The following is a 121,896-nucleotide window of genomic DNA, read 5'->3' on the forward strand; positions in this document are numbered from 1 at the left end:
TGCTGCACATGCCCAACCAGCTTTCCTTCTGTTTCTTTGGTGAATCCTCCTCGGCCACTGCCTGTCCCTAGCACAGCCTGAGCACCGCTGGATTGAACCCCAGCAACTGTGGTCCAATCCATTTTCTTTCCACCCTTTTGAAAACGCTAACAAACTTCTGGTATATTGGGACTGACCCATTGTACACTTCAGCATTTTCCTTAGCTCAGTTTTAATAGTAAATCTAAAGGTGAGCTTCTATCATGTTTGGCCACTAGGATGAAAAACAACGCTTCTTCTAGATTATATGAAATAGATGTGTAATTTAGCATATCCAGAGCAGATCTGGTAGAGCAGTGTGCTCGTCTCTTGAGCAGCTCTGCTGCAGCAAAATCCTACAGGAATGAATGACAGACTTAGTCGGCTGGGGGGGGGGGGGTGTAGGTCAACAGAAGGAGAGGCAGATGCCTCCGTCGTAGATGCCTGGAAGCGAATAATTATTCCGATAAAAATAAGCACGCCGAGGCACTGCAGCGAAGGGAGGCGTCTGGATTTGGGGAATACCTCATCAGGACAGAAATCTGTCAGCTGAAAAGGAAGTATAATTGCAGAGGTTGTGCAGCTCTGCTCCCACTCTTCTTTGCGTGAGAGGGGATAAGAATGAAGACCCGCGTCACACTGAAGTGCTTTCTCCTGCTTGCTAAGATAATCAGTCTCATTAAAGAATCATGAGATCCGTGATGCTCTGAACGTCACAGTTTCTGCAGCAATATGGCTTTTGGAACTGAGCTACATGTTTTTTTCCAAAAAAACTTTGCATTGCTACAATGCAATACTGAAGCTACAGTACTATTCTGTTTCATGCAACAGTGAACCAGCTATGACAACTACCAAGGAAAGCTTAGACACAGCTGAGCTTTAAAGACACAGCTGAGATACTCTCCTTACGCACAATGGCATACAACAGCAGGTTTCCATAAAGCAATGCTTAAGTTTGTCAGTCTGGATAGAGTAGTGTGTGCATAGATTCCTGGGAGTGTCCTTCCACCGTGATTCGGAATGCAGAACAGGGAAAGGATATCCCTATTTAAGTCTGACTTCAGGCCTCTGAAAGAAGAGTGTAATTCCAATCTGCCTGTCATTTTAAAATGCAAGCCAACATGCACTAAGAACCAAAGAGGGGGTACTCGATCCGGCAGTGTTTTTGCAATTTGGACTGGAACGCATACAATCAGGAGCCCCTGGGATTAATGCAGTAACGCCTAGAAAGGCTTCTCTGTTTAAATATGGCATTCCTTTCCACATTCTTACCTAAAGTACAGTTTCCCACGTGCTGGGGGACAAAGATAAAAACAAAAACATTAATTGTTTTAGGCATTAATACGAAATGTCTCAAGGGTCTCCCAAAACACATCTATGAACGTTCTGCATTGGAAGGCTGTTTTTGTCTGTATCTAACATACTGGCAAATAGACTCATTATGCACGGTGCTGCCACTGGACAGCAGAACCCATTAACAGCATGGATGTGACAGCCATTAGCACTATGCTATGACTTTCTACATTCATTTTGACAATAGGTGTCTTCTTTAATAAAGGGAAAAAGTCAAGTGCAACCTAGACTTTAACAGGTCTGCATTGCTTAAATGGCTAAAGTTATTTAATAAATAAGATAATTTATTGATTGAGAAAGTGGATATACTGTTGGACATATACTAGAGTACACATCTATGGCACAAATTTGAATCCATTGTCAAATTGGTTCCCCAAATCATGACTCACATGTAAAAGGCAGGGAAAAGAGTGTTTCTATTTCCAGGATGAACTATAAATTATTAAAGAAACTTTTATTTTTACACAATACAATACATTTCCATTTGAGTTTTCCACTCTTTGTGAAGTACAGTAGGCTGGTCGGAGATGATAGAGCCCTCTAGTGGAGAGATTTTTTTACCACTGGGAAACATTTCACAGAGGTACTTTTTGCATTAAAAAAAAGAAAGATGCTTCAAGTAGGCATATAGTGTGAGGTAATGTTTTGCTTTAAAAAAAGCAGCCCGTTTGGGTGTGCTTTTTAAATACATTACCCATTCCTCTCATTTGTTAGGGCTCTCCTTTCATTTTAAAAAAGCAGACTGCAAATCTAGCTCATGTGCAGAACATAGAGTAAAATCATTCAAAATAAAAATGCAACATTTTTTTCAAGGATTGGCAAATCACACTTATGTGCCGTGTTCCTGTGCTGTACTGTTTTAACAGGCAGATTTTCCTTCTAATACTGAATGATGACTATAATGTTTAATTGAATCAGCATACATTTGCAAACATGATTAGCAGATGTGAGTGTAAGTTTTCAGCAGATGAATATAGATAATTTTATCCCTGGCATGATTTGCATAATTGGGGCCTAATGGGCATTGAATCCAATACTTGGCTGCCAGGCAACGCACAGCCTGGTTATGAGTTTTAAAGACAGCTGTGGAGTTGTCTTGAGGAACAGCACAGGCCTAACACACTCCAGAACTATAGTGGATGTATACAGGGAAATTGGAAAAAAACTCTCAGTGCCTGCTTTTAGTGAAAATTAATTTGTTAAATATAATGCTTTCTATAGGGCACAAAATGAGAACATAAGAGCTTTTGTTGCTCTTCTAAAAACAACCAAAATAATAACAAATCAAACTGGGTTTTAATTGCACTGCAGTGTTGAACAGAGCTATGAAAAAATTCAAACTACCCCTCCATCTGATGCAATAGGTGCCTGGAAAACTGAATGGAAAAGGGATGTTGGATGTTTTGTTGTTTTTTTCTTAGCTTAATAGCTCACATTACAGCAAAAATAACTTATTATAACCCCCAGAGTGATGTATAAACCTAAGTAATATAACCACCTCAATTCCATTCAAATCCAGATTCAAGACTTAAGAATAATTCTATATGCATGGATAATACTGCATATTGAGTTGTACACTTGAAAATGCGGCTTATCTACAATTCACATTGTAAGATATATATTTATGTACATGTATATATTCATGTGATTTTGTTTTGCTTGGTTATATTTTATTAATGTGCTAAAGCATATGAAATTTGTCATCTGGCATTTATTGTGCTCTTTATCTGCTGATCCCTTATGTCTTTTCTATAAGAGTTTTCCACCTGAAGTCGCGCAAAGATGCAGCAGCCTCTCTGATATTATTTATTTATGTTTCAAGCTGGCAGACTAATATGTCAGAAAAGTGAAAGGAGAAGCTGTTTAATATCCTTCCACTGCTGGATCAGCAAAGGCAGCCCTGGGCTGAAGTGAAGCACAGGCATTACAGAGCAATCACAGGGTTTATCGGCTATGAAAGAGCACCAACTTAGATTATTTTGTCTTTTTTAGCTTTGCCGTGGTAAGAAAGCATGCACCTATGTGTTTCAGCACAGTTTGCCAGAGCTTTTATACTCCTTTGCCCACACCTCTTCATGCTTTTCATGACTGTTCTGCGTCTTTCAACACTTGTTTAGAGGCACTTGTATCACCTCATCCAACGGGCCACCTGAAGGCTCCTGTCTAAAACATCTACAAAGATTCAGTCTCAGTCCCTATCACCTGGGGGAAAAAAGTTTTTGCTAATGACAACAACTCAAATCAATATATTCCTCACACTCGTATAGCACTTTTTTGGACACTCCACTCAAAGTGCTTTACAGTAATGGGGATTTCCCTCCATCACCACTAGTGTGCAGCTCCACCTGGATGATATGATGGCAGCCATAGTGCTCCAGTACGCTCACCACACACCAACTACCAGTGGGGAGGAGAACAGAATGATGAAGTCAGTTCATATATGGGGATTATTAGGACACCATGATTGGTAAAGGCCTGGGAGAAATTTGCCCAGAACACTGGGGTAACTTCCCTATGTTTTCGAGTAATGACTATGGAGAATCAGAACCTCAATATCATCTGAAGGAAGGCAACTTTTTTTACAGTATAGTGTTCCCATCACTATACTGGGGCATTAGGACCCACACAGACCATAAGGTGAGAGCCTCCTACTGGTCCCACTAACACCTCTTCCAGCAGCAGCCTTGGCTTTCCCAGGAGGTCTCTTATCCAGGTACTGGCCAGGCTCACACCTACTTCAGTGAGCTTCCAGCTGAGAGCTGCAAAATGATATAGCTGCTGGATTACAAACACACTATGTAATAAGAACCTAATGATACATTTTATCAGTTAAATGGTGGTACAGTGCTTAGCCACACAGTTGCTGCCTCTCAGCTGTGGAGCCCTGTGTTCACTTCTGGACCTGGGCTTATCTGTGTAAAGTTTGAATGTTCTCCCCGTGTTCAAAAGTGGAGTGTGTGCATGTCTCTGTGTATGTGTCCACCCTGCGATGGACTGACGTTCTGTCCAGTGTGCACCCTGCCTTGCCACTTTGCTTGCTGGGATAGGCTGTGACTCCCCTGTGATTCTGAATCAGAAGAAGCAGTTAGAAAATGAATGGATGTATCAGTTATGGATTTCAGTCATGATTCAGTGGTTATTTTGCTTTGAACAACTTGGAAGGTGTGTGGAGCCAGTAATATCCCATTGTTCTAAGACCTTTCCATGCATTACTAGGAATATCACTCTCCTATGAGGAGCAAGGAGTTGCAATTAGGCACAAACCAGAAGTACTGTACATATTGGAATGCATGTAACTTGCAGCACAAACCTACAGCCCTACCAACTGGGACAGATCTCTGTGTAGAGCAGTACTGTGTGCATATTTACATCCTGCACGTGGGGTTTGGGATCCCATAATGCTTCAGAGCATCTGCTTTGTTACCTCATTATAGTATTTCAATATGTCCTCTACAGCAATTAAATAACAGTAGTACGCTGACCTCAAAGGTACTGCAATAAACAGAGCAAAGGGAGAGAAGCAAGCAGAAGGATGACAGCAGCACATTCCACATTGCCACTAGCAACCAGTTTCCGAGCTCAAACAGGTGTGGATTCCCAGGTTTAACACAGAGAGGCTGCTGGGAAGAGGACTTCCCCAGACGCACAGCCCAGGCACCATTTCATTCCAGCAGAACAGAGACAAAGATACTGTCACATCTTACAAATTGCCCTGGGGGATTCTTTTGGAAATGCACACGCAAAATAAAATAAATAATAAGGAAAAAAAAAACTGAACGAGTAAAATGAGCGAGGGGCGGAGTGAAGATTATTGACCAAAAGGGCGCGACAAAAAACAAAACAAAATGGCGTCTTCATCCTCCAGTGATCCAGAGGTAGGAAGAAAAATAACTTGAGGCTTGTTACTTAGCCTGAAGTTTCCATCAGACATTACCATTCAGCTGGGACCCGGCAGAGCAGCCGTTCCTGATTGTTCAAAGCCACATGGGCTGAGAGATACCCACCCCTCTCTGGTGACATCAGTGCAATCTGCAGGAGTGGGGGGTGGGAGAGTGTCAGTAACGGCACATCTCAGACAGGATGTTGACTGCTTGGCGGCGCATAGTAACACAGCCTTCAGTGCGTGCCGTTTAGCATCAAGTAATTAGGCAATACAACTGCAGGAAAGAAAGAATGAAACAGAAACCAGAGATATAGTAGGTGACCTATCTGTTATTTTTCTGATCGGATGTGACCTAAGTGGTTGATTGGCACTAAAGTAAACAGACAACAGCAGTTTCTGAAGTATGGTTTTCCCATGTTTTTACATAATTTACTAAAATTATTTTCATATAATTCATATATTAATAAGAAGCACTATTATGCTCAGTTGGTATTGATATTCTCATAGCATGTTAATACTATCAACATTTATCCTGCTGTCCTATCCTGCTAGTTTAAGACCATAGAGTGAACATAGAGTGTTTGACACCAACCTCACCTTGTCACCACGCTAGCCTGGCTGTGCACAGCCCGTGCAGCTGTCGAAATGTCCACGGCTGTTTGGTTTTGGAGTCTAGCTACTTTTGCTGAAATTTAATGAGGGATTCAGAGCCAAAAAGACAACAACCAACAGCAAAGCAAAGTCCCTTAGAGAGGCTTCCTTAGCTTTGCAAATGGAACTAACCAAAGAATCTGTTGTGTCTTTGTGCTGGACTGCCATTCTCTGGAGTACAGTACAGTGTGTGTTTTAGATTAAGCTAAGAGGCTCTGTGCAGGATAGGAAGTGCGGAGAGTTAAGTGTTCTTTGGGACCTTCAGTGTTCTCCACTGCTCTCTGGCTTCCTCTCATTGTGAATAAATGTTCTTTTATATTGTTTGGTTTGGCAGATACATTAAAAAAAATGAAGCATGACCCCTTCTTATTTACTCCCCCCGTCCCTTTAGTCTTGAGAAAAATCTCTTTCAATGAAAAGCATCCTTAGAAAAGCATAACAGCATATGAAAGGATGCAAATGAGTGAAGTTCATAGTGTGCATTAGGTAGCTTAAGAGTCAAGTGAAACAAAAATTACAACCCGCCATTTCTCAAAGGTGCCCTGACTTTGGGACTCAATCACCTGGTCGAGAACCCTTTACAGATACTCACCACTCTTTGTGTAAAGAAGCCTTCCCTAATTTCTGTCTTAAATGGACTGTCTTTTAAATTTTCTGCTGTGATCCTGTGCCCTTGATTCACTACTGACTGTGCAATAGTCTCCTGACAGGGTTATCTCTTTCTGTACCCCTTAGGAAGGCACTACTTGATACTTGAATCTGATCTTTTCTTTGTCTCCTTTGTTCCAATTTGAAGACATTTAGCTCTATTAGTCTGCTTCCAGGATCAGGATCAGGGATCACTCCTGTTACTCTTCTTAAAACTCTTTTGAGTCCTATAATGTCCTTTTGGAGGTATGGTGGTCAAAACATAACACAATATTTGAAGTGAAGTCTTAATAGTACATTGTAAAGTTTGAGCATAACATTATTGAATTTAAATTATACACTTTTCATTATAAACCACAGTAAAGATGTTTCTCTCTTCATCTCCAACACATACTGTTCAGCACGCTACAGCTTTAGCCTTTCATTGCATGAAAGCACATAGTCCATTAGCTATATCCATTTATTTGTCTTGCGGAAAAAAACACTTTATAGCCATAGGTCAGTTGAACTGGGGCTCCGCATTTTCTTTTGATTTTTAAGAGTATTCCATTCATGTCTTTAGAAAAGATCAATTCAACATTAGAAATGCTTTTTTGACAGCAGACAGCCAAGCCGTACACTCCAAAGAATCTACAATATCCCTTCTGGACTCAGCCATGACTGTATTCACTATCTCTGTATGCTTAAACCCTGCTTTTCCTTGGCCATGATTTGGTACATGCTTATTTTTGCATGAATACCTCTCCATGCATGACCATACCATTGCTGGCATTTGTGCCTGATTACACTTTACCTGCCTGCTACTATGGGGCACCAATACAACCTTTCATCAGAAAGGTTACAACTGTAATGATCTCTCGGGCAGGAGTGAAAACCAGGAGCTGGGAAGAATAGCTTGATGGTTAAATATTATTTGGTACAGCCTGCTGAGACCCATACCTCCTTAAAAATGAACATCTGTACGAGCTCTTTGCGACCCGTTGTAAAAAGAACATTTTTTTTTGCCAGCAAGGCCACTGTGAATTGATGACCTTTGGCATATTTCTGTGAGGAGGTGGGCTGGAGTGGGATCAGGAAGAATCATTTGAGGGTTTAATTGTGAGTGGCTGCATCCATTCCATAGCCAGTCTCTTCCGTGGGTGATGAAGGCTCTAGCCCACAAACAGCATAGCCTGTGTGCAACCCCATAACAGCTGCCTTCTTTATTAATTCATTGCTGTTTAATTTTTGTTCACAGTTAAACATCTAGGGAGATGATGTGTGCAGTGGCTTCACACACCATCCCCGGGGACTGAAGGCTGTGAGGGAGTGATTGCTGTCAACCCAACTTGTGCAGCGCTGGGCGGCACACCTGAAACCCATTATCGCGGTCGCTGAGCAGGACTCCCTTCCTCTCATCACAGACACGTGTGATTTGCAGTCCTTCAAAGACGGAAAGACGCTCCAGGCATCTCCACACAAAAAAAACGTTTCCTGCTCTTGTGTTCCCTACCGTCAAGACTGCGGCTTATTATTTACTCAGTAAATTGACGTGTATAGATCTTTTTGGAAGAATCAGCAGGTACCCAATTAAGGCAGCGTTTCTCATCTCTGTATAACGTGTCCCACTTTGCTCTTTTAGAGACGCTATATGACATTTAAGGAAGGAGGAAAATAGAAGATTTTTGTGAACACGAGGTCACAGTGGAAATTAATGCCACACTCCACATCCTGTAACTCAACTTACAAATTTAGTACCCCACATGTCTTTCATACATGTTAACTAGCAATCTTGCACATCAGAAAGCAATAACTTGATGGAAAGTGTTTTCTTAGATACCGCATTGTTATATCTTCATTAAATGAAACAACACCATTCTAACACATTTAGTATTTTATCATTTTCAACAATATCCACATGGAATTTCTGATCAAATATGAAGTAGCTAATCAAAATATGTTTTCTCATGTATGGTCATAAACTATAAACAAGGTCTGCTTAATTCTAATGATAAATCTAAGTTTTTTTTTTAATGTGAAAAAATAAGTTTATATGCTTGTCCTAGATCACAGTTACCTGTCATAATAAGCTATATTCACAAACCCGGTGTAGTTTCTCATCCTACCTCATTCCCATTTCACTATAATTTGCTGTATCATTCAAGTAAAAATCAATGACCTTTCGAGACTGACATCTACAGAGTCTATTTTTAATCGCCAAGATTGCTTGTTCTGTATAAATGTATTAATAGCTTGTGGTATGGAGCCAAGAAGGCTAAGTCCTAAATGCCTTCCGAATCACCATGAATCATTCATTTATACAAAGCTTGTCTTGCTAGATAACAAGCACCCTAGGTAAGGAATTAAACCTCCATTTAACAATCAGAAACATTCCAGTCAATTGGTTGCTATTGGCAACTGCAAAGATCATTTGGCTATGTAAATTTTAAGCAGCATCAGTGTGAACCGAGCATATTGCTTTTATTAAGGGCTACAAGAGAAACCTCCGAGACCTTTAACCTCATGTTCTTGTTCCTGTTATCTTTTTTCCACTCAGGCAGAAATGAACTGGATGTTGTTTTGCAGCCAGCTACATTCTACGTTTGTTGTGAGGCTGTGTCTCAGAGAGGCCTTCCAAATCCTGTAAAAACATGCCTCGGAATTGCAGAGGATTGGACCAAGGATCTGAGAAAATTATGTTCTGAGCAAAAAATGTTCCACGTATGAAACAAGGTTGCAGAGCTACCCTTGCAAAAGGCTGCAGCCTAGCAGGTCATACAGGACTTTTTTAATTTGCCAGAACCTAAATTACATTAAACAGGTCCATTTAAAGCCAGTAATTACATCAATGAGGTGTTGAAGACCTCAGGTGGAATGGAAGCTTGCAAGCACTGCGGCCCTTCTGGATTAGAGTTGGGCATCCTGAAATATCTAATAATATAATCCACATGTACAAGGGTATATCTGGCATAAGATATAGTGTATGCGATAGATTATACTACAAGCATTTACCAGGTGATGTTTTTTGTGTAGCGTGACAGGAGATCGCTATTCTCAGAGCTCTTGTGCTACTGAGGACTAATCAAAACCAGCTTAAGCACGACGCAGGCCTCTCTCTGTGCTTTATTGCTGCAAGAAACACTATGCACTTCTCTGTCAATTCCTTTTCCAGTTACCCGTGCTCCAGCCTTTTTTTTTGCAGACAACTGCATGCAAACCAGCTTGAAAGAAGACGAATCTGGTATTCAAAATGGACGGCTACATGGTGCATACTTTAAGCTTTCGTACAAGGAACTGCTAAGATGATTTATTCAAACATTCAGAGAAACAAGAAAGTCCTGGGGAGCTAAAATGTTCGAATCAAAAGTTGCATGTTTAAATACAAACAGTAGATCGAACAGAAGGGTACACTAGTCAACACATTACACAAAAAACAAGAGTGACAAGATGGGTTTAGCTTCTTGAGCAAGGGGCAAGCTTCTCGAAAGTATAGTTCAATACCTACCAAGTTCAATACCTACCAATCCCTGACTGGTTAATGTGGTGAATTATGGGCAGTTCTCATTAAGGACACCCTCAGTGGATAGAAATGTGGTGGTGGACACACATATATACAGAGAATAACCTAAAACAAAACAAAGAACTTTGCTCAAATAACATCTCCTTTGAAATTTAATGCAATGGATTAAAAACAACCAGACAGACAGATTTCGCAGACTCGAAGCTACTGAAATTCGTCGTGGTTTTACACCAACAGCAGAGAAAAAGTTATGCTTTGCAACAGAGAAACATTGCTGTTATCATGATACTGTCCCCTTGGACAAGAACTTGCTGTATTACAGCAGATTTTGTGCTGTGTAATTCAAAGACACTTCTATAATGTGTTGTCTCAGTGTTATGTCTTGATAATCTTGCAGGGTTGCAGTAAGCCAAAGCATGACATCTGTGTGATTCAGCGCACTCCCAGGAAAGTAGTCTTGTACTTTATGCTGCATTTACTTACTGTACTTATTAGCATTCACCAAGTCTTTGCAGTGTAATTTTTCTTGTTAGGACTAGGGATCCTATTTGTGGTGTTTCAAGCGACAGTGCAGAAGAGCTGCTGCATAAACTCCACTGGATGTCTGGACATTGCGGCAAACACCAACAGCCACATGACTGGAAAAAAAGGCTCTTCAAGAATTTGTGGACACTATGAGCTCACACACTGCGTTCATCCAGCTCAGGGGCAGGATTGGAGCACTCATTCTGGAGTAACTCGACACAAGAAGGAACCCCACCACACATTATTGTATAAAGTGACTTGCAGGGGTTATTGGACTCGGCTGACATTTCTTTGCTCCACACGGGAGGCAATATGTTCTCCATCAGCTGGTCCTGAATTGCGGCCTAGCCAGTGGAGTTAGCCAAAAAGTGGATTTTCACATTCTCATTGCATTCTAACGCAAGAGCACTTTGTGTTCGCTTCTTTCTATTCCTCTTTTGTTTTCGAAAGCTTCTTCTGGCATTCCCTGCCTTCTCCTGGCGGTGATAGATCTCCGAGTGCTGGGGGATCTGGCACAAGACAGGGCAGTATGGAGGCGCCAGTCCCACATCCCACTGCCACCCCCAGTTTTGCTGAGACTCATAGTCATAGTGACACATTGAGGGAAATCCAGAGCCCTGAGCAAGCATGCAAACCTCCTTGCACATCAGGAGATATGGCTACTGAGCTAACTGAGTGTTGCTCAAGGGCCAGCCTGAGTGAGAACTGAACTTGGGAGAAACATACATAGCGGCCTTCCTTCCAGGCTACTGGAAAAAAGGGAATATGAGATCCCATCTGGAGGGTGGCTGTCCTGCAAATAACACCCAAAATGGCCCCCACAAAAGCTCTCCCTCAGAGAACTTGTCCATAGCGACGTTCTCTGTTGGACATTCTGAAGAAGGAAATCAGAGAAAACCAAAAGAGAAACCCCCACATGTTAAAATTCTGTGCCATTCATGATCATGTGCGTCTCGGTCCTGTATGTGAATTTTAGAGTTGGCTGAACTATGCTCACAGGACACTCGCCAATACGTTTGTCTACTCCTGTCCCCTCCTATCTGGGAGTGAAGTAGTGTGCGTTTGATTCATCGCCCAAATATTTTACAGGGGTTGAAGACTTCCCTTTTTCTGCAACAGGAGCGGAGGTTGGAGAGGGGTGAGAGGGAAGATTAATCCTCATCTATACTAAATAAACCCTGTAGGAGGGGGCTAATTTTTCAACATTATGTGGCTATATTATGTCATGAATCAAGCCTGTATTTGGGGACATTGCTAAATCTGTACTATTGTGACAAGCAGATTATATAACTACAAAATGCCCCATACAACAGGAGGTGGAATGCTTTCCTGACTGGAAATATCAATCAGCTCGCAGGGGTACTGTGATTTAAACAGGCAAGAGGCAAAACCTGGGTTTAAGAGGATTAAACCATACATGAATGATTTTGCTTGCTATGATGGGATAGTTACGAATAGATTTAGGAATATTTATTTACGTGACATTCAGCTTTTAAAGCTAAATTATGTTTAGCAAAAAAGGAGGCCAGCACTAAGCTCTTTTGTATCAATCCAAATTATAAAACGCTGAATAGCAACACAGTTTTCTACAAACGGAAAAGCTCTAAACGTGGAGAGAAAACTTCGTCCTATCCTCCACATGCCCAGCTGTTCATCGTGAAGCTATACCTCCATCTAGTGGATTACTATTGAAAACTAATCTGAAGCAGTGTTTTTTTCCTGCGGACAATTGCAGTTTTTATTTTCAGTTGTCTGAAACAGGTTTCAGGTGATACAATATTTAGAACTGTTACGTAAAATGTTTGAATAAAATAAGCTGTACAATAAAAAAAAAAGTCAAATGCCCTATGGAAACCTGAGGATGAGTGTACACAGACTGTAACTTCAGAAATGAGGCAGATCTGGAGTGAAAACATTGGCACAGACCCCAGTAAGTGGTGATGTTCTCATAGACTGTATATGCACTTGTTGATCGGGATGACACATCAGCTCCTCTCTAAGTCTAGATTCTCAGCCATCATAGGCAAAATGAGAGAATTGTTCCAGCAGATTTTTATTCCTCTACTATAGTTCGTTGGACATCCTCCTTGTTAATCACCCCTTTAAAAATATGAATGTCAAAGGGTCAAAGGTCACAACAGGAAACATGGCTTTTCAGAATAAAAGCCAGAAGGATGCCACACAGCACTACGGACAAGAATCAGTTAACAGTGATACGTTTGGCATCTACCTGGGAACTAGCTCCCTCACCTGCAGGCCTCTTGCTTTTTATTCTTCTGGATGTCGCCATGGCTCCTTTCTCTAGTTGCCTGGCAACAGGCCCTGGAAACTCAAGAGGCTGCTATTGACTTCATATGGGAAGTGACTTCCTGCTGATTCTTTTCAATTAAAGAATTTAGACCACAGTGTTTAAATAAAAGCCCTCCTGCTGACTCTGAGCTCAGAACTGACACACAGCCTCGATTACTTCAGTATCTCTCACCAGGCTGTATCCATTAATGATGTTTCAACTCCGCCGCCGTTTCTGCCTTTTTTTGTGTACATGTATATCATAGTTGTGGTAACATTGAGCAGACACCTTTACGCAAGGCAGCTTTTGTTCAGAACAATGAACTGTAAGAGCCAAGAAACGGTGCAAGAGTTACATACTGCAGAGCAGCGGCAACAAAGTATTGTCAATTTCTTGCATTTATAAGCAAGAAATAACACAATTAAGTAATACAAAACCACTACTTGACACAAACATTCAAACAAGACAGGGATGACCAGGAACGAAAGGAACAACCAGAGGTTAATTTCACACTGAAATGAAAAACCTTTTTGTGTGGAATCACCGTCTGCCTGTTGTGTAATAATGAAGCCTGAACAGCTGAAATCTCAGCAGGGCGCGGCTGGGAGGTTGTCAGAGAAATAGTCTCGGCTTGGTTTCCTAAGAACACCTATTAAATACAGATACGCTCTGTCTCGCCTTGGCTATTGATCCCCAAGCACACATTGGTTTCACTGACCCTAAGTACCTCTGAATTTGGACTCCTCATGTTAAAGTAGACAAGCAAGTTCAGGATTATTGCCAGTCTGGGCCCATAACATTGAGCACTGTTTGTGGGCCACACAGAGTCCAGTCAGCTCAAGAGGCTCTGTCGTGGCCTTTTCAGGTTCACACAACAACAAGGGAAAAAAAAAATACAAAACTACAACCACCATGCACGTCCTTTCTATACCCTATATATATATAATCCAGTTCAAGCATCATCACCATTAATCCAACTAATACCTGGTCTGGCTATTGTCCTATTGGTGTGGCTATTGGTCCTGACTCTCTGTGGTCATTAAAAATCCCAGGGCGTTTCTCGAAAAGAGTAGGGGTGTAACCCCGGCGTCCTGGCCAAATTTCCTATTGGCCCTTACCAATCATGGCCTCCTAATAATCCCCATCTATGAATTGGCTTCATCACTCTGCTCTCCTCCCCACTGATAGCTGATGTGTGGTGAGCGTTCTGGCGCACTATGGCTGCCGTCGCATCATCCAGGTGGATGCTGCACATTGGTGGTGGGGGAGGGGAGTCCCCATTACCTGTAAAGCGCTTTGAGTGGAGTGTCCAGAAAAAGCGCTATATAAGTGTAAGCAATTATTATTATTATTATTATTATTATTATTATTATTATTATTATTATTATTATTATTATTATTGAGAACATTCAGTGGTTATCTTGGGGGTACCCCTGAGGGTGTGAGACATGCCTAATTTTTTCATGTGTTCTTCATTTTACTGCAAAATTTAAATATATCATTCTAACAAAGTGTACAATTTTACACTGAAAATGAAAACAAATATACGATTTTATCTCTTTTACTCTGCGGCTATGGTGTATCTTAGGTTTAACGAACTGACCTGATTCAACCGTTGAATTAGCTCCCTCTAATGGAACACTGGCTGTAACTATAGGCGTAACTTAACTGTGGCCACTAATGTGTTGAAGTAAGCTCTGTATAGTATGTGGCTACCAGGGGAGTCAAAGGGATGCAAAGATCAGGCCAAGAGGCAGGAAAGAAAAGAAGTACTAATCACCAGGTAAAAGGATGAGAAGGCCTGGAGAAATGTGGAGGCACAGTAACACAGGACAACAGACAAGGGTGAGGATATTAAATCAAATGCAGGCAGATATTACTGTAGACAGTAAACATGCACAGTGAATGATCACACCTCATACTAATTTTCTCATTTAAATTGCATCCTGAATTACAGTTTAGGATGCGGCTTTAAAACAAACACATGCAAAGAGGATTGTGTTTAAGCCCAGGCATTCAGATTTCACAGCAGAACGGTTTGTCAGGATTTCCATTTCCTGCTGGTATACCTTTAACAGTTTCAAAAGACACAATCATTCACTCACTGGAGCAGGTTTCTCAATGTCACACTTAATATGCAGGAGGTACACAGAATAATCCAGCATACCTATGCTTCAGTAATTGCCTGCTCAGCAACGCAGGCCTAATTTAACTCCAGTAAGATCAGCCAGGCAAGCTTTCTGCCGTGAGGACGTGATTCATTTTCCCTGTAGCCTGAGTTAAAAGACATCCTGTAAGTATTAAACAAATAGTTGCGCACACCGTTCCTTCTAAAATGCACCATCAAAGGGGCTCAATAACAGACCTTCTTTTTCAGTCCAGATCTTTTTCAGGAGAACACTGACCATCACACTGGCCCTTCAGTTTGGTCTGTCACTGTGAGGTTTTGCCATGGAAACTGGAACTGGTTTCTTTAACCACTGAGACAAGGTCAGTGTGAGAAGAGTAAGAAGTTGCTGAGTCTTTGAAAGAGTTTCATTCTGAAGCTTTCAGCAACAACAGGTTAAAAGGGGTTACAACAGTACAACAGTATTGCCAGCAGCCATATCACTCTGCAACTCACAACTGGCAACCCACTGAAGCTAAGCGGGTGTGAGCCTGGTCAGTACCTGGATGGGAGACCTCCTGGGAAAAACTAAGGCTGCTGCTGGAAGAGGTGTTAGTGGGACCAGCAGGGGCCGCTCACCCTGTGGTCCATGTGGGTCCTAATGCCCCAGTATGGTGTTGGGGACACTATACTGTAAACGGGCGCTGTCCTCGGATGAGATGTAAAACCTGACTCTGACTCTCTGTGATCATTAAAAATCCCAGGGCGTTTCTCAAAAAAAAGAGTAGGGGTGTAACCCTGGCGTCCTGGCCAAATTTCCCATTGGCCCTTACCAATCATGGCCTCCTTATAATCCCCATCTATGAATTGGCTTCATCACTCTGCTCTCCTCCCCACTGATAACTGATGTGTGGTGAGCGTTCTGGTGCACTATGGCTGCCGTCACATCATCCAGGTGGATGCTGCACATTGGTGGTGGTGGCCATTACCTGTAAAGCCCTTTGAGTGGAGTGCCCAGAAAAAGCGCGATATAAGTGTAAGCAATTATTAATTATTATTATAGTACACCGTTCGGCTCTGTATAGGCTACTGCAATACTTTTTGGACCACAAAGTTATTTAATTCAGCACTCCAAATCAGCAGAAGGCCTTCCATCGTAGATTTTTCCAGGGTATTTGATACAATTGATCATTGCCAGCTCCTTCAGGCTCCAGCACCTTTCAGGATTGTGCAGCTTCCCTGACTGCCACTTATCTTGAATGAAGAGAGCAAATAGTGAATTTTAGAGGAATCATTTTCCCACCTCAGCCACTTGTAGCAGTGGGTCCATAAGATGGAGGCCAATCACCTTTTCGTGTTTTGCACAAACACAGTGGACAATGCACTGCCTGCTCGGCAGTTACATACGCTGCTGAAGGCACACCGACTGAATTCCTGCGTGACTCGTTACGTGTCCAGACACAAGCCGCTCAAGATGCAGTAGATAATGAAAAGCTTAATTGTCTCTCACTTCCTGCAAACAAGACTAATGGTAATAAGGAAGGAAGTTTAGGAAGGAAGGGCTCAGTCTTACTCCCAACACCTCTTACTGTTAAAGACTAAATGCTGGTGTGTGTTTATATTTTTAAACGTCTTGGAAGATAATTGTTTTTTTTGACCACACATTGGACCATTATGATACTTAAAAATAAATTAAAGTAAAACCACGGGTTTCCTATCGTTAGGCTTGGCCAACCTTTGGGGCATCTCACTGGACGTTCTCCTCCAAAAACAGTTTTATACGAGACCATACTGCAGTGCTAGAGGACCCAAGCAGTGGAAAAATACATTACCCAAACGCCCCTAAAAACGGAAGTGAACCTCAGCCATTGCGCTCTGTGCGGCTTGGGACACGTAGTTCTTCCATCGACGGCCTTCCGTTTTTAGCAGATGATGCCAAACTACTGATCCCAGACTGCAGTTCAGTCATTGTTTTTCTTTCCTTTGTTAACCTTCGCCGATAGAGAAAGAGCGAAGTATTGCGAGATAAGTTTTTTTTTTCCTGTTGTATGTGTGTGAGAGTTACTGTACTTGTCTGAGCATTTGTTAGTTTCGGATCGGCGGCCACGCCAACTCGATGGCGGAGAGCGGTGCCGGTGCAGCGAGCCTGCCGCCTGGAGACCCGCAGCTCATAAACCAGATTGTGGAGCACTTGAAGAACCGGGGCCTGTTCGACGAGTTCCGCAGAGACTGCCTGGCAGACGTGGACACGAAGGTGGGCTCGGATTTGTCTAAAGTTTGATTTACTTCACGGCCTGTTTACTGCCGACTCGCAGCAGGCTTTGAGTAAAATGAAAATCCTCGACTTTCGTTTTTGTGGTTTTCGACTTCTCAGATCCGGCGGTATCAGTGAATAGAGCCTGCAGATAGCAGTTATTGAGAATTTATTGAGCTGACGCCGGTATTCTGACGCTTTTTTACGTTGAAAAGCGGCCAGCAAAGTGTAAAACGCTTTCAGCTCGACGGAGGCCATAATCAGTCTAGAGCGGGATACAAAAAAAATGCTAAACGAAAGGAAATTTGCAGGTTCCAGGAATTATTGCAACACAAGAATTAACAGAAACTTTCGGGCGACTTTTAACTTTATCGGTTTCATATTAGGTGCCTGTGATTCAAAGGAGGAATGGCGGTGGAAACCGAGAAATTGACCTGTTGTGTGTGTATTTTTAACCCCTGTGCCTCTAGCCGGCCTATCAGAACCTGCGGCAGAAGGTGGACAACTTCGTAGCCAATCACTTGAACAGCCAGGAGTGGAATCCGGCCATCAACAAGAACCAAGTGCGCAATGGCCTGAGACAGAGTGTGGTCCAGTGAGTTCCTTCCTCCAGTAACCCCAGCCTGCGTGGTGTGCGGGGCGATTTTCCAGTTGCTCGTTCCCAAAGCTCGCGTGGCAAGAGACTGGGAAAGATAAGTGAGAAGATGTCATGTTTTTCACTTCAGTTTAAAGGTCAGCTAGTGACCATTCATTAGGGGTGAGGGAGGAGAAGAAAGCCATTTTGCAGAGGAGCAGTGGGTGTATCCCAGCTGATGATCCGCGTCTGGGTTAAATGTAGAACGGATCTTGTGAGGCGGGTTTCAAAATAGTGAGTTGGCGGCACTCTTTTTTTTTCCCTTTGAGGTCGGATTTTATTCTCGGCTCAGTTCGTAAGGGGGGAAAAGGCTTTCAAAGTTATGTCCTCAGCCTCCGCTCAGTTCAGAATTGGTAGTAGCAAGATCAGAGGGCACAAGTGGAATCTGCTGGGAGGTGCATTTAAAACCAGCAACAGGATGCACTTCTTTACCCAAAGGGTGGTGGGAGTGTGGAACAGGCTACTCAGACATGTTGTTGAAGCCAATTCCTTGGTTTCTCTGCAGAAACCGCTGGAATAGATGCTTGGATCAATTAGGTACTATCAACCAAAAGAACTAGGAGGAACAAAAGGCCACCTCTTGTTTGTAACTTGTCATGTTCAGGAGGGCACTGCAGAATGCAACTGCTCTTTCACTCCCTCTTTCCACCATCCGAGCCAGAATTGCCTCCTGTGAGAGCTGTGTGCTGCTTTAAGGATCTGAGCATGTTACATTCTCCAGCTCAATATCATATCAAAAAATATTATTTGTAGTAAAAATGCAATCATTAATCATCAGACTGGAAATATGAACCCTTATGGAATACAAGCTACACCCTGCTGTGGCCCAACATATTATTCTGTGGGGGTTCCTAATAGTCAGTGTAGAAGTATAATTAAGAATTGTCTTGGTAAGAAATTTAATAAAGCAGTTTATCCTCTCTTCCTTTCTTCAGTTAGCACCTTTTAATTGACAAAACCACAGTCATTTTATGTCTGTTAAGGTATTCCCTTTTTTCTTTAAAAAAAAAACTGTTAACAAAAAAACACAGTTTTGTCTCACAGTAGCCAGAAGCAGTACTGTTCTGTATCTCAGTTATGTCTGCCAATGCAGTACATTGACAGAGATCATTGATTATTCGACGACCGGTAATCTTGGTTCTTGTATTTTCTGGCTGTCATGGCTGACCTGGAGAGAGTGGCGTGTAATTTTGCTGTTTGCTGGAAATCCGCGCTGAAGGCAGTGTCAGGCGAGCGATGTGGCACCACGTTGGACTGTGCTAGCGAGCAGTGCATGGGCTTTATGTAACAATCTGAACCACAAACACGTGATTCCCTCGCTCGGTCCGCTGTTTTGGGAAGTAACTCCAGCAGCAGACCAAATAAATTGTATTAATGCTGACCTTATTTCACAATCATTATATTTCCAGACTTGCACCTTACTTGTACACTTTAAAGTAAATTGCTGCATGTGAAACAATCATCTCTTTCTCACTGTAACCAAGCTAAATATACTGTGCTTTGCATTAGACAAGCTGAAGTAATGCATGCTGTACAGTGCTGTTTTTGCAGTACTGTACTTTGTGTGTGTACTCTTATTTTTATAGTTCAGGTGGGTAGCTGCGTCAGCATGCGTAGGCTGCAAAGGAACAAGTAATAGGTTTATTCCATGCTGAAAAGAGAAGAAAGGAAACAACGTTTCGGCCGTGGAACCTTCTTCGGGTGTGTCGGTCTTCTTCACACTCCCTACTATATTTCTAACGTTTTTCTACAGTTAAAATCAAAAGACTAAAAAAACGTGCACAGCACCCCAAAGCACAGTGTTCTTAAAGAAAGTGAAAAGATAATCTCCTAAAAAAAAATGACCCGATTATCCATCATTTTTGAAAATCTTGTGACCCCGTCCCTCTTTGGGGGAGGGGGAATCAGATAATCGATGGTCTGCTGCGCGTCTGGAGCGCCCTAGTATTAGTTTGGGGGGGGGGGGGGTCCGAATTTGCAGGCTGCGGCCGTCTCTTCCCACGAGCCCACTCGGTCCACGTCCGCGCTTGCTAGCGCCCCCGCCTTGGCCGTGCGAGCTTGTGCGTGGGTGTGTGAGCGCCCGCATCCCAGCGACGGCACCCTGCTGCGCTCCAGCACGTGGCAGAGAATCGCTCTGCCCCCGCGCTAATCCGGCCTGACAGCCTGAGAGACCCGCTTGTGTTCTGAGCTCTGAACTCACTAATTGCCGCAGCAATTGATCAATAATACAGTGCGTGTCTGTGTTCGGAGCAGGTCAGGCATGCTGGAGGCTGGCGTGGACAGAATCATTACTCAGGTGGTGGATCCCAAACTGAACCACATTTTCAGGCCCCACATAGAGAACGCCATTCATGATTTTCTGGCTGCCGAGAAGAAGGAGGAAGGCATGCCAAGTGCACATCCTGAGCCAGAACAGCAGGAAGCACCCACTTCCACACCGAAAACGCCATGAGGTCAGGCAGCCCTGGGGTGTAGCTCTGGAAGCCTTTTGGGGGGAGCTGGGGAGGAAGGAAGAGTTGAGAATGGAGTGCTGAGTTCAGTTTTAGACCATTGAAAGCACACGAGACCAAAAGAGCTAGGAGGCCAAAAGGCCACCTCATGTTTGTAAAGGTTCTCGTATTCAGGAGGGCACTGAACTCGGGTCTCTCCATTTGATGCTTTATATTAAAATGTGTGGTGAAGTGAAAAATAAATTCCTTAATCTTGTTTTAGTTACTTCATGTTAATGTGTCTAGCACAGCTTGTAGGTTTCTTGAAGTGTTACCAGCCCCTCTTAGCTACCGGGGGCACAAGTGGCCTGTAGCTGCTACAGAGCTATGCAGCTCCACAGCACTCTTTAATAAGAGAGTGTTGTTGAGCTGCAAAATATTAGCTGCTGTGCGTGTAGAAATAAAATAATCCACTTTGTGTATGCTTGTTGAGTTGATCAATATCCTCTCCTTTTGATTTGATTTTGCTTTTCAGAACCCGGTGAAACGAGTAGGATTTGCTCCCTGCTGACCTTTCGCTAACGGCACGCACTGTCCGGCAGGATGGTCAAGCTGGTCGGGACAGTGTGCAGACTGCAGTGGCAGAAGCCATGACTGGATAATAGCTGCAGTATTGTAATATAACCATGGGTGAAGAAGGAACTGCCGACTTCTGGTGTAGCTGACCTGTGGAAACAGTCTCTTGACTGAAGGATTTGCTCATGATAGTGTTTGCACTATGGTAGAAGAGGTGTCTGGAGTACAGCTTTTTTGTCTTAAGACGGGTGTGCATGTTGCACTCATTAGTTCTGATGCTATTTAACTTTTGTCATTACCAAGCACTTACTTTAACAGCTGTTAAAATGCTGCTCAAATGCTATCTTTATAGTTACTGACTTTTTCCATAGAAGCCTGTACATCGTTTTTCAGAAAACTATAGATGCCAAAACTTGAAGCACTAGCTTCATCTTGCTTAAGAAGCTGGCAGAGTTTGTTCTCTTCTTATTTTTCTTCTGCCTTTGATATTAGGCAAAGGATTGTTCTGGAGAAATGTTTTTCCAATAAAAATCTGTTTGATAAAACCCTCAGAGCTGTTTGGTGCTGAATGTCTAATGCGTTCGTGAGGGACAGTGTCTAGGAGAGGTTGAGAAAAGATTTGATCCTAGTATATAAAATCCTAAGCATAGATGAGGCTTGCTCGGCAGACTTCTGGAGACCCTTTAGTGAAACAAAGAGGTGTCACAATTCGAAATGAAAAGAGAGTATGTATTATACAAAGAGTTGTCTGTGTCGGCAACAGGTTTCCACAGTAGGTGGTTGAGGCCTAAACCTTGGTTTGCTTCTGGAAATGGCTGGCCGAAGTTTAAGGTTGACTCAACTGCTAAACTGCCAAACTAGCAGGACTGGCCGAATGGCTTCCTCTTGTGGGCTTTCTTCTGCTGTTATTCCGCAACAGTGTCCGTACTTTCATATATTTCAAGTAGAAAGAATTGTTTTTCAGCTGCAGAAAATAAATGTCTGGCTATCTGACTAGCTGAGGCTTCATCGGAGGATACTGGGATTTATAATAAACTTTTATATCTAGCAAGTTCAAAAGTGGCTTCTCAAAGTGCCTTAAAGAAATAAATTCACAATGAGGGGAGACAGCAGAATTACGAAGTTACAATGAGGGTTTGGAATACAGTAGAAAAGTGAAGTGGCAGACAGGAACAGTTAAATAAAAGCCCTTCTAAAGATTTAAAGTCTAGATTTAAAAGAGCTTGGGGAAGTTGACTGATATCCTTAGGACTATAATTTGCTTGCCGTTGTCCTGACTTTACAGCATATGATTTGATTTCTTAGCAGGAGGCTGATCTACTTTGCTCAAGGATACAGAAGCAGTGTTTCATCTGTAATTTGAACCCACAGCTTCCCATTCAACTCCATAAAGTCCATAATGCTACCCACTGTGCCACACTGCAGCCCCTAGTGTGCACATACTGTAGTTATGTAAAAGATATATACTGTACATAGAATTACAATCCAAGATGGGTGGTGTACGGCGTGTGAACTAGTGTATATCTAAAGGAACATCTAAACCAAATTTGTTGCAATAAAATTAATCACAATTTGTAATTAGTTTTAAAAGTTAAGACTATCCATCCAAATGACAGGTTTATAAAGTGTTTCTTGTTCCACTTTATTTAATGTACAGCATTTGTAAGTATTACTTAGTTAACAGTTCAAACTCTATTGAATAGTCGTATTTCCATTTTAGTTTAGTGGTTGACTGTTGACAATCTGCTGACTTTTACAGAAATTTAAGCAAATTAGTCATTAGAAATGAGAACGTGGGGTTCAGCTGCATATAAGATGTTGTTGGCATAGAAGTGTATGAGAATTTCTCATTGCTTGAGGAGTAGTTATATAGACAGGAGAAAAGAATTAGAGCTCAGGACAGACCTTTGTGGAATACCCTTAGTATGAAACAAATGTCTAGTTTTATACTGCATACAGTTTTGTAATAAATACTGAAGCCAATTGATATCTAGAAGAATTATAGATTATTGATCCTGAATACCAAAAGCCTTAAAACTCTCAGCTATGCAGGTGACATCTTTGTCAAAATCCATTATAATATCACTGCAATGTTTTTAGGCTACTGTAACACTCTGATGCCCATAACAAAAAACAGGACACATCAGAAGAACACAATTACTTTCCAGAAAGAGCTTCACTATTTGCTAACAGCAGTTAAGGTAGACTTACTGCTTTTTTAAAGGAGAGGTTAAATAAGTGTAGCAAATATCAAGCAGTATGATTTATTACAGAATGGCTCAATACAATTACAATGAGTGGACATACTGTACCACTGTTTTATCAAGCTAAATACTTTTAATTCAGTGACTAAGCATACTGGAAAACTGAAATGACTCCTGAGCTTTATCAGACTCAACTCAACTTCATTGCATCATTGTTAAGGATGGGACTATCAAATGCAAAGCTAAAAGTAATGAGATGTATGTTGATCAAATTAGATTTCTATGTGTCACAAAGATATAAATGATTGAAACTGGTAAATAATTGGGTAGTGACCTGCTCTCCATGAATCTAACTTTCTTACAAAATTTCTTAGGATTGTTTAAGAGGTTAGAGAATTGGTGGCTGTAATAGCTCGTTTTAGACCGTCTAATGGCTTGTGTGCGTTTATTTTTAGTCTGAAGGAAAGCCAACCAGTGAGATTCTTACAAGCTTTTACTGTTGGCCAAGATAGATTCTTTTGCTTAATTAAAGTTGACAGCTCAGGGCTAAACCACTGGCTGTTGCGATTTTTAACTCTGAACCTCATAATTGGTGCATGCTTGTTGACAATATTACTAAAACAATCTTTTAAAAAGATCCAAGCGTCTGATGGGATGAGAGAAATTCTGCCTTGGTTTATTTAAAGACAGATCGTGTAGAAATGCTAGTTCATTAAAATTCTTAAAACTTCTTTTAGATCAAATCAGAGGTGTGTTTAAAACCACATGCTAGGAAACAATGATTACGAAAATCCTTATGGTGGTCAAATGGTTCTTGGCAGGGGTTTTTGTGATTATGAAGTCATATACACGTCATGTCATGTTGACTTATTCGGTGCAGTGGAGTCAATTCTTATAAGTTTGGTTATAATTGGCTACAGGTTTAAGGAATCAAATCGTCTTTTAAAAATCTGGAATGAATTTTAACAAAATCTATTTAAAATCTCTAAATTTTAAAAATAACAAACAGATCTTTTTAATCACATCTCCAAAATAACTAGCACATCTGGAGAAGGGCATCAAGTCCATGACTCAAGTTGGTTGCATTTAGGAAGGAGATTGCTTATGTCTTCAATGAAGAAAACCTAGGCTTTTACAATTATGGAAAGCATTATAAGACAGTGATGTTCCAGCTGTAACCTTTAGTACTCAGAGGACATGGGTGAGGATAAATATCATCAGAATAACAAAAATAACCAAACATCAGGTGAGGGTCATGGTGACAGAGCTAGTACGTTTTCCAGCATTACAAACAGGTTTGTCATCTGAAGGCTACTGAATAATGATTTGGAACAGTTTTGCAGCAGACATGAACTGAAATTATTCCTTCTGAGCAGTAGGTTGCTTAAATGCCTAAAAATAAAGTTAGAGTCAGCGTCACTTGAAATTTGAGATGTCTCGGCAGTTATTCCGTAAGAAATGATAGAGAGGGTACAGTGCTATGAGGCTATGAGATACAGTCCCTGGAAAATGATTGGAAAAATAGAAATAGAAAACAGAAGTAAAAGTAACATCCCAACGAAAGGGTTATCTAATAAGAAAGGAGAAAATGGATATTCTTCTCACTCTTATGCACTCAGTGTTGTTCACTGTGTTACATTGTTTTTAACTGTGTGAAGTTCTTACTTAGTTTCTTGAGAATTACATTGTTATAGGTGTAGATGGAGATGGACACTTTGACTATTAATGCAGCACAGGGCATGTCTTAAGCATGTAGGTCCCTGTCTGCCACTCTGCCCCTGAACAATTCCAAAGCTTTGCACAAAACCTAAAGGTAAATGATGCTTGGTAATTGACAAAAATATAGGGTGAAAGTTGTTTCGTCTTCGTCTAGACACAAAATAGACTCTTACATCAACTATACATTAATTTCTGCCTTGTTGCTGAAATATTTGACCTCTATTAATATATCCCCAATCCTCCCGTCTGATCCTGGATGATATCTGTACTCATCTGATTTGGTTGCAGAGTTCACTGCTGTTAAAATGCTCACATATTCACTCATTTTATTCACAATGAGGCCTTCTTAAAGCATCTCTGAGGGTTTAGAAGATTATAAAAGAGACTCAACAATAGTTTGGAAATCAGGCAGTGGTGGAAGAGGTGGGAAATCATAGTATTAGTATATTGTTAAGAACTATGAGCACAAGCACTGATTATAATTCTGATTAATTAGATTTATTATATTTCTACATTGCAATTCTCCACGGTCCTTTTCAGCAATCAAGTATTTAGCATATCTATATACAATACAGCACAACTTAAAACCTTGTATTGCTTCTTTTCCTTTTTATCAGACTTTTTATCAGAATTTGTTTGAAATTCTCCAGTTATGAAATCTCTCTGCTTTTGTTTTGGTTTTGTTTTTCTCTAAGTATCTCTAAAGCATGCATATAAGAAGTTATAGAACCACAAGAAAGAGCTATATTTCAATTTTCTAAGAGAATGAAACACTTTATTTCTGATTTTTTATTGTAATTTATTGCTGCTAGTTACATCATAATAATGGAGTCAGGAATGCTGCCAGACCTCAGTGTAAACCATTTGTGCGTCACCAGTTAATTACTAAACACAGGGCCACCTGGTTAAAGAGTGTAATTCAGTCAACAACAAAGTCAGGCCTCTGGGGCAGCCAGGAGAGAGTCTGACTTCAGGATGTCCTATATGAAGAGGGATTGCCTAAAGTACAGCCTTCCCTGTACCTAGTAAACTGTACCACTGACATTGCAACAGATTATACAGACTTGTTCCATCTTGTATCTTCCCAAAGCAACCAGCATGACTCACTTCACATCCTGGATCCTGAGTGTAAAGTGCATTGGTTAAGATGTAAGTTTAAAAGGATTTCACAAGAAATAACAACACCCAGAAATTAAGTGTCTATGTCCTACCCGTGTTTGCAGAGGTTTCCTCCGAGTGCTTCAGTTTCCTCCCACATTTGAAAGACTTACTGGTAACTTAACTGTTATAAGGGAAGATCAGCTCTTATGTGTTTGTCTGTGTCTCCCCTGCAATGGACTTGCGTCCCATCCGGGGTATAGCCTGCGTTGAGCCCATTGCGTGCCGGAGTAGGATCCGGCTCCTTTGGTGATCCTGAATTGGCTAAAGTAGTTAGAAAATGGATGGAAAATTACATTAAGAATGATTATGATCTAGGGTAGTAGAGGTTGATTGTGATTGAACTAGGCTGTTGTCATCCCTCCCAAATGTTCTTCGTAAACTGCATTTATTTTATTAATTACTGACATAGATACGTAAGTGGGTCTGCCATTCAATAGTTTGTGTTATCATGAAGTGCTTCAAGAGGCTGATCATGGGGCACATTAAGGACACCATTCCAGACACACTGGACCGTACCAATTCGCTTACTGGCCCAACAATCCACAGATGACGCAATCTCCATTGCCATGCACACTGCCCTATCCCGTCTGGATAAAAAGAACACATACACAAGACTACTATTCATTGACCAGCTCAGCTTTTAACACTATCATTCCAGAGAAACTAGTCAAGAAACTCAGTGTACTGGGTCTTGACACCACCCTCTACAAATGGACTCTGGACTTCCTGACAGGCAGACCTCAGACTGTCAAGCTTTGTAAACCACACCTCTGGCACACTAACTCTGAACACTGGGGTCCCCCATGGTTGTGTGCTTAGTCCAATGCTCTACTCCCTCTATACCCACGACTGTAAGGCCAAACACAACACCAACTCCATCATCAAGTTTGCCGATGACACCACAATATGTCTGATCACAGACAATGATGAGAGGGCGTACAGGGAGGAGGTCAATCTCCTTACAACATGGTGGGAGGACAACAACCTCACCCTCAATGTCAGTAAAACCAAGGAGCTGATCGTTGATTTCAGAAAACTGCAAAACGGTCATGCCCTTATCCACATCAACGGGACTGAAGTAGAAAGGGTCAGTAACTTCAAATTTATGGTCCATATCACCAAGGACTCACAAGGTCTCTCAACGCCACTTGTCTGATCAAGAAAGCACAACAGCGCCTGTACTTCCTAAGATGGTTGAAGAAGGCTAAGATATCTTCTCAGATCCTCACTAACTTATACAGATGCACTACAGAAACCATACTGACAGGTTGCATCATGTATGGCAACTGCAGTATTACTGACTGCAAAGCCCTACAGCAGGTGCTGAAAACAGCCCAGTCCATCACTGGGGTTGCTCTCCCATCCAGCCAGGACATATATGACAAAGCTCTAAGCATCATTAAAGACCCCATACCCCAGCTACAGACTGTTTGACCCTCTACCATCTGGAAAACAGTATCAGATCATTTGGGCCTGGAGTACCAGACTCAGAGACCGTTTTTACCCCCGCACTATCAGACTATTAAACCCCTAGCCTCTCTCACCTATGATCTGAACCCTAATGGTGCCTTCTCTCTTTATCAAAACTCAAACACACATTGAAATCTACCTCTACCTCACATGTCAAGACATTCACTCCCTATAAGTTTGAATCCTTTATTTCATTCTATTGACGTTTGATTTTGCACAACTGTTGTTGTTTTGCACATTATCTGTTGTTGTTTTGCACATTGCCTGTTGTCTCTGTCTTTCTTTTCTTACACAATTGTAATGTTGTTTTTTGCCATACTTACCGTCTGAGAGCTAGCTAAATAGCATTTCGTTATAGTGTATACCTGTGTATGAGTATAATGACAATAAACTTGAAATTGAACATATACAAATAGTTCCCCTTTAAATATCAGGAGAAATAGAAAAAGGAAAAAGATGTTGGACTTAGAATCACCAATATGAGCTACTAATTATGTTATTATGTTATTATAGGAGTTGGTGAAACTTGGCCTACAGACAGTGACGGATTAATCAAATTAATTAAGAATCTGTTCAACAATTAGTTGGTATTAAAACCTGATAATTGGTTCAGCATATCTCATATGTATGCAGACTCAATTCCTCTGACATGTATTATAGTTACAGAGTTATAGTACAACTTAAAACCATTGTTTTTTAATTGAATTCCATTGTCTTTTGCAAAAAAATCTGTGTATGTCAACCCCCCCCCCCCGTTTCTTGAACACATCTATATTTGAACTGTATTGAAATTGCAATTATTATTTGTTCTAATTTTCTATCATCATTTTATTCGTACTAGATTCAGAGTAATACCAATCTGTGTTGCTAGAATAATACATAACAATCTCAAGAACACTTTTTAAAAATGTGTATTTTTCCTTTTTTTTTAATGGTATTTTTGGTCCTGAGAAGGGTCAGTAAATGTCTGAAAACTATTTTTTCATTATTTTCTGAGCCCTTGCTGGCAGAGCTATAAGGCTGAGTTTATGCCAAGATGGTTATGACTTCTGGAATGAAAACGACGTTATAAAATCAATTTTTAGCTGCCAGCTTGTAAACTGCAACTCTGACAGACAGCCTGTTCATTTCTGTCGGCCTAGTGCATCAATTACGTTTTTGGAAACGTGGAATAATATTTTGTTTTTCCACAAGCGTGTTGTATTTCTTCTCTAGCTGCTGGACACAACACGTACGTGAGGTTAACTTCATTTACCCAAAAACACCACAGCTAGATCCTTGATATTTACGTAAAAATTTCCCGGAAGGCACCAGGATATATGAACCTTTAATTCTGCCCCTCCCCACTCCGAAATGTGTGAATACTTTTTTGGCTGTGTGAAAAATGTGGAAAGGCCGGTTTTATGATTATTATGGCCTGCTGTAAACTGCTGTGTTGTTTCTAGCTGTTTCAGGAGGTGTAAGTTTGATTTTCATATCTGACTTTCTGACAGCTGAGTATCTCTGGGATAAAGTGAATTGCTGCTGATGAGCATCTGCAAATTAATATTATGGGTATAATTTTGGAAGTCTTATTTTGTCTTATATAACTCCATAGTACAGTGCTGGAAAGCCAGTATCATGCTGAAAACATGTGTTAACTTTCACTTTAACATGTTATTGGAGACAATAGTTAGAAAACAACAGAACACAAGCAGATGCAACAAGCATTTTAAAATAACATTGTCCACTTGAAGCTGCAACCTATGCTGTACTAATGAACTACATTTAGGGCAAAGTCTATCTATCCATCCCTTTGTTTAATACTTTATCCAATTCAGGATCACAGGGGAGCCAGCAAGTAACAGCTGGTAACAGACACAAGGCAGGACACACCATGGATGGGATACCAGTCCATCAAAGCGCACATGCACACGCACAGTCACACAAGGGCCAGTTTTCCCAGAAGCCAATTAACCTTCCTGTATGTCTTTGGCCTGTGGGAGGAAAACAATGTGAACACGGAAAGAACATACAATCTCCACGCAGGTAGCACCCTTGGTAGCAGGAATTGAACACCAGGCCCCATTATTGCAAGGCAACCACGGTACCACTGCGCCATCTATGGAAAAATAATTTTACTAAATGGCTTGGTTGCTTTTTCCTCTATGAAGCAACTAGAAAAAACATTTGAATGCATTTTATGGACAAGTTCTAAGAATTCAAGCAGAGTTATTGTCCTAGTGTTATTAACGGGTTAGACCTAAGCATTTTAGCTTTGTCATAACCAATTTCACAGCTCTGTAAGATAATTGTTTCCATTTTATTTAATCAAAGCACTCTGGCTTTTTCTGCAAACCTGCAGAGGTATTGCATTGCATGGATGTTATTGATTTCAAGGCTCTAACATGCCTCATGCTGTTCATCCCAAAGCTCCGACACAGAAAGCTGCAAAACATCTCTTTTTGTTCAGCGAGCATCCCGCTGCTTGTTGAATGACACTTGTCACAGCAGGACAACCGAGGAGGCCGTGGGATCTTGTATCATCTGCCACTCGTCTGCTCCTCGATCGTGTCAAGAAAGGAAGAAAGTCGAGGGAATTAATCCCATCTGTAGCCTGCAGGGCATGTCTGGCTAAGGTACTCTCTTCATGATGAATAGAAACGCGTGTGTCTGCTCAGAAATGGAAAGTGCCAAATGCAGTCTAAATCCAATAGAGAAAAGAATGCATACTTAATATGTATATATTATTTTTAAAAAATTGCCCTTCACACAGTCTGCCTGGATAATGGGGATTTAACATCACTTTATTAACCCTTTACAATTTCTTGCATTAGGAATTGTCTTTTTGCATACCCCAGCTTGCTCTCCATGAGACACACAGACAGGGAGAGAGCCTGGGGTCAGAGCGCAGGGTCTGCCATTGTACGGCACTCTGGAGCAGTTGGGGTTATGGGCCTTGCTCAGGAGCCCAACAGAGTAGGATTCCTCCGCCAGCTGCGTGATTTGAACCAGCAACCTTCCAGCCACAGGTGCAGATCCTTAGCCACCACTAGGATGCCAATATCGGTATGTGGGCTGAGAGCAGGAGCACCCTAAAATGGAGACATTTCTTTCACTTGATTTCTTTACCTGTGCCCTCACCCTTTTGTTAGTTTTGAGCTACAGTGTAGGTAGATCTGCTTTGGACTCGTGCAGGATTCTGTGCCTTGGAGGACGACTCAGCTCAACCTTGCAAGCAAAACTACTTCCAGCTTCAAGTAGGGAGCTGCGTCAGCAATGCGTAGGCTGCAAAGGAACAGGTAAAGGTTTATTCCATGCTGAAAGGAAAAGTAGAGAGACGCAACATTTCAGCTGTGCAGCCTTCAGACAATTTTCAAGTGATCTGCCACTTAACATCCTTAAAACAGGAATCTGGTCACAAAGCTAACAGTTATAACCGTTGTACAGTAATTGCAGGCTTCAAATCATGTCACAGGTCAGTCTTCACGGTGCAGCCTCCTTTGTCACTGAACATGCTATGTACAGCAGTGTCACACACAGTTCCTGTAGGGCTTTCTGGTGTTTGGCCGGACTTAAGTTGACAATTAGCCTAATTATTTTCAGATTTAAACTAAATAAAGGGTTTTTCTTCATATCTTTCACAGTTGATTCCTGAAAAAAAAACAGTAACCTGTAATATCTGTTCAGGTCTGGCTAGAAATATGAACCATTATGCTGTTAATTAAATAACTTGACCAGATCTGCAACTGACACCCCTGTGTAAGTACAAGAAGAGAACTTTAGTAAAAGAAGTGATATTTGTACTGACATATTCTGATATAACTTGCCCATTACAGCAACATGGACATCTAAAATGCCAATGGAGAAACAGCATGGGTTTTGGGCTGGAAACTACATACAATGCATACACTCCAATAAATCAACAGGTGGCGGTATTTTACATTCTATAATTTAATCTCAAGTCCTCTGTCAAGATTGTGCACCAAAGTCTCCTCTTCTTAACATGATTATCAGCAATTTTATAAGAAAGTATGCTGTGATTTGGTTATTTAAAAAAAGTATGCACCTTGTATGGTTTAAGTGAAATAGTCTTATGTTATCACGTTCTGCTCTTTTCTGAGCTGCTCTCTGCCTCCTCCCTTCCCCAATCCTTTTCGGTCCATCTGAGAACTTTCCATGTGCGGTTCTGAGTTTGCAGCCGCTAGAACTGGTTCTCGTGTTTCCCCACCTAGCCACAGCTACGTGACTCTAGTGCTCACAGCAATTGAGTGCAGCAATTAAAACGTTTTGCTGATGTTCTCCCGTCTGTGGAACATGATCCCGCAATATTAAAGTGTGAGAATTTTCAGCTGTCCGGTGTGAAATCTGGGGAGAATAAACTAGCTGCCTCAGTGTGCCAGCACTGACCTTCCCTCTCTCTTACTCTTCTATTACCCTCTGCCCCCTTCCCCAAACTTCACCTAATGGTGTTCCCCCTGCTTCTCATGTGCCTAGGGCTCTTTGAAATTCCTTTCACCCGCATGAAAGCTGCCTGAAGACCAGTAGGCCAAAAGGAAAGGCAAGCTGATTTTTTTACTGTATGGTTGCTTGACCAAAATCTTGGTGGATGCTGGGAACTTTAATGGAGATTTTGTTTGTAGCATAATTAACAATTCTCTTATGGCATTCCTTAATGCCCTTGAATGTGAGAGGAGAACAGGTGAAAGCAGGGGAGGTTTTATTTTCCCTCTGTATGCTTCTGTTTGAAGCAAACAGTCACAGGAAAAAGACTTTAGGCTTTTAGTGCCAGTCACAGTTTGATAAAATATTTACCAGTGAAAGCCCGGGTCATAACCATGAAAGGGAAGCTGTGGCTACAATTGTTAAGTTTAGAAATATTTAAAATTGTTTCAAAGCCTAACCCCTTGTCTTTTAAAAGCAGTAATGTAACACCAAGTGTTGGTTGGGAGTGAAGGGGGGGGGGGTGCAGATTTTTCCTGAATGCAAAGAGCAATTGACTGCCTTAATCTTTCAGTGCCGCCCCAGACGCTCTCCCTGGCTCGTTTTATTTTACATTTCTCGAGCTCCTTCCGCTTAGAAACAGCTGCGCCTCTCAGAGGTACAGTGTGAGAGATTACTGTGCCTCACAGCTGGCTCTCCAGGGGACACGTCACAGGCTGTATCCTTCAAACCGCTGCTCCTTCATCGCCTGTCTGTCCCTCGGCAACTCTTGGTTTAGGGTTTAGGAAGGTCACAGAAAAGTGAAGGACAGCCCAGCCTCAGCTGCTACACCATGCAAGTTGGCAGCCTTGATTTGACTTTTTACAACATTTTATGATTGGCTTCCAATTACAGTTACTCAAAGTATAGCAAACAAAGAGATACAAACTGTCTTCACACTGCATAAACTGCTGAATAAAATTTGACTACATACACCTTCAATTCATATTAAACTGAGAGCCCTGGACACAAGAGCACATGTAAAAATCCAGACTGGAGCAGTTGTGTACGCATCACTGGCCTCATGTATCCTGTAGGAGCTAAACCAGACTCTCTCACAGATGGCCAATATATTTTTTTTTTTATCAGGCAGGGAGAGGCTGGCGCTGTTCTGTGTCTCCAAGTGGCAATTTTATGCTGACGGGTTCTGTAACAACAAATTATGGAAGTTCAGGGCTCACACCTCACTTCTTAGTAGGGAAAAAAAGAATTAATACATGGACTCTGAGGTCCATCTAATACTGTAGTGTCTGAAGTTACAGTAGTTCATTTAATAGTTTTACCTGTATAAATCAGAAAAGTGGGATTACAGCAGTCCTCCGAATTCTCCACAAATTCAGTTTTTGACTTTCCATCTGTCCACTCCCGGGAGCAGGAATGAAAAAAGATTCCGCAGTGCGACTTTTTCATGAAGAAGTCACCGGCTGTAAACGTGACAAAGAACAGAAACTCTTGTGAAGCGAAAGCAGAAATTGTCTGTGGCAACGCAGCCTGGCCATTCAGCCTGAGCATGAGAACTGCGTGGGACAGGTCGTCACGGCGGATGGCGCTGGGTTGTCATTTCAGTTGAATTCCAGATCTGATTTGTGACTGCCCACCCAATTTGTCTGTGTCTGCAGTTCTGAACCGCTCTTGGGTCAGTCACTTCAGTTGTCCTTCGACAGAGAGCAGGATTATCAGGCTCTGTCACAGCTTTAGCAGGAAAGAAAGATGTGGACCCAAATAACAAAAGCCCTTTTTGATTGTCAGGACATGCTCCTTTCATAAGCACTTTCAACTTCAAAAATGTTTTTTCTAGGAAAAATGGAAGGAACTCCCTATCTATGCAAATCCCACATATTTTAATGCCTCAAGAAATACCCTTATGCAAATATGTACAAGATCTTTGACAACACTAACAAGAGAAGTTTATCATCTCCCCTTGGCTATCTATAAAACCTGTTCTCAAGGATTTGTTATTGCATAATTTCGGATCGTGTCTGCCCTTAACTGGAGATTAATAGTTATGCAGTGCACTCTGAAACTACCAGTCCCTTTTTCAAAGAATTGGAAGTAACATGTTGAGGCACAGGGGGGACGTGCACATACTGTAGCTTGGTTTCAGTAGCTCATTTTTCTCCAAAGTTCTTGTGTAATGAAAACCACCACTATAGAATTAAAGATGTCAAAAAAACCTTCCGATTTATTTGCCCTACATCCTGTTAATATACATGCTCTGCCAACACATTGTCAAAAATTCCACTTCCTTATCCTTTTAAACATGCTACAAGACACATGCTCTTTTTAGCCTGGCCATAATATCTCCCCGATCACCAATAAGAACACTGAAACATGAGAAGAAGTCATTCTAGCCCATTGTGTAGTTAGAAGGCAATTGATTCAAGGATCACATTCAGACAGTTCTCAAATTATATTTGGTTCAACAAAATAACTCTGTACCCTGTTCCAGACTCCCACAACTCTTTGCATAAAGCCGTGTCTCCTGTTGTTGGTTTTAAATGTACTTTAACATAGATTGGACTTATGACCTCTGGTTTGCTTTTCATTGTTGATTTTGAAGAAGTCTATGCCTTTTGTCAGTGCCTTTGCAGAATTTGTTATCTCGAATCAGGTCCCCTCTTAATCGTTCCTGTTCAAGATTAAAAAGTTTCTGTTCTATTAACCTGTCAGTAATGGAAATCCCTTTAAACCTGGAAAGGTGTCTGGTTGCTCTTCTCTAGACTGACTGATGCAAGAAATATATTTTGCATGTGGTACAACAGTCTTCTATCCTGGGTCACAAGGATTCATTACAGACTCTTCCAAATGCTAATTCCTTTAATCACAAATTGATTTCTTTAATACTTCTAAATGGTTTAATTACAAGGCTGTAAAGGTGACAACCACAGTCCTACAATTTTGGTTCACTTCATTCATTCAAGGATCTACTCTCGTTGATACCCAGGCAGAACTAACTTCACCAACATGACTGATAATTTACTCTCATAAATTTCTCTTCACAATTTTATTAAGACAGCTGCCCTTCAGCTTTGCATACATTCATCTCTCCTACAGCAGGTCAGTTACTTGTCTCTGGATTTCATCTGTCCAGCTTGATTTGACCTGAACTGAACTGAATACAATACTCCAGATTCCAACAACAGTAACAATCACATTATGTGATACCTTTGTTCGATAAAAGCCACATTCAGTTTTAAAACACCCTATCCACAGTTGTTGCATACCTGAAATCTAGTGTATAACATCATTGTAAAATTTAGAACAGACAATGGATGTTTGTCTTTTTTATTCTTACAGTACATGCAATGTGCACATACAAAAAATATCCAACAACTGCGAACTGAATGAAACCACCAGGGGGCGTTATAATTCTAATAAATACCCACCGTTTTCCTTACAGACCAGCAGTGTCCAGATAAAAATATTTGTTTATCTTTATAAGATTCAACATTCTTTCCTTAAAGTATCATTTTTTTAATAAAAGAATGCTTAGGAAGCATGAATCCAATAGAAAAGGAAACTCACTGCAATAAACAACAAGATAAGACAAAGAAAAAAATGTCTCCACCCACTTTTAATTATGCTGGAGACGAGTCACTCAGCCTCAAAAGACCTAAGCAGATGAGGTTCTAGGTTCCAGCCTCTATTGTACCTCCTGTCTTTATTTTCAGCACAGTTCACCTTACAGTCTGTTTGTATACATCCATTCATTGTCTTACTCCTTTATCCAGTACAGGGTAGCAGTGGTTAGCATTGCTGCCTCACAGAGCTGGGGTCCTAGGGTTAATTCCTGGGGTGCTATCTACATGGAGTTTGTATGTTCTCCCTGTGTTTGAGTGGGTTTCCTCAAGATGCTCCGGTTTCCTCTCACAGTCCAAAGACATGCTGCTAGGTTAATTGGCTTCTGGGAAATTTGGCCCTGGTGTGAGTGTGTGCATGTTTGTGCCTAGGTGTGTCCTGCGATGGACTGGCATCCCATCCAGGGTATAACTTGCCTTGCACCCACTGTTTGATGGGATTGGCTCTGGCTCCCCTGAGGCCCTGTATTGCATGAAACAGTTAGAAAGTAGATGGGTGGATGAACCTGTGTTAGCACGCTTCCCAAATACGAGGATAAAACAACGAAAGACTATTCCTTTACAAAGTCTCAATGTCAAGTATCTGTTTAATTGCGCCAAGTATTTTTTTTCCCTGCTTTAGTTGTGGATTCATTACACACAGCAGTGTGTCTTGTGGGCTGCGATGCTTGAGCGTCTGTATTTTGAGCTGGAGAGCTCAAAAACACTTGCCACCACAATCTGTTTATTTTACTGATTTCAAGGGCGAGTTTCGGCCTAAGAAGCATTACATACTGTTCATTTTGTACAAAATGAGTCAGAGCCCGTTTGAGGAAAATGCTTCTGAGAAGGTTTAACTTCGGAATGAAATAAGCCATATGGTTCTCTGTGAGACATTATGTCAGAACCGGTTACTTACCTCTCTTTCAGCTGCAACCCGACCAGTATCAGGCAGGTGTTAGGTCAGTGATTCCAGGAGCTGAAAAAATGGAAATTGATCTACTGTGGAAGGAGTCGCCTCAATCAGGTATGTGGCACTTACTCGTGCTTGTCACCCCATAGAGACTAAGCCAAGAGTAGTTCCACATTGTTAAGCAATGCAGGACTACAGATATGTTGAGGAACTACATAGGAACAGTATGTCATAACTTTTCCTGTGTTCTTGTTCCAAATTCCTAAGAAAGCTCAGGATTAGAAGAATTGACCTTGGCTGTGAGTTTTTTCTTGGAGAAAGGACCAGGCTGTGTTCGGTCCAACTGATCGTGGAGATCTTCATCGTTTTAGTAGCTGCGTGTACAATGGAAAGGCCCTAAACTGGTTGAGGCCTGAGCAGTGGACCCCCTTGACTGGAGTATCTACTGGTAGATGTCACATTTGCCACGCTGAAATAAACATCTCAGCTCCTGTCCGAAGTGCCGTGCAAAGTCAGAAGTACTGTACTATATATGAAACCGCGATCTTGTCCAAGCAAAGGGAGCAAAACCGCAGTTCCTCCAATGACTAGGATCGCAGTATCCCAGGAAAACCATACACTGCCACTGCAACATCAATAAAGACAACAGGGAAGTCAAACCAGCAATCAATACAGAAATGACACAGTTCACATAAATGGAGTTTTGATTAATTACGTGCAAGGCAGCTCCAGTTGATTTCTAAGCTGAGGGTGTGTTAGCTTGTAGCACTCTCTTTATGTATGAGCTGTTCTAGTTAGCATTCTAACTCTGAAGATCAGGTAACTCTGAGCTAGCTCACAGTCACCACTGGAGGTGACCACTATTAAGATGCCTAATAGTTTTCTGCTTGTATTTAATCTGCCCTAAACCGGTGCAGAGCTATCCTATAAATGTTCAGTGTAAACTGGTTTTGGCCTGCAGTCCCAACTGGGACTGAAGAGTAAGTGAAAACATGGATAATGTCTTCAATCTGTGGTTGTTTCAGGGCTTTAAGGTAAGGTACTGTGGATTAACTCTGTTGAGATGATGGATGTTTCCCCAGTTGCAAAATGTTAGTCGTTCATTCATTCCTCATCTCCCTATCCCTTGGCCCCACGAGCACTGAGTGACATGGCCGATGGATTTAGGAATTCCCGGTGAGTGAGATGCAAAGTGGAGAATGACAATTACCTGTTGTGCCCCCTCCAGCAGTCATCACTCACCCTGCTAAGCATTTAAAATGCAGGAACATGCAGAGACAGGTATTCAGGAAAACTGGCAAGGGCTCAGAGGAACACAGGTGTTAAAAGAAAGTAGAAGGATTGGGCAACAAGAGGCTCAAAGTGTTGGATTACAGTTAAAAAAAAACTACATTCCCTCAGGTGCTCGGAGGCACGAGACTCAAGTGTCTTTATCCGTGATCAATCTCGCACACTAACACACTCGCACACGTGCACACACCCCCATATGTGCAGGCCAACATGTGTTTGAACGCATGTCACTAATAACCCTGAAAAGAAAAAACTGTTTACCAGACTTTTATGTTGAATAACTTGAGATATTACAAATAAGTGCGAGATTTCAGAAATATTTGTGTAGAAAAAGCGAGACCACTGAGGACCACATACAGTTGGCATGAACATCCTTAAACAAACATGTTACCAGCCATAATAAACAGCATATTGCCCTTTGACTCTAAGAAAGCCATCAAGCAGCCTTTTTGAAGAATCCCAATTACCTACTCTTTACTACATGGTTGAGTAAGTTTGTTTTTTACTCTACTTCCAACAGACTGTTGTGCAAAGAAGTGTCTCCTGTTGTCAGTTCCAAACACAGTTGAATTTAGCATCCACAAAGTAGCTATTATTTGAGTGGACTTTGTCAGTTGCTGTCAGGACTCTGAGGAGCTGAACCAAAACTCCACAAAGTCTTCTATGTTCAAGTGCTAAAAAGAGCAGAGTTCTCTCTAGCTTTGCCATACATAACATGCTTTTTTATTCAGGTGCTGAAAGCTAATTCTCTCTGACAGGGAGGATAAGGTGATGAAGTATTTGCCTGTATAAATGAAACTCTGAATTAAATTTAGTTTTGAAATAGCTATATTGGAACAGATGTGAACGCACTTCAAGGGTTTGGATCCAGTGTCTAAAACCAAATTTTAATTGTAATGTTTCTGCATAAATATTAGTTCTTTTGGTTATGTTGCACTCTAATAAACTTCTTACTTAGGGGCCAGCGATTGCAGGGGAGGAAGGACAAAGCTTAAACTATTCCAGATCAATGTAAACTTTTACAGTAAAATAGTCGCAGATACTTTTCCATTTTTTTTTTCATTTTAAGAACTCTTGAGAAAAAAAAACTCAAGATATGCGGTCTCTTAAAAGATATAATTTTATCTCACCAGCAAGGTTTCTTATACATCATTTATCATAATTATATGCATATTTTGGCAAATTGCAAATGAAATGCAGCTGGAGAGACTGAAGCTGTAATGTTTGCCAACTTGTTTAGTTTTGTTTTTTTTTAAATGTATGAATCTTTTACAGAAATCAGATGTCCCTGTCTTCCTGTTGGAACAAATTAGTTATTTAAGGGGTCTCAGCACAGTAGACTGTGCTTTCTGGAGAAGATAAATTTAGTAAAAATAGGTGTCTGAGAGTGAAACACGAGAGTGCTTCAGAAGAGATGTTGTGTGTTACATCATTTACTGTGAGAGCAAGTTTCTGGAGTCGTAACTCACTTTCAGAGCCAGCTATTATGGTTTGTGTGAATGTTTGGGACTCCGGACCATTGAGAAGCTGCCCTTTGCTTTTCTGTCCTGGTTTGTTTTGCTTCTCTGCAAAAGCAGAAGAGGGAGAGGAGGGGGGAGTGGGGCCAGGAGCTCGAGGGAGACACACGGGCCGATCTGTTTTGATTCCAGCACCGCTATAAGGCATGCAGGTGCCCCACTAGCCTTGCACTGTGGTCGTGAGTCAGAGGCGGAGAGCCCACACTTCTCTTCTGCTTTCCTGATGAACATGTCAAGTGGCGCTGCAGAGACGACGTCTGGTGCGCAGCGCAGTCTGTTGCGTGATGTAGCGTCTTCCATGTGGTTTGAGGCCCTGGCGCCAAAGCTCAACATCGGTTTTCTATTCCCTGGCCTCTCCTTTTCACTTAGGGGATAAATCAATTCACATTTATTGCGTGAACCGAATTGCCACATAGATGGACAGAAATCTCTTAAATATGACATTAAAACTCAAAAGCAAAAAAAAAAGCTCTTTCTGTTATCTGTCAAAAATCTAAGCTAATTTTCAGGAAATTGCATTCTAAATGATTCCCATAACTGGTATTAAACATAGAACAGCTTGTTTCTTACATGCTCAAGTATCCTCAGATCTCCTTCAATTTGTGAGGGTAAAACCATCAGGTGTGTCCTTTCTTCTGCTTCACAGCTAAAAAATAACTTATTGATAACAAATTTCGGTACAGTTCTGGATTATCATTCCCCCTTGTTAATAATTTTTCAACACGCAATAGTTTTTTTTCATGATAAGACTGCATACAGTAAATTGCAATTTCAAAGCTTTGACTGTTTCAAAAAGTAAGAAAGCAGGACCATCCAAAGATAAATCTAATTCTGGTTCTCAAAGATTTAAGCATAGTAAATGGGCCATAGGCAGCTTTTTTTGGTCTCATTAGGGCTTATTAAAGGCTCATTTCCCTGCTGTTACAAACACCATAACTCTAAATGGTTAGAGTTAAAGCCCATTTCTTTGCTTAAAACACAAATATATCAAGCTGATGAAAGACCTGTATGTGGTTGTTGACTTTGATTTTCTATACACATAACAGATTAAGAAATCTCTTTAGGTTCTGTTCTCTCACAGTGTGAAGCTTTCAGAGCAAACAAATAATTCATGTGTCTCATAACAGACAGACAAAGAGAGACTATGCACTCAATGATCAGAATTAGAAGCCTTTCAGTGGTTCAGCCAGCCAGTGAGAAATGAAGCAAAGAGCTTATTAAAGTTTATTTATATTCATACCCATGGCAGATAGATTTCAGTGTATGACATTGCAAAAAGCTATGATTTGTATTCACATTTTATTTATTATTCATAACAAATTTGCCTTAGAATCACAACTAGCAATCTCGATTAGTTCATATTCTCAGAGACTTCTTCAAACTGTGGGGTACATCAGTCCTCAGCCACAATTCATTTCAGCTCAGTACAGCTTTCCTTTTTTTGCTGAGAAAACCCATACTATGCGGTCCCCCTTAAATCCCTCAATGGAACAATACCACAATTACCATAAGAGCTCTCTTAACACAAAACAAATAGTAAAGTGGTAAATGCACAGCATAAAAAGATAATTTTAGCCATGCTTCTGGAGTTACACTATTGAGAACAGAATCTGCGTCCTATCTACACACTTGTTTATCCTTGAGAATATCCTTGAGAACCACAATGGCTCATTCTCACCTCTTTGCTGTGCACAAACTACAGAAAGCCATGCAAATCCCACAGTTCAGTATGCACACTCCAGCTTCCAAAAATCATTCCCACTACACGCACAGAGAGAGCAGATATGATCTTATGTAGCATCTGAATTGAGTCTTGGGTCCAAATTAGCCCTGACTATGCTCAGCACTCAGAGATGGACCAGTGAGCATGAGGAATGCTGAAGCCGCAGAATGCTTTAGCATGTATCCACCCAACCAAATCATCTTCAGTTGTTCTTCAGTTGAAAAAAGTGCTTGGAATGAATATAGAAAAGTTTCCCGTTTCTTCACTGCTCAGAATAGTCTTTAAGAAGCCTGTTGCCTTCACCCACCCTTAAAACGACTTCAAGGATTTGTATCTTCATTGTTTACTTTGCCATTAACCTTCATGTGACTAAAGGAGAGAAGCAGGCTGGCTCTCCAGCAGGATTAAAAATATTAAAACCAGTGTTTGGTTTCCGTAAATGTTGAGGCTAGATGGGAGAAGCACATCTTCACATCCTCAAAAATCAGGTTTAAAGAGGAAGCTGTTCAGACAAAAGCAGGTTATGGACTAAGTCAGGTTGGGAAGGTTTGTACATCAGGGTTGGTCCAACCTCAGAAAATAGAGGGCTGTGGCAGGGGCTTCATGTGTGTAGGTCCTCCATGCAGTGCTACCAGATCAAGGGAAACCTGCTGCAGTTACTTTAAAAAAAACATGCAGAAGGTCTGGATCTATACTTTTCTGAGCTTAAACAATTGTAAAAGTGCCCTTGCATTTTTTAGAAAGATTTTTTTACAGTTCCACACAGGAACACAATCATGCATTAAAGAGCATTAAAGAGCAAGGCTTTCTTAAGTCACATGCATTGTGCAAGATGGGACAGGGTGTTACAGGGGAAGGGAATATTTTAAGGAGGGAGAAGAGGGTGCTGTCTGTTGTGCATAACCCATGGTATGGACACCCTTACACTGTCCCTGCTGTTTGTCTGTCTATCTGGAAAGCACCATCAGGCTAATGGAGAGGTGGTACCGTTAAGGAAGGAACCTGATGTCCTTGATTTCACCTGTGAAGTGATTTACAGTCTTCGGTCCTCAACAGCTCATCTGTTGTTGCTTCAGACTGGAACTGGCCTGACACTGAGTCACACTGTGTTCTTCTGGATGAATTCCCCGAGCAGCTGGTGCTGTAAAACCACATCCTTCCCATTGAAGTGTAGCACTGATCGCAGTCTGATATACCTGAGTCCTTTCATCTCCGGACACACCCGTGAAGATCAAGAAGCTCAGGTGCAGATGTTATTCCTGTACTCTACCTCCAGTGTTATAGTGCCTCTATGTGTTTTTGTGCCCTTACAAAAAGGGACCATGATATACCAAAGTGAGAGCACAGCAAAGTTTGGTATTAAATAATTAAAACATGGTTAGGCACAACATGTGCAGACAAAATAAATCCATGACTTTGAAAACACAGCAGCAAACTTTCAAAGAGGAGTTCGTTTCCATTCACTGTGAGCGATTGGCTAGCAGCACTGCTAAAATCAATCACTCTGGACTCATTTAAGTTCATTGCTGATTTAAATGCTGAGGTTGAGATTTGTGTGCCCCAGCGTGCTTTAACAAGGTGCACTTCCGATATAAAAAGCAGACGCCACCAGAAAGCTTAGAAAGCCCAGCTTTTCAAAAATAAATTTACAAAAATGTACGAGAGAAAAAAAAAAGACCGCCCTCTCACATTGAAACCCCAGTGTGACCACTACAGCACATAAAAAGCATCTTCAAAGCTTCCTGCAGTTTGGATTGAATACCATTCCAAAGTGAGGAATCCACACTTACCACACACAGGCTGGACTCTCTCAAACACCAAAACCTCAGGGTCTGCAGGACAACCAGTTCCAGAGTGAAACCATCTTCATTTAAAAAAACATCTGTTTGAATATGTTATATAATTTCTTACTCTGGATCTTGTCCTCTTTGCGGAATCCCAGAATAGAGTCTCTCAGGTGCAGGTCTCTTCTCCACGCTGGCTGATTAAAGGACTGAAATACAAACATCGATTTAATGTTGTCCTTTGCTCTGCAATAGCAAGCATATTTTTATAAGCAATACAAGGTTGTTTCTAAAGGTTTCAAATCAAGTATAAACTATTCTACTTCTTTTGAAGTATAAAATGGCATTTGTGTTTTTAAATTTTTCTTTAAAAAACAAATAATGCAGTACTTTCAGTACATTTATATCTTAATCCATCACTCCATAATACAAAACAAGCATTGAAGTTTAAACCCAGGCCATGTACAGGTATGCTTTAACAACCTGTATATCAATTTATGCACACACAACAGGGACTAGGCAGGGACGCTACAGTACGTATTACTGAAGAGGCTAAGTTCCCTTGGAAATCAACTGCTTCCAAAGTGTAAGCTCAAACAACCTTTTGTCGAAATTAGACATAGAATATCTTTGAGAACATATACTGTACGTACTTAGGAAAGACTGAAGCAGTCTTTGCATTGAAGGAGAACACCTGTTACTCTTTCAGGGGTTCGCAGTGCTGGGATTTCTCTGTTACTAGGCTTGTAGCCAAAATAACATTAACAAACATTTTTCTTGTGCTGTTATTTTTAAGTGTATATACTAAGACGTTTCCCCTGATTTTTATTATACCTGCCAAGGATTATGGGCCCTGACGTTAGTTAACAGATTCAGATGTGATCTTATTCACTGCATTTTTTTCCTTTCCATCCCTTTCAATTGAACTACCTCCTTCTCTTTTCTTGTCTTCTGTGTTCATACTTTATTAACTGGTTTTCTGATGACAAATTGTGTGTTTACCACTGGTATACCTTTTGTGTTTATACTGTCATTCCACTGAAATTACACAGCAGCTGCATAAACACTATTACAAGGGAAATTAAAAGTGTAACTGGAAAAATGGATTACCTAACCTTTTGGTTTGTGGTTACTCATTTAATTAAAAAATGGCACATTTAATTATATGTAACATGTGATATAGATGCTCTCCTAGTCAGTGTGTATGCTGCCTTGTGCCTGTTGTGCTTGCTGTAATAGTCTCTGGCTACCCTGCAGCCCTGAAATGAATGAAGTGATTAGAAAATGGATGGGTGGCTATTTAATAGTATTTCATTAGAAAACTGCAGGAACAAATGAAATAAGGTTTTTTCTTGCCGACAAGCAGGTCCTCTGCGATAGAAAGATGTACTTATGGCTCCTTTCAAAAGGTATAGATAGTTTGTTACTGATAACTCTGTGTGGAGCAGTGGGCCCCTGAGTCCAGTTCCCGACCTGGGGTCCTATCTGTGTGGAGATGATATGTTCTCCCCATGTTTACATGGTTTTCCTTCAGGTGCTCTGGTTTCCTCCCACAGTGCAAAGTCATAGGGTGGTTTAATTGCCTTCTTGGAAAATTGCCTCTGGTCCAAGTTTGTGTGTTTTTGTTATGGTCTGTGTGTCCGTGATGGACTGGTGTCCTGTACAGGGTGTTATTCCACCTTGTATCCCTTGCGAGCCAGGATTGGCTTCTGTTCCCCTGCCACCTCTATTGGATAAATCTGTTTAATTATATAAAAACTAACTCTGAAGTCTAGTTTTATGAGTTACTTAGAATTTTGTGCAATTAGAATGACATACTGATGTTTTTAAAGGTTGCATACTGTATATTACCATTTTTTATGAGTGCTTTAGCTCAAAAGTTCATGTTGCTTTTGTTGGTTTCAAAAGATAAAAAAACAAGCTTTTTATCTAATCTAGAACACATGCTTTAGTCTTTTACACACTGGCGTTATGAGTCATTATCAACAGTATTTTTGTATTATCATTAATAGTCCGATCTCCCCAGATTTTCACGCAATTGCTTATATGGCACAACAGGTCAATCAAAAGCTATTTTGAGAAGTTCTGAAAACTGCAACCATTCAGATTATCACACCAAAGTGTCTCTTGGAGTTTCTTTCTTATATAAAGTCAGACTCTTTTAGAAAATCCCACTAAGTCACTAAGGATGGGTTGTGTTAACCTTGAACCCAAGAATTACAAATAAGCCTTAGGGCTAATGGTAACTTCAGTATAACCAGCTGATCTTTGTTTGTTGCATATCTCATTAGGCTTGTAGAACTCCAAAAACCTTGGATGGAGTTGGAAGGAAAAGAATTATGAAGACAAATTACGTTTTTAATAAAATGTGAACTACAACTGAACTGCAGCTCTCACACTAATGTCACTGTGACTGTAGTCTTTCATGCAAATAGTCTCTGGCCACACTGCCAGAAACGGTGAAGAAAACAAAGCAGTGAGGTTAGAAATCTGAGTTGAACCAGTGAGAATAATTACATTGTCATTCCAAGCACAGCACAGTACAAATGTTGAACTGGGTAACAGAAATGTTGTTTCAATGTATATTAAAAAATTCTGATGTGTTGTTGAAATATTCTTTATAATTTAATCGCAACCAAAAATCTATAATGTATCACAATGCTGCTGTAATGTCCTGTAGTCATTTTGGGATTGCATAACATTCTGACGTCTTGTAAAACATCCTCAAGTAACGTGTTCTAAAAACGCATACATACGTCTTAAGTTCTTCTAATGTGGCTGTGGTGTATAAAATGTCCGAGTTAACCAAAGTGCACCGTTCCAATAACGGCAAAACCTTGGTACAACTTTTTTTTTAAATAGCCTAACCGCAGCTTTCGATAGACACTTGGAGACGATGTTACAATGTTTTTTTGTAGTTGAGACACTCGCAGCACACTGTCATCTCCGCCGGAGGTACAAAACAGATTACAGGGACTGCTGGTCGTGACTGGCGTTCCGCTTCTGAATGGGAATCGTTTTTTTTTATCAGGTTGAAGATGTCTTCACATGCACAGACTGCTGTTCTGGCTGTAATGAAAACTGCAGCGCAGTCTCTGTTTTTGCTATCACGACAGCGCCTGTCTGCGTATGCTTTTAATTATGAACACTTCAGGGCTGATATATCATATTTAATTAAGGCAATATAATTCTGCAAAACCCCAAAAACCATCGGTTTTCCACACGTCGCAAGTAATCGCACGGAAACCCGAGACCTCCAGACCCTGGATTCGCTATCACGTTATGAGCGCTGCCGTGATGTGCTTCGCCACTAGACCTCCTAGCTTGCCTCACTAATAATCTGTTTAGTGGAAGGGACGGTTGATGAGGCAAATCAGTCCCACCAGAATTTGTTTTTGCCTTCTAATTTAGGCCACTAGGAAAACGGATTTAATCTGCCTCTTTTTATTTTTTGTCAAAATGTAACAAAAATACATAAAACCTGGCAACAGACGTAAGTGCGTCGTTCTGTCAGGATACTGTTACATTAACAAGCAACAGTAACATTTCCAATAAAAGTAATATATGGCTGCTTGCATAGAGTTGCTAAAGCCAAAAGTAGTGCTCATTTAAAATGTATCTTTCAAAGTTAAGATGGTTTATACAGTGTGGATGAAAAGCCATTAACATCCCCCAATTAGGTGCACAGCAGCCAACTCAAATTCAAGCACACAGCCTCGTGATATTGATTAGTTCTGCTCTGTCAGCTCAACTGCCCATCTATATTTCTCATCTGGAGCAAAGCAAGCTGGGCATCTGATTTCCATTTTCAACTGCCCCTCCATTGGTGGTTGACAGTAATGGGAATCATTTTTTATTGTACCAGCTCAGACGTTAGCAGTTATGTGATCTGGCGTTGCCCTGAGCCCAATCCCTATATCGGAGTCTTGGTTGCCTTCATAACATCATAATTCCACCTTTATGCAAACCTGCTTCAATCCCCCTTTTCTGTGTAGAATGCAAGCTAGCCTGATCCTCCAGAATAGAGCTTAGCACTGCAGAGGAAGACAGAAGTCCCTGCACATTTCAGAAAATGTTTGAGATGAATTGTAACTTGTTATGAAAAAGGCCAACTTCTAAAGAACACACAGAAAGACACACACAAGGTGCATCCTCCACAGTGCTCTGAATTCAAGAGTGTTTTCAGAACAGTTTTATAGACTAAGTACTGCTCAGGGCACACACTAATGTTCTTATGAATGGATGTTGAGGAATGATCACTGCACATCCATTAGAAACTATACAAAAATTTCCAACACATGGCACAATGGCTGTTTTTTACAAGGCTATCTCCGCCTTTCAGACATTCCTGAATTGCCACCTACATCCAATGTCTGTCTCCTCTACATTTAGAATGCACGCCAGGTTCTACAGTACATCAAAACCGTGTTTGTGTATTTGGGAAAGCCTACTGTACGTCCATGTACTGATCCCAATCTGATATACAGTAAGCAGATAGGATTGCACATAAATGACATTCAGTCTGTCTTGATTTGTCCACCTGCATGAATCTCTTCAGTCTCTTCAAGAGTTTTGTCCTGAAGGAACTAGTGATTCAACTATGCCTGTCCGTAGCTCTTTATTTCAAGATGCTGAGTCTTAAACTAATCTTTTCTTATGTGACATTATGATCCTTTGGTGGGGATGTTTCGCAAGTGTTTCAGATATACTTCCTTCTGACTGATCCGATCTGGCTGCTGCTCAGACTCCTGATCTAACTTGGCAGTTCTGGCTGGATCATACCCTGACAAAGGATTATCCCAGGGTTAATCCCAACATGTGGCTACCTGCTTCCTTTTGGAGTACAACCCTGGCAGAAATAGCAGGTCAGGTGAGACACTAAACTTTGACGATTCAGTGAGTCAGATGCTAGTTCACGGAGCCCGAAGATATCAAGCCCACTCACCACTTTGGAGTCTGTATTCTGCTTCTTTTCTAGTAGTCCTCTCCATCCATATAATTTATACCAATCATTCAGATGCAGAATTCTTACATAGCTGGGGTAATGTCCAAATGCTGTAATTTGAACTTGCCACACCAAATCACCAGACAAACTGCAGGTATTTTAGGTAAATTGTTTTTATTATTTTTAACGCAGTAATTGCAGGCTTAACGTTCTTAATTGGTACCCCCAGACTCCGAGATAAACAAGGCTGAAAAATATAACCAATAATTATGGTAGCAGAGCTCTAGATGTGGTATTTCTGAAGAAATTGCCAACTACATTTTCATGTTCCTGTTTCAAGTTACTGGCTACAACTTAGCATAAATGCACTGGATCATGCATCACAGTGCAGGCCTTAGGGGAAGGCCATATTTAAGTCTTGGTGTGTTTGGCAAAATGCAGTGAACAAGCAATTGGCTCTTTTCTTATTTCTTTTGACTGCAGTGCTGATTTTATTTCTGCATGCACAGTGTGACGATTGGGAACAAAACTGTGGACTGCAGTTTTATTCATATTCCCATATGATCAGACGGACATGGTAATATAACAAAGGTTACAAATGACAGGAGACCTTTTAGTGTAGCTGGTTAGCTACTAGCTAATTGATCAGAGAATCTCAACCAGCTGTTTCTTGAAGGGAGAAAGGTTATTAGTGACAACGACTTGGCTGGGTAACGTTTCCCTGACTTACATAACTCTTTCAAGAAAAAAAATCCCCCCCCCCCCCATCTGCAGTTTTAAATGCAGTTCCCCCACTTGTGTCACCATGATTGTGTTTGTTTATTCTGAAGAGGTCTACTAGGGTGCCTTAGTTGACTTTGGGTTTGAAGATTCTGTTACCTTGATTTAGATCTCCTCATTGTCATCTCTTTCTAACACTAGAGAGGCTCAGTTCTTTAAATCCTAAAATGGTCACTTCTGTGTGGATTGATTCCAAAGCAGCCATATCTTTTTGTAACAGGGTGACCAAAATTGTGCCCAGGCTTCTTAATGTAGTTTTGTTTGTGTTTGTAATATAATACAAATATGTTGTACTTCAGAGAGTATTTAACTACAATGAATATATCACGCATGCACAATAATTTCAGGCATGTCATGTTATGTGTTATTCAAACTGTACATGTAATAATGAAAGTATTATATAGCATATATATATAATTGGATAGTATATATATCCATATATTTGCACTGTACTGCTGTATTTTTGTAAATGGCAACCAAAATAAAGCATTAATAATTAATACTCAAAACATTTTCTACAGTCTTTCACTTTTTATGTTATGAGATTTTGTGCAATTACATTCTACAGAGAGCATGTTCAATCTTGAGGACTCTTGAATTCATGATATTATATTATTAATTTATGTTCTGATAAAATCTTGTGAAAGAATTGCAAAAAAAAAGGTCCTTGGATTTTAAACACATGAATATGCTTCAATGTGGAAAATTTTTCAAATTTAGTTTTTAAAAAGGTTGCCAATATTAGAGCAGTTTAAACCGAATTTGAGCTATTTAGGAATATTTTGTCATAACTCTTGAAAGAAACTCAGAGCACAGGAAACTGACAGTAAAAAAAGTTTGGGGTTCAGGAGTACACTAAGGACAGAGTATGCATAACACCCAAATTTCGGGACAAATTAAGGCAACTTTTAAAGAATATACAACAGATTAACTTGTCCTTTTACACAAACTGTATCCCTTTGTTTGTAAGAATGTTCTCAATTTATCTCTCGTTGACATTTATCCCTAAGCCTTCACTTTAAACCAACATCCAGAGATCAGAAAAAAGTCCTGTGAGTGATTAAATAACTCACTCTGATATTTGCTCTGGTTTACAGTTCAAATTGCACATAAGGTTTCAACAACACAGCTTAATGCAATATTGCAGTCGTTACCAAGTATTCAAACTTAATCTGACAGCATCTCTTTCATATTCCTAAATCATCTTTGCCTGCGGGAAAATATAAACTTCACAATCTAATCTGCCCAATTGTGGAGTTTTTTAAACTTAACAATCAAAGTGACATAACAATCAAAGTGAAGCTATTGACAGAGTAAAATGTGTATCACAATGTTTGCGTTTCAGGGCTATTTAAGATAACTTTATTGGCCATATACAATTTCTTGCATTAGGAATTCATCTTTTTTCACATACCCCAGCTTGCTCTCCATGAGACACGCAGACAGGGAGAGAAGCGTGGGGTCAGAACACAGGGTCAGCCATTTATACAGCACCCCTGGAGCAGTTGGGGTTAAGGGGCTTGTACAGGGGCCCAACAGAGTAGGATTCCCCTGCCAGCCATGGGATTTAAACCAGCAACCTTCCAGCCACAGAAGCAGATCCTTAGCCACAGTGCCACAACTCCACACATTTTTAGCAGGAACCAGATTATTACTAACCTACCACTGATCTTACTGTCCTTGGACTTTTTGTAATGAAAACTTCAGCATGTGTGTTCTCTTATTTGTGACACTTAAACAAGTTTATGTTGCACTTGACATTCTAATTGCAAGTAGGATTACTAAAATGTCATTTTAGTTGTCATAGTCACGTTATTGTTATAGAGATAGCATCATTAATGTCTGAATGAGGGAGATTAATGTGTGTGTGTGTCTGATCTAAAATAGCTAAATAGGGTTTAACTGTGAAGATGAAAATGGTTTAAAAGATTTTCACATACAGTATGTCTATTTACTCCCTGCATATGAAAACTGATTTATTTTTTTTACTTTTGTCTGCTTCTCTCTTAAATAAGAAACTAGTCAAAGCAGATCTAGACCGGTTTCACTCAATTCTATCTCAACAGTACAGTGTGACCATACCTTGAATACTTAGAATGACTTAAAATAACAACAGGAGCCCAGTTAAGATTTGGCTAAACCACACTGCTGAGACACATCCACACATCCATATGGAACTGGTATGTTCAATGTTTCATTTGCTTGCTTGTATAAAGTTACCAAAAACATCAAATAATGACTTTATGTGATATAAGAGCAACCTATCACATAAAGCCATTATGTGGTATAGCTCAGAGCAACCCAAAATACATTTCTCTTAATACAGAAGCATTCTGTGCACAATGTTACACTATGGTATAATACTACCTTGATTTATGCAGCATTTCACATCAACAACAATATTTGTGTTGAAACATATCCACATAGTGGTGTCTAAGCATTGCCATGAGAACAAGACCAACATGGGCACATATTCATTTATAGCTTCCAAAATGCAATATGTAGAGCACAGAAAGGACATGTAGGACTAACATTCACTTTTCTTAATTTTTCTTTGCCGTTTTTGTTTGCATTAAACGTCTGTCACCCATAAGGTAGCCATGTGAGAATTTGATATGCAATTAAGCACAATCTGTATAAACACTTTATCTGATACAGGGTCACAGAGGAGCCAGTGCCTATCTCTGGAAGCAACAGGCTCAGGGCAAGGTACACCCCGGATGGGACGTCAGTCTTTTGCAGGGCAGACTGACACAAACACACATGCACTCACACCACGGCCAATTTTCCCAGTAGCCAATTAACCAACCAGTATGTCTTTGGACTGTGGGAGGAAATCAGAACCCCAGAGAAACTCTCATGAACACAGGGAGAACATACAAACTCCACACAACTAGCAGCCCAGGTCCAGAATACAACCCAGAGTTCCAGCGCTGTGAGGCTCGAATGCTAACCATTGGCCCAGCCCCTCTTCCACTCCTTGTATTCTAAATAGAATTAAAGCTGTCCTTATTTTAAGCCCATTTAATTATTTATTTACTTTCTTTTTTTTCTCAAATTGGCTCCCTGTAGGACCTAGTAATTATATCGTACTGGCAGCCGGAGAGTTCTGAAGTGACCTTTCCCAGTATTCCAGTATTCCAGTATTCCAGAGGCCCTGTCTAAAGCTACTCCTGCAGCTCCTGTGCCAACAAGCTGAAGAACCTTGGCACCAAGCCAGTGTTTTGTTTGGCCCATTGCAGTGAGCTCTTAGCCTGGCAGGACACCCTCATTTTTGAAAGTACTGGCAAATGGCTTGTGGGCTGTCACACAGAAGGGTAATGATTTAGGACCCAAATTAGAGTTTACACTATGCTCCATTTGTTCCACCATGTTTGTAGATCATTTGCAAACTGTCACTTCTACTTCAGGGGCTGCGTCGATTAATGGTCCTGCTTCATAAATGTAACCATAAATTATCTCATTTAAATGAGCATGGTATCCCGTGTGTCATCAGCTTATGCCTTCCTGAGAGGTGACTGCACAACTGAGTGTGGTACTGGGTCAGACACGCATGGTGTTGGTTACGAGTTAAGTACGCTGTGTCTCATTCTCGGAATGTCTCGGCCCAAACAAAGCTAACATTCTCACTCCTCTGCCTTTGCCTTTTAGAAACCATATGGTAAGACGCTACAGTCTGAAAGCTGCCTTTCTAAAAAAAACAACACAAAGATACATTTTTGAGTTTTAGTAACTGTATTCTTTCCAATGGCTTTACAAGGCTGTATCTGCAAAATGTATAAGAATTACAGCCGTGGGACTCTTTAAAGCATTGTTTTAGAGCTTCTTATTGAGATGACAAACCATTTTCAAGATCAACCTCAAAGGGTCTCAAAGGGTTTTGGCAAACCAGATCACCTGTATTGTTCAACACCTCAAAAACTCAGTTTGTGGTCACAACTGAAATTGTATAAATGTTGCAGCAGTCATTGGTTACTATTATAATTTATTATTATGATCTTTATTTTCCCAAGTAAGGTAATTAAGAACAATTCTCATTTTCAATAATGACCTAGTCCCAGTCCTTCACAAAAAGTGAATCTTACTCCTTTTATATTTTCTTCACAGAAGTTGTGGATGTTTGTTATGTTCTTCAAAGGAATGGCTTGCGGAGGTCCTTGAGCCAAAACGATACTAGCAATCAGACAAGCATGATAATCCTGCTAGTTTTCTCTAATTTATAGCTTTATGTGGTCTTATGTGATTTGTAGTTATATAAAAAGAAGAAAGCATATAATTGCTTCAGGTTGTCTGTGCTAATGCTACAGAGTGGAATCACTGAAGGGCAGATTGCATTTTCATTAAACCACATCGTCTTCATGGATTTTGTGAAATTCATTTCTAAAAAAAATGTTTTCCTGCTTGTACTCTTGCTTAAAGCTTAGAAAGAAAATTTAATGCGAACACCTATGCACATTTTCAAGACTGTAAAAGCCAACAGCTGCAGAGTAATGCAACTTTAATGTCTGAAGCATTTCTATAGTGCTCCAGACAGAGGGAACCCACTTCATTCACCACTAAAGCTTGGCAATCCACTTGGGAGACACACAGCAGCCATTGTGCACCAGCAGCCCCACCTGGGACATACACAGCAGCCATTTTGCACCAGCAGCCCCACCTGGGCGACACACAGCACTCATTCTGTGCCAGCAGTCCCACTGCACAGCTGATTAGGTGGAAGAGTGAGAACTTGCTTCACCACTTGAATGGGGAATGCCAGATTATAAAAGCCCAAAATGGAAATTCATGAGGACACCCCTACACTTACAACAATGCCATGGGTTCAAGTACTATCACAAGAAAACAGTAGTTGATTATCCTGATAAAGATGTAAATACATGTCCTTATCACCATTCGATGCCATTAGTGCTCACCAAATGAACAAGTACTGCAGACTACCATTTGCAGTCAACCAATATAAAAGTGTGTTTAGTTGTTCTTCATGTAAACCATTGTTCTATTTGAGACAACGAAATTGAAGAAACTCTCACAACGATCATCTTTTTTTTAATCAGGGAGGTCATTACTAGCAATTCCTAGAACAGGCAAAGAGCTATTTGCAATGAAGCAGAAATGTAACAAAAAAAACCCAGCTAGAAATAACACACAGAAGGGATAAAGATCAATTGCAGATTTCTCTATTTTATAATTCTGAATTGTACTAATTTCTTGGCATCAATAAAATGGTAACTTCTTAATACATTTTACCATAACTTCTGTAATACGTATATGTATATGTAATGGCATTTGAAGATTCCTTCTTTTTTAAAGCAGTACAATGTAGGTGGCATGCAAGTAATGGATATGTTAACAGAGTCACATACTGTTCATGTTAAACAGTTCCATTTTCTCCTCAAGGATATGAATAAATTTCCAAATAAAAGCTAAAACGTTGCCTTTAATGAAAAAATATGGAGTTATATGTGAACAAATGAAAGCACTAGAATTTTTACATTTAAAAAACAACTGAATAATCACCACATCTCCTAAACAACCCTAAATCATCTGTTTTGGGATAAGGTGATTAAAAATGTACCCATTATGGTTCCCGTAAACGATTTCACCTTCCTATGGTTAATATGTACAACAATCTGGCCTTCAGACATTTCTACTGAAGGACTGAGGTTTAAGGCTTAAGAACTTCTGGACATTAAGTACTTCCAATTGCTTAAGAAGTATGTGCCCTAGAAGCAAAATCCCACTGGATTTCTTCGGTTGAAAACATGCTGTCTGAGCGGGGGACACTTTCTGTCAAACAGTTAACATGCACTAATCTTGTGCTGCTCATGTGGTACAAACTATGTACAATATGTAGTACATGGACCCATTACAGGAGACTGAATGAGATGTAATTGTAACCCTGGAAGGAAAACTAGCGATTACAACAATTCCTAGCAATTCCTTCGTCCACAGAGTTACAGTGCCATTAGATACCGGCATGGACACCACACACCCCACACGCCCCCTAAATGAAAGAGGCTGTCAAAGTAAGCACTGTGACCACCGATGTGGACTCCATTTGCATCACGCTGGTTCACTTCATTGAAAAAACAAGGATAGAAAGTACGTGTTTATGTGTAGCGCTCATTGTTGTGTGTGGAGTCTGCTTTTCATGACAGGGCTGAAGCTTGCAAAAAAAAAATCCAAAACATTACATCCTCCCCAGCTGAAGCCTCTCAGTGTTGTCTGTACAAAAACAAACTAGACTGAAATCACTTTAAATTCCAAGAATATGGGGATTGGGAGCCCCCAGAGAGTAACATGCCCGAGCAGGGTATTGTAAATGAAACTCAGGGAGAGTAACCCTGAGCTTTTATATGGAAGAGCACATGCCTACTGCACAGTTTAGCTGGAGGACAGAAAGGGAGCTGGAAAAGCCATACCGCTGTGCAGTACTAGTGAAGCACCTGGAAGAGGTTACCCACAAACCTGCAGACATGCATGCCAATAGTCTTACATACACCTAGTAAAAATAGTTTTCAGATATTTCACCATGCTTTTTCTCTCCCTGTAGCACTCTGCACCTCTCTTTTTTACCACATTCAAGATCTGAAGGAGTCTTTTTTTACAAATGTATTTTATGTGAGTGAGGATTGTGCCTTATTTAAATGTTTCAGAGAGTTTTCTATGAGGCATTGGGTCATCACACACACCACAAAGCCTTCAGAAATGTGACATGAAGTGCATATTGTGACAGGAACTGAGAGCCGGCCTGATAGGATCCCTTGGCAGGAAGCTGGTGTGAATCAAATCCAAAAGAGGCCTGTTGATCCCGAGAGCTTTAAAAATATAACGTAAGCAGGAGATACCCAGCATTTGTGGCATGCCATGTGGGTTCAGAATGGATGGACAAATTCATCTTCTGTGCTTTCTCTTTGATTTAATTTCATGGGCCTCAACCCTGTGTCCCTACAGTTAATTAAAAAGCAGCACAACTTGTACCTCTTTAGTGGCTCAGAGATAACAAGGCTTCGCAAGCATCTGCCGCCAGCCTGCCGGGAAGAATTTGTCAAATCCTTGCCCTGAGTTAAAGAGCAGTTTTTGTGTCTCAGGACTAATCCTCAGCGGTGCACGTTACTTAGAGTGACCTGCCGTATCGTTATTGTAACACAATAACTGGGACTCACCCCAGCACCAATACTGAGTTCCCCTTTTTCCTGTGCCCACTCCAATATGAGCTCATTCAAGGAAATTATCGGAGTGAGAAACTGACCTGAAACAGCCTCCAGCGTCTTCAGCTTGAGGTGCTCTCTTGAGGTTTTCCAGTCACTCCTTTGGATGGTATTGAGAAAAATCAACATGTTAAAAAATGGAAATTGCAGGCATTTCTGAAAGATTGTGATTGCAGTCCACATTCATGTATGTTTACTGTAATTCTTTTATTTTATATACTTCGAAGGGATTTAAAAAGTCCCTCACTGATATTTTGATTGAAGGGAAAAAAAACAAGGTAATGCCATTAGTACCGAAGGTTAAAACAGTCACATTTTATATCAAATTGTTCAAAGGCTGCAGCAGACATTGGACAAAGGTAAAAGGTCAAACTCCAGACAAGCCAATCAAAGTATTGTTACAGGTCTCTGGTTCAAGTAATATGATTCCGGACTACTGAAGAAAATGGGATTTGTGAAGCCTGATCCTGAGTGCAGATGGCAAAATGCAATACTGCAGTACAATTTTTTTTGCCTGTTTAGAAATAGAGCAACATTTACCAACTATAGTTTAAATGTCCTGAACAGTTCGCATACCCTGTATAGCAATTCAACAGTTCATTGCTTACCAGATTCCAGCTGAGATATTGATCTCCAAGGTAAGAAAAAGTCAAAATGTTAATTAAAAATTATTTGGGATGTTATCTCTCCAAAGCACACTTAATTCGTTCATCCACCAAATTATTGGATTTACTGTCACTCAAGAGTACACCCAGTCCACATCTGTTTCCCAATACTTTTACTTACATGAAGCAGTGAATGGCAGAATTGCCCATCCATTTACATTGGCATCAGTGGTGGTACCTATTGTGGATCAGCCAATACCTGAAGATGGTGGAACGTTGACAGACTTTAACCAACAGAATAACTAAGTGAAATAAAGGAGCTCACGTTTTTGCAGCAAAATGACCCCTGAAGGGGTCACGCCTATATGGGTTCTTTACAGCAAAAAACACAAGAGGGATGGAAGAACACTTTTTTTTTTAATGGAGTATCATATAGCAAGAGCTACCTCATAAATTCACCAAAACTTTTTACCGTTTTTGTAACTAGAAGGAAAGGAGCGGGAAATCTTCTGGTCCACTTCGGGTAAATCATTAAATGCTCCTCTGGAATTCTCTCCCACTAGAACCCAGCAACCTGGACTTTTCTTGAAAGATCCAGCAAAGATCTGCAAAGTAGTGTGGGTGCAGAACCCAGCTTTCACATTTTTTACATTAATTTTCAACCAACAGGCAACACTCCAAACAAAAAACAACACATAAAGACATAAAATGCGGATCTGATCCTAATAAAGGGAGGAGAATTAAATCCCCAGAAAATGAGAAAGAGCATATGACCACATTGTCAAGGTTTTTGAACAAACAAAATGTAACTTCACAGTATTTCTTTCCCTGGAGCCATTTTTTGTGAACGTGCAATTTAAGGATATCACAGTCTCCACCCGACCTCAGAAAATAGAGTTTTCTGTTCTAAAACCGATTTTTTTTGTCTGCAATTAAACACATAAACAAAAGACATCATGCCTGAAGAATGACAGCAGCTTGGGGAATTGTCATTGAGAAGGAGCAGACAAAGGCTCAGCAGCATATTCAGAACTGCAAGAACATTAGTCACGTACACCCAAAAGCAAAGTAGCACAGGACACTCCCAAAACACTTGTTGGTAGGCAAAGACTACACCCTTATTTCATCTGTGACTAAGAAAGTTGTAACTGAGAAATTAGTGTGGTTCTACATACATTCTCTCTGCAAATTTGAAACAGTGTTTTTAGAGGAAGATAAAATATTGTCCCAGACTACATCCCAGTCAGAACTACCAACCAGGCTGCTAATTCTCTATCCCATAGAAAGATAACTAGGGGTGGACTTATTCTACAGTAATGTAGAGAGCAGATCAAACCCCTGTATGAGCGTAAAATTGATTAGATCAGTCATCTGGATAGAGGGTGAAAAGATGTTGCATTGCACCCAACAAAAACAAAGACTGAGGCAGAGCACGAAATACACATAATAGGTGTTATGCACACAACGTTAATTCTACTGGTGCATGCAACAGTAATTCCTCTGTTTCCAGGCAACCACCCACTCAGATTGTTACTCCACCGGTTACCATAGTAACAAGATCGGGATGGAGATCAATACCACCTGAAAGTAATTAATCTATTAATTTCGTTGTTCACCAGCAGATATTTAAGTCTCGTGAAGATGGTACCCCTCACTCTGCCATAGAGTCCCGCCCTTTTTTTTTTCCCTGGGTTTTCACTCCTTGTTTCGTTCTTCAGATCTCGATTTCTTAATTGTCCCTTATTGCTGATTGCTTCTTTATTCTGACCCAGCTTGCTTGAGTACCATTTGTGGACTGTCTTGGATTGCTCTTAGATGCTCACTTTTGTCTGCCCAAACACTGCTTCCTCATCTTCTTGCCCAGCAGCTGAATTCAGATCCCTGTCTCAAGACCATTGCGTCTCTACTGGAGAGTGCAACGACAGTACAATAGGAAATCGTAGGGATTAAGTAGGCCTCCCTCAGATCCTAAAACAAGTTGCTATCACTATAAATTTTAGTAAAAGTATTATCATTTTTTGAACTCATTTTTATTATGAATTGTACTATTAGAGCCATGCCAATAAAAGATTTCCCCCAGCCCTTAAAATCTCCCATGCCTACATCATCAGCATCTCCACCTCTACCAGGTGGGGCTGCACATTGGTGGTGGTGGAGGGGAGTCCCCATTACCTGTAAAGCGCTTTGAGTGGAGTGTCCAGAAAATCGCTATATAAGTGTAAGCAATTATTATTATTATTATTATTATTATTATTATTATTATTATTATTATTATTATTATTATTATTATTAAAGAACCTCTTCAGTGAGTCAGACAGCTTAGCTTATCTTGCAATAAGGATATGATTATGTTAGCAGTAACATCCCAAGCATCCACTGACCCTGACCTCCCAGCCTTAGTACCATTGGTCCAAGAAATAGACACCTCCATGCACAGGGCAGGATAGGAAATGATTCAATTATGTCAGGTCAGGGGATAATAACATCTTTTTAACTGTGCTGAGACCAGTCTGCTAAATTCTGTTCTGATAGTATAAGATTCAAGTTATTTACCTAGGAAAATCATTAAGTAACACCAAGGAATGCTTAGAACTGTGGAGAAAGAAAAAGACAAACTGTTTCCAAAACATAAACTTGACACACGATCACTCTAAAAATACATGGAAAAAAGATGCCGACTATGCTCCATGGGCAAACAGTGTATAGGGTATTAGGGACAAGTTTCACATTCTAGCATGTAGAAGGAGTCAAGTACACTGTGTGATGAAAATGTATACATCAAAAATATTGTCACAGGAAATGTCTTCATCTGTGACCTTCAAAATCCCTGTTCCTACTAGTTTCTAAAGTTTTGTAGACAAAAAGTAAATTTCATCAATTTCCCTTCGGGATTAATAAAGTATTATCTATCTATCTAAATACATGAACCCAATCCCCATTGTTTTGTTCCTGAAATCCAGCAGATCCTGCACTGAGTGGGTAGAGGACCTGGTTCTCCAGGAAACATCATAGTCATGTATTGCAGAATGGAGATGTAAGTAAAAAAATAAAGAAGAGCCAGGTAGCGTATATTGAAATGACAAATCCTGGAATATGAAGATAATTTTCATTAATCAAATCTACTGGAATATGAATTATTTTATTTATTCAAACTGGAGAATAAAAAGGGAAATTATATGTAAGAAGTTTATGATTTTTTTAGATTCATGGCTTTGGAGACTTCATAACGATTTCAACAACACAGCAAGTTGCAATTGGGTAAGGACATTTTCATCTACAATATTGGCAGCTACATAGAGAGACAGTCTTTCTTCATTTTGTAGTCTCTTTGTTGTCTGGTGCTCTCTAGCATACTGCTATGATCAGACCTCAGATCTATGATCAGATCATGTTTTCCTATAAGATTAACCAATATGTCCTCACTAGGGTCTGGTTTCTCACCTCTCATAAGCTGTTCAATACTTTGATGTTCTTTAATGTGCAACACGTATTTGTCAAAAATGTACTTTGTAAACAATTTATATCGAATTATGTTATATACATCTCCATAGGCAGCTTATGGAAGCAAATATTACTGGGGTGGGCCTTCCCAGTCTCATAAAACAAGGCATATTCATTAATCTTAAATATATATACATAACAATAATATACATTATTTTGAATATTAGTTAAATATTTGTATATAAGTAATATAACCACATAGTAAAAATAAACTAAATGGAGCAACAATGACACTTAAAATAAGATTGGCAAAATAAGAAAAACAGAATATTATTCAAGCCTAGCTTATTGATAGAGGAACTTGCGGCTTCAGGTTTTCTAAGCATTGAACAGTTCTGTTACTTGATATTTGAAACGAAGAGAGTTGGAGATTAGTTTTTTTTAATTGGCAGTACAGCAAGTACGTTTAATCTCTCTAGACTCATTGTATTACAGCAGAAAGATTTGATCTAATTCAGTGCATGTTTGAAACACCTCTTGGATTTCTGAAGTTTTAACCAGGGAAGCAATAGCAATCTGAGTCAGCTGGAAGCTGGAAGCTCCTGACATGAAGGTTTTCTTCAAGCACATTTCATCACTTTAACATAAGTGCATTCAAATCCAGCATTGCTGTACACAGAGTTTGCTTCTAGGTTTTTCTCTGCACAACATAGGACAACACTAATGCTACACTACCTCACACTATGTCCAGTTGGTCCTGCGGAAAATCTTTTTTAAGACATGTTCATAGTTCAGGATAAATAAAGTCAAAAGCACGGCATTTGCACAACTCTTCCAAAACAGCTGTGGGTTTTCGATAGTTTGTGAAAAATGCAGAAAAGGTTGAAAGATTTGCAAAATTACTGACAGGGTCAAGAATGGAACATACTTGCTGCATGATGGTATTTAGATGATGAGCCTAACAGTGAATGTAATATGCATGTGCATAGATTCCTTTTAGTTTTAGCTGCTTAACAGTTAAAGAGTCACTCGTTGTAGCAGCCCCATTATGTGTTTGAGCAACACATTTTAATTTGCGAGGCACAACCTCCATTTCTCCATCAAAACAGTGTACAGTCCTTCTGCATTTTGATCCTGAACTTCAAAAAAACTAAACAAACAAGAAAGCTCTCCCCTGAGCAAATTTAAGTACAATCAGAGCTGATTAACAAGTAACAGGCTTATAGTTTCGTTCTTTGGTATTGATGTAAATCTTTCATCTGACACCTCAGCTCCTGTTTGACTTCTGCACAAGGCAGGCACACAACACACTAGTAGTTCAATATAAAATGTAAAAACTACTTGTATTTCATGATCTTGAAAGCTACTCTAGCTAAACTGTAGTCATGTCCTCCACAAAAACATATAAAACTCCATTAAATCAATTATCCTGGATAGAATGTATGTATTTTGTTGCACCTGCTCATTGTCTGTAAACCTAGAGGCAGTAACATTGTTAACCTGAGTGACAATATTAGCATTTTCTAGCATTTTCAATTTTGCACCACTCTTGATGTTAAGCATTATACTCTGACAAGTGCGATGTGTGAAGCTACTGATGCTGTTTTTGGTTCTCCTCCAAACAAAATGCACCAGAGAAAGAACAGCACTGATTTTACGTCCCTTGCCATTAACTGGCACTTGGTTTTAAAAACACACAAAATGTTCAGTTTTTGTCTTGTATCACTTTGTCTGACTTCAATTTTGTGTGGTAGATAAGCCCCCAATATTATAACATCCAACTTCTCATATATTGACATAAAAGAAATTTCTAAAGAACGTGGTCACTGTGATTCACTGCAGCAGCTAGTTATTGCTGAGAACCATATGTACTGTAAAAACTGTAGTTTTGCATCCTTCTCTTGTCAGTAATTTCCTTATATGACTGGATGATTAAGGTCAGCATGGTGATGAAGTGCTTAGCATTGCTGCCTCGCAGCACTGGGGCCCTGGGTTCAGTTCTTGGGGTACTATCTGTGTGGAGTTTGCACGTTATCCCCATGTTTCACGTGAGAGGAAGTGTTCACCAGGTACTCTGTTTCCTCCCACAATCAAAAGACATACTGGTAGGTTAATTGACTTGAGGAAAATTGGCCCTGGTGTGAGCGTGTTTGTGCCTGTGTCTGTATGTTCCCTGTGATGGACCCTGTCCAGAGTGTACCCTGCCTTGCACCTCTTGTTTGCCAGCATACTGTAGGCCCCTAAAACCCTATAAAGTGCTTAGAAAATTGACGGGTGGGTGAATGGGTCGCTTACCTGTGTCTGGTATCCATCAGACTGTGTGTAAACTGTATACCATTAGAGCTGACCCTCTGTTATAATAAGAGTGTACTGAAGAATACACTGAGGTGATCTCTGATGAAGTTTAGCCTTTCCTGTTCCAACTAGGAAGCAACAATCACATAATATGCATCTCACCACAGGAGGGCGTGAAATCACTCAAATTAATTAAAACAGAAAAAATACAGAAAAAACACATGACATATTTAATGCATAGGAACATATGCTTTGTACAGGGAGAGCTAAACCCAATTAACCCTTTAATATAGTCTACCATTGCTTCTCCATCTCTATCACCTGTTGTTTAGCCACGTTTCTGTAACACCAGTAATTTTACTAGCCCATCTCACTAGTAACTTCACTACAAGAGCAGGCTGTCTTTGATTGGGATGCCCAAGTGGCATGAACAGCCAGTTTATTCTTTCAGTTTATTCACGCCAGGCACCTGTTAGTTCTTTGTGCTGTCATCTATGTGTTATCATCTATGAGCTGTTAACTGGCTCTCCAAGCTAGCTGTTCAAGCAAGCTCTCCTGTCAGCGGCATGGAACTCTCAGAGTGCAAAGTAGCATTTGGCTCTGGCCAGAGTATGTTCTGGAGGAAGGCGTGCATGGTCTTTATATCTCCTCTGACGGCCCAAAAGCCTTTAGACTGAGCTCACTGAGCTCAACAACTGGCGATGATGGATTGGAAAGTGCTGAAGGGTATACAGTTTGTCCCCAGCTTGGATTCAATAATTCCTTCTTAGGCATCTCCCAGCCCCCACAGCACAATTACCAGGTAAAGAAATCTGCCCTGCTGAAAAGCCGTAATGTCTTGGAGAGTCCTGAGTGACTGACACTAACATGACAGCCTCACCTCACACACTATGTGAACCTTTCCACTGTCCTATTTAAGTCTGTCAGATTCACAGCACCACAGCCCAGTGTGACTCAGCACTCAGACAGAGCACTAATATTCCAGTCAATTGGAGTGACCCTCTCTCGATTGTGAGTCCTGGGGAGTCACTTAACAATCTAAGATAAAATAAGACCTGTGAAAGAGGTCTATTTCAAATAACGACTCCAGATCTTGAAAAGAAGACTTTCTACTACTATAGGAATCTTAAATTATCAGTTTCAGTCTCAGGATCACTTCAGTTTCTTTTAACTTGAGTTCTGTGCCTAAACTTACAGCTCTTTTCAGAAACAAACTTGGCACGAGTCCCATGTTAATTTTGCCCAGAGGTGTTTCAGCAATCGTGCTCTTCTGCACCTAGCTAATGTTTAGTCACATTTACACAACATTCAGCCTCCGCGACTACAACTGAGAATTTCTAAGCTACAGGTCCAGGAACCACTGGGACTGAGAGCAGTTAGCCAAAATGAGAGGCATGAAAGCTCTGTTGATCCTTCCTTTCATTGCACTGGAGGCTCACTCATACAAATAATGTCTCAGTGTCTGGATTCTAAGTCAATATGAAAGCACAAGGGAAGTTCATGACAAGATCAGGCAAATTAACCCATCAGAGCGCATCTGTCACAGCATCAAATGTTGAAAGAACCTTTGCCTTCACAGCATATCTGAATAAAAAAATAGTCCTCGTTTGCTTTTTATATTATTGTTACATCTAATTACTCATTTATTTGGAATCCAAAACAACTCATACTTGCATCCTTGGAGCCGCGTTTAGTTTTGGAGCAATTCGGATGAAGCATCTTGCTCAAGGATTGAGCAAATTGCTTAAACAGTATTTCACCTGAGATTTAAAACCACATAGCACTCTTTTTCACATTTATTTCATATTAAGGATGGCACAGTGACGTCATTAAATCTTCTTTATTGTAGGAATGAAAGAATTGTGCAGCCACAGGCCTTCTCTCCTGCAGGTCTGGAACTCATTAAAGACTCAGACTCACATTTCCCCAGCGAGTGGTGCAGTGGTCAGCAGTGCTGTCTCTTGATGCTGGAGCCCTGCGTTCAGTTCCTGCTGTGCTACCTGTGTGGAGTTTGTATGTTCTTGTTGTGTTTGCATAGGTTTCCTCCAGGTGCTTTGATTTCCTCTCACAGTCCAAAAGGATACTGGTAGGAAATGGCTTCTGGGAAAATTGCTCCAGGTGTGAGTTTGTGCATGACTGTGCTGGGCCTGTGTCCCATGCAGGGTGTACCCCATTTTGCGCCAGTTACTTCCTATGATAGGCTCTGGTTCCTCCGCAAACCCTGTATTGGATAAAGAGCTTAGAAATTGGATGGATGGAGTTTCTTATACAAAATAACAGATCAGTTCATTAGAGTGAGTGGCTTGCAGCTTGCAGCTTTGCAGTTCTTTATGCACCAACACATTAGCCACTGTTGACCTTCTCAAAGTAAAAGACACATCACTTCCAGTTTAGCTGCAATTAGAACTGTTTATGGGATAAGAAGGTATTAATTCAAGGCTGTCGTTTTTATCTTGGATTAAATGGATTATGTTATTTGTAAAAAATAATAGAAAATACAGTAGTACTACCTTACTACCAGTACCCTTGATCTTCAGCATTTACATGTTCCCACTTGGTCAGCTTTTAAGATCACATGGCCTCAGCTTTCATTTCTACGCTGACGATACTCAAATATACATCCATACCAAACCCGACACTGATGTGGCTGTCTCGATTCTATCTAATTGCATCTCTGACATAAAAATTTGGATGACTCAAAACTTCCTTCATCTTAACTGTGACAAGACTGAAGTCATGCTTATTGGTACCCCCCATCAACTTCGTAAAGCCAGTCCTGTAACCCTGTCTGTAGATGGCTCTGTACTTGAGCTTCAATCAAAATTGAAAAACCTTGGGGTTATATTTGATTCTGGCTTAACATTCGACCCACATGTACAGCATACTGTCAAAACATCTTTTTTTCACCTTAGAAATATCACAAGACTACGCCCTATGCTATCATTAACTGTGGCTGAAAAGCTGATCAACATATTTGTATTCTCTCGAATTGACTACTGCAATGCTCTACTCCCTGGGGTATCTAAATCTACTCTGAACAAGCTGCAGTATGTCCAAAATTCAGCAGCCAGAATCCTGACCAGGTCTAGTGCAAGTGTTCACATTACTCCTATCCTGGAGTCCTTGCACTGGCACCCGGTCAAATTCCGCGTAGACTTTAAAATCCTCATGCTCACCTATAAGGCTTTACATGGCTTGGCACCTCAATACCTGTCTGAACTGTTATCGCCCTACTCCCCACCTCGCAACCTCCGCTCTTCAAATTCTGCCCTCCTTACTGTCCCCCAAGCCCGTCTACATTGTATGGGCGACAGGGCCTTCTCCTGCTATGCCCCCAAGCTCTGGAACTCTTTGCCCAAGGATATTAGAGAGTCACCTTCTCTAAACTCCTTCAAATCCAGACTCAAAACCTTCTTCTTCAGAAAAGCCTTTACTTAACTGGTTCCATTCTTCACCCCTCTGCTCTTCTTAATACCACCTTCCACAGTCTCCTCTATTGTTATTGTTGTATTGTTGTAATTATAATTGTGTCCTATCTTGTGAAATCTTCTTATTTATTGTTGTAGTCTTCTTATTCATTGTTATTGTCATCCTGTAAAGCGCTTTGAGAAGCCACCTTTAAAGGCGCTATATAAAATAAAGTTTATTATTATTATTATTATTATTATTATTATTATTATTATTATTATTATTATTACTAACAGAGGTTAAGTTAAGGCAGGCAGTTTATGGGCTGGGTTACCTTTGTTACTTAACTGAACTAATTATTTGATATGATCCGATTAGGCTAATTTCAATATCGCTGTATGTGACCAGCATGATGTGAACAGTCTAAACATTGTGGCATCTTGGCCACATTCAACAATTTTAGGTTTTGCCTTTAACAATGCTTCGGCCCCACTGGGCATAGCTGTTTTTAATTTCTGAGTTCTTGCTTGGTGATCTGAACTAAAACTGAAATTTAGACAATGAAACATTTGGGCGCAGTAAATTGTGCAAATGGCCCCCAGCACAAGCAAAGGTGCAGTGTAGGTTTATTAATGCACAGTCCTGTTTTGACCTGTAGGTTGATGGAACATACATCATATGACTGCATCGAGTGAGTGTGCCTGAGTCATTCCACTGTACAGATCATGGACCACCTAAATTATATGTACCAGGAACCAACTGCTTTGATCCAGAAGCAAGAAAATAATGATTTATAAAACTGTTGGTTTTCTGTTACTTATTTACTTTTCTGCCAAAGTTTTTAATACAGCCCTGATTCGTTTTCCAGGAATATTGCAAATGTGATGAGCAAACACGCCATTAAGCTGTCTGAATGTGTATCCATCTAAAGCCAAGAAATGGAAGAAAAGTTTACATTTAAACTGAAGTACTGTTTGCGTTTAGTGTTGACAGACAGAACATGCAGGCGGAGAGAAAGAAGTAAACAGGTAAAAGCAAGAAGTGCAAATTACATTTAGAAGCATTAATCTTGTCGTGCCCACTCTTTAAACCAGGTGAGCTGGAGCCTTAAACCCTATGGGAAAATACACAGAATGGCCTTAATGTTCAGCAGGGCATTCAGGATGAAAAAGAAAAGAAGAGGAACTGAGCTGGGAAAGAAGCAAGTGAGTGTTGCACATATGTACAGTGATGCAGTGGGTCAGAAATCGGTACCATCTGTAAAGAAAGCAAAAATGTGGCTGCGGACAGACAGAAGTGTCCAACTATGAGGAATCGATCATCTGCTCATAAAATCTCACCACTTACGAAACCTCAGGCACTCTGTGTATTTACTGTATTTCCATCACGTGTGGTAACACTGGCATGCTCATTTGTTTTGGTTTTTTCCCCCTGGTTTCCAGCAGTCACTGTGCTGTGCAGGGCAGAATGCAGCCACTGATACCCTGACCGCAGCTCGGACAGAGCCTAGCTTTTGTCCATGCTGTCAAGGATGGCCATCGTCATGGAAAATGTGTCGGTTCTCTCTCCGGTGACTCCTGACAAAGAGTTAATTTTTCCCAGTTTCTTTTTCTTTCTAAAATAAAATTCTATGGTCTAATAATACACGCAACTCATTTCCACAAAGCTTGGGGGTTCTCGTTAATTATGCATGGTGCTCTTCCCTTCCTTCTCTGAAAAGCAGGCTGCTTCTAACCCTTACGAGCACCTTATTGTTTAGTGGAACCCCACTTCAATTTTTAAGCTGTAGCCAAACCATATCTGCAGAAAAGTTTACCTGCAAAGTGCATCTGCTTGTCATGTAGGCCATGCGAATGTTGAAAGGAAATAAGAGATTACCAATCGCCCTTAACTTCCTGCACTACCAGTACTTGAACTTAACCATAAACAGACAACATGCTGCCCATCAGTTTTAAATAAAAGCAAATTGCCAATATTCATTATGAAATGCTACAAGGGACAAACCTGAAAAGATATGCCAAGGAAACTCTGTCTTATTGGTGCGCACACTGGAAAGATGGCGCCGACAGGGAAGGCTGCCGTCCTGCGAGCTACCAATCATCCTTGTCTATTTCTTTATTTTTTGTTGTTTTTCACACTGTTAACTGCACATACTGTTTGCTCGGTGATTAGATATGACCGACAAACACTTAGGACATAAGATTGAATATCGGCACAGTTAAATCTACACCAATAATTACTGCCGACTATCTGGACTGTGGTGTCTCACCTGAACCTGTACTGGGAAGAAGATGGCGTCGTAGGAAAAGGGGTAAACAGGAGGCGTTCTGGTAAGATTGCTCCCGAGTATACTTCTTGCTAATGTTCAGTCACTGGACAATAAACTGTATGAACCGAGAGCAAGGCTTGCTTTCCACTGGGACATCAAGATCACCCAGTAGCAGTTGATTGAACTCTGCATGAGATGCAGTTATGGAACTTCTTGTTTGCTTGAATTGTATTTTCTCTTTGTTTGTTTTTTAAACCATTGAGGCTGTCTGAATTGACACATTAGCCTGAGCTGCTGTTGTCTTCCGAGGCATGTGCACTAATTATACTGCCTCTTGAGATGCCACTTGTATCGACCTTTTTTTCCAATGTGTGCACACCAAGAAAAGGATGATGGCTTTTAATTTACAGTCCCCAGGAGCCATACTATAATATATATGCTAGACCAATCCCACTGATTTCTACAGGACTGGTGTAAGGAGCTCTGATATTTTAGTAGGGTAGTGTATTATCTTACAAGATGTCATGAATACATAGTCCATCTAAAATGTGTGTAACTAGTTGCTTTTCAGACACATTTTCTGCCTTTTGAAAAAAAATCTAAGATATGTGCCTGTATGAGTATGGACAGATGTATCAGTACCTCAAGCAGGCTTACAAGGCACAGCTTATGTTAAGCTTATTATCTGCGTGTTTTAAGGGATTTGTTATTGTAGATCTAGTTATGTCTAAACCAATCTCTTCCCTCCTGATATTTGTCAGGTTCCAAACCCGCACTTCTTAGATACCAACATCTCTCAGCAATTTTTTCTTTCATTTACAACCCCCCTTCTTTTGTACACAAGCTTAATAATTGTGTGCAAAGTAAGACTAGAGACCAGACTCTGGACTTTCTGCAGATATGTCCTTTGCCTGGAGGTTGAATCACACTTTCAATTTCAGCTCTATAGAGCCCTATTTAGAGCTGCAGCAGGGCTGTCTTTTCAGAAATGCCCAGCTTGTGCAGCTTTCCTTACATTCCACTAAGTGTAATATGATTTCAGTAAAAAGATACAGTTCCTGCATGTTCCCCTGTCAGAAAATGGATATCTTTGTTCACTGACTGGATTATAATAATCCTTGAAACCAGCACAAATTTTTTCAGCATTGCTCATGAAACATGTTGCGAGCCTCTTTGCTTATCAAGGGGGCTTTAAAACAAAAAGAATCTGAAACAGCAAGAGACGAAGGAAAACTAGCCAGTCGTGTATTAACTTTGCCTGCAGCTTTGCCTGTTGGTTTTGTTGAATGCATCCCCTAAGCTGCAGCAATGAACGACTACATCTAAATCGTCAAAATCGTTGAAAAAAACAGAAGTACGACATATTCAAAAATGTATCATGCTCTGTGAACTTGATTTATAAGATGGAATGAATAGTTGCCTCTTCTGAGTACAAAATTGAAATACACAGAGTGATTCATTTATCTTGCAATGCTGTGAAGAAAAAACTGGAGTGGAAGGTTATAGGCCCAGAAAACGAGAGCCCAAGACTGTGACACACTGTCACACACCTTCTGGATACCAGAAAAAAAGTTCAAGTGAAGAACTTGTTTCAGAGTGACAGTGTTCAGGAAATGTTACGTGATTCATGTACTATTCAAAGTATGCTGGGTGATTTAGTACATGGATGAATATGAATTGGATAAACTGAAGTATTTTTAAGAGTTTCTTGGACGTTTGCTGACAGTGTGGAAACAAAAATGATGTTAAATTGTAAAGTCATTTCAGCTCCCTTCCCGGGACCGCTGGAATTCCTAGACTACTGTGCTGATACGACCAGTTACGTCCACTTGACCACTTGAGTAATGACCCCATACCAGAATGTACTGTATCATTCACACACATACTGCAGTAGCAGATCACGTTCCTTATCCAGGAAGCAAACCTATCTGATTCAAGCATATCGGATTCCTTTACTTTACTATATGTAATATAGGTGAAAATGTCACATTTTCAATTCTTTCTCATTTTTTCACTTTCCAAGCAGCTGAGCTGCTTCACCCTTACTAGAGCTCTGCATCTGCAAGCATCTGACACAGGGGCTGTTTTACTGGAGAGTACCTTCGGTTTGTTGCCATGGACAATAACATGTTTCCAGGCTAATCAATCGAGTTTATTTCTCTGCTGTTATGAAATCGCTGTACAATGTGTGTTGCACTGAACACAGAACTGACAAAGATCGAGTCACAGAACCCTGGAAGCAATGTTGCAGCCTGCTCTTTTTGCAGACCCCTTGAACATGGACTAACCACACCTAAGTGCTGTGTTCAACAAAACTAGTTTCATGGAACACCAGAAAAAACTTTTCTGAAGATCCAAAGCCCCATAACTGTGCAGCCAGGACTAAACATCCTGAACTCTCCCCGACTGTGTTGACTTTGTACACATACAGGGAGGAGAGTATGTGCTGCTCTGCACCATTGTAAAATCTTATAAATAATGTAAGCTCTCCATCAATTCATTTTCTAACAGGCTTCTTCCAATTCGGATTGCAGGGGGAGCCAGGGCCTATCCCAGCAAGCAACAGGTGCAAGATGGGTACACCCTGGATGGGATGCCAGTCTATCACAGAGTAGGCACAGACAAATGCACACACTCACACCAGGAACAGTTTTCTCATAGCCTAACTGACCTACCGGAATGTCTTTGGTCTGTGGGAGGAAACTGGAGCACCTGGAGGAAACTAGGGGGAACATACTTACTCCCCACACATTGTGCCCAGTTCCAGAATTGAACCAAGGACCCCAGCACTGCAATTATGCAATGCTAACCAGTGCCCCACTATGCTGCCCATGTAAGATTTCCAAATGTAAAAATCATTCAGAGTACTCCTCCACCATCTTCATGCCACAGCAGAAAGGAAAAACAACTTGTGTTTCTTCTTGATACTGCTTGACAGTGCAAACTTTCTAATATCATAGGAATTCTCCCTGCTGCACCTAGATGAAGATGCACCAGCACCTTAGATGAGATGAGGCAGTAATTTCCCCTTGTCACTTTACATGTGTGAAAACCCTCAGGCTGTGGTTGATGTAATTGCCTCCCCAGGGAACTGAATGCTACAGCTAGGTTGTTCAAAAGTTGATTGGGCACAGAAAGAGCAGAGGAGAGACACTGGAACCAACAAATTCCCAGGTAAACTAAGAAGTCATCTTAAATGAGAGGTAAAAAGCAGTAGTATTCAGTATTACCTTACTTGCAGTGGTGAGAACAGCAGAGAGCAGCAGATAAGCCTCTGGACTCACTGTTAATAGGTTGTGGGTTTAAGTCCTGGCCACTGACACTTTATCACAGTTTCTCCAGTTATCCTTATCTGGGGGTAACCCTGTGTTAAAGGATGCTAAGTCACGTGTTTTTAGTCTATTTTATGTTACAGTAACCAGGATGGGCTCTGGTTTGACTATGCCCTGGCATAGACCATGCCTTTACCTGCATATAAAGACTGATGACACACTTCAGGGATGTTCAGACACAAACCTCCAAGTATCTCCAGTCATTCTGTAGTCCTCCCTCAAACAAAAACATGAGAGCCGTTCTAAATAAAGACTTCTGTAATGCAGGCTTGACCTACACTGTGAGTTGGAACATCGTGTGGCCCACCCAGAGTGAAGCTAGCCAGCCCTGTTATAGAGAGACGTGCTCGCAGGAGCTCTGTTCTGGACAAAGATACTTTTTACACGTCCTGTAAAGCCGACTCCGAAATTTCGGATGCTTTTTACAAACGTGGACAGTCCTGGCTTTTCTTTTTTAAATCAGGAATGGGGGGGGGAACAAGGGAAAAGGCCAGAAAAAACAGCAACGGAGAAATGAAAAGAATGAAGCTGGCAAGAAGATGACAGAAGATGCGATTGAAGCAAACCAGCCTCTGCTCTCGAGCGTCTGCTCCGCACCGCACTACAGCCAGCAGCACGCTAATGCCTCGTAAATGGAGCCCACAATGTCACAGAAGAGGGGTGACAGATTTTGCTGGGGGTTTTTTTTCCAAAATGAAAAACATTTGTCCCTCTGCTCCCCACGCCAGCCCACACAGCACACCAAGATATCCACTTGCAAACGTCCAAGAATCCAGGCTGTAAATAGTTTGAGAGGAGGGAACAAAAGGCAGCTATTCTGAAGTCAATAATTACTGCATTTTTCTCATTGCAGTGCGTGTCTTGCACGTCCCCGTGACACAGTGAAGAGCTGCTCGGAGGAAACCACTGAGGAATTATGACTTTGGATGCCTTGATCCCTGAGTGCCACATTCCCACTGAAGCCACTCTCATCCCTGGCTTGACACGATAATCTTAAATAAGAGCTCTCTGGACAGCATTATTTACTTTGTACATCACAGTGCTTGTATGTTAATTCTTTTAAGACTTGTGGCATTGCGCTGCAGACTGGTGTGTACAAACCCCTAATATAACATTGGGAAAGTTCTTCACCTCAAGCTTAGTTGTTCATGGTATATCCACATTAATATCACTGTACATTGCGCACCTCTGGATTTCTTCATTAAATCACATCTCTGAAGCTGAGTTCAGAGTCAAGACAGCAGCTGAATGAATCATAAGTGCTCCTTTAGGGGAGCAGTCTTCATAGCCTTACCTTGATATATCCTGGATCCAGACCTGGCATTTACCTGTATCCTGAGGCTGAGGGAACTGAGGCCTTCAGAATCTGGTTCATCCGTTATTTTCCTGCCCTGTGTGACTTTTTGGATAAACTGGACAACTTGAATTCTCGTTCTGAGGTGGGCAGGAGCTTAGCCTATTAGTGATGTGTGGCACCCCTACAGACGCTGTAATAAAAACCCTCAAATCAAGTCAAGAGCATTAAACTGAGGCAACCCTGTGCTGAAGAAATGTGGATTTTTCTCAGGAATTCTCTTCACCAGCAGGAATAATTTGAGGAGAACTCCGTGAGCCCACAATGGTTGTCAAGATTCAGTAAATATAGCCTTTGAACAAAATTAAACAATATTGCCATGTAAATGCACCCTTCTTTTAGGAAGAATTAATAACTGACACATTGACTTACTAGTTAAGGGGTTTGCTGTGTCAGTAACCACATTAATAATTCAGGAAAAGTGCACATGGTGAATGTTTAGAGACATTTGCCGCAAAGGAACAGTTCATTCTACAACCGTATCTTAAATTTGTCTGAAATATGCCTTAGTTTGCCACTAGAAACAGCTTAGCCTTGGACAGTCACTCGAGCAGTTGATCCAAAACCATGCCACCCATTGTGCTGAACCAATTTTCTTGGGGAGGTGATTGACCCGCTCAGTTCCTGCTCCAGTCATTCTTTTTCTGTGCTTTCAGACATTCTTCTGCTAATTCCTAACTCACTCTCCCTTTACCTGGCCTCTCAAAGCCATGGTAATGACAGATTCCGGCTGAACGGATCCTGAGTATCTAGGTCACATTCACCTACCTGTAGAAATACGAAGGAAAGATCATAAAACTAACACTGCCAGCCTGTTTGTGGAGTTTTCTGCAAACAGTTTGCCTGGATGATGACTTCTGAAAGTGTGTGGTCTTGTTCTGTCTCACAGAGTTGTGGAAAAGACGATGTACAGTACCGTATGTGCTTCTTGAATTAAATACCCATACAGTAAAAGCCCATCAAACTTGTCCGATAGCTAGAGCCTAACTGCTTGTTGAACTTGTGTTTCTGCTTAAGATGTTTTAAGATTTCAAATATTTTCATGCACACATCTTATTGGCATTTGTTTTTCTGCTTAGTATGTTGCAATTCCAAGTCCACATTCCTGGCATTTTTTTTAGTAGGATCACCGCTCTTGAAGTTATTTTTTTTTTTCTGTCATAACACATCACACGGTCCCCTGCAAGCCATCTTAATTCCTGAAAATATGCAGCACACTTCAAAACAGACATCTTCTATAGGATTTAATATTTTTACATTAAATTACTTGTAAGTATGCTAGTGTTTTATCCTCTGGCCCTGAGGGCTCTTTCATACAAAGACAGGCTTCTGAAGCAGCTAATATGACACTAACCCAGGCAGCGTACGTTTAACTATAAGCACCAGTTTGAATGCGCATGTTGGAGCGTGTTTGTGGCACACCTTGACATATCATCTGTGTCAGTACCTATTGGTGAACACAGACTGAATTGGCTCAGGCAGTGAGAACTGCTATATATTAAACCATTTGTCTCTGTAGAAAAACAGATACCCTGGCATGGCGTGTGCTTTTACTTTCAGAACAGGTGTTTCTTGGTCTGTAATTATCCGGATGAGTTGTGTGTTGTGGCATTAATTTTATCCATCATCCACCTGATACTGTGGTGTATTTGGCACATAAGGAGAATTTTCTACATGTCCTAGATTAATGGTGGTAATCTTCGCAAATCAAAAGGGCTGAATGTTTCATTTCAACGTTAATTAATTTCAATGATCACCCCGACTTTTTTTCCAGTACGGGACAACAGTGATCATTAAGGGGAGTTAGCGTGTTAGTCCGCTGAGGGATCACATGGGCAGGCTGTATACCTCACAGGACTGAGGGAACAGGACAGGGATCAGGTACACATGGGATTTACATCATCCCCCAGTGAAGCTGTGAATCAATCACCATGAAGGAAGGCATGTTTTCCCATAGCTGTTAAACAAAAGGCATGCAATCCGATATCCTCTCTGGCAAGGTGGAAGACTGTGACAAAAGGCTCATGGGAGATTTTATCCCTCCTCTTCCAAATCCCACGGCACAGATACAGAGGAGAAGCACACTCATACTTCAACACCTGCAGAATCATGTCCTGCTAAAAAACCTGCATCCACTAGGCCAGGCTACCAGAAAACTGAGGAGAGAAAACAAGACACGGACACACAACTACTGGTGAATAGCACATCGGCAAAGTCATTCTTTTTGCTAGTGTCACTTTTGTTGGCTTGTCAGTTGAACAAGAAATGCAAGAATGCATTCACTGATTCTGTCTTCTTTCCTGAATTAGGGTCAGTCATATATGTCTTAGGTGCCTGGAGTGATCTAATTTTGAAATGTGTGCATGCACAAAACACCTCAAACATTTTAATTCCGTACGTCAAAATGGGCAACAATTCATTTCGTTTCAGAATTTCTCAGTATCGGGCTTTGCAAATGTATCTTCATTGCATCTACAGATTAAGATAAGTTTGCAATATACCCCATTTTATTAAGTGCCAACTTTGTTAAGAGAGCTCACCTTTATTCATTTGATGCAATAAAGAAGGCAGAGATGTCGCTTTGCTCTTTCAAAGGAGCATAGAAGACCATGCAGGTCATGAACATAAACTAAATATAAAAAATGGGAAACACAGATCTTCTAAGTTACTTTTGAGAAAGATGTAGGTGTTTATGTTGACATGTCACTTTTTCTCGACAATGTGGGAAAGCAATAAAAAGGCAAAGAAAATGTGAGGATATATAGTCAATATAGCTAATACTGTAGAATTAAGGGATGATGTATGAAAATTATATAATGTATGAAGATGGGCATGTACTCTTTTTTTAAAAGCAAGGAAAATGAGGCATTTCTTTACACAAAGCATTGTGGGACTATGGAACAAGCTGCACGGCCATGTTCAAGTCAAGTCAAGTTCTTGTTCAAGTCAATATCCTTGCTTCCTTCAAGGAACAGCTTACTGAGATGCTTGGATCAAATAGCCAGACAAGGGAAATGGACCAAAAAGCCTACTTTCATTGAAAACCTTTCTTTATCTCCTTGTAACCAAAGTTGTTTTATTGCAGCTTTTGAAATCCCTTCTGCAGTATATGTACACATGGCTTCATCTCAAAGACTGCAATCCTGTAGCATTTCAACCTCCTCTCCTAGACGTTTCTGGGCAAATCACATGACCGTTGTTCACATGGGAAGAAGCATTTTCTACACAGAATTTACTTAGGCAAGATGGCTTTTTTCTCTGTCTTTTACAGTACGTGCACAGTTGCTACTGCTGTCCATTATGATGAAGCCTTTTGTCTGAACTAAGGCAAAATGTAGGTCACAGGGCAAAGAAAATTCACATAATTAACAAAAAAGAAACAAGCAAAGAGGTTTTAATGATTTGGTTTTCATGAATAATTTGGGTGTTTCTCAATCCTTTATAATGCGTTATTCAACCCTAATGAAGTGGAACTGTGTCATCTTGCTGCCAGATCATTCTGGCCCTTCATGGAGGTAAATATAGTAACATAGGATCCAATGTTATGGGATCAAATGGAAACCAGCATGACCCAGAAATGCTTCAGTTGGCTCATTGAAATCTAAAACTTTCCTTACATAAGAAACCCTTTACCTAATTTATAGCTTTGCAATCTGATCATTTCATTGTGCCTTTGCTTCAAGTTTCATGCTGTCGTGGTAGATTTTGTTTTTGCTTTTGTTCTCAGTTGTTAACGTGTGTATGTAGTCACATCCGGAAGAGATTTAAAAATGCAGTGCAGGGAAAATCAGATTTCTTCCTGCACAGGACATTTAACAAGCATCAGTGGTTAAAAGAGGAATTTAATTTTCCTCTGATGTTCTTGGAGTGTGCTATGTTCAAGCCAGACTAACATCATTTGAAGGAGGAATTCATCCAAGTGGTCTGTCTTCAAAAAAATGTAAAAGATTGTGAAAACCTCAGAAAAGAGTAAATTGTCCATGGACAGAAAAATTGCTGGTTCGTTCACATCTTTTCAAAAGTAATATGGAGAGTTCTGGCTCAGTCAGGATAGCCCATAAATGTGTTTTTTAGACATCAGGTGAGCTTAGGTCTTTAAATATACAGGTAGCTTGAAAAACTGCAACCCACTATGGACGTTTATTTATACTGTATATTTGCTTTAATTTTGTGATTTATTTTAATTTTTGTGCAATTTCTGAGTCAAAGCGTTGTGTGCTTTGTCATTTCATGCTTGTTTCTTTCCTGGCGGCAACTGCACACACACACGCCTTAAGTGATCTCTCAGAGGTAACCTCCAGTCTAATTCTTATGTCTAATTCTTCCTGTGACCTTTTCAGTTCGGGGAAGACATCAGGATTATCCAGCTGTCTCCCAGAATTTAAGAATAATATAGCCATGGGCTGTTGCAGATAGTCCAGAGATGTGAGACCTTTCTTGCTATTTGCATGTCTGTTCAATGCCAGAAAAGATTAAATTTAAATTTGGCGAGTGATAAGCCGTGAAAATACTGCCTGTGGAATGAGATTTAACAAGTTACTTATAAAGCCACGCTGGAAGTCGTAAGCAAACTAGAATTTTCTTCTGCTTTCTCTATTGATTAGGAGCTCTTTAGTTAGAAATTGGGTTTTGTTGTGCTAACATAGGACAGCATGAAGACGCATGCCAGTGGAGAGCATAGCCACCCTGTCCCACTGGAGCCCAGGGTGCTATCTGTGTGGAGTTTAATGTTCTCCCCATGTTTGCATGGGTTTCCTTTGCGTGCTCATGTTTCCTCCCAAAGACATCCTGGCATGTTAACTGGCTACTTGAAAAACTGGCTCTGGTGAGAGCATGTGTGTGTCCTGCTATAGACTTGTGTCCTGCCCAAGGTGTATCCTGCCTTGTGCCCATTGCTTGCAGGGTTAGGCTCTGGCTCCCCAGCAACCCAGTAACCCTGCAGTTAGAAAACTGATGGATGGAGGTACTAACAGACCTTATCCACGTACATAATGTAAAGTACAAAAGTCTAAACTGTCTAAAGTTACACCTCTCTGTCTTCAGGTGTAACAGTAATTGACTTCAAAAATCTTTCATCCCCACTATATTCTCACTCCCAAACAATGTCAAATAACTCTCTTCTCTCCTGTAACACTACTGTTCTGTATTCTTTGGTGGTGATCTTTGTCTGTTTTTTGTTGCATTGTTGTGTTGGACCCTGCCATATAACACACCTCCCCTAGGGGATAATAAAGCTTGAATTAAATTAAAAATCAGTGAAACATCGCATGAAGCAGGCAAGTTTTGAAGATGGTTTCAATAAATGTAGTAATATGCTTATTTATTATCAAAAGTGGTGGAGGACATACAGTTGCAATGAGCTTTGGGTTCACCGTGTGCACACATTTGAAGCAGCAGTCCATCTTAGTTGAATTATTTCAGATGTCTGATTCCTTTAACCAAAAAGGGGAAAAGGTGGGTTAAGACTACAGCTCTTCCTGTCCCTGTATCACTTTTGTAAGCTGTACAGCTGAAGCAAAAACTGACAAAAAATAAATGTGTTGTAATAGATTTGTCTTAAGAATGTTTCTGTTTATCTTTAGGACTAAATTGCTCAGTAGTGATGCACGTAATAGCCATTAGTGTAGGTGTCATATTATTCATTGATTTGTTTTTTTCAAATGAGGCATGCAAGCACTTGTTTAATAGTCATTCCAAAGTTATTTCCTCACTGCACCCCTTAGTGATCCCAGGCCCTCTTGTATTGAAGCTTTCAAAGCTTTGAAAAAAGACATCACAATGAAGGGGCAGAGGCAGAGAAACTATTAAGCCATGAGGCTGCCATCAGATCCATCCATCCATCTTCTCGTGTCGCCATTAGGGCTTCTTATCAACTGAGGGGGGTGAGGGGGGCTGAGCTACGGAGGAAATGAGGCCACTTCTGCAAAACGTCATTTTCCGAAAAGTAGAGTCTGTTCTTCCCCTCACCACCTCTACAGGTCCAGCTCTTCCCCAGTTATTGAATACTTTGAAACCGGTTCCTGAACAATTCCAACACAGAGTTGAATTCCTAATGAACCTCATAAGAAAAACAAATGAAATAAAATACCGAACTGCGAGGAGAAAGCTTTGTGTGTAAAAGGAGTGGCGAGTGGAACATGGGTGCACGCCTAATTCACACCTGGTTTTTCCTTTCAAAGCAGAGAAAACAACACGACTTGCCTCATGACATCAAGGGGGAACAAATGTTCGGGAAAAGGCTGAAGCTGTCAGTGCAGGCATTCAACACAGCACGCAGACAGCACTGCAGGCTGCCATACTGCAGACCATGGCAGTATATCCTGATTGACATAAGCTGGCATACAGCATCCAATACTGTGCCTAAGACTAAGTGTTCTGACTACCCTTTTCATTTGAAAGTACAAATACATTGCTGTCCAGAATGTGTATAGATATACTATATGATGTCCATCCATCCATTTGCTAAACTGTTTCAACCAAGGCAGGTCACATGGGGCGGTGCAGAGGCTCTGTGGCTAACGTTCTGCGCCTGTGGCTGGAAGGCTTGTATCCTGCGGCCTGCAAAGAAATCCTACTCCGTTGGGCCCCTGAGCAAGGCCCTTAACCCCAACTTCTCCAGGGTTGCTATATAAATGGCTGACCCTGCGCTCTGACCCCAAGCTTCTCATGGAGAGCAAGTTGGGGTATGCAAAAAGACAAATTCCTAATGCAAGAAGTTGTATATGGCCAATATAGTGATCTAATCTTATTCTGGCAAGCAATGGGCACAAGGCAGAATATGCCCTGGATAGGATGCCAGTCCATTGCAGGACACACAAAGACACAACCTTGCACACACTCACACCAGAGGTTGGTTTTCCCAGAAGCCAATTCACCAGGTTGTGTTTGGACTATGGGAGAAAACCAGAACGCCCGGAGGAAACATGCGAACTCCACACTGAGCACGCCCCAGGAATTGAACCAAGTGCCCCGGTGCTGTGCTAACCACTGTGCCATTGTGCTGCCAAGATGTGATGTCATTTTGTAAAGCATTATTCCAAGCAAACAAAGTACCTAAAGGAGCCGGAGAAGCAGTAACTATGCTGGGTTTTTGGTGGAAGGGGATTAAAATTCTGAAATATAATTTTGGTCCTCCCTGTCCTCCTAGTATATTTTTTCTCAAATTCTCCATATTAGAGTGGATCAATAAAAGGTGGTTTCGTTTTTCCTTAGTAACACACTACAGACCCTACAGACAACTGAATTTTGTTTTTGTCTTCCATTTTTATTCCTTACAATAATAAGCTTCCCTAACCTCTCAATGTTTGCCTTTTTTAGCTATTCTAATATTTATATATGAGTAGCATTGATTTACAGATATGCTGGCGCAGTAGTTAGCATTGCTGCCTCACAGCACTGGGGTCCTGGATTCAATCCTAGACCTGGGCTGCTGTCTGTGTGGAGTTTACATGTTCTCCCTGTATTCTTGTGGGTTTCCTCCCACAGTCCAAAGACATACTGTTAGGTTAACTGGCTCCTGTAAAATTGGCCCTGGTGTGACAGTGTGCCCTGCGATCGACTAGTGTCCCATCCAGGGTGCATACTGCCTTGCTTCCTGAGATAGGCTACAGCTCCCCTGTAACTCTGTACTCGATAAAGTGGTTACAAAGTGGTTGGATGGATTTACAAGTCTGCACAGAAAACAAAGACAATAGGGGTACAGGCTACCAAAGGACTGCATGAGGGAAGTTCTGTTTTCTGTATTTCACAAACAGAAGTGAGGGGCAGTACAATCTTTTCGCAAACTACTATAGTCAGAACATTCTTGCCACATTTCTGGGAAATATCAAATTCATGGAAGGATTTCCAAGCCAATAAAAGAAAAAGGTACTGAGTCCAAAATAAACAGAAAAAGGAGATGAAAAAAGCTAAGAAAAAGAGGGGTATTTCTGGAGCTTAAGCTTTGAAAATATCTAGATTTACCTGCATGTCACTAATGTGTGTCTTCAATAATACCCGCTAAAACCAGTCTTCAGTTTTTCCTGCTTGTCTCCAGTGAGGCTGATCCTGATCTGGATGGTTTTACATATTAATTCTCACGTCCACAAATGTTCTGATTTGTTGAATTTGCGTGACCAGACAATGCCTCTGATAAATAAGGCTGTTAATGTATCTTTCATCCATTTTCTTAACAATTCATTCAGTTCAGGGTCATGGGGAAACCGGAGCCTATCCCAGCAAGCAACGGGAGCAAGGCAGGGTATACCCTGGATGGGACACCTGTCCATCACAGGGCACACACAGAAAGACACACTCACACCAGGGCCAGTTTTCCGAGAAACCAATTAATGCCCTTGGACTAAGGGAAGAGACCAGAAAACCTGGAGGATACCCATGCAAAGATGGGAAAAAATACAAACTCCACACAGAGAACACCCTATGAACTGAACCCAGGGCCCAAGTGCTGCAAGACAGCTAACCCCTGCGCCACTGTGCCAACATAACCATAACTTAAAGCACAAAAAAATAATGATGCACGTAAGTCATTTACATACTTCATTATTCATTTGTATTTCAATTTAGAATTCTGTCCTCTATAGTAGAAAACAAAAAAAATGCATTTAAACTTACGTTTCAGGTCAAATTTATTGCAGTTCTATATTAAAACCTGGCTGAGAGCTGTTTCACTTTGTCTTATAAAACATTGTCTTATAAAAAAGCCTAATAATTAAATTAAAGGGAAAGACACCTGAAGAAGGCTCCATAGCCGAAACATACTTTTTTTCTTTTCCTTTCAGCATGGAATAAATCTTTACCTGTTCCTAATAATTAAAACGTTGCGTATGGACATTGTTAAGATTCGTTTCAGAACTCCCTACAAGCATTGAAACAGCGGATAAAAACGAAGATTCTGAATAAGATCCTAAGAAAGCTTACAAACGAGACGCTGTTAGTTCATCTAACCCATTTGGTAAGTTAACGGAAATCATAATACCAGCTTCAACGACACGGCTGTCGTGTTTGCTCCACACTCCCACAACTCTTTGGGTTCACTCCTGCCTGTTTTAAATGCACGTGAATGAAGTTTCTACCAGTTCCTCTGGCTCCTGTTTTGCTGTTCAATCTGCACACAAACGTTAACTGCGATGTAAAGCCTAGATTTTCCAAACTTTGTTGGTGATTGTGTTCTTTGTGCACATTTTATCAGTAAAGCTCCCTTTAACGTATGATTTCGATCTCCCGTTTTCTTCGTTGCCCTATTTAAGGGGCTGGCGAAAACGAAGAGGTACTCGCCAATTCTACTGCCTGGTAATAAAATTGAATATTATTTAAAATATTACTATCGAAAATCAGGGGGAAAGGGGTCTTATTAGGGGTCGCAACAGCCACTTTACCTTAAAGTGACTGTTAAGATGTAACATGCGCTCGTTGCAGTTTATTCTCTCCATCGTTTGAGCGCCGTTCAACGTTCAATGTGCTAAAATCTCGCTTTTTGCTGAAAAGCGCCTTTTAAGCAGCAGCTTTCTAGTTCTTACTGATTGGTCCTTAGCGTGGGTGTGTTCTTATGGGCGTACATAACCGGGATCAATGACTTCCTAATTTAAGGAGAAAGGTACTGTACTAGATGTTACTCAGATGGGACGCTTTCAGTGTGTTTACAGAAACGGGTTTTTGTACGAGACAATACGAGGCTGTGTACAGGAAAGTTTTATCGCAAGGGTTACTTTAGTAGTAGTGGTATTGGCCTGTCCAGAATGAGTTTATTTTTGGCTAAGAAGACAAGAGTGTCTGTGACATATGTTCCAACTCCAAGAATGTTCCTAGAATGCAATTCAACACCACGCACCAGCTAGTTACCAAACACACAACATACGAAGTTTACATAGTTACTTGGTGTGAATTTTGTTATCATATACTGACACCACATATCTGATAATCACTGTTAACACAGTGAACACAGGCTAAAGTCAATCCGAAAATGATGGCAAAGTTTTAGGCTCTTCAAATAAAAAATGTTTCATAATATAGTGTTTCACAGTGGTGCTGTATACAATAAATCCATTTGGTTCATTATATTTTGTAGCTAAACAATTCGAAAGACATATTGTACTGCCTAAAAATAAAATGGTTTTTGAATTATGGGAATTACATGACAGTGGTTAATTATGAGTTGCAATGGTTAGTACCATCTGTTTCAGATTGCAATAAAAAATGCCAAGAGATAGATTGTTTTCAAAGTGCTGTCCAAATCACGATATTTTCTAAATGTTTGCATATAGCAGGGTAGTAAATCAAAAACACAAAGTAGGTCATATTAATTCTTGATTATTCCATGAAATTGAAAATGCTTTTGTATTATCCCTCTGTTCTTCTTATTTGTTGTCAAGGAAGTCCAAAACTCTTATACATGAATACAATTAGTAACCTATATAGTGAACAGCACTGGCAGCATTTAAACAAGTAGATTTTATCCCCTACCTTCTGATAACATTTATTCTATAAGGAATCTTTGGAAATGACAAACTTTGAGACAGGAAATGCAAGTTTCCATCTTTTTTTCTTAATAGGATGACTTTTTGTTTGGTCTGTGACAGAAGAACAGTTCCAGAATGCTTTTTTGACATAACATTATACATGCGATTCCTACAATGGAGACCGAAGTGGGCTCCCTTTTAGACCTAAAGCATGCTGAGATCCTTGGGGATTTAAAGACATTACATAAAAGTGTGCAATAATAATGATTTTTCATCTTATTAGTAGGTTTATTAATAGCAACCATAACATCAGAAATAGTAAGGGAAATATGTATGGTATTAATTTCCTACACAAGGTTTCCAACTGTTTGCACTTTGAACCACAACCCCCAAAATGGCCTGTGGTTCCAGTGATCACGTGATTACCCCGAATGAAAATCTAAAACAGCCCAAATTAAGCATGAGTGTGACTGTCAGCTCTCCAAACATGCCTTTGTGCAGCCTGTGCTGAATGGAGCAGCTGTCTCCAGTAAGATATGGCTGAGTGATGCAATGTCTGCCAAGCATTACTGCTCTTGCCCCCTTTTCTTTGTGAGCTTGGCAGCAACGGCTACTCGAATATAATGAAACGCAGAGACCAGGCATCCTTCACGTCAGGCTGGTCAAAAGACATACAGTAAAGAAGGACACATGCATTACTGTGTATGCAATCTCATGACCCTCTCGATTTAGGTTAGACAAGGAGCGTGATGGGTGATCGCTCAGCCAGCGACCTGAAGGGCCATGCCCTGGCTGAAAAGCAGTGTCTGTGGTCTTGAAAACCTGTGATGCACCATTGTGCGTGAAAGACCCCTCGTCCTTTTACACCACATTACCTAATTAGCTTCTTGAGCCAAAGGCAGGACCATTTGTTTTCCCAATTCACTGAAATTTTAGGGGGGTGGGGGGGGCATGAAGAAGACTGATCAGTGAGAGAACTGACATAAAAGAACATTTCATTACCAACCTGTCATTTCAAAGTCTCACCTTCACTATTAAAAAGTTAAGTGACCCTTGTTTTCCCCAGCAGGCAACTGCTGGCAAGATGCCCCATACATAGTAATTTAATTGGGTGGGCAACGTGCCCATGCTAAAAAATCGGGCCTATTGTTTTTTGATTAAATGTTCCCTCTACTTTTTGGATGTTTTATGTCACTTTAAAAATGTTGAAAGAATGTTAGGAAATGTGTGCTTGGATTTCCTGTTTTTTTTTAACTCGTTCGGTCTGCCACAAATAAGACAACACAAAATGTGTTGCACTGGACTTCATTTTTAACTATAGTGCATGACATTTAATTACAAATGTCCGATATTTCCGCAATGTTTTACAACTTCAAAGAATCTTTCAAAAAGTGAAAAGCGTTGATTTTACCGCCGACTTGAAACGGTGAATCAGGGGTACTGCGATTGCTGTTAGAAAGATCCACATCAATTTGCCCACTGCTCGAGGTTTCAAAAGGGATGCGATTCACGTTTTTGCAAAACAGATTGTTCATGCTTCAGTTTCAAGCTAAACCTTCATTAAAAGCAAGTTTTGTATTTAAAAGTACACATTAAAGTACACGTGACCGGTATTTGAAGATGTTGTAGTAAAACGTGGAAATCGTGGGTTCTTCCAGTTAAGTGCCTGCCAAGCAGTTTCACTGACTACTTCAATGTAGGAGAGGGAGGGCTGGCAGCCTTAGTCCAATGAATTATTTTAGCAGAGACGGTTCTTGTCCGCTATTAGTGCAAAGAAACCTTGTAATTTACCTTCGCCAGTGACTGAAGCCACATTATTTAAATTATAGTGTTGACAAATAGTGGTACGCAGAATCTTAATGCGTATTTCTTACACGAGGTGCCAAAGCAAGCAATAGAAGAAGATTTATAAGATATAAGAAGATTTTTAGGATGTGAAATAATCGGCCAATTGCATTTATTTCCAGGGACCTCTGGCGACAAGATTGTACGACGACCTCCCTTGTAAAAACTGTTTCAGTGAAACCTGCCAAGCATGTTATGTAGCTCGTGATGGGCGTCTATGGCATTATTACAGGGCATTTAATCGAGTCTGTTTTAAAGGCAATGCAATACCGCGTTAGCAATCGTGTAACAGGATTTTGTTAAAGATTAGTGATGTATATACTATAAAGTCGAGTTTTTTTAAAAAATTCGTTTTAATGCGACTAATGAAACTATTGTCTTTTCTGATTGTTTCATCGACCTCGACCCCCATTCGCTAACCCCTGGGGAAAAAAAGCCTTTTGCTTTACACGAAGACACTGACACATCGCTGCCACAATGGTCTCTGACAAGTTTGCTTGTGTGAATGAAGTCTCAAGTTTGACATTCTAGTTTTGGTATAAAATGCCTACTGCGTCACATTAGTGTATACTGATCTAGTATCTGTTCATATAGTATTATTGCTAATAAGTCCCAAAGGTGTTAGGTGTCGTGACTTCACACCGGGTAGCATGAATTGGTGAATAAATTAATTAAAACGAACATCACAAACATTCCAAAATTCTTGCGCTTTGCTTATGTGAGTCACGCTCAGCTCACATACAGCCTAATTTATATAGGAATGTATATATATATGCACTCTTTCTTTAAGACATTCAGCAGATCATCGAACGTTACGTAGTGAAGGGAGATGTTTCATGTCTAAATATTCGTAAAAGGTATACAAAATCACAGTCTCTCGGAACACTTCTACAAAGTTTAGTTTATCCAAGGGGGGAAACTTTCGCTGTGACCACGCCCCTCAAACTTGGACGTGGATGTCTGCGCCTGTGATTGGTCGGGAGCCACGAATGACAACACCTGCTGAACTCCTTCATCAAAAATGACACCAGGGCTTTGCGAAAATATAGGCAGCATCCATCGCCTTTCCACCACGCGTTCAGTACTTGCTTGAACAGCAAGCGTTAGACAATTGGCTGATCAATTCATAAGCGCTCCGAGAAACTGGCGCGCTGAAACACACACATACAATATAAAATAGAGCCCTCTTACTGGCTGCACTCTTTCATTCATTTAAAGTGCCGGTTTAAGAAAGTGAGGCTTTAAGGAGACCGGAAAATGATAGTAAAATGTGCGATAATTCTCCTGATTTTTGCAGTCTTCGAACAAGCGGTGGGGACGGATATTACTGATCATCACGAAAACCCGCAAGACAAACCAGCTAGCCAGCAGAAAGGACGGCTTTCTCTGCAAAACACAGGTAGGTGAAATGTAGGGACGTGAGCTCCAGCCTGCTGTTCCGCCTGACTCACTCCGTAGACATTTGCTGATGAAATCTTCAACGACTGGAGCTGCCTGTACTGTACACACGTGCTCTGCTTGGATAGTAAATTAATGCTTTGTATTAATATTGAGGTTGCCTTTTTTTTTCCATTGCTTTATGAAGTGTCGACGGCTGCGTAAAATTATAGTGTTGATTCTGAGCACATTACTGGGAAAGAGGTGATATTCTATGCCCCAGCACGGCATTCTCCAATTAAAAAAGGAAGTCGATACCTTGCACGAGCAAAGACATTCAATATCTTAGTAAACTATTAATAGCACTCCGCAAGGTAGGATAAGTAACATATGGAAACAGGTCCTAAAGGTATATTTAAGATATACATGTGCATATGTGCGTACTTGAACACAATTGCAGCACACAAATTAACGAGAGCGTTCAGTGGAAGAAGGCTGTGGCTATACGGCGTTAGTAACACGTAGCATGTTGGTGAAGTATCTGCCAAAATTCCAAGCTGGAAAAAATACTCTCATAAAAATGTTTAGCAGAAAAGATTATATTGGTTGCTTGGTATGCTTTGTTTAACATTCAACTGGTATGTGGGTGAGGTGTTTTAGCCGTGGCAAAGAGCGAAATGTAACTTTACGAACGTTTTAAAATAACGGTTCTTAGGAAGGATGGAAGAACTTAACCAGCGTGAATTAACGCGCCATGAGCAGCACACGAGGAGGAAAGCGTCTCCGGACCCAAATATTTGATCCTTTGTACAGTATTATCATCACAGGTCCCCTTTTGTTGTGAGCGAACTGGACATCTTCCCGGGGGGAATATGTTTACGAGGAAATAAAGCAGAATTTAACCCTCGAAATAATGTCCTGTACATTTAGTTCTACACCCCCTCCCCCAACCCACACATACGCACACCACCACCTTCAAAAAAAAAAGACGCAGGTTTGCACATTACGATCCTTCACTCAATCACCCCACTGTGCAATTCAATGCACGTTTTGACCAGCTCGTGTGATCCAGGCACATTCTCGTCCGGATGCCAACACAAGCACAAGCGCCTCACTTTACCGGCGCACAACTTACAGCTCAAGCCTGTGTCTCCCCTCACAGAGGCTCTCTCTGTCAGCAACCAGGATTTCTCAAATCAAACAGCCGGCCCAAGAAATCTTTAATTAGCTTTGGCTGTTCTTTTTTTTCTTTCTCCCCCTAGTCCTACCAACGAATGCACGTTTGTGAAATTGCCTTTTTTTCCCCCAAAACTAAAAAAACCGTACGACCTCCGCTTAGTACTATACGAATCATAACCAGTTCTATTTACACAGGTAGCCAAAGCGAACATAGATACAGAATAATACTCGTAAATTAAACCCATCTGCGGCAGAAATAATGGAGTGGATTTGGAGCCCATCATACAAGTACCTTTGGATACGGATCATTACATAGAAATAATTCATTGGAATCGCCTGACGGGCCTTGCCTGAAGCTCCCTGGTTTTAAAATGGTTAAGATCACGCTCCGTAGGTGGAGAGATACCATTACTGGTATCTTTCTCTAATCTGACCTTATTAATTCTTTCACTGCGGAGCCGGTACCGCAGTACGTGAAGAGACTGGGTTTGGAGACGCCCAGAACAGTAGTCCTTAAAGCGATATAAAAATCGACTTGATTACCATCAGACCGTGTTTTAGATTGCCCAAAAACTGCTACGCGCTCAAAACACAGTTTCGTGCTAAATTAACTTCAAATTCACACATTTTTTTTAAATGAGAAGAATTTTAAAAAATGCCAAGGATAACTTTTTTTAAACGCGGCCGGTACTGCAGTAGTAACAGTAGAGGTAATGCTTCTTTATATACTGTATACATATGCGTGCTAGATCATTTAGATATTTGTTTATATATATATAAATGCAGGCTGAGATAACGACGATAAACCGTTTCCACTAGATATAATACAATCCGCTGAGAATAGTGACTTATCAGAGGTAGCTTGTGTGTGCTCCTCTTTGAAAATGCAAATAAATACGTATTGTAGTCCAGGGTTGATATGGTAAGGAGGGATAACTTTATGCAGTTGTCTTCTCTTTGACCCACATAAGCTGTGCTGTTTCTGTGCCCTTCCCTAGGTTTACAAGGTCAATCGTGTAAGGATGTGTCTGTCTCCATTCATCACTTGTGTAAACTCAGAGCAGATGGTATTTCATCATGCAAGCATCCCAGTAAGCTTTCAGTACTTGAATGCCAATTTAAAAATAGATGCAATACAGTCAGAGGGGCACCTCAAAGGTAAAAAGACATGTGCCTTATCAACCTCTCTCTGCCTCTGTCTCTTCTTCACAAATCCGGTAGAATCAGTGGAGCTGAAGCATATCGGCAAGCCCGAGTTCTCAAAAGTTTGGCGTCACCTGCCTCCCTCTCACCCACTGGTGTACAGTCTCTAAAAACCACACGCGTTGCGGAATAATGTCAGAAAGCCACAGAATATGTTTTGAGCCAAGGGAGAAAAGGAGAATTGCGTAATTCCAACAATTATTTGTCAGAACGACACGGAACTTGAAGTTACACTCCTCTCTGGGTGACACATCTTGCATCACAAATGGAAAATAATGTTTTTACTGATTGCAGTACACTGCATTCGAGCAATGCGCCTTTCTTACAGGAGTTTCTCCATTTTCCTTCAGAGCTACAGCCTACCAGTGTGTTTTTTTTTTTTCTAATGGTTAGGTAAAGGTAGCCACAAGACACTCTGTAAAAGTGACTTAGTTTCATAGCTTTATATAAAAGTATAACCATTTTGTAGGTTTCCTTACTGTAGCAATTTCATATTTAGAGCACTCATTGGGCGTGGAGTAATTGTATAGAGTATCGTCAGGAATGCCTGTTAGTTCTCTTAAGAAGTAAATACTGCTATTCTAACAGACTTAAAGGGTTTTTATTTTATACATTATTACTCAAAACCTCGCCTCATATACCTGGTAATGCCACTTTCTTCTTCCTGTGATAGTCATCTGCTCTTTTACATACATTATACAATGATATCATAGCATTTTTTTATTGTTTCACATTGCTTGTGCTTGTGTCATTTTGCTGCAGGTGTTAACTGTCAGCGTATTAAAGGATAATTACATTAAGGCTTGGCTGCCGCTCTGGGAGATGTGCTGATGGCACCTCCCTAAATGTATGGCTGCAAGATCACCATGCAATGATAAACCCTTTTCTTGCCAGTAAAGCGTGAGGGTTTCAGCGAGAGGCACAGAGAGACCTGCCTCAGATCTCTCTTTGAAGGACGAGTGACTTTCTTTACGGAGACAAACCTTTCCTTTAACCCGATGAAGCGTTTTGCCATCCTGCTAAGCTCGGTGATTCGGTCTCTATAGGTTGTTGTACTGGAAACCCTCCCAGTGTCAAGACCCTATGCAGCTGAACAAAATGTCAGGTGTTCTAGAATTCCGCCTGCAGTGTTTTTGCAACACACAGGAATTCCTCAATGTCCTTGCAGAGGAAGATGTGGTTAGGAAGCAGCTCTAAATCACAGGCTGAGAATTGATTGCTGTCGAAAGGCCTTCTAATTTTCACTTGTCCCTATGAATCTTGTCACATAATGCAGCACTTATAAAGATATATAACTGTGTATCTTCAAACAGTGCCCTTATCTATGTAATGTATTCCTTTTTTTCAGGAAGTCTCTACAGTGGGCCAAACCACCTTTTGAGATGTTCCTTTTGATTGTTGCTCTTTAAAAAAATGGTGCCAAGTCAATAGCCATTCAACAATGTTTTCATGTTCACTTGTATACTGAAATTGATTTTTTTGTGTCATCTCTTTTTTTTTTTTCCTGCCCAGCTGAAATCCAACATTGCCTAGTAAACGCTGGGGATGTAGGATGCGGCGTTTTTGAGTGTTTCGAAAACAACTCCTGCGAGATCAGGGGACTGCAGGAGATCTGCATGACATTCCTGCACAATGCGGGGAAGTTTGATTCGCAGGTAAAAACCTGACATGCGATTCAGCAAGCACTCTTTGGGACACAAATATTGTGACAAGAGTTTTGTCCTCCAAACCTCGATGGGGCCAACAACTTCTCAGGCCTTTTACTCAGACCAAACGTACGGTAAAACACAAAGCAAAGGACAAAAGGGGAAGCTACAGGAAAGTGTATATAAAACCAAGAGCAGGAGGCACATCTTTACACAAAGAATTGTGGGAGTGTGGAACAGGAAACCCAGCCTTGTGGTTGAGGCTGATACTTTGGCTTCCTTCAAGAAAAGGCTGAACAAGATCCTTAGATCAATATGTTATTAACAACCAAACACACCAAATGAGCACAACGAGCCTCCTCTCGCTCGTGTGTAAGCTTTTTTTACCAGTAAAACAGGTTCTGCACCTCGTTTCAGGAGATTGGATGAAAAGCAGTACCCAGCAGTATTGCTGTAGCTTCCTGATCTGCACTCTCAAGACCACCAGTTCCTCAGGTCGCTTAACAGACAGCCCAGCTGCACATGAATCAATGAGGTTTCATACACAATAGCGAATTATCCAGAGCTGTTGGCTTGGGGAACAGGAGATACCTCTGCGTGGGCAAGATGCAAGAAAAATGCTGTGAAAACAAGTAGCCCCTTACAGAACAGTAATATATATAACTTCACAGATGATGTATTGGGTAATAAGCTTTGGGGACTGGAGCCCTGGGCTCTCCTTGACTGATGTTTTTAAAAGTTTATTTTTGTCCTAGCCATTGCTAGAGGTCTCATTTTTATTTCTAGGAAAATGAGAACCAAAAGAGCATGTCACTTCTCCTGCTATTAGTGTTTTACTACCTTAGATGGCTTTGAAACAGCTCCAGCCAGCCTCTGTCTGGGACACAGCCAGGGGTTAGCCATTGCTGTACGTAGCCAGTGGTTATCCAAGGGGTTGGTGATCCATTGCTCTGCAGGCCAATGTAGTGTTCTTCTTTGACAGGGTAAATCCTTCATCAAAGACGCTCTGAAGTGTATGGCTCACGGGCTGAGGCACAGGTTCAGCTGCATCAGCCGCAAGTGTCCAGCCATCAAGGACATGGTGTTCCAGCTGCAGAGAGAGTGCTACATCAAGCACAACCTCTGCTCCGCGGCCAAGGATAACGTCAACGTCATGGTGGAAATGATCCATTTCCAGGACCTGTTTCCCAAAGGGTAGGTGCTGCCGCCCGAGCTTCGATACGACCTGCAGCCAGCCCTGCCAAGCTGGGATCCCCAAAGGCATAGCACAGAAAGGGGGAGCCCCCCTGGACTGCCCGAGAAAAACACATCAACCCCCCCAAGACAAGTACAAGCATGACTGCCCTCATTCAGTAATCATCAGAGCATGGCTTTCAGTTTGTTACTATTGTGTGTGACGTATTGTTCTTATCGTTTATTATTATACTGATTATAGGGCGGCACAGTGGAGCAGTGGTTAGCTTTGCTGCCTCGCAGTGCTGGGGTTCTGGGTTCAGTTCCAGATCTGGGATGCTGTCTGCATGGAGTTTGCAGGTTCTCCCTGTGTTTGAGTGGGTTTCCTCCGGGTGCCCCCGGTTACTTCCCAGAGTCCAAAGTCCAAGGTCCAAAGACACACTGGTGGGTTAAGTGGCCCAGGTGTGAGTGTGTGCCCTGCGACAGACTGGTGGAAACTGGCCCTGGTGTGTTTGCATGTTCCTGCCTTGGGGTGAACTAGAAGTGGTGTTTGAGACATTTTAAAGTAGGGAAGGGGTTCCCAGGTGAGAATATTAGCTTGAAAATGGGTTATCCATTTAGAAGAGGAGCTGGTAGCACAACACCGAGCCAAACTAAAAGCACTCCAGTCCAGTGTCATTTACCGTGAGCCTGGCTGTTCTGAGAACTGTGTCTTTTCCCAAATTTGGGCTCATCATGCCAGAAACAAACCCGTATTATAGCATTGAAGAGTACTGTAGCATCGGAGCTCAGAGTTACAGTTTGTCAAACATTGTGCTCTTCTAAAAGCCTTTGACCTTTGTTTTTAAGAAAGCTGCCAATTAAACATGGCCCCACATGACATTTTTGATGTTATTAAGAGCTTGTGGTTGCTCATTCACTACTAAAACTGTCTGGCGAAGAGCACATTACCCTTTATTTGCCGTCAAAACAATGCTCAAGTTCACTGACTCCCAAGGATCAATTAATCTTCCGCAGCCAAATTTAGAAACAGCGCAGAGCAGATAGCAGCATGAATGTCAGGGTGATCGAGGGAAATTTATTTCACCAACAAAAAAACACCCTCAAGGCACTGAAAGCAGTCTGAAACTGAAAGACAAATGCTGTCAAAAGAAAATAAGTTTGGATTGCCAGAACATGGCTTTGAAATGTTTTCTGAAGCCTAGGCAAAGAGTAGCCGATTCTTCCAACTGAAACTGCAGGCAGCACTCCAAGTTAAATTAATCTGGTTTTTCTGCTACTTTACAGTTGTTATCCAATGGACAATTTATTTTTCTAATTTGGTACACCTTTTCCCCTGATCTTTCATTTGTTTTTCTAAAATTGAGTCCTGATATCTGAGGCTCAGAACAGAAACTTTACCACTAGTCTCGGGGTCATGCAATGGTGCATAGTTTCTTTTTGTAATTTTATGACTGTTTAAGACCTGTATCCCATTCAGGGTGAACCCTGCCTTGCACCTGTTGCTTGCCAGGATAGGCTCTGGCTCCGCTATGGCTCCGTATTGGATGAAGCCGTTAGAAAATGGATGTTAAAGAAGTCATATCATGACAGTATTTTGTCACACTGTCACATTTTGACAGTCTGTTGCAGAGTTTCCAGAGGGTCGAGTTGGGTTTTTGCACCACTGACTGTGTCATACTGTGTTGAAAAGATGGACGAGGGGGGGTTGAGGCATCTGGTCTGCCACAGACGTCAGTATAATGTTTCCTCCTTCTGCCTGCCATAACCGCAGCCTGTCTTCTCCGCCTGTCCCGGCTGCAGGCCCTACGTGGAGCTGGTGAACATCCTGCTGAGCTGCGGGGAGGAGGTGAAGGAGGCGATAACGCGCAGCGTGCGCCTGCAGTGCGAGCTGAACTGGGGCGCGCTGTGCGACAGCCTCAGCTTCTGCTCCTTCTCCAGGCAAGAGGAGCACGCCTCCCAACTGACCCCGGCGCCCGAGCCCCGGAAACAAGGGGACCCCCTGCACCGCGCCCCTGCCGCCGACCCGGCTCAGCCGCCCCCCGAAAGCGAACGGGACCACCCCCGGACCTCGAGGCAAGGAGAGAAAGAGAAGGGGGGCAAGGCCCACGCCGGACCCCAGCCCCGAAGTCGCGGCCAGGGCTCGCGGCGCTCCAGCGTTGAGGCGGACAAGGCCGAGCAAGACGAGCCCGAGACCACAGACATCCGGAGGTGAAAGAGCCGCGTGGTCCAGCCGAACTTTCTCTGAATCAATAAAATCAGCAGAAAACCTGAGAGAGAGAGAGAGAGAGAGAGAGAGAGAGAGAGAGAGAGAGAGAGAGAGAGAGAGCTCCCACTGTCTCATCCATAGTCATTCCAACACTCCTAAACCATAACCTTCCCAGGGTATGTGTGGTGCAGTGCATTGTCTTCCTAAAAGGCCAGATTGTTGTTATTATTATTTTATTTTACTCCAGGCATAGCGGTTCAAATTCCTCATTTCCTGGCTGAACTTAGTTTAAAGCCTTTTTTAATTGCTATTTATTTCCCTCTGTACCTTTTTAACACAATATATATAGTTTCTTCTGTGATAACGCTACAGATAATGACATACTTAACAGGATAGGAAATAATGGATTGTAGATATGTAACATATATTGAATAGCTTAAGCTGAATATTTGTTTGCTTTATAGTTCTATTTTACTTGATAATTAAATACCAACTGTAGAGGATTGAAGTCCAGTTCTGGCACATATGATATATAATCCATAAGGGGTTATGGCTTTGCTAAAGAACATTTTTCACATGTAAATTACCTGCTACTACGGTTTCCCCTCTATCTACAGAAGAATCTCTGTGTTTTTGTTTTTCCCCAGTGTAATTAAAGACAGATTTGAGGTACGCTTAGTTTTTCCTGCACTCTAGAAGTTTTTTTTTTGTGACATCCAATTAGAAATGCATTGTAAAATCAAATCCATTAATGTGCCCGTTAATCCCCTCTGTCGATTGAGATGTTATTGTGAAGCGTGTTCAGGCACACCCACCTAGAGTAGTGACAAAGAAAATCTGTCTCGCAAGATCAGGACTTCTCAAATAAATTCAGCGAGTTCCTCACGAAGACAAGCTCGGGGCCTGTCCTCAACAAATGATCCAGTTTTGTCGTTACTCTATTCCAGGAAACTTCAGACATGTCGATCAAAATGGTCTACCAGAACCACTGTCTGTCCGAGCATCTGATAATATTGTCTTCCTACAGAATTATGTCATGCCAGTATCAGAAAGATGACATTCAGAATACATAGCCCAGCTGTACACCTATGCCGTCTTTCCTGATAATCATTGGTGCTTTCTAACTTTTAAGCTACTAGTCGTTTTTTTTCAGACTGTTCTACCTACCACCTCTCCCCCTTGCCCCTAATCCTGCTCTTTCCCAAGCCCAGAATAAATCATTTCGAGACGTTTTTTGCAGTTCGTAGCCAGGCCTGCACAAAGTAAAATGACCCATCGTGCACATTCTGGAATTGGGTTATGTCCACATGAGTTGCTGCTTGAGTATTATTATTGAAAATGTTATATTTACCAAGGCCATTCCAAGAATTCCACTGGTAGCCTGCCAGCAGGGCTCCACAGAGACTGTGTTTCACAGTGTGTGAGTAGAGGGCTGTTTTCTCTTGTAGCTCTATAAAGACATACTGCCCCTGTATGTGATACACTTTTTATGTTAAGATTTAAGACCTCAAGAGTACAGATGGCTTCCTCTGCACTGCGGACTTTTCAGTCATGACACATTTTCAGCATTGCTCTGCTCGAGACATCCTCGCTGCACAAAAACCCTCAAGCTGACACCAAGGAAGAACTCGAGTCAAGTTTGACAGGGAACGAGCATGGTAACATGATTGTATCCTTCGCCACGGCTACAAATGCAGCTGTTTTGCAGGTTGCAGTATTGTTGGAATGGTACATCAATTATTTCATTCAGCTCGTGAAGCAAACCAGAGATTTTTGTGTGAATTTCAGTTCACCTGTCGCTATTCTTTTCACGTTAATGAAAAAAAAAACTATTTCAATGTCCAATTGAACTGCATTAAAAAATACACGTCTTTTAATCTTTCTTGGCTTTGTAACAGCAGAATTCTCCAAGTGGCAGTCTGTCTTTTCTACCAGTTAAAATGCATGTCCGGTAACATCCAGAAAATGGCACGAGTTACCAAAGCCAATCACCTCAGATTGATCGCTAAGAAATTTGTGTGTAAAGTTTGTTTAGACAAAAAAATGTATCTTGATTTCATTAAAAACTAATTCTTTTGTGGGTATTTTTAACAACTGTTTGTGAAGGTTGGTTTATGTGTTTGTCTACTGATTCCTTATATTCTATTTTGTAAATATTATACATTTCTATTTATTTTAGCTCCTTTTTATTAGGTATATATTTCATTTGAATTGCGGCCTTCCTGACACCTCCTTTTACCTGTGTTGTATATATTCATGCCACTAGTGAGGTTTGTTATGCAACTTATAATTTTATACAGTTCTATGATTTTATTGACAGTGGTGTTTTGCATTATTTATTAAACTATTTCTTAATGTCTTAAAAAGCTTAGTGTTTTTGTTTAATGAAATAAACTGTGTGTGTTAGCCTCTCATTGAACATCATTTTGTGCCAAACACAAATTCTACACATGAGTATTGATGCATCAGTGTTCATCTATTAATATTGCTCAGACCATCCTAATAAGACACCATGTGGGAATTTTCAACAAAATCTTAATAATTACAGCTTAAAATACCAGCAACACTATGAGTGGAGCCTTTTCTGCCAAGATTTTTCAAATGAAGAGCAGGGGGCATCCTAACCTATAATTCAAGCACTGAAGTCCAACCTTTCAGAATCGGTTTGAGAGGAAAAGGTGTTCCAAAAGCTTGTGGTACTCAGTTGTTCCATTAGCTTGTACAGATGTATTATGGGAATTTGAATATGCATCATGAAAAAAAGTTACAAAAGAAGGGGAGATCATTTGTCACATCCAAGCACTGGTAGCTAGCTGATCTGGTAATCTCAGCCAGGTGCTTCTGGAATCTTGAGGATATGTGCTTTAATTCAGACTCCAGCTTCTTCAATACTGCCACAACGCTTCATGTACAGAAGTACATTCTTGTCCTTATAAACAGTTTTCTCAGTTTCCTCTTCTGTACCCAGCGCTGTCTCCGTGTCGTTGTGGATTCTGAATACTGATTCTGAATACTCTGAATTGGTCTTGTAGTCTCCCGGATGACGTTCACTTCCCTGATGATGCCCCAATACCCATAATATCCATCTGCAGCCATGGATACTCTCGATTGACAGTGCCCTGACACCTACACTTGACGCTGTAACACAATGCTGAACATTATTGCACAAACAAAACATTGCACAACTTGCACACAGGCCTGGGTGAGAACTGGGGGCATTAAAACGTATGAAGGGTTTGCACCTTGTTTTTGTTACAGTAAGTAATTAACAAGTACCTTGAAGACCTGCAGCCCTCTCCCTCATACTCTGTACCACACTGTAGATGTGGCTTCGGCTCAGGCGATCTCCAAAAACTCTACCCCAATCCCCACCTCACCCCCCCCCCTCCTCTGTATGGATTACGAAACGCCCATAAAGCTGTCACAGGCCTGTCAGGAGCCTGGCCACAGCCCGTCAGCCGTTGTGTTGTTGCGGGTAGGAGTATCGGGCTACATTACAGTATCTTCTGTGAGAGCACTGGGAAATCAGTGAGCTGCCACATGGCTGTGCCAGAGCTCCAGGCTGTAAATAACCTCCCCTGGGCGGGGGGCTGTTGCCCCTACTCCGTGCTCACTGTCTGGCCTTGGCTGAGGTGGGGTGGGTGGATACCAGCCAGCTGAGAAAACCAGCTCCTTCGCTGTCCTGGGACCAGTCAGTCCCAGCCAGACAACTGCTGCTGTGCTCTCACCTCCGGCTCTGAAGCAAGCAGGGTAACCTGACCTGCTCTGGGCTTCGGCCAGTCAGCTTGCACTCTGGGTTACTACTGTTACTTTCTCTGTTGCTGTAATATTCTCTTCCCCTTCTACCCTTACTATCGCTGCCATCGGTATCGTGTCTATCCTACAACCACTTCAGTGACTGAACGACAGGATCTGCACAGACCAGGGCTTCGGTTAAATAATGTTCCCAGAGTCAAAGGCTCAGCGTTTTTACAAGGGCTTTTGCTCAGGGTCACTCAGGATGTTCTGAATCGTCACTGCAGAGACAGCAGACGATCCCAGTACCACAGACAACAATATTGTCCCTATCATAATCTGGTTATGCCATACTGCACAAATGTCATAGTATTCTTGGGGTTTTTATTATCCCATACATACATATGGAGTCTCAATCTGATTATTTTTTTTGTCCTGAGAAGCAGCTGTAGGTTCATTTGGTCCAGACAAACCCCAGTTACACCATGGCAACAATGAATGAAAATTTATCGATATGTCTGGCTTTACATTTCTGGATTTGTGGGATAATCGGCTGATCGTGTGACCAAAGACGTCATCCCCATCATACACCAAAGGGCTGTGGAATTGGAGGTGGCGTTTAGCATGTTGAGGGGGCATTTATAGCCTAGCCAGCTAGTGATGGGAGGAAATTTGGGATTTGTCATTCTTTATAAAGTTTCATTATGAACCCAAAGACGTATTTTAGATTTACTGCACTGGGATAGGTAGTTCAAGACACCATACAAAGAGACACCGGTGTCTGTTCCTACATCGCTTAAAGAGATCAAACAAGAGACCCCTTTAAAACGCTGTTGTGAGGAGAAAGAAATATTCCCAAAATTATGACTGGGTGCAAGAAGATAACCTTAAACCTGAAAATGGAAGGACTCACAACCTAATTTCAAATTTACCCTTGATTTTGCATGCATGTACCGAGAAACCCTATAAACTACTTGTTCAAAGGCTTGTCTGTATTACCTTGTCAGATCGAAAAGAAATAATTGTGAAATCCTTTAGCGTGCAAAAATCAGAAATTCAGAAGATCCTGGGTCTATGACTCAAATATAAAGCGTTTCTGTGTTCGAGGTCTGTTAAGATATTTTTATTCGCAACTGGGCTGGAGATGACTGATCTTTTCAAAGAAAAATCTATTTTCACTTTCCACATTTAAATAAACCAACAGCTTGCGATATTCATTTGTAACAAAGTTATAGAGAAGACGGTGGCGACCACTTAAAGAAAATTGGATAGTGCCCTCTAGCGGTCAGACTGCCAACGAGTGTGAATTCAACAAGCAAAAACTGGAGCATTGTACGGTGTGTGCTTCCCACCTTTTACGAAAGCCTGTTTGATATACTGCACATTGTACTAAAAATCTTTTATGCTTGTTGTCACAAAGAAATCGATTTAATTCAGAAATAAATTTAGGAATTGTAAACCGTGTAATACTATTACAGTTACTAATCGTAAACTTAAATAATTTAAAATGCTGCATGCAGGCCTATACAAACTCCCACATTCGTGTTGATGGATTCCAATTACGATAGTGCTATACCATGATATAAAATGTGAAACTGAAAATTGTATTGCTACTAATGTGGCAATAAAAAGGATATTGTTTCAACAACTATCGAAAAACACTTCACAGAAACATTTATTTACAAATCCACACTGCGTACCCGTGCTGTACGATTTTTAATTCAATAACAAGATGGGTGTACAAAGTGTGAGGTGGAAATCTTGATCTGCAGAGTTTCAATAAAAACAGCAACAACAAAACAACTGGTACAAAAACCAGACAGCACAGACCTTTGTTTTAACTTGCCATTAACGTCAGCATCATTCAAATTATGTCCTTGTTCCAAAAATATAATTTAAAGCGTCTCTTGAACACCTCTTCTTTCACGGATTTTTTGTTCGTCAATTAGGGAGATGAAAGAACGCAAACATCAGCCGGGTTATCTAGTAGACAAAACCCGTGACGCACTCCAAAGGATATTCAACGCCAGTTTTGCCTAAAGGGAACCAGTTTTCACTTGACCCTTCACAAGACATTGGATGATTGCCAGTTATCAACGTTGCTGGCCTGTTCAAAGAACGGCCTCGCGAAACCTCCGAATCGTGGCGCGGTGGGATCAGGTCCACGCAGAAATGGCAACCCGGAGTGGACGTCCCACAGACTTTGCAAGTGGGCGTGAGTAGAGCCTGGGGAATTATTGAAGTAAGACCCCAGCGGATGTGGGTCCTCCTCAGTATCCGCAGTGAGATACAATGTTCCGCATCATAGCTCCATGTCTATGTAGGACACTATGTATTCTCTCCTGTTAAATATGGCTATCGCGCTGTTAACGGACCGCCTTACTGATAACTCCCTTTCTTCAGTGCAAAAAGCACACGGAACTGCATCGAGAGTGCGGGACATGGAGGGTGACTTCAAGTGACCAACCTGGAAATCATTCAAGGCAGGACTAATAGACTGGGGATCCACGCCGGGATCGGTTTTCTGGATCCGCATGCAAATAAAATATTTTTGAAAATAAAACCAGGAGAATTCAAACCCCTCTTTAAAGTCATGCGACGTACACAACACCCGTCGGCTGACTTTTGCTGCCGAGACCTGAATCGCCCGGTCACGCGTGCTTTGCCTCCTGGTGCTCATCGTCAATCGTTTTACGCAAACGCAAAGCCATTTTTTTAAAAGTGGCATGTCACCCAGTGATCGCGTATTTGGCAAAGGAAATAAAAAAGACTTTCATTTCCTTTTATCCCCTTATCACAATCTTATATAAAAAAGAAATAAGCCATTAGAATAACAATGAGATCCAGGCACACAGCGTAGCTCTTCAACATCTGATTAGACGCATGGTCCCCAAGAAGCCATCCGTAGACACATGTGGGATGAATTAACTGGATCACCGATCTGTTTTTACATATGGTATCATTTTGCATTCAATATCAGGTCCTCATTTAGATGGAACACAATTCGGAGATCGAAATATACAGAAACTCAAGCAGAAACGGCGTTATACAAAAGCTTGCCTGGTAAAATTTTATTTTCGTGGGGACTTCTATACTGCTCGTGTACATGAGGGAAAATAGATTTAAAACGAATGTTTTGGCGTGGGTGCGCACACACGCAATACAATACAAGCTTCCTCTACAATACAATTATTACACACACCAGGTATGGTGTGTATAATACCGTTTAGAGTTCGGACATAAAGTCCTTGAAATGCCCCCACATTCTTCCTGTCATTGTGCCCGAGATACAAACGTACTAGACGGGTTGAAAGGCCTTCTTTCGTAAGCAGCGTATGTGCTTATGAGCCCACCGCGCCCCCCGGAGTCTACACGGAGTCTATTTCAAGACAGTTTCAAGCACACAACAATACTGATCTTGAACGTGGGATGATAGTTTTGTCTCTATACCCTACTAGTCCTCGGCTCTTCTTCTCGAGACGGCCTTAAAAATATGTCGAATGGCGCTGCATCGCATGCAGGTGGACGACTATAAATTACTAACGTTAGTAGTCATGATTACTGTATCTACTAAATATTTCTAAATAACTATATAAATAATAAAAAAATTACAGTACTGCTACACAGTTAGACACCCGCATATAGTCATTTTCAGTGTTAATATCACGCATCACAACGTAATGAACAGAGAATCATAACAAAGTACAGCAGCCTGAACTAAATACTACAGTTGTTTTTTTTTAATTGTGATAACCACCAGAGGGCGCACAATGCCTGTAGCCTCAACAGTCCGGTAAAGCCGTAGTTAAAGTGTTGAAAATACTACAGTGCATTACAATATATAATAGAGCAAAATCACCAATCCCAAAAACATATTTTGCATATATTACTTTTGTTATTACACAAGGTTACACGTGAGAACATTAGTGTGGACTGAGAAGCACTTTAAGCCTGTGGAATCTCGAGGGTCTGTGACCAAATTATTCCCAGACGTCCAGTAAAAGAGTTTTACTGGGGCACTTAGCGATTCCCAGATATATTTCTGCTCAATGTAACTGTATCCTTAAGGTCTTTCTTAAGATGTAATTAATGAACACACATACGAAGAGGACACCTGGTCCTGAAAGAAAGCAGGTGTCTGCTCAGAGTGCCCTTGGACTACTGACACCACTCGGTACTTCAGTCACGGGGACTGGAAGGACAGACAGCAGTTTCTCTGGTATGAGGGCAAGACTGAGGGCAGGATCTTAGCTGCGCAAGGCGCAAAGAGGAGGTTTCGTTTTAAAACACAGTAGAGCACTGGGCTACCGTTTATAGCACACAGAAAACTATAGCCTTAGTTTCAAACTTAGCGGTAGTAGCCCGTTCCTAGCAGTAAACCAGTCCGGTTTTACATTTAATTTACTCGCGACACAAGGAGAACACAATCGGACAAATAGGTGATAACACAGTAACGAAAACAAGAACATGCTACTAGTGAACACGTATTAAATACATTAGAAGACTAATAGTCATTACTTTACTTATTACAGAAATTAATGTCAAAATTGAAGGAATCACTTTTTAAGTCACTCTAAAATACACCACTGACGACGATTATAACAACAACAACAACAACAACAACAACAATAATAATAATAATAATAATAATAATAATAATAATAATAATAATAATTAATAATGTTCGTTATGAAATAAATACTGTTTCAAGTAATTCTATTCTATTCTATTTTGTAGTCCAGTCTATTCGTTGAAGTCCCTGTTTAGACCATAAGTAAAAAGAGAAAGATTTTCTCAAGACGTTTTTCCAAAACATACTCAGGTGTATATTGTATGTCTTAATAGGCTTATGTTGAGAATAAATGTCCAGCTCTTTCATTGACAAAAAAATAAATACACGTAAAATTCCTATCGAAACAATTATTCAATTTTATTTTTTATAGTTACGCGTTTTTCAGGATACAGGGAATAGTAGCAGTTAACAACTTCAAAACTAAAACTTGTTTTCAGTTTGAGTTGAAACAGAATTATCGAATGTTTTTAAACCTGCTTCCTTCTTAAACAATTTGTCTTCGGCCTATATATATACAGCACACTGAAAAGCAGTAGAAAACTATTTAAAAAGAACAACACAGTTTTCATAGTATCGTTAGTTAAATGTTTGTTTGTTTTTACCCCGGTGAGCGCTTTTCTATTTGTAGTTTATATTTAAAAAAATATTGACACCAAATTCAAATTGTTTTCGCAATTTCCACATATCATTTATTGAAAAAGAGCAAATAAATGGAAATGAAACACAAAACTACAAAACAAAAATAATAATAACAATAAGAACATCAATACTACTAAAAATAAACTTTCCATTTGATACTAACACATTTAAAGTCATATGTAAATAGATGTGGTTAATATTACGGTTAAATTACATCCCGCCAGATCGCTAGTAATATTTTGTGATACAAAAATCGAATAATTGACTTACACGTTATAACGGTAGTCTCAAATATCGCACACAATTATTGGCGTAATTCTACAGAAGACACTATAAACTATGTCGATTATCCTGCATAACTAGCATATACAACCAGAATAGCCCATAAAAGGGAAAAAAAGATTGAAACGACACAGTTGGGCATTACTTTTATTGATGTTCTTCTTATCAGTGGTTTTAAAGTAGTGAAACGGGAGCTCCAAACTGGAAATTATTCGAAAAAACCACAGACATATTTAAGCACATTCGAAATTAACACGTACAGTATTTAACCAATTGATATTGATTCAATATCGTTGAAGCCTTACCTACACGAGAACGGGCTTCGCGGCTGGAGCTTATCTGTTTCTACAGACATTTAAAAAAATATGCGGCTGTATGCTGTTAACAGAGCGGTGTGTTCAGTGAGGTGTAGTGTATCGAGGTGATTAATTCTGCGGCTCCTTGGCGCTATTTCGGGCCATTGTAATTAGTTTCCATTAGGCGAGGTGTAAAACAGCGGTGCCTGTGAGAGCAGTTGACTGACAGGGGCTGAGGAGAGCGGAAAGACGCCAGCCCCGGTCCTAATGCGCGTGGCGTCTGGCCCGGCCGCAGCAGCAGGGAACGGCCGCAGACAAGGACAGATAAAATACCTCAGACCATTTCGCCCTCTTAGCCGATAATATCCACAACAGCCCGTCGGACAGGAAGTTTTTAAGAATCACTATCTATCTCTTTTATCTGCTCTCTGGAAATGTGCTGCAGAAAGACGAGTTGTGCAAGTGACAAGGTACCACAATTTACAATCTCCGGACAACCTTAAGGTTTTTTAAATCTGATGACGGGAGATTCAAATATCTCAATAAATATATTTTGTTATCTATTTAGGTATACACGCTATATTATTTGACCTAATATTTGCGTGTTAGCACTCCATTCAACCAGAGAAAAGATTACCCGAAAGTAATTACAGAAAGATAAGTTACGACGGTCAGAAAAAAAAATATTCCCAGCATTTTGTGAAAAATGCAAACGCCGAAGAGTACAATCGGAAACAGACCATTTAAGGCATGGATTGATTTTCCGAATTTGGTTTCAGAGATTTGTAAAAATAGCTCGAGACTGTTCTGTAGAATTCAGTTATTAAACGAGTCCCGTTCGTGCATTTCGTGCCTTTCATCAATATACTCTTAAATTCGTTCCAAACGAATATATATTCAAAAATATACATGGGGACTGATTGATTTATTTGTATTACAACGGCAAAGTGGTACTGAACAAGCGCATTCAGGACGCGGATTGCCGGAGTTAACGTGATACTACAGTATTGAATATTGTAGAAAACCACCGGATCAACGGTCAGCTCCAATAAACCCAGTTTAGCTAAATGTAATATAAAATTAAACTTCGAATTAACTTCGCAAGATTGTGAAACGAAACGAAGACTGCTTCCCTTAATCGCACATTACAGAACACCAGCGAGCAACGAATTCGATATTTGTCATCTTCAAATTATTTCACTTCATTGCGTAGTTAGTGATATTCAGATAATTACCTGTTGGGGAGATCTGTGGTTATTTAATTAGTGTAAGCGTTCACAGTGGAGCGAGGCCGAGTTTGGCATGGTGTAATATATACACTGAGAGGTGAGCTTAAGTCGCATTAAAGATGTCATTAATGCTTGTGGAGACAGTTATTGGAGACAGACAGTATTATCATTAGTTTTATCTTTAACAATACATCACGTTTAGCACTGTTGTGGAGGAACAAATGGGTCTTTTGTCTCTGCCCAGGAGTTGGTGTTTATAGTTTTAAAGGAATATTCGGCAGTAGAGGCGCAGGGATTGACTTCTCTGATAAATGAAGGATAGCACTTTTTGGGACTACTGAATCAACAAGCGGGGTCACTGGAGCAATAATTGGCGAAAAAAAGTAAACAATCAGTAGAGCCCGTGGAAACTGGTTTTTCTCAGTATGATTGATGAGGTTTTTTTTCCCCTCTTTTTCTTTCAGCAAGGGAAGGAGGCTTAATAAACTCTAAAGCCGCGATACTGTGTCCTGCTACCAGCGAGTGGCGACCCTGTAGGTTCAGCGGAGAACTTCAAATCCTCAGTGAATGAAGATCACGAGACTGTGGGAAACGTGACAAATTGGTCAATAATTGTTTCAATTAAGTCATTAAGAGCTCAGGGGGAATATACTGCAGGAGTGCCGGTTCGGGCCTTGTCACAGGTCTTCATCTGCCGGCTCATTCTTCTTCTTCATGTCCCCGCACAGAGTTGTTCCCCGGTTAGTCTTTCTTTTTGTTTTTGGTACGTTTTAAATTAAGGGTGACGAACGTAGCCATGCATGCTTCTAATAATTAACAACAATAATGTGGATATATCATAGAAATATAATCAATTTAGAGGATTTAAAAAAGACCGTGTTCAACTACGTCGTTTTACGCAAATTATTACTGGTTTGGAACCAGTAATTATTTCCATATCATTAAACATACATAACACCCACAATAACAGACAACATAATAACACACGCGCGTTAATAACAAATACGTTAAATAAAGGGGAAGTATTGTCGTGTTTTGTAAACATCTATGATACTGATTATGAAAACTGTTGCTGCCGGACGTTTCTTGATTCTCCTCTAATTCCTTAACAGACCCCACGCTCATCACTGTTTCCGTGATGGAGGCAAGGATGTAGCACAGGACAATAAACTTTAAAGAATATATATCTGTACTTGTCTCAGGAGTCTTTCAAAATTAACAACGCTCTACAAATTAAGCAAACTAGGGTTTGCACACTCCCACGAATAAGGAAAGTCTGTAATTCATTTCACAGCTACAGAATATTGTTGTATATGTATATTAAAGATTCTGTTGTTCGCCGTGACCTCTCAGTTTCCAGTGTCGTCATGAAATAAAGCTGTCTCAAAGATAATATATTTTTTAAGTTTCTTCTGAACGTTAATTATTTTGGTTTTACAGAATCAGTTCATCTCCAAAACGATCGGAAAACAAAACAATTCGACTTGAAGCTACAGCTGCAGAAAAATACATTTGGATTTAAATGAAATCTCGTCAAGTTAGAAATTATGTAATTTTGCTTTCTCTTTAAGTACAGTATGTCTAAATGGTCAACTTCGTGATGTGCATTCATGCGGAATTTAATATTCAGGATTTGTCGTTTTTAAATATTGCAATAATAGAAATCGGCGTCGATTCTACGTTCTAGTACAGAAGTGTTTGTCAACAGGCGTGTATTTAATGAGGGGAGGCCCTAATCTAAGAGTTTCACAACTTTAGATTAAAACAACAACATCTGAAGCAAAGAATAATCCAAACCTTCGAATCAGTCAGTATAAATGTTCCAACGTGACATATTAAAGCGGATTGCATTAAGCGCAGGCGTTATCGTTTTACATTAAATGTGTCAACTTGACGGCCTTCGATATTATAAAGACGCTGGTAAATACTTACTCCAGCTTGAAGGTCGGTTTGTTTTTATCTGTTATCACGTCTTGATCATTAAAGCTGTGGCTCCCGGATCTTTCAGTGACAGTTTGAGTGCGCAGCTACTGGTTTCGGATTCACAGAATTCCCAGAAGCGCCAACCTGTTGTCTCCCAGGATAGATCCCCTTCCTCTCTATCCACTGTCTGCTTCATTTCCCCTGAGCGTAAACAAACTTCCAGAACCCCCCCCTCCCAGGGACAGCACAACGGATTCACTTTTATAGCTTTTCATCTCGAGAGGGCAAATACCACACGCCATAAAATACAATTTTGTCTCCGTGAACACCTATAGGAAAAAAGGTAATCCACGTCGTTACACCTTAATTTCCCAAATCAAAATGCTTTCTTTCCTAAAAACAGCCACCACACGTGTGCACAGAAGTGCGCTCTACAATTTGACTGTTTCACTGATAACCTCCAAACACACAGGTCTATGCTTTTGAGAGCTCCATTGACTTCACACGGGGTGAAAGTAGACTCGGATACTTTTGTCACTTTCAGACTTTCATGCAGACGCCATTTGCTAATTTAAAAAATCACGATTATTCTCGGGCGTCACTGTCTTTGCGGGGACAATTTTCTCAGATTTGGGTGGTACCTGAGCGCACAGTACTATCACAGAAAAATACCTTGAGCTGCGTTCGCAAACGTGTTTGAGAACAGGTGTGGGCTGTGTATCACGGTGGCGCATTATGTGAATGGAATGGGGTCGACAAAACTACTGTAATGGAGATACAAACTGGGTTGACACTGAAAAGGGTGAATTGCCATTGAAGTGGATACGGACAGGCGAAAAAAACAGAGGGTGGAACTTGTTGAAGAGTTTATTTAGAATGCATAAATGTGATAAGTAAACGTAATATGACGGGTTTCATAAATGATGATGACTGTATTGCAAAGCACAACATTGTAGCAATGAGGTACGAAAATCAGTCAAGTGCATCTGGATACAGATAGGTATATACGCAGTGAAGTGTCTCTTCTGTCCCTTTAACTCGCGTGGCGATGTTTGATGCATATACTTTTAAGGTCACCTGTAAATCTAACAATGTCACGTCACCGACTCACCCAAAGCCAATGGGAATCTTCAACGCGCTTGTATTGGGTCCCATAGCCCCTCCTACGCGTCTCTCAGGCCAGTGGCCAAGCTATCACAGACCCCCACAACTCGGAGACAGGGCTCGTGGAAAAAGATGAGCACTTTTCTTAAGAGCCCCCTTACAGCACAAGAGAGCGCTTTGGTTTAGTGGATAGAGTTGTTCCAGGGAGGAGGCGATATCGCAAACAGGTTCACCAATTTGTTGCCGGGCGCATTAATTAAGTGCTTCCTGGCCATGTTTCCCAGCCCCCTGACTTCTACCCCCTTTTCTGTGAAGGACATTTTGAACCTCGAGCAGAACCAAGAGGAAATGGCCTCTCTGGAGATCTCGTCCCGGCTGGACACCGCACTCTCCTCCTCCGCCTGCATGCTGGCGAAGTTTAAGCAGGAGCCTTACGGCGAGATGCCACCCGGAGCCTCCCTCTTCAGCGACGACGTGCCCCCGTGCAAAGGCAGCAAAGGCTCCTCGCTGAACTTCGCCGCTGCCTTTTATGGCAAAACTTTCTTGGAAACGGATATCACGAAAGACTCAAAGATGGGCAATTCATTCGAAGAGAACCCCAAGAAAGGTAACGGCTCACCCTTGTACTTCGCTATGTCTGCTGTCCGGCGCTTCTGACATGTCTCATTCCGAGCGCAGCCTTAACCAAAGCCGTCTGTTAGAGCCGCTGGCCTTGCTCAACTGTCTCCGAAGCAAGGCTCTGAAACAGAATGCGAGTTAATGAAGTATTTGACACGGTGAAATTAAAAAGGCCCAAAATTACACTTAGACACGTACATGTTTTTTGAATAAAAAAAGAACAGACTAACTTTAATTTCCCCAGTTTTTTTCCCGTGACTGTTAAGGTCACAGTAGCGATAAAATAATGCCGTTTGCAAAACTGAACGAATAGACAATTGATGGTCATTTGTCTGTTAGCTAAAGTGTGTGAAGCGGGGCTGATGTTCATGCAGGTGTCGCTGTCCTGCTGTGTTAAGGATGCGGAGAAAAGCCAACCTTCAAGATCCATCAGAAACGCGGTGGGCAGGATGGGGAGGGGGTAGCGAAACACAAAAGCAAACCGATCATTACATATCTGTAACTGCGGATTAAGTCTATGATTTTTTTTCTTGAAAAATGCTAAATAATCTGTTGTCTGAACACTACCAAATGTCAAATCTCCCTCGTTTTCATTAGTAGTAGCCGTTCACAAGATTAGGTTTACGGTTAGATTGCACTATTAATCGTTTCATTTAACCTTGATCACGCATTAAAATGTACATGAATATTTCACTTAACGAAACGGCTCACTATCTGTTATTAAAATATTTTAACAATTGCATAACTAAGCAGTCACTACATCTCCAAGCTACTTTTATAGCCCACATAACGACTGTTCTACCATGCCTGCGACTACCGCGCAGAATAAAAGGCACAGTACTAATAAAGCGCTGTTTTCTACAGAGGGCTACTCCTCTCGGAAAGAGCAGCAGGAGGAGGCGAAGGCGGAGGACGCGGAGCGGCCGCGGCAGAGGAAGAGGCGGAAACCGCGAGTGCTGTTCTCGCAGGCCCAGGTGTACGAGCTGGAGAGGCGGTTCAAACAGCAAAAATACCTGTCCGCGCCCGAGAGGGACCACCTGGCCAACGTGCTCAAGCTCACGTCCACTCAAGTCAAGATCTGGTTCCAGAACCGGCGGTATAAGTGCAAACGGCAGCGCCAGGACCAGACGTTAGAGATGGTGGGCATCGCCCCGCCGAGGCGCATCGCCGTCCCGGTGCTGGTGCGAGACGGCAAACCGTGTTTAGGAGACACGTCTGCCTACAGCACCTCGTACAACGTTGGCCTTAACCACTACACTTACAACACCTACCCAGCCTTCCCAAACTACCCTAGTCCGGGCTGCAACACAAACTATACCTGCAACTACCCAGCAACGGCTATGCCGACCCTTCAACCGTCCTCGGCCAACGGCAACTACATGAACTTTAGTGTCGGGGAGCTGAGTAACGTCCAGACTCAGTTCCAGTCTAACAACGGAGTTTCTCCCCTGCATGGTATCAGAGCTTGGTGAATGCGGGTGTATATATTTTAATTTAATTTTTTAAAGAAAGACAAATAACCCGGAACCTCATAACGTGTGCGCTTCAAAGAGGTTATTTTCTTAAAACGGGATGCACAAAGGTGCAGGTTCTCGGTTTTAATCTGCTAAAAGTCACATTTTAAATAAAACAAAATATGCATTAGTGACTTAGGACTTTTTGTAAATCGTGTCTTTTTACCCCTCTGCTTGAACTGTTTTTTAGTTTGTCACGGGATTTCTGAGCTGAAATACAAGAGTGGTTCTGGGAAATGATTTGGGTGCAGTTTTCGACTGACAGAAGTGGTAAACGGACGGCGAAATGAGAGGATTCACATCGATATCATCACTTTCAAAAGATTTTTGAAAGCGTTTTCTGTCAGTTTTAAGGGAGATGAAGTAGACATACGTCGGATTGTTAAAGATAAAAGCTAAAGTTCTTATTTTCTTCCATTGTAGGCGCTTGTATTATAAAGAGATTTGTCATCAGCCTGTCAATGCAGTAATTTTTAGTTTAAATATTGTACAGGTGGCAGGGTTTCGTGTGGTTTTTGTTGATAAACATTCTGAGTGCTAAGGGGAAAACCAACGTTATGGTTATTTATTCAAGTCATCCCATAACGATACTTTAAAGAAAAATAGCTCAAAAATGAAAACGAATTTGTCATAAATTCAAGGGACGTTTAAGAAGTATTTTAATGAGAAATTATTTACAGCAAAATTTTATTTGCACTGTTCCCATTGGTCTCGCAATATTTTACTAACATTTACTGATTTAGTACAAACAGTATCGTTCCAGAGAACGACTCCAACGCAGAAATGAACCGTTCTGCACGGGGATCACACACTGTGGTTGTTAAAAAAATTAAAATATATTGTAAATAAAGACTGTTGTATTAAACCTCATTTTTTCGTTTGTTCATTTCGAATGCCTTGAAATTCTAAAAGAAAAGATTACGCAGAGATTTTTTGAAACGGTATTTATGCTGTGCGTTACATTCCTAACATATACTTCGCACGCAGCTGTTAATCTTCACCATAAAAATGTTAATAATTCAAAAATAGTCCAAAGGTCTTTTTCAGAAGTGTGAAAAATCATTTTCTTTTTTTTAAACCACTGAACATAAAAATCGTAGTGCATTTCGTCTCTATCCCGTGATCATCCCGACATTAAAGTCAAGTTTCGAAAGGAGAAAAGCTAATAAGAAGCAAGGCACGACGAGATTACATACTATGTATTTATACCGTGATGTGACGTATGTTAGAAACACAAGGGCTGCAACTCACAGGTTCAGCACTATAAAAAAGACGGATTTAAAAAAAAATATTAAACTATACCATGATGGTAAAACTTTTTTTCTGTATGTTCGTCTGCGCATTTAAACCAGAAAATTACAAATATTATTTCGTAAATTCAGACATTTATCATACTTTCGATTTTAATCATTTACTAAATTGTAAATCTGCCGTGAATATTCACATAGTGCGAGGGCTTTCAATACAAGGAATTCTAAACGTAATCTACAGGTTACATTATTTTGGCCTTGTAGCTAAATTAGTCGTAGAGTACAGTATTTCAGTGATACGGGTTAGACTCAATTTCTACGACAAAGCATAAACGAAAACGTTTATCCTGAACCGTTTTACTTGTCCATAATTCGACAAAATGTCGACCTCGGAAGACTGCGCACATGTATCACACAACTCCCTGCTTGTTCCAGCGATACAGGCTAAATCGCTAGATAAGTAATACCTCATAAATCATAATAAAATTACAATATGAGTTATATTTATATTTGGACGATATTTATTAAAATTTCAGGTTGCTACATACAGTTTGAAGTCTTACAGATGACCAAACTGTTTTTTTTTGGAAGGATTTAGATCGGGATACTAAACCCAATTCATGATTTTTGTCCCAAGTAACCAAACTTACTTATTTTTCTTAGTTTTTTGTACATATACAGTGGATTTGTTTCTAGATATTTTACAGTTCACTACTCAAAACACCCCCCTCATTAAGGGGACGGTCACCCTGTTACGACAAATCCGAGAGGCCGGCTGCAGTCAGAACAACAAGGGCAGGTAATTAAACCATCAGACCAACACCGTGCCTGAGCGCTTGAGCTGGGCGAAACAAAGCCAGCTGACACGGCCGGAACCGAGTCTGCGACCCTCGATTTAAATCATGTCAACCAATAACAAACAATCAGGATGAGCGGCGTCAGATGTTTCGTGTCCTGCTAAACAGCGAGACCGGCTTTTCAAACCCTTCCTTCAAACTGCGCAGCGAAGGAATCTGCTGAAGTCGAGCAGACAAGGATACCGGGTTCCTCGCCTGTGTACCGAGCAGCCAAGCCCCTGTTTTCTCCCGGGGGGCCTTCCTGTACCCTCCTGTTCCTGAGGCGTGGGCACACCGCTCGGTCTCCCTTGTTTAGCACATTCAACCGACACCCCAAGACCATCCAGTCCATCATATACAGACCTGAGAAATAGCGGGAAACAACGCGGCTGGCTCAGACCGTCACCAGCTTGTTTCGCATTTATGAAAATTATTTTAACAATAAGCCGTAACGCTTCTTAAAACCATTATTATTATTTTTATTTTCTGCGTTCGTTTTTGTTTGTTTTACGTGACAAGGGCGTAAATGTCTCCTGCCCATCCCGCCCCCTTTTCCTCGCTGGCATTTATCGTCGATATTTAAGTATCGGTTGCAACGGTTCACACTTAAAAAGAAAAACAACCCAGAAGAAAAGCAGCCAAGACGGTATTCTGCGGTTTATTCGTGTTTTCGATCCCATCATGCAGCGGCCCCTCCTACAGGTGTACATGACAAGGGAAAAGCTTCCTCAGATCGGGGACATGTGCGTGGTAGCTGGGAGAGTGAAATAACTAAACAATAATTAGCTGTGGTGACCTTTCAGTTTGTTTTTTCCAACCGCAAGCAGTTGATTTGACTGGCCTTCATTATCGAGAGCTCTGAATGAACGTCGAGCACGCCAGGCGCGCAGGTTATACACATGAAGGGGCTGTGCCGTCCGTGTCCCAGCTAACAGCATTCATCAGCCTATTAATCACCAGCTAAAAAACTCTCCCCGGGGCCGGCTCCACAGCCCATGGAATGTGGGCTCACTCCGGCAATGACTGTCAACCGGGTTACACGGCGCAGGGGGAAAAGGAGAAAAAATAGCCGAGTATTTCTCCTCCCTGAGCCCTGTTATCTGTCCCCGCCTTCGCTGAAATGCAACACAAGGATAGCCAAGGGACGTTCTGAACTGAGAGATCACAGGACAGGCTGAGCAAACGTGCAGCGACAGGCTTAATGTAAAAAGATTTCTCTGCATAGAGCAGTTTTTGTTAACTGGAGTTCTCCGCCACCTCCGGCTGGTGACAGAACCCTAGAAGACCTCCTGTCTCCATATTAATATACAAAACCCACAGTTTAAGCTATGAAAAAGGCAAAAATCAACCGAAGGATCACTTTTCACCGAGACAACAGAAAACCCTGCCATATTAAAATGGCCAGATGAGAGGTACGCTCCGGGCAACAGCAGGAAGAAAACACCAAGCACAAAAGCGGAGCAGGCACAAACACAGCCAGATGTGATGGCTTGGCCATGTGCATCAGCAGCCCAGTCAAACAGAAGGGCTCAGAACGCGGTAGTGTGGCAAAATCTAAAAGTTCCCCAATTATGGCATGGTGGGCCTTTTAAAATGGCAGAGCCCTGTCTGTTCACCATCACCAATCACCACGTCAGCAACAACTGTTCACAACTGGCATGTGTGTCGAGGCCGCACAACCTTTTATCATCGTTTTCCCCAGCACCGTGTGAAGCCACAAGCAAATCCTAAAACCAGGTTCTAAGTTTAGGGCAGAACAGTTGCTGAAACCACAAAATGTAGCACCTCACAACGCCTCAAAATAGCATCTCTTCCCCTTTCCTGTTTTTCTTCTCCAATCCTTTGCTCACTTATAAAAAAAAAAGGCCCACTTCAACGCTTTGAACACTTCTAAAGACATTGGGCGGAGGTCTCCAGCTCTCTCCATACCACACCGCACAATCTGCATTCAGAACCCATGCGCTCTACAGGACAGTACAGATCTGTTTTTTAACCTCCGGCACCACCAGAACCATTGAGAGCATCGCCAAGTCAAGACCGGTAAAAAGGGGCAGTGAATCTGAGATGACAACAGCATGCTGTCCAGCCCCTATCTTCCAATCAGCTGCAGGAGGAACAAACTGTAACGCACAGAGAAAGATCATATCGCTGAAACCCCAACTACCACATGGGTGTTGAAAAGAACAAGTCAGATACCAGTCTAAAAATAAGCCCTCCAGTCTGCATCGCAGAGAAAAAAAAAGTGGTCTGAATAATCTGCCTTTCCGGGTCTTATCTGAGGGAAGACAGGGACATACAGTATGCAGCTTTATCACCAGTGACGTGATTTGTGCCAAAGCTCACACAGTCCCCCCCCCCCTCCTGGCCTCTGACCAGAGCCCAGAAAAACTAGATGGCATGTCCTGCTGGCCGGTGTCAACAAAGGGATTGCAAGAGAAAGAGGAAAAAACAGTGCCTTGGATTCTGGGACACTGATCAATAGATCTGCATTGTATTCAGGCATTCACACATACGTTTCCTCTCAAAAATAGTGTATTTTTACCCTTTGCTCTTTTAATTTCCACTAATGTTACGTACACCCTTTTTAAAAGGTACTACTGCTTCACAGAAGCAGCTTCTCAGGTTATTTGGCTTGCCCACTGTAAGAGCACAAAAAGTTTAATTCAATTTATTAAAAAGATAAGGGGGCTACTGAATGGCTCAGCAAGTATCGGTGCGCACTCAGAGCTTAGTTTGAGTCTGTTGTCAAGACATTGCAGGACCTTTCTGGGTTATGTCAGCAGGCCACTGCAAACTGGACTCCCTAAGCAGCAGCACATGATGGGCCTGGGCTTGTATTGCTCAGGGTGGGCTCGACTTGCAGAGCAGCTGGACAGCACCTATGAGCATGCGAATGAGAGAAATGCCCCTTCCCCAGCACAGAGGAGCTCACAGTGTGTCAGGTCAGGTAGCTGTGGCTCTAAAGGGCAGTGTGCACTTCATGGTCACCCCCACGTTGGGTCAGAGGTCACACAGTGCTTTCAAACTGCTAACCAGCAATTCTTGCAGGAATAATAATGAAAAATCAGCATATTGAGAACAATATCATAGCAGAACAATTGCAGATTTTCTCCAAGAACAAGAACTTGGTACATTTCAACTCACATACCAAAAGCAACCATATCAAGCTCTGGATGATGTAAAAGGTAATCCCTATAAACTCCGCAAGAATCTTCACTTAAGTACTAAAAAGAAGACAAAGGTACTTCATAATTACCCTTTACAACCAAATATTTCTGATGTAACAAATGTCAATTTTTTTCAAATATCACTTGTGATTTGTGCATATTCAGAGTACACAGTTTACAAGAAATTTACACATTATCTGAAGAAAAATCCATATATTAAAACTCTTGACCTACAAAACAGCATGTCTTTTTCTATAAAATATGCACCAGATTAAGACAATGTGTTACATTTTTCAGTATTTATTCTGTGGAGCAGGTAAATTATTACGCTTGACATCTTACTGTATCATATGTAATTAAAACACTAACTAGGATACAGAGCAAGACAAGAAAGGCATTGATTGAATAAAAAGCATTCTGAAACCCTAGGTTCAAGAGCAATATAGCTGATACTGTATGTACAAAAGCCCAACAGAAAATACATCAAGAGAGATTCCATAAATTAATATTCATATAAAATCTTTTGTGCTCTAAATACATTATTTACATTTTAAAACTGGATTGCAGAAATAACTGAAATATTTAAGCAAATTGTACAATATTTATTAAAACCTTTCTCTAACCATAGTTTCTCAATTAGCTTGCCACTGAACACCCGCTACACATTTGATCTTTGTACCCTCTGTGGATGTGATCTGCTCCCCTGCTTGGTATAGGGTGAAATCGGATCAGCTGTTGTTCACACCACAACGCTGTTTCCCAGCCTGAACTCTCACAAATCCAAAGGCACAATCAAACTGATTATGGTGCTAGTTAAGGCAATTAATAGGCACAATCTAATTTCGTTACCTGGCAGAATTCTAGCATGAAAAATAAAAATAAAAACTGAAAAACGGAGAGAGAGAATTCTTCTACACCACTGGGACGGTTCAGATCTCGAGCACATTCTTCCACATAGCAATATAAGCAGCCCTTAAAATTTATTTCAAAATCGGACTTTTCACTAATGATGGGCATTATCTAAGCACTTCCTGCAGTCACTCCCATGGGTCTTATGGTAACCCCCATGAGAGTCACAACTGGAGAAACTCTGTTCCTGGTCAAAACCACAGCTACCGCACCCTGCTCACCGGTAGTGCTCTCGTCGGCTCATTCCACTTTCCCCTTGCTTCTGGCGGTGGTATAAAAAAAGAGCAATGCTACAGCAGAACAAAAAAAACTTCTGTTCCCGTTGTCTGTTCTGAAACAATTTTAAACAAGTGCTGCTCTTGCAGGCAGGTAGGTTTGAGACGGTGAGGGATGCTGTCCTTGGTAGAATTCCCCAGTTGCATTCCTCTTCTTCTAGATGAACGGAAAGAGCCTTTTCTTTAAAATGTACAGGACCGTGGCGGCGAATAGGGCCACAGCCAGGTAAATGAGGAGCTTGTCCGTGAACTCGCGCCGGTTGTACTTGGTGATGAGCTTGCGTCCCAGCTGAATGGTCCCTGTCATTGCCTTAAACTCCTCGTTGGTCTCCAGGACTGTTCTTGAGGATGTGGCTAGAGGGAACAACAAAAAAAAGACTCGACAACAAGAACTCCCACAGAAAAAGTTACTTTTCTGCTGACGGGCGGGGGGTGTGGGTGGGTAGAGCCACCACATCAAGAAAACGGACTGAAGGCACGTCACAATCCAAAATGTCAGGAAGTAGTAATCATCTGGCTTTTTTCAGCTCCAGCTGAGCTGGCCGGGCTGAGGTGTAGCCGTTAGACACTTCCCCCAGCGGTTTAGCTCCACCTGAAATCCATCTGGGACATGCTCTGCTTCTCGAACAGGGCTGCACCCTGGCAGAGACTCGTTATCCTTAAGCCAACAGAGCCGTTTTTTTCCCCGATCCCCCAATTTTTAACTGGTATAGCTTCACTGCAAACAAATAACACACGCCATAAATACTTTCCTACCACGTCAAGAGACATTCAAATTAGCCATTGTAGGATGCTTCCTTAAAGTACATTGACTCCTAACTTCTGAAATGGAACACGGCTAATGAGGATATTGACAAACATAAACAATAAAAAATGACAACAAATGTTTTATGCGGCCCAATTTATCCATCTTAAAGTTGTATTTGGCTGCTTTGCATTTCTTTGATCACGTGATGGAAATAAGAACTTATGATAGGTATTAGAACATTAGACATGAAGCAGCAGTGTGAGCACTGGCAGGACTTTGGACTGAAAGGTTGTGGGTTCAAATCCCATGACACAAACAACACTACCGTTGTTCCTTTGAGAAATACTCCTGCCTCATACTGTTCAGTATAAATGCTTACTGAAACATTTTTTACGAGCAAAATGAATTCTTAATAATCTTCAGCTTTAGGTTGATCTATAACTGAATTGGGCAATTCTGCTGCAGTTGAAAAAAGGCAGGGTGAAAAACATTGTTAAAGTCCACACCGAATAAACTCAGGACAATTTCTCGTTCCTTTTTTTAGGCTCACCAGGTTACCACAATTTACCACAAAGGACAGTGCTGTTAAGAATGCTCAATGTTATCTAATACAACAACTTTAGCGAAGAAAAAAAAGGCATGTGAAAACTGTAATTAAAAAATCTGTATATTTTTTTCCATGATACAGTAAAGTATTTCCAAGATTTTCTCTACCTAGAGAGATCAGCTCTTTAATTTCTCAATTCACCAATGCAGCAGCCTGTTAATCAACAGCTTTTTTCCTAGTGAGTCAATGGCCTTACAGTCTCCACTTATATCTGTCTCAGATTAATGTATAGAAGAATAGAATACAGATAAATTCCAGCTGCACACTTCCATATTTAAGCACAAAACTGTCAATGATAGCATAACACTAAACGTTGTGATCGACTATTCAATAATGGTCCATCTGCAGATTGCCACTCATAAATACTGAGCAAAGCAATCTATAACAATGTGGCTCCACTGTCTGGGTATAGTTTGTATAACTGCAAACTGTGTCACACCCATTGACCAAAGATGCAATAGACTCTGGTATTCCTGTCTCTGTCATGCTGGATAGACCCTCATACACTGAGGTACACTGAACAATGAAGACTGCTCTGCTCTGTGAGTTGTGCGTCGTCACTCTACAAAAAGTAAAAGAAGGCAGGCCTATCACACCACAGCACAATACCACACCTTGATGGTCAGGAATGTGTAACCGGTAGCTGGAGAGGTGCTGTGTAAGGACAGCGGTGGGCAAACAGGGGGCTCTCACTCACCCAGGGTGCTTATAGTCTCCTCGCTCTGCTGGACCTGTTGGGACATCATCCTGCTGATACTCATGAGGCTCTCCGTGATGTCACTGGAGGTCTGGGCAAGGCTCTCTTTGGTTGTCTTTCTAAGGACAGAAACGATGGAACAGGAACAGTTCAAATACTAGGAATCCACAGTGTACAGCTCTATATACAAAGATGTAACCCTTTATTTATATGAGAGCAGAAGTCACAAGTAAAAGGAGGCCTTTTGAGCCATCTAGCTCATTTGGATGCTAGTAAATAGCGATATTAACTATGCATAGATATAATTATATATTGCTGGAAATATTTGATTTTTAAGCACAGTCTAAATTTTTGTATGGAAATGTCTATTTGAGTGTGTCCCACACATATTTCAAGTGTGAATGAAAGGTTTTAGCACCGCTGTGGTTTTTGATGAACTGAGGTTTTTGGTGTATGAGCTTTTACTCCTGGATCAGCATTTCATGATTTGATGACCATTCTCAACAGGACACAGTGCCTCTATCTGTTAGGGTCGAATATATCTTTGTCCGGGGTTCTTTACACAATCAAGTAATTCCTACCTTTGCCTCACTGAAGAATCCCTTCCCTGTAGCAGCTCATCCTTCTCCCAGTTATCAATGGCTAGTTTGCAGGCCAAGTTAGCCTTTCTCCATGCAGTCTGATTACTAAAATATAAAAGATTCAATGAAAGAATGAAAGAAAAAAAAGAACAAAAAACATTCCAGCCAAGAGAAGACTCATTCAGATCAATGCGCTCTTCCTTGGTTTTGTATTAGTACCTGTAGTACTCACTAAATCAACAGTGCTAGAAGGTTATTTAACAACTGAGCAGCTTACAATCCTTTTAAAACTCATTTTACATGTCAGTGAATTTTTTTTTATGCCCTGGGATAAGCTTAAAGAAACCGAGTTATGGATATGCGATATTTCCAATAACGGTGATGTCACACACCTGATAAAAACTGGCAAGTCTCAAGGTACATAATATTTTGCGCTACATCGCTTAGTACAGGTAGTTATTTGACCCTAAGATCCCAGTTATGTCTTAAAGGATGGAAAACATAACTTGAGCTTAGTTTGAACACCCACTTCTCTTTGTGTAAAAAATGCGTCCCATTCTCAGTCCTAATACACTCTCTTAATTTCCAATTGTTTCTGGACCCTTATTGTATTATTAATAATTATCTAACTTTTGTCTAGCAAATTCCTTGTAATCTGCTGTGTTCAAGATTGAAAATACTGGGCTTCTATACAGAGCTAGTTATTCTCTCAAATAGAGAGCAAATAGCACTAAGATGTGTAGTAGTCCTACCTTCAAGATGTCTTCCAGTTTTATCAGAACTGGGCTCCTGACTAATCAGCTTTATGAAACTCTTAATTTAACCACCTTGTTTGACTTCCAAAGGTTCTCTGCACTCAGGATTATTTTAAATCCTAATTTAGGACTGAGAATCTGCATCAGGGCTTGGACATGCAGAACATCTTCATATGCACCATTTCCAAGAAATGCTGGAAAAAGGCCACTTTTTCAAATTCATTTCAACATAGCTTTCTATAAAACTAAGGTGTTTTAATGATGTTCATACACAGATGGGAAAGACAATGTAAAACACTAGCATTATATACATTCTCGCTGATGTATAGACCCCCTGTTTGATTTCTCATATGAAACACGAAGGAAAAGTTTCTGGTGTAGGGTAAATGCTGATTTCTTATTTAGTATTCTGATTTAGTATTCATGAGCTGAAATTTCATTGACAGGTAAAATTTAAAAAACAAAAACTGAAAAAAGGCAGGAATGGACTGGAATTAGGAAACACTGCCTTGGCATACCCTGATCAACTTTTCATTTTCTAAAAATGATCTTTTCCCACCTCACCTCAGCATCTGTTTCCGATGTCCCTCCATTTCGTTCAGTATGGCCAGCTTGTCTGATTCCTTATCCTGCTCCTTAGCCAGTTCCGCCAGATCCTATAAAAACATGGACAACAATACACCGGAGCTGACAAGAAAAGGCTGGATTTCAGGGAGGGGAAATCCATTATGCAGCTGTGAGAACCCCAAAACTCTGATGATAAAAAAGCTGTTTCAAAGCCTGATGCTTTGCCCAGAGGCATGCACCATCTCCATATTCACAACACATGTATTTATACACTAAAATCACATCTGCTTGTACCACTCATCTTAAAAAACAGAGGTTCCTAACCCTAGTCCTTGGAGAACACTCTATCGGCTTGTTTTTTATCTAAGTGAGCGCTGTAATCAGCAGCACTAATTGATGCCTTTAAGTCTAAACTGCTTGCATTTTGGTTTCTGCACACTCAGTTTTGAATGTGGTCAATGTAAACCCAGAAGAGAATGACAGTTTATCATACTTTCTCACAGGGATCATTTTAGTTAATTCTGCGTTACTTCTGAGTTCTGAAACTGGGCTGATATCCACCATGATGTCATTCATTTACCCTTTTAACCTTTATTGACCCTATGGGAATTTGTCTTTGAGCTGAAAACATAGAACATATATCCAAACAGGAAATTAATGCCAATTAACCATAAGCCAGTAGCAAACCTGTAGATAATTACTGATATAAACCTAGTAGATTTGTATAGGTCGTAGGCTCGATATAGCCTCAAAATGATCAATCGCCATTTATTAATTAATTTGACCATGTTAGGTCTATAGGAGACCCATTTAAAGAGTAATTCAAAATGAGAACAGAAGGCTCATCTTTACACAGAGGGTGGTGGGAGTGTGGATCAAGCTGCCCTGCTATATTGCTGAAGCTGATACATTGTGTCCATTCAAAGAACAGCAGAATGAGATCCTTGGATCAATTAACCACTAACTAACGAACAGCCTGGGTGGGCCAAATAACTTCCTCTCATTTATAACTTCTCTTATTTATCCAGCAGGGTATGTACTGTAGTAGTCTAAATACCTTGCTTAAGGGTACAATAGCAGCATCCAAGTCAGAATACAAATGAGCTATGAATAAAAAAACAGCAAAGACAGGTCACTATATGAAATAAATCTTACCAGAGCTCAGAGGCTTATTAAATGACTCACTGGTAAAACCGTTCCCCAGAAGCAGGATACAGACATCAACTTAGTTAGTCGTTAAAACAAATACATAGCGATAGCATGCTGTGTTATTTAAATACACTTTCACGTATAAGGTTTTTACTCACCTGTATCCTCATTCTCAGATGATTGAATTTCTGTTTTACTTGAGAGTTTAAGTCCGTCAGCTTGCTCTGTGGTCCCGTACATTCTCTAATATCCTTAAGCAAAAAAAAAAGGCAAGAAGCTCACAAATAAAAGTATAATAACACGGTAAACGGTTATGCTTTATTGTGTCTGAGTGCAACACACATTCCTCAATAGGGGGCTTATAACCAAATATTCCAATATTGGCCAATGTATGATTTTTTAAAACGGAAGAAATAGGGTTATTTCCAACTTAATTTTATATTCAAAAGATTTATTATGAGATTAGATTTTAATTGTGGAAACTACTTAATATATGGTCCATGTTTAATAATAATTAATTGATAATTCGTCATATTATTACTTGACCCCGTCTTGCAAGAGCTAGCTAAGTAGAACTACATTTGCCGGTTGCTTTTACGTGTGAAGGGATCTCAACCTTTTTCAAGTAAAATAAATAGATGTAAACAATCTGATTCGAAGCACTATCTAAAATATATATTTATATATAATTATAAAATATATTTATCGTTCTCACCTGAATGAGGGCTTTTATTTCCAAATCATATTTGATTATTTCTTGTCCACAAATACGGACGTGGACATCCGGCGAGGAAGCCATCTTTGAACGCAGACTACGGGGCCTCACGAGGCTCATTGCGGCAAACTAAACGCCTTTTCCCCCTCCTTTCCTTGACGTGCTAAGGGAAACAACCATTTCTCTTCTGTTGCAATAAATTAGCGCTTTGTGAACTGAAGAGTAAAAACAACGTTGTTTAATTGGATTTGCATACCACACTGTACTTCCAGTTGCAGTGTACCTCCAACTTTGTTCACAAAGATGATGCTGTGCCATGCCTTTAAACGTGTTTT

General features: G+C 40.9%; 4 protein-coding genes and 3 long non-coding RNA genes across 10 annotated transcripts; 3 read left to right on the plus strand and 4 right to left on the minus strand.

Annotated features, from left to right (window-relative positions):
- Nucleotides 1–16,883: 16,883 nt before the first annotated feature.
- On the plus strand, nt 16,884–21,418 carry bod1 (biorientation of chromosomes in cell division 1). The gene is made up of 4 exons (XM_088604091.1): nt 16,884–17,228; nt 17,699–17,823; nt 20,116–20,315; nt 20,827–21,418. The coding sequence occupies exons 1-3, from the start codon at nt 17,091–17,093 to the stop codon at nt 20,312–20,314; spliced, it is 462 nt and encodes a 153-aa protein (XP_088460217.1). The 5' UTR covers nt 16,884–17,090; the 3' UTR covers nt 20,315; nt 20,827–21,418.
- A 4,119-nt stretch (nt 21,419–25,537) lies between these two features.
- On the minus strand, nt 25,538–29,951 carry LOC148650358 (uncharacterized). The gene is made up of 2 exons (XR_015926095.1): nt 26,002–29,951; nt 25,538–25,912 (listed from the first exon to the last, which is right to left on the minus strand). It is a non-coding gene; the product is annotated as an uncharacterized LOC148650358 (long non-coding RNA).
- A 2,744-nt stretch (nt 29,952–32,695) lies between these two features.
- On the minus strand, nt 32,696–107,174 carry LOC148650359 (uncharacterized). 3 transcript variants are annotated; one of them, XR_015926092.1, is made up of 5 exons: nt 106,079–107,174; nt 42,794–42,875; nt 36,359–36,418; nt 33,166–33,306; nt 32,696–33,029 (listed from the first exon to the last, which is right to left on the minus strand). It is a non-coding gene; the product is annotated as an uncharacterized LOC148650359 (long non-coding RNA). The 3 variants fall into 3 exon arrangements; XR_015926093.1 differs by lacking the exon at nt 106,079–107,174 and adding an exon at nt 55,644–56,132; XR_015926094.1 differs by lacking the exons at nt 32,696–33,029; nt 33,166–33,306; nt 36,359–36,418; nt 42,794–42,875 and adding an exon at nt 88,944–93,453.
- stc2b (stanniocalcin 2b) lies at nt 85,615–95,758 on the plus strand. Of its 2 annotated transcripts, none has more exons than XM_088604089.1 (4): nt 85,615–86,004; nt 89,877–90,019; nt 90,993–91,204; nt 93,125–95,758. In XM_088604089.1, exons 1-4 carry the CDS (start codon nt 85,863–85,865, stop codon nt 93,396–93,398), a joined length of 771 nt encoding a protein of 256 aa, XP_088460215.1. In that variant the 5' UTR covers nt 85,615–85,862; the 3' UTR covers nt 93,399–95,758. The 2 variants fall into 2 exon arrangements, with proteins under 2 accessions (XP_088460215.1, XP_088460214.1); XM_088604088.1 differs by having other exon boundaries at nt 85,616–86,004; nt 92,987–95,758.
- On the minus strand, nt 98,785–100,945 carry LOC148650361 (uncharacterized). The gene is made up of 2 exons (XR_015925838.1): nt 99,261–100,945; nt 98,785–99,229 (listed from the first exon to the last, which is right to left on the minus strand). It is a non-coding gene; the product is annotated as an uncharacterized LOC148650361 (long non-coding RNA).
- Nucleotides 107,175–107,277: 103 nt separating the features above from the next.
- On the plus strand, nt 107,278–110,170 carry nkx2-5 (NK2 homeobox 5). Its single transcript, XM_088604087.1, has 2 exons — nt 107,278–107,780; nt 108,656–110,170. The coding sequence occupies exons 1-2, from the start codon at nt 107,447–107,449 to the stop codon at nt 109,261–109,263; spliced, it is 942 nt and encodes a 313-aa protein (XP_088460213.1). The 5' UTR covers nt 107,278–107,446; the 3' UTR covers nt 109,264–110,170.
- A 4,672-nt stretch (nt 110,171–114,842) lies between these two features.
- Nucleotides 114,843–121,679, minus strand: LOC148650363 (vesicle transport protein SEC20-like). Its single transcript, XM_088604090.1, has 6 exons — nt 121,562–121,679; nt 121,005–121,097; nt 119,695–119,786; nt 118,376–118,480; nt 117,795–117,913; nt 114,843–116,096 (listed from the first exon to the last, which is right to left on the minus strand). Exons 1-6 carry the CDS (start codon nt 121,643–121,645, stop codon nt 115,900–115,902), a joined length of 690 nt encoding a protein of 229 aa, XP_088460216.1. The 5' UTR covers nt 121,646–121,679; the 3' UTR covers nt 114,843–115,899.
- Between the last annotated feature and the right edge of the window lie 217 nt (nt 121,680–121,896).

Source organism: Lepisosteus platostomus, chromosome 13 (genome assembly GCF_059453375.1).
Source record: "Lepisosteus platostomus isolate fLepPlt1 chromosome 13, fLepPlt1.hap1, whole genome shotgun sequence".
NCBI lineage: Eukaryota > Metazoa > Chordata > Actinopteri > Semionotiformes > Lepisosteidae > Lepisosteus > Lepisosteus platostomus.

Excerpts from the sequence above, each read along its gene's own strand:
- bod1 (XM_088604091.1), top strand. The coding sequence starts at position 17,091 with ATGGCGGAGAGCGGTGCCGGTGCAGCGAGCCTGCCGCCTGGAGACCCG. Across the intron at positions 17,229-17,698 it reads TGGCAGACGTGGACACGAAG|CCGGCCTATCAGAACCTGCG; the intron begins GTGGGCTCGGAT and ends CTGTGCCTCTAG. Across the intron at positions 17,824-20,115 it reads CTGAGACAGAGTGTGGTCCA|GTCAGGCATGCTGGAGGCTG; the intron begins GTGAGTTCCTTC and ends TGTTCGGAGCAG.
- stc2b (XM_088604088.1), top strand. The coding sequence starts at position 85,863 with ATGATAGTAAAATGTGCGATAATTCTCCTGATTTTTGCAGTCTTCGAA. Across the intron at positions 90,020-90,992 it reads CGGGGAAGTTTGATTCGCAG|GGTAAATCCTTCATCAAAGA; the intron begins GTAAAAACCTGA and ends CTTCTTTGACAG. Across the intron at positions 91,205-92,986 it reads CAGGACCTGTTTCCCAAAGG|GCCCTACGTGGAGCTGGTGA; the intron begins GTAGGTGCTGCC and ends TCCCGGCTGCAG.
- nkx2-5 (XM_088604087.1), top strand. The coding sequence starts at position 107,447 with ATGTTTCCCAGCCCCCTGACTTCTACCCCCTTTTCTGTGAAGGACATT. Across the intron at positions 107,781-108,655 it reads CGAAGAGAACCCCAAGAAAG|AGGGCTACTCCTCTCGGAAA; the intron begins GTAACGGCTCAC and ends TGTTTTCTACAG.
- LOC148650363 (XM_088604090.1), bottom strand. The coding sequence starts at position 121,645 with ATGGCTTCCTCGCCGGATGTCCACGTCCGTATTTGTGGACAAGAAATA. Across the intron at positions 119,787-121,004 it reads ATCTGAGAATGAGGATACAG|GATCTGGCGGAACTGGCTAA; the intron begins GTGAGTAAAAAC and ends ATGTTTTTATAG. Across the intron at positions 117,914-118,375 it reads GATTCTTCAGTGAGGCAAAG|AAAGACAACCAAAGAGAGCC; the intron begins GTAGGAATTACT and ends TTCTGTCCTTAG.